General features: G+C 37.6%; 7 protein-coding genes and 1 pseudogene across 9 annotated transcripts; 3 read left to right on the forward strand and 5 right to left on the reverse strand.

The window, feature by feature from the left end:
• The first annotated feature begins 16446 nt into the window (after nucleotides 1-16446).
• Nucleotides 16447-31934, forward strand: LOC145783602 (uncharacterized). The gene is made up of 3 exons (XM_082595499.1): nucleotides 16447-16838; nucleotides 20449-20646; nucleotides 31128-31934. Exons 1-3 carry the CDS (start codon nucleotides 16814-16816, stop codon nucleotides 31457-31459), a joined length of 555 nt encoding a protein of 184 aa, XP_082451625.1. The 5' UTR covers nucleotides 16447-16813; the 3' UTR covers nucleotides 31460-31934.
• Nucleotides 23591-28999, reverse strand: LOC145783613 (uncharacterized). 2 transcript variants are annotated; one of them, XM_082595507.1, is made up of 7 exons: nucleotides 28383-28999; nucleotides 26543-26666; nucleotides 26019-26090; nucleotides 25400-25634; nucleotides 24782-24992; nucleotides 24125-24287; nucleotides 23591-23969 (listed from the first exon to the last, which is right to left on the reverse strand). In XM_082595507.1, the coding sequence occupies exons 5-7, from the start codon at nucleotides 24917-24919 to the stop codon at nucleotides 23812-23814; spliced, it is 459 nt and encodes a 152-aa protein (XP_082451633.1). In that variant the 5' UTR covers nucleotides 24920-24992; nucleotides 25400-25634; nucleotides 26019-26090; nucleotides 26543-26666; nucleotides 28383-28999; the 3' UTR covers nucleotides 23591-23811. The 2 variants fall into 2 exon arrangements, with proteins under 2 accessions (XP_082451633.1, XP_082451639.1); XM_082595513.1 differs by lacking the exon at nucleotides 28383-28999 and having other exon boundaries at nucleotides 26543-28154.
• A 2857-nt stretch (nucleotides 31935-34791) lies between the features above and the next one.
• Nucleotides 34792-37406, reverse strand: LOC145774009 (uncharacterized). Of its 2 annotated transcripts, none has more exons than XM_082585150.1 (2): nucleotides 36757-37406; nucleotides 34792-36359 (listed from the first exon to the last, which is right to left on the reverse strand). In XM_082585150.1, exons 1-2 carry the CDS (start codon nucleotides 37351-37353, stop codon nucleotides 35997-35999), a joined length of 960 nt encoding a protein of 319 aa, XP_082441276.1. In that variant the 5' UTR covers nucleotides 37354-37406; the 3' UTR covers nucleotides 34792-35996. The 2 variants fall into 2 exon arrangements, with proteins under 2 accessions (XP_082441276.1, XP_082441267.1); XM_082585141.1 differs by having other exon boundaries at nucleotides 34792-36362.
• Nucleotides 37407-55731: 18325 nt separating this feature from the next.
• Nucleotides 55732-63736, reverse strand: LOC145772341 (uncharacterized). The gene is made up of 6 exons (XM_082584219.1): nucleotides 63461-63736; nucleotides 63096-63237; nucleotides 62633-62754; nucleotides 58274-58430; nucleotides 57654-57805; nucleotides 55732-56626 (listed from the first exon to the last, which is right to left on the reverse strand). The coding sequence occupies exons 1-6, from the start codon at nucleotides 63680-63682 to the stop codon at nucleotides 56528-56530; spliced, it is 894 nt and encodes a 297-aa protein (XP_082440345.1). The 5' UTR covers nucleotides 63683-63736; the 3' UTR covers nucleotides 55732-56527.
• A 300-nt stretch (nucleotides 63737-64036) lies between these two features.
• On the reverse strand, nucleotides 64037-65309 carry LOC145772332 (mitochondrial chaperone BCS1-like). The gene has a single exon (XM_082584209.1). It carries the CDS (start codon nucleotides 65294-65296, stop codon nucleotides 64037-64039), a length of 1260 nt encoding a protein of 419 aa, XP_082440335.1. The 5' UTR covers nucleotides 65297-65309.
• An 8857-nt stretch (nucleotides 65310-74166) lies between these two features.
• On the reverse strand, nucleotides 74167-86274 carry LOC145767613 (uncharacterized). Its single transcript, XM_082579470.1, has 11 exons — nucleotides 86196-86274; nucleotides 85445-85759; nucleotides 83229-84554; nucleotides 82688-82756; nucleotides 81249-81344; nucleotides 80603-80647; nucleotides 79143-79238; nucleotides 78470-78538; nucleotides 75290-75591; nucleotides 74793-75056; nucleotides 74167-74722 (listed from the first exon to the last, which is right to left on the reverse strand). Exons 1-11 carry the CDS (start codon nucleotides 86272-86274, stop codon nucleotides 74654-74656), a joined length of 2730 nt encoding a protein of 909 aa, XP_082435596.1. The 3' UTR covers nucleotides 74167-74653.
• Nucleotides 86275-107719: 21445 nt separating this feature from the next.
• LOC145783646 (glutathionyl-hydroquinone reductase YqjG pseudogene) lies at nucleotides 107720-111808 on the forward strand (annotated as a pseudogene).
• Nucleotides 111809-111832: 24 nt separating this feature from the next.
• LOC145783635 (vacuolar protein sorting-associated protein 8 homolog) lies at nucleotides 111833-141244 on the forward strand. Its single transcript, XM_082595529.1, has 38 exons — nucleotides 111833-111967; nucleotides 112413-112478; nucleotides 112827-112893; nucleotides 113658-113769; nucleotides 113948-114062; nucleotides 114210-114264; nucleotides 114786-114910; nucleotides 115632-115718; nucleotides 116259-116326; nucleotides 118747-118797; nucleotides 119121-119223; nucleotides 120292-120348; nucleotides 120604-120723; nucleotides 121106-121186; nucleotides 124745-124915; nucleotides 125723-125921; nucleotides 126112-126158; nucleotides 126861-126932; nucleotides 127185-127270; nucleotides 127619-127758; nucleotides 128005-128069; nucleotides 128829-128970; nucleotides 129519-129634; nucleotides 130802-130918; nucleotides 131142-131243; nucleotides 131805-131957; nucleotides 132181-132348; nucleotides 132860-132958; nucleotides 133348-133437; nucleotides 134167-134257; nucleotides 134890-135035; nucleotides 135432-135561; nucleotides 136266-136366; nucleotides 137125-137277; nucleotides 137660-137775; nucleotides 138318-138452; nucleotides 139335-139497; nucleotides 139969-141244. The coding sequence occupies exons 1-38, from the start codon at nucleotides 111938-111940 to the stop codon at nucleotides 140068-140070; spliced, it is 4041 nt and encodes a 1346-aa protein (XP_082451655.1). The 5' UTR covers nucleotides 111833-111937; the 3' UTR covers nucleotides 140071-141244.
• Nucleotides 141245-144179: the final 2935 nt, after the last annotated feature.

Consider the following 144179-nt stretch of genomic DNA (forward strand, 5'->3'; position numbering starts at 1 on the left):
TTTTATGAAAGGCGGTATGCAGTTGAAACAATTTACTGAGCTGCGAGCAGTTAAATCAATTTAGGGTCGTTAGATGGTCCCGCAAATACCGGATTACAATCCTGATAAAGCATTTAATGCGTGGTACAACGATTCTATTGCAGGACGTCGCCCAGACTTCAACAACGCTAAGTGATCATTTTAACATTGTTGCAAGTTTAATGCTATTTACTTGTGCTATCGTTATTGTATTTTGGCCTCCAAGCACGCAGATTTGGCCGCCGAGAAGGAGCTCTCGGTAGGCCACGATGGCTGCCGGAAAAAAACACGAGTTTTAAGGCCTGCGTTGAAACTGAGAAACATTCACAGAAGTCCTTCGATACGTTGCATTTTTAAGATTATGCATTTTGAAGATAATGTATTCAGACGTTGAATCAATGCACAAATGAACTGTTAGGCTAAATGGGTTCTTGGAACAAATCGAAAGGCTTCTGTGAATGTTTCCCAGTTTCAACGTATCCTAGTCAGCAAAGTTCTCTTTTCTACACGATTTCAACGTTTAGCGACGTTAAAACGATGTAAAAACGGCAATTTCTGCTGGTCGGGATAACTAGGCTACGGTTCCCGATAATTTCCTTTCAATCCAAGCTGTAGGCCACACATTTGTTGATCCAAACTAATCATTTTAACTATTCAAAAGTACTAACTTATAGAGATTAAACATGATTTTTTTTTGTAACATTTTCTTTTTCATTTTCCCTTCATTTCTTAAATTTTTCTGAAGGTGTTGCGACCGTGCCAAATTTCTTTCAACTCAATAACTTACTTCGGTCACGAACACGTTTTAACGTTCGCGTTTTGTCGCTTCTACCTTTTTCTACACCTTTGCTGTGTTGACGTGAATTGTTTTTGATATGATCAAAAATAAAAACAACTGAACTGACATGACGAATTTAAGCACGTTTTAACGTTCGCGTTTTGTCGCTTCTACCTTTGCTATGTTGACGTGTATTGTTTTTCATATGATGGTCAGAAATAAAAACAACTCAACTGAACTGACATAACGAATTTTAATTTAATAGTTCAAACATTTTATTTTTATTCCTTTCTGCACGATTTCAACGTTTATTAGCAATTGTAATTATTATTGCCGTTAATTGTAATTGCCGTTATTAGCAAATGGCAATTATAATTAGGCTACGGTACCCGATAATTCCCTTTCAAAAATAAAATTTCAAAAACTCGCCGAATAGGGCACTCGCCGAAAAAGGCTCTCGCCGAATAGGGAACTCGCCGAATCGGATTAGCCGAATCGGACTCGCCGAATCGGACTCGCCGAATAGTAGCAGACCCCCGACTGAGGAGTGTGGAATGATCACTCTCACAATGAGATCAGCAGACACCTTGGTCTCCACAAAGCAGTTTCAAGGGATGCACAAAAATGTTGCTTTTTCATTTGATGGTGCAGTCAAATGTTTTAGTTTTTCTTTTTATTTGCTTTGTCTGTTCTTCCAGACTACATTGTTTGCTTGTTCATTTATTCAAATTTCTTTTAAATTTTCCTTCCTAATTTTATTTGTTATTTCTTTCATGCAAAACATTTGGTTTGAGTACCCTATGTTCAAATGATCTAATTACATATATAATGCCATTTTTAGGCTTTTTTTTCATATCCTTGACATGACTTCAAATGTGATAGTTTTGTGACAAATGTCTCTTACAAAATGCACTCCTCCAAGGTTATTATATGTTTAAACAACACTCTTTGCATTTTATTTTTGGTTGCCATCTTTTCGGTTTTTATGTTCTTGCCAAAACTTTAGTTATATGTATATACTGTACATTTAAGTCATCATGCTACACTGTCAGAGATATCACTGAAAAGTGTTAACAAAAAGTAAAGTCATTTTTTTGAATTTTAACAGGTGGTATCAATAAGGAATGCAAAACAAAATTTCCCTCAAAGGATGATTAAAAAAACGACGGTTGGCCTACAACATCTGCATGGCACTTGAAAGAGCTTTGGTTTGACACCACTCTTGAGCATGCAGCTATATCTCGGCAAGGCACATAATGACGTTTCAAAACCATGGGAGCGGCTGACTCGATGACAATATGACTTTTTGCGACATTCTGTTGTGTCGCAACAGTGATCAGGTATACTGTATATCATGCTGTCACAAAGAATACAAAATAAAATGTGAATATTATTATTATTAAACAATACCTCAGTCTGGATAACTCATGTCTTTTGTATAGTTGGAACCATAGAACAGGTGTTCTTAAAATTTTTGGACTGCTTCCCTTTGGTGTCACTTGTAAAACTTTGTGCCCCCTTTTTTCGATTAAGTTATAAATTAATGTCAAATTACATACATTTTACAATTTATATGTTTTGGATTTTTTTTTAGCAATGTTTACTTTCTAAATTTTCCATCATACATAATGCAAAAAATTAAGTGAATTAGACTCAACTTTTCCTTGCATTAATAAGAAGATGTAGCTGCTTTTTCGATGCCAGCAGTTTAATTTGTGGCTTAGTTGAAGAATGCACATCACATGTTATCAGGTTCAGTGGTCACAGTCATATAAGTTTGTTCCAAGCTTATGTCTTTACACTTGTACGCAGGGCTGTGGAGTCAGAGGGATTTTGTCATATCTGGGGTCGGCCAGTTATAAACCAAGGGGTTGGAGTCATACATTCTTCACCAAACTCCACAGCCCTGCTTGCAAGTGCACATTGCACAAAGCCAATTTCACATAAAAACATTTTTAACAAACAATGGACTAAACAACAACCACAAAAATAAGCTCCGAAAAATAAACTCAAAACTAAGTCACATTTTCAGTCAATAATTGTGACACAAAATAAGGTGTGTAACCCACATTTTTGTTTACAACTTATACAATACTAATGCAACAGCCTACCATATTTGCACCTCCTTTGGAGAAGATTAATGCTCCCCCATTACCCCAAGGGGCTCACCTCCCTTCCAGTTTAAGAACCACTGCTATAGAAGATATATATACAGTCACCTAGGCTATAATTTGGTACTTTAAAATTTAAAAAAAAAAGTGATATATGTAGTCCACACGTGAATAACACCAACACAAATATGATTTTTAGAAGTTTTTGAAAAAAGTATAGATATTCGTGCATGGACTATTAGCGTCAACCGGGGTGACTTTGTTCACCGGGGTGACTTTGATCAGACAGTGTTTTAGCTTTATAATCGCCAATTTGAGTAACTGGACTTCGCTCAAATTCCAAGGATGTGGTCTGAGTTACTTGAGCGAAGTCCAATTACTCAAATTGCCGATTACAAAGCTAAAACAAAGTCTGATCGAAGTCACCCCGTTTGACGATATAATCCATGTATATATATACTAGTTTATGACTATTTTTAAGGACTTCTGAAAATTGTATTTGTTAACTTAAACAATTACACTTTTTTTACCAGTAAGATCCTTTCACACTCTTAAGCATGTAATAACTTGATGGCATTGTTGGGTGTATTAAAATTACAATACCGCATTTTGGGATTGCTGTTTTGATAACAAACTGTATTCAAATACCACTGCCATTCTGGCAGAATAACTCTGCACGATCCACCTAATAACCTAACGATCCATAACTAAATGCGCGGTAGGCCTAAATAATGAAATCACAGTAACAACACTAAGACCCTGATAAAAGCACATATCATTGACATATTACATTTTTATATACTTGAAAGTTAGGATGCTATTTTTTTATGAAAAAAATTGAGTTTTTTTATAAAAACATTATTTCAAAACCAAAAAACAAGTCACATAGTCGGTGCAAAAAGATAAACTTACACAAGTTGTGATAAATTTATTTTGCCAAGCTAATTTTAATTGCAAAATATTTTCAAATTTGTAAAGTGGACGCAGTTATGTCGATGGTCGTAAATTAGTATTTAGTACCGTACGGCGTACATGAAACCTAGCGTCCACTGTTCTGGCCTAAGTATTTCTTAAAAAGCTGTTTTAAAAATTACCGTAATATCAAACATTTACTGCAAATCTTTATTCTTGTTTCAGTGTAGTAATTGTCCATGGTAGGGCAACACTAAGAGGGCGGAAATGCGGAACGCGGAAATAAGCCGGGCGTGAAATGGCGTATTGTCCGCAGAAGTAGCGATTTAATGCCAATGTAGAAAACTCGGAACGCCAATGTAGAAATCTTGGCGTCCATATGGTTTAACATAGCAATAACTTCATCATAAAAGAATGAAATGTTGCAACATGGAAAAAAGGCGGAAATGCGATATCAACTCACCATCGAACCTACTTTTATGTTGAAATATCATTGAAAGATATTGCTTAGAAGCAATGGTGAGGTCATTAAATACTTTGACTGTTTTAATTCCACAGATATTGGAGTAAATTTCGAAAATTGAAAGGAAATTGTTTAAACAGGAAAAAGGCGGAAATGCGATTTTTAACAACTCACCACCGAACCTACTTTTATGTTGAGATATCATTGAAAGATATTGTTAAGAAGCAATTGTGAGGTCATTAAATACTTTGACTGTTTTAATTTCACAGTTATTGGGGTAAATTTTGAAATTTAATGGAATTTATTGAAATAGGAATAAGGCGGAAATGCGATTTTTAGCCACAACTCAATACCCACCATTTTCTTATGTTGAAATATTATTGAAAGATATTATTTCGAAGCAATTGTGAGATCATTAAATATTATGACTGTTATAATTCTAAAGTTATTTCGGCTTGTTTCCGCCTTTTAGTGTTGCCCTCCATGGTACACTCTTCCTGTCATTTAGGGAGTATGATTTGCAAGTCGACTGAAGGTATGTGGTAGTACTGTACCTTGCCTAGGATTTAGGCTATTTTGTATTAAATTTGTTAGACCTGGAGTAATGTTAGTGGTTTTTGGGAATGCATGACCCATCAATATCCCTAATTAAACAAAAAAAGGCTACCTATTTATTGAAGCAAATTCAGATCACTGAAGCGTTGGCCTACTGATAGGCTTGGGTTACTACTATCATGGTGACCTATATCCACAGTCCTTGGCAACAGCAAACCTATAAATATAATTATTACTGCAGGCTTATGTAATTTTGATTTTGAATTCTTGTCTAAATGTACTCTTGTTTAAATGTACTTTATTATGTGTGTTTGAAATGATAGTCAATAGTTTTTATAATTCAAAGTAAGAGCCGAAAAAACAATATCACTGAAAGTTTCTTTGAAAAATTGAAAATGACAAATCTTTCTCTTTCATATCTATCAGTGTTGCCAGATTCTTTTTTTATTTCCAACACAAGTGCCAAATTTTCGACTAATATAGGCTACTTGTAGCCTATCTTAAAAAATCAATCAATCATTTTATTTTTCGTCATTAACGCGTCCTGGACGAAAAAGATACTAACTACAAAAATCGATATGAACCTACCAGCACGTTAACGAACGAGAAAAGGTGGCAAAACCTTGAAAGGTTTAAAGGTGCACTGCAACGAAAATACATAGCTTTTGTATTTGTAGATCTTTCTGAAATAAAACGTTTTTCAACAATTTTTTTATTTTTTGTGTTACCATTAATTAAAAAACCTAAAAAAACCTTTTTTGAATTGAATGATTCTGATTGGTCAAAATTTTTGATGACGTCATTGGCTGGCAAAGCGGCATCCAAGGTCTATTGTTTTGCGTACAAACACAAGGAACAAATCGCGTAGGCTACCGAAACAGCGAACAATTTTGTGCTAAGGGAGTTTTTACACCCTTAAAATGGTGGCTACTTGTATGGCTCCCGGTTGTACTAACCGGGAAATCGTCAAATCTTTCATCGTTTACCTCTGAATAATGACGACAAGCTGAAGAAATGGATCTCAGCGTTGAAACTCAAAAACCCACCTGTAAACAAGCACTGCCGTGTGTGCACCAATCATTTTCTGGCCAGCGATTACCAACGCGATCTACAGGCAGAGCTACAAGGCACCAAGTCCAAACACCTGCTCATCCCTGAAGCTGTTTCTTCTGTCTTTGATTTTTCAAGATATGTGAAAGCCACTGTCAATACAGTAGGCTACCCACAAAACTCGATCGACCTAACCTACAGGTCTGTGAGTACGATCGGGCGTTTGGATCGAATAGCAAAGCGAGAAAACAACAAGACTTTGAAACGGGTCAGTAGGACAGTAAAACAGTGGCAGGGTAGGCAAAGGCATATTAGGCAACTCTGAATACATAGGCTACTTTAAGTTGATATAAACCACTTGGTTCAAGCAAATTATTTTCCTGCATTTTTTTCAATGCAAATTTTCCATCCGACTGCTGTCTGAACTGGTGTTGTCAGAGCACGAATCAGAATGATGTTCTTTGCTGTCAAGTCGCCATCTTTTTGGTTCAAAGAGAAATCCTTGTCTTGTTTCAGACATCTTGTTTATGCTCAATATACTGTACAATGACCCATGCGACGTTTCTAAGGCAAATGCATGAAGCTGTTTACTTGGTTGCCAGCCGATGACGTCACAAGACACATAGCGCCATCAGGTGGCCGATTTTCATTTGGTTATATCTCCCAAACAAAAAGGCATATCAAAAAAATTTTTTGAAAAATTTAATACTTAAACACTAAAGAATCACCAAAAAAATTTTAATTTTTCATTTCAGGTCCCCTTTAAAACGTGCCTGAATGAAAAATTATGGAGTAGGCTAGGCTATATACGGTATATCAGTAGTTAGCACGGCCACAAAACCCAAAAAACAAATAGCAAAAAATAAAACAAAAACAGAGAGAAGCACACATGTAGTAATGAATGACAGCATAATGAAAAGTGTTGTGGATTGAATTTGCCAGTTCCAATATTGATGTGGATGAGCAGTCATCATAATAATAATAAGATGGAGAAAGAAAACCGTACATAAAAGAAACCCATCCTCAGGTAAAAGCCCGTTTCGATGTGGCCCAGAAGAGCAGGTGTTTAGCTCTTTCTATGGTTAGACTGCACATCACACAGTAGCCTAAAAGTACTCCAAAGCCCCAAAAGCTTACAAAACACACAAAAAAAATGATTAACTAGGCCTACAACTCATAGGCTACTATCAATTTATATTTTCTATTGTCACAGCTGTCAAGTGTAGTAAATCGGCCTCCAGCCAAATTTATAGGGGATTCACACCAGTGGCGTAGCTAGGGGGCGGGTGGGACCGCCCCGGGCGGCTCGTCTGGGGGCGGCACAATCAGACTACGATTTATGATTTTGATTATAATCTGATAAAAAAACGCATTTCATTTTCACATGCTTTTTCTTGAAGGGGAGGCAAAATCTGAATCCGCCCCGGGTGGCTCATTCCGGCACATTCCCTAGCTCACTGGTTCACACTAACAAAACAAGCATAAAATCATATTTCGATCATGAAGCGTATCAAAAAAGTAGGTTACAAAGTGCCAAAGATGAACATGTATGTAGATTTAAATCTTGCCGGATTTGACTTCAGCTAGGCTACTGTTGCATTTAGATTGGATTATTTTATCAAGCTAAATGAAATATCAGTAGCCTAGGCTATACAAGGTACAGTAGGCTACTGATAATTTTTACTTTTACGTAGGCTAATGTTAGTTTGATGTCCGGTTTAAACCTAATTTGGATTTTACAATGCTTAGGCTACGGTGTAGGCCAATCTGGATTTTGACTTGGATTTAAAGTTGAAATCTGGAAGTGGATTTAGATCAGTGGTTCTTAACCTTTTTTTCCCCAGCGCCCCTTTTCAGAGATTTCCATAGTCTGGCGCCCACCATAATATAAGGGCTGTAGCCTACTAATGACATTTTCTTCCAAGACTATAAGGCTAGCCTACAGCCAGTAGTAATTAGTTAGTAAGAAAAAACTAGTTTAAGCCGATGTTAGTTTTAATACTAAAAAATCAGCACAGATGTGCCTTAAGGCTCTTAACTTAAAAGTCTTAAGGCACATCTCTGCTGATTTTTTAGTAGTTAGTAAGAGTTACACTAATAACCATTATTGACTGACTATTATTATGACTAGTCCTTATGGTTTGCTTGCACTGCCTGCCCGCTGTCCCTGCCAAAAGCTGACCACAAAATGCCATTTACTTACTACAAGGAAAAGGAAACAATGCCCATTATCAACAACAAAGGCCATGCACAACACCATCCGACGTCCACGCTTGTCGGATGGTGTTGTGCATTGTGCTGTATAGTAGGGTGGATCAAAAATGGCAAAAAAAAAATTTTTTCTCAATTTTGATTAGCTAGATATGGCAAAAGTTGCCAATATATCACCATAACACAATGTAAAAAATTGAAGAGGTTTGAACAAGTTTTTGATCTCCCCCCGCGACATACAAATTTAGGCACTTATACATACAAGAACTGCATGGCAAATTTTTTTTCGATTTTAACTCGCTTTGCAGACATGGCAAAAGGTTCTAATATAAGGTTCAAATACAATGAAAATATGTGTACTTAAGAGTTTTGACTTCACCCTCTTTCAGCATATTAATTTTAAAGTGACTTGGCTGATGGACCACCCGCGGTTCCAACAGGTAAACGCCTATTAACCATCACCATCAGATGGCCGAGTATAGACTCACAAGCTTAAACTTTGTATGACTGATTTGACAGGTGGCCCATTGGCAAAGTCACTTCCTATTAATTTATGCGCTCATGCATACAAAGACTGCAAGCAATATTACAAACAGTTACAAGTTGAAGTGAGTAAAGTCACGTTTAGACTCAAATGTTGGCATTAACTGACGAGAAGCAATTCGGGCACAAATGAAGCCGTCTCGATATGTCGGTCCACAAACTGCTTTAGATGCATCGGTAACCAGCTTGCACGAGCCTTTTAACAGCCTGCGTGTGACATGGAAATTCGGGAAAAAATACAGTGGGAGTCACATCTATCATGATGAATTGCAGGAGCTCAGCATCCGTCATTGTTTTAATTACAGGAGGCTCCGTGATAGGAAGATCTGTCCAGTTAATCAATTCGAAGTATTTCACTGCATCAAAATTAAGCTTTGAGGGAACTTTAAATTTTTGTATTTTTTTCCTGGGTTTTGCAGCTCTAGCTTTCATCACTCCACGCAGGCCTAGTTCTCGAATATGTGGTCGATGGTAAGTTATTATAGCCAAAGTTAGGCCTATATTTTCCGGATGAGCAAAGCATGAGTTGCGTTGCATAACTGGGTCGATAATTTTCTTGTGTTTCTGACAAAGATATCGTGATGTGGTTATCATTTGGTGAATGTGTCTAGCTCCATCTTTGCAAGATGAATGTGATTTTATTGTGAACCACATTGGAGCATAAACACGGATAATGAACATAACCAATGCTTGTCGTCTCCCATACGGATTTTTATCGCTGACATATAATCTAAGGGTTCTATTAATTAGCTGTAGTCAGCCATCGTGAGTGTCTGAGTGATTCAAGCATCCTGGATTTCGCATCGCCAGATCAATGCTACATTCACCAGTGCAGTCAAACTGAATGGTGAAGATTGATGAAGGGAGTACCAAGTAATAATAAAACTAGGCCATCGCCCAGAAGAGTTACCCATACTAGTCTAAGTAAACTGCCTTTTAATCTGTAAGAAGCGCATATAACTTTTATTAAACTTTGTGGAACCTGCAGTGCAAGCAAATTCCAATAATTCTACTATAAAGCTTCTTTTGTATCTAGAATTCTTTTGAAGAATCAAATGCTACATCAGCTAATTGTTGAGATACCCAACCAAGTATTTTAGCAATGGTGATAAAACGGTCAATTGTAGCCTATCTGTTTGAACACAAGTCGCTTATTATGACATCATAAAGCGCATAAGTGAGTCACACAGTATTTATGCATTTGACCAATTTTGCGGGAGACTTTCTCCAACCCGATATTAGGGAAATTAAAACCTTGCGGGGGGCGATCAAAAAATTGTCAAAACCAAACAAAAATTTGCATGTATGTTATTATGGGTATTTCGCACCTTTTTCACATACTAGCTTAGAAAAATAAAAATTTTGGGTTTTTCGATCCACCCTACTGTATAGGCCAACATAGAATGCTCTGAGAGAGAATCACTACTTCCCTTGTTAAACACAATCTCTATACTGTATATAGCTCCTCATCCTCGGTGGATTCTCGTACCCCCAGCAGAACTACTAAAGCAAATTTGCAGTGAGGAAAATATCGTTACACCTTCTGAATGTAACGCCCCCTGAATATTTCCGCCCCTCTAAAAGTTAACAGCGCCCACTAGGGGGCGGTAGCGCCCAGGTTAAGAACCACTGATTTAGATTTACATTCTAAAATCTGTAGCCTACATCTCTGCAAAGTAGGCCTACAAACTGTTCTGTCCTCAAAGTCAGAGGCGTAGCAACCGCCCTCCGATCGGAGGTGGCCCCGCAAGCACTGAGGGCCCCTCTGACGAAGTTTTTGGAAGACTATTGAAATACAGGATATAGGCTAACTACGTGGTCACAAACGCACGCAAAATAGCAGTGCTTATTGGTATTAAGCAGGAGTTTTCAAAAAACACGGTACGACGTAGGAAGAGAATGGTTGGTTACCAATGTGCTGATGATTCTAGTCGTCTTTCTGCTGAAGTAAAATTCAAATCGCAATTTTTTCTTGGTCACACTGATCAGGCCATATCTTCTGTTTCTTTGCGCTTTGACCAACTCGTGGAGTGGTACAAGTTGTTTGAATTACTGTAGCCTACAACGAAGTGTCTCGAACGAACCTGAAGAAGTGTCTCAAAGAAAATGGTTGGGTTGGTTGGTTTCCAATCTTTATGCTCGGACTGACAAAGCCTTGATTGGTTATTCCTGGTAGTTTCGCATATACTACTTGTAGAGGCTCTTTAGCCTACGCAGGGCGGTTACCGAGATTGGCAAAGTGAAGTTTTCCGATTATATTGAAGTGTTGTTGTCAGGAAGTTATTCCATTCACTAGGTGCCGCTGAATGGACAGCAGTCCTGCTGAAATGCGTTGCTCAAGCGCACACCCCGAGAGTCGAACTTGCGCCGCGTGGTCTTGAGCTAGCACGTAATCACTGAGCTAATGAGGCGGACAATGGAACTGTACAGTCAATCACTGCAAAAAAAATTAAAAGAAAAATGGAAGACATTGATGCCAACGAACTAATAGGCCTAATAGAATTTAATCGTTTTATTTATGTCATCGAGAAAGAGGGAGGACTTGTCACGGCAAGCATTTTTTTAACGTACCTACAAGAACAGCCTTCAGGAGATATATCCGAATCTTTGCATTTGCATCGGGAATTTTTCTGACCGACCACACCAGTTATTGTCGCCAGTGCTGAAAGGACCATCAGCAGAATGAAACTGATCAAGAATGTAGGCTACTGCGCTTACCGTGGCAGATGACAGGCTTTGTGCTCTTGCAATTACCATCGAAAACAAGATTGCCAAATCCCTGGACTATGACTCATTGCAATTTGTGCAGAACAAGGCTCGAAAGAAGCGGTTTGCGTAATTATGGAATTATGTCCAGTGTCCACACTGTCACTGTAGAGTGTAGACCTATGTATACACAGTGGTGGGCACAGTTTCTAAATATTAGCGAAAATGCTAATCCGCTAAACAAAGCGTTAGCTTCGCTAATTAGCGGTTAGGGGAACTATGCCCTCTAGCCTACTGTGTATGCATAATATGAACTCTGCATGTTGTGTAAAATAAATACCACATTCCAGTTTCTGCATTGGAAAGGGTCCCGGACTTATGTTCGAAAGGGGCCACGTTCTTTGTTGCTGCGGCCCTGCTCAAAGTGCTGTGAGTTTCTTATTATACTTTCACACTTATAATCAAAGGGCCGGCGCAAACTAGGCTGCCTTCAGGGTGGTACAGACAATCAGGGCCGTAGCCAGACCGCAGTGCAATGGGAGGCCAACTTTTTGTTAGGTGGGGCCGAAAAAATTTAAATGATTTTGGCATTTTAACCTCTTAAATACCGATATCCACAAAAATTGCAATATATCAGATTAGTGTTGAGACCAACACTGGTCTCTTATTTTATGCGCTAGTTAAATCACGGCAACCATATTACAATGACCAACATAACACAGCAATTGTTGACTTGTATAAATAGCGGTAAGCCTACTTGTCATGAGCAAAAACTTTAACTGGCTCGAAGAAGCTAGTGCCGAGAATTTTGATATATATGATTACATTCCGTGTATACACCCCTGAGCTAGTTTATTGCAATTGCAGTCGCGGATGTTTGGATGCAAACCGTTTCACAAACAAGTCTAAATCGATGGATTTCGATACAGAATGTTCAAAGGCCATAAGCACCAAGTTTGCTTGTCTTGGTTGTAACATGCTCGGTCTAGTGGGAGCGTCAACCCTTGTTAACACTGAGAATCCACACTCACAAACGGCAGTGCTAAACCCAATTGTAGCAATATCTGCTGCAAGGTTGAACACTTCACAGATCAGAAAACTAGAAACAAAATTTATTTACACTGATTGGATTGAAGAGAAAAAAGAAACACTGCTTAAAAGATTACGGGTTTATATTTTGTATGCGTTGTCTTCAAAAACCACTTGCTTTACCACTGCACATTTTGCGATTTATCACTGCACAAATTGGTTATCACTGACCCTTAGAATTAGGTATGGTACCGAGAATAGAGACAGCTGATATCAAATAGCCTAATTTGTACCGGTTTGTAGGCCTGCTGGAAAACCATTCCCTCTTTGTTAGGTTATCATTCTTTCCCAAAACATTTTCATTGTGCACAGTTTCTGACAATTTTTCTACCAACCTAACACGTGTTGGCCTTGGTTGAATTGAACATGTTGAGGTTGCCAAAGAAGGGAGTAGGGGGGGGGGGATTGTTTAATCATCTTAGCTGTTAACTAAACAAAACAATTGTAGTTAATTGGGCCTAGGTTGGAGCTCTGCAACGGAAAAGATGGGCAAAATCATTATAATTGTAGCTGTTGCTCGAGAATGTTGGGATTTTGCCAGGGGGGATGAGGCCTCTCCTGGCCCCCGGCTGGCTACGGGCCTGCAGACAATCGTTTCCCAAATCAAAAGTCACATAACTTATACGTCATGGAAATTGCTAAACAATGAGCCGAGATTGCAACATACTTCGTAAGACCTCTAAAACATTGCACAAACCGTTTCAACACCTGTTGGGAATTGCATAACAATGTTTATCACTGTTACGTCACAGAAACTGGTTACGTGCATTGAAATATCTCAAGTCAGTTTTGTCATTTTAGAATTGTCGTTGGAAAGGTTGGTCTGTTTTGCTTGTGCTTACCAACTAGACGAAATTTCCGTCTTTTATCGTAGTAATTTGTATTGTGGTGACAAGTTTTAGTGGTGTATCGCGTTGCACATCGTTTTCGACAGCCTGTTGGCTATTTTTTGCTGAAATACAATTCTTGAAAAAAGACGTTTTCAGAAGAGTATTTTTTCGGTGTTATCGCATACAGACGAAAGGATCCGGGAATTTTATGTTACAACTTTCACACGAAGATATTATGGTTTACCGCTGTGACCACAGGTAGCACAGAACTTTCTTTTTTTACAGTTTTTTTTAACTCTGTTTAACTTATTTTTCTTTGAATAAAGATGCATGTGTGTTTCAAATGTTTTCGCATGATTTGCAGGCCTAGCATATATACTTTACGAGATAATAAATGATAAGATTGCTCTGACGCTTTGAAACCGCAAGTTTGATGGGCTGATCTAGAAATAGGCTAAACTACAGACTGGCATTGCAAAAGCGTTGCAAAAACTTTGAGATGGTTGCAATTTTTGCAAAACATTGGTAGGCTACAATCAAGTAACACCAATGAGTTGAGCAGTGAACTATCCCTAAGTGAACTAACAGCAATAACTAACTACCAAATTCCCAATACCGGTAGGCTATTATTGACACCTGAAATCGTGTCATCGCTTTTGATGCAATAACAACTTTTAGACAATATACCAAGTGCTTCAGTGATTTCCCAGATAGGAAATCAGTCGTTTTTTTACATAGATTTGCCCGATAACTCAGTTGGTTAGCGCTTGACTTCGTGAAGGAAGAAGCTTAAAGATCAAGCGGCGCTGATTCGACTCTCGGGGTGTGCGCTTGAGCAACGTACTTTAAGGACTGCTCTCCATTCAGCGGCACCTACTGATGGAATAATTCTCCGATAACAACACTTCAACAACCGAAAACTTCACTGTGTCATTGTGTCAATCTCGTTAATCAGCCCTGGGTCAATAGCCTCTACAGTCTACAAGTAAGTGTGAAACTAACAGAATGGAAACTATCATGGCTTTGTCAAGATCAGTCCAAAGATAAAGATGCAAACCAAAACGATTCAACGTTAGCAGACGTTGAATCGATGAAAAATACGACTGATGTATAAAATCATCTCGCGCCTTTCAACGTTGTGAAATGAGCAACGATGATACCAGGCTTGCCAGATTGGCCCTTTTGGGGCCAAATTTGTGACATTTGGCCCTTTTTAAAGGTAGTTGGCCCCAAAAAAATTGTTTGGCCCCTTGGCCCTTTGTTTTCAATATTTGGCTCTTTTTGGAAGCAGTTGGCACATACTATCAAACTAGCAATTTAAATAAATGTCTTTCGGAAATTGAGACTGAAAAGTGTTATTACGATTTTTTAGACAGTGGATAGCTGACAATGTTTATGCCAATGCCAAAGATTCGAGTGGAAACACTGTAGAAGATGAAGATTTGGAATTGTTCTTGTAGAAATTAGACTGTGTTGTTGTAATGTTGTAACGTTATTGACGTTGTTAACGTTATTATGTTTTATTAGCAACGTTATTAACATTATTGAACAATTTGGCTCTTTTTTACCCAGTTTGGCCCTTTTTTCGACATTGTTTGGCTCTTTTTCTCAAAAGCTGTCTGACAACCCTGGATGATACTGCTATAAGCTATCGTTCTTATTTTTTGATATTATTTATACAAATGTTTTAGGTGGCAGCTGGCTTGGTGACCTTTCGGTCTTTCGTTGCCATATGTCATCCATGTTGTGCAAACTATTTGCCTATGTTTGTCGTGTCAGTAGGCTACGACTTTTTTCGCTCTCGCCATCAAAAACAAATAAGCTAAACCCAAACTGAACTGCTAAAAACGAAACTCAATCTACAGTATGTTGTAAGATAGCCTAGCTGACAGTTTATCTTTATTAGGCCGTAATCGAAACAATTTTTCCATTGATATCTGTAGGCCTACATGTTAGCATTCGCTGAGAAACAACTTAAGGTTAATACTGTAGAAGTCAGTAATGCAAACAGTATACCAGAAAAGGACACGTTAGCCTATGACTACATTAGTTTCGTAGGCTATTAATAAAAACATGGAACTTTGTCAAGATGCTTTTTCTTAAATTCAAGTTTAGAAATTACAGTAGAAATTGGTTCCAGGCCTCACCCAAGAAACTTTAAGAAGCACTGGTCTTGAGCTTCAACGTTTACGCAATTGTGTGCAGAAAGTGCGTCATCACACGTCATAGCCTACTGATCGGTTACGTTATAGGCCTACCCAGCCAGTAGGCTAAGTCAAGGAGGTTAATGTAGACGTTAAATCAATGTAAAAAAGCATTAATTTGTTGGCTAGGCAATAGATAAAGGTGGCCCCATACTTGATTTCAAGTGACGGGGATGAGAAGATATGGTTCTCGTTGTGCTAACTATAAAGCCTTCGGCACTAACAGAGTAGGGTAGCCAGTTTCTTTCTCTCGGCCGCTTTTACTCTGTAATTAGGCATGACCACCCTATATGCAGGTTGCAGAGGTGAGGGGTGTTTTCAACAACCAACTTAAGTCAGGAGTCGAACCAGGTTTGCATTATTAGAAAGCCAACGCCTCATCCACCGCTCGGTAGTAGATGGAGCTAAAAACTTTTTGAAATATTTTGGCACGAAAACATTTCGTAACTTTTAGCTAATAATAATGTTATAATGATGTTATGGTTTTATTTATTGTCGTTCTACAACTGCTAAGGTGTTTTAGCGACAAGGCTCATTTTTTAGGGTTTTATTAGGGTTACAACGTCATCACATTAATTATTACCCGACTTATTCTCCTGCGTAATGTAAGAAAAAACACAATGGTACCGTTTTTGAGTCTGGTTTGACCACCCTGAAATCGACCTCCGATCTACCAGCATCAGAGCCGAAGGCAAAACCACTCGGCCACTGAGCTGGTTGGTCGGTTCAAGTGTGTTTAGTTCATAGTTCAAACGTATTTTAAAACAGTACAGGTTAATTTTTTCAAGCCATCATAAAAAAATAAAAAAAAAATTCTATCCATCGTTATATTGATGCCTTGGTGGTATAGACAGTAGCCTACTACCAGAAGAATCAACCCAACACCACGTCATAGCAAATGGTGACGTTGATGATTCATTCTGCCATTGGCATGATTTCACAAGTCAACATTACATTTGGCTTACTTCAGAACAATGCAAAATACACTTTCCAGATAAAATTTCAACCGTTTTATACATTGATTTAACGTCTGCAGATGTTGATCAATGTAAAGAACGGTTGATTTGCTGTCTGGGTTACGACTGAAGTAGGAGTTTGTTGTTATTTATTAAAAAGTGGCCTAAACAATCATGGGAGAAAGTTGCTTGAGTGACTCCAGTCAGCCTACTGCTTTCAATTCTGTAGCATTGTTAATTTTAAACTTCTTGCGCTGTATCATGCTATCACAAGTAAATGACGCAGGCCCATCACTTCCGTTATTTTTGTGGAGATTTACAGTGCATTAGGTGCTGTTGAGCCAGTTAACAGCAAGTTAAAAGAAAAGCACATCTTAACAGAACAACATGTCAGCACCTCAAAGACGACCAGGTAAATTGTGATTATTATCATTAGCAGTAATTTTTACCGCTTTTGTTTTCAAGTAAATGTTAACACGTTCAAGTCTAAGCGTGTAAAACGCGATAACATGATGTACAAATGCAAAGATTAGAGGTGTTGCGACCGTGCCATATTTTAAACGGATTGTCCTGTTTTGGTATCATGCACGTTATAACGTCCGAGTTTTGTCGCTTCTACCTTTTTCTAGACCTCTGCTATGTTTGTCATATATTGTTTTTTTTCGTTGTAATGGTCAGAAATAAACTGAACTGAAGTGAATGCAAAAAACAAAATCGGTGTTTTAAAACGGTGGTCATAAATGACTGCTTGGTTCTTTTAGGACGAGGTTGTGGAAAATCTCGAGGTTGAGGAAAATCTCGGTTGTTCTAGTGTTCAGGTGTATATTTATGTGTTTTTAAATTTGGGAGAAGTTTTACCCTGTGTATGTACAATAATTGTACAATCCATCGCAGCTCTTTTTAATGTTTGCCTGCTTCCAATATCGAAGTTTCTCAAATAATGTAATTCAAGGTCTACTTTTTAATAAGGTCTACTTCTCGAATAATGTAAGTTATAATTCAATAGTCTACTTTTTATAAGATGTGAATCAAAACAAGTCTGCAAGAGATAGCCTATTTTTAAGCACGAGTCTGTTGTAGTTCTGACTCGTTTACATTATTCCAACCTTGTCTCAGTAAAGATTTCGTTCATGGTTCGACAAATACGGTAAGTTGGTTTCGTTTTTCGAAGAATTGTCTTCCATTTACACAATACCTCGCAATCTCTAGGTAGCCATGCTCGCATTTTGAGTTGCTTTGTAAGCTATAAGATAGGCGTTAGCTAAATTAGTATAGGCCTTTTAATTAAAAGTTTTCTTCTATATGTAATCTATTTTACTATTTATAATCTATAGTTGTAGCAAGTAAAATCAGATGTTACTTTAGAAAGTGCAAAAAAGGCATTCTTATATTTTACTTTTTTCTACTCAAATATATAACATTTTTGGAGGCAAGCTATAGATTTTTTCCAAAATATGGCCTGTAGTAAGGGGGGAACTGTTGTAAAAAAAGGGCCGGGTTGTCATTTAAGACTAACAAATTTTATCAAGACCGCTTGAACAAAAAGACCTTTATTAAGGCAAGTATTCCAGTCAGAAAATGCTGCTGTTTTTGTAACGTCAGAGAGAGTTGAAATGATATAAACAAGAAACTTTCCTGGCAAGAATTCTACATGGGGTTAGCCTAAGCCAACGTGCTGGTGCTTTGTGCAAGAGGTTTTTGGAAAATCAAAAAATTCTCGTTTTAACTTGAGGTACAAGTGTTATATCTTTTTGCCTTCAAAACTTCAATGACACACACGATGTTATTTTTAAGTAGCCCAAGCTCGTTTTAACTGTTAGCTTACACTCAACATTAGGCAACTTGTTATCATAGCCAAACTAAATAACGTTTACAGTGCTGCTTTAGTTTGCAAATCATGTCATGCATTGCAAAGTCAACGCGTCCACGGAAATACCCTGAATTATTCTTTGACTTACTTCAGTGTTATGCATGGGTAGTCTGAACATGGTGGTTTAGTAAAACTACTTGCAAAAAATATAACAATTTCAGAAGGCAAAATTCTTTTTACGTTGATGCAACTTTTGCAGACGAAAAATTGAAAGTAGTTGTTGCTTTTGTAAAGTAAGCAACTTCCAAATCGCCAGCAGCCTTTGCGTTTAATAGATTTAAATGAGTCATGTTTCCAACACAATCAATAAAATATTTCCTCATTTAATTGTATCTAGTTAACTATTGCGCTAAACTATCTTGGTGATACAAACGCACGAGATAAGGAATATCAGGTAAAACTGTATCATAACATTGGATGATTAATTCAATATTTCTCAAAGAATGAATCAACTACAATAGAAAGAACACCGGTATGACACCGCTCCTTTGTCTTTCCGTTGACATCTAGGTCTCCAACCACATGTTGTATGCCTGGATGCAACAAAATAATTGCAGCAATGCAGTGATGTGATTCAACCTAGTAAGCAACCGGCTCATTTTGACTAAAATTAACCACGTTTGGCAATCTTGGGTTCGGTGATTAAATGAGGTCCACTAGAAAAAAATGACCAGGAACAGGTTCTGTAAACTTTTTATTTTTAGGAAGCGGTTTGCGCGAATCAGTGAGAAGCGGCCAAATTTGTCGTCACAAAACAATTGGGCTACTCAATGATGGTGAAACTGAAACTGTGAATCTTAAATTCAGAACTCAAAAGGAAATTGTTTTTACAAGAATATTTTTTATTTTTTTGAAAGGGTAGGCTATTTTTTTTTCTTCTCAAGAAGTGACTAACCAAACGCTAACAGGCGTGTATTCCCGAAAAGAAATATCGCTGATGTTCATATTTTGACTCATCGTCTTTCTCGATAGGCATCTTTGCGGAAGACCGACAATAATGATCTAGTAAGCCCGTTAAGCATATTACAGCATCCGCATTCAAATCCACTTCAGTTTGTTTGTTTTGTTGGCAAAAAAACAAAATTACACAAAACGCAATGAACACAAACTATTCGCACAACAAGGATTGCAGCGAAAGAGCAAAAAATCACTAAAGTCAGTCGCCACCCAAATATTTACACAAACACTAAAATTAGGTAGGCTACATTGTTAAAACACAGATATTAAAATAACAAAACAAGGCAACATGAAACATAATGACTACAGTAGGCTATATGCAAAGAGGCAAACAAATGATGAGATAAGCAGTTGAATGAAAGATCTTGTGATCATGATGCATTTCGACGCTTTTCGATGAGACATGCGCATGCGCTCTTGCAACGTTTTATTGTTTTTCAGAATGAATTTTGATACTTTACTTTCAGCATAAAATTTCATTAGCGCTACAGTTTAGTCCAGTGGTTTTTAACCAGGTTTCCGCGGAACCCTAAGGTTCCGCCAGTTTACATTCAAATCCGAGAGTCTTTTTTATTATTATATGCATATTGTTTAAATATAATGAATGATTAGGTTTGCCACTATTAATAAATTTGCTACACTTTAACACGTTCGCTGCGATCCCGAATTTTTGTTGTTTTCTTGTGGTGCGATTACCTTTAACTTTTTGCTTTCCAGCCAAATTTCGTCGACAGTTTGTATTTTTATTGTACATAAATAAATCTGAAAATGAGTATTTTAAGTGAATTTTATTAATCAAACGATGTTTTTTGCATAAGGCCATTAAATTATTGAACAGGGGTTCCTCGAGCTTCTGGAATGTTTCATTAGGTTCCGTTCCACCAAAAAGGTTGAAAACCAGTGGTTTAGTCAATTAATCTGTTGTTGAGGTAACATAATGCTCTTGTAACAAAATGCTTTAAAATGCAATGCCTACATAATTTTCAAACAATCAAATCAAAACACTGCGGCAAACCTTTTCGCTCTCAACAATAGAAAACGTTTTTTTAACGGTAGTCTACTCCGAATAAGAAGTCTCACTCTCACCGACAGCTCAATAGAAAATGATTGACATTGTGATAAAAAAGTAAAATCAAGCACGGATAAGTAAAAGAGTTGTAAATTTACAATTGAATTTGCAAACTTACATTTACAGATCCTACTGAATCTACAACGGAGCAAAATTTAGAGTACGCCGCTTCTCTCATCTTCAAAGTTTTCAGCATGTATGACGTTGACAAAGGAGGCACCTTACAGCGACGGGAATTGCGTCATTTCCTACGTCAGTGCGGAGCGAAACTATCCGAAAAACAATGCAATGACATTATTGATCAATTGGATACTGACGGGGATGGTATGGCAAAAGCTTAACTTTGTCGTTGGTTTATTTAGTCTTACTACTGCTAACGGGCTATTCATAAAATAACATTGAAAAAAATGACCTTCCCTCTCCTTCATGTCCGCAAAATCTCCGCACTTTGTCAATAAAAAGTCCCTAAATTGCAACCCCTCCCTCCAACTGAGTGTGAACGTCTTTTATAGACAGCCCGTTATATGATAATGGTTTTATTTTGCGCCTACTGCAATAACATAACACCATAAAACTTAGCAACGACACGGCTCTCAGATTTAGTTTACAAAGTATCTTGTGATGATTGCAATTTAATTTATGTTGGTCAAACAAAACGAGATCTTAAATCTGGCATTGGTAATCATAAAAGGACTTAAACTTCAGATCATAAAATAACATGGAGCTGTACATGGAGCATTCCAGAAGTTGAAAGTGATTATGAAAAGGAACGATTTCTGAAAGTTGGTTTATCAATGAATAGCCTCGTGTAATGAATTGTAATGACGTCATCTCTTTTCCTGCTCTTTACAAAAAACTATTGTTTGATGTAGGCTATTGCTATTTTGCATTCATCAAATGCTGGCATTTGCATAACAATCTATCCCAGATATGGAAAAACTACGGCCCGTGGGCCAAATCCGGCCGTTGGGTTATTTAATCTGGTCCGCTTGACATTGGCGGAAACGAATGCTTTAACTCAATTCATTACTATTTTTTCTAATGCACACACAATCATTCTATCTTATTGAAATTTTGTTATGTAGGGTCTATGGTTTATTATTATGTCACAACTAAGCATTGTTAATTCGGTTTATTGTTCCGTCGCAGTTAAACAATTGTTGAAACTTTGTTTAGTCAATTTTTTGTTTTTTGAAAGTTTTGTTTATCACTTCATCTTCAACAGGTTTATAAAAGAAAACTGCTTATGAAACAAATCTGTTAAATAATGTAAATAATGTTGTTAATAAACTGTAGCTTAACATTCTTGTCCATTTCATATACTCACATGGCCCGCTTGTCAATGATTAAAAAGTTTTGGCCCGTGGCCCAAAAAGCTTGCCCACCCCCGATCTAACCTTTCTTAGCGTTATGTGGGCTACCGAAATTAAATTAGTTTCATGCTGATTATAAACTGTGCAGTGGTGCGTGTAGAATTTATTTCTTCGTGACTAATATTAGCCGCAGTCTCTTTCTCTGCTCTCATTTAAGTGAAAAAAATGGAATCATATCAGTAGGGGATCTAGGAGGGGAGACTTAGTGACGTGTCCTCCAAAATCGAGAAAAAACATGTAATTTATTTCCGCATTTTTATAAAATTTTCTTGATCGCTACGCCACTTTATTTTATTTCAGTTAGCATATAATCAGTGGCATTGGGCACATGGGGTTTCAGCAGTGAATTTGATGGGTAGAAAGTTTATTTGGCCTTCAAAAGCTAAAAATAATAGCCTACAATGGAAGGGCAGGACCTACGAGCCGATTTTTACAAAATTTCGTATATTTTTTGTTTAGTGTCTACAATTTGTCTCAAAATTTACGTATATCTTCCTACCTACAGTCTCCATACTTTCATGGATTTTAAGCATGTTCCGGTGGAAGCGGAAGTCCCTAAAACGAAAAATGTAGCGTCCTCCAAAGTGGTTCATACGACCCGCAAGTGAGGGTCCTACGACCATACGTAGAGGGTCATGTAAGCCGCTTAAAAAAACATGCAGTATTTTCGATTTTCCATTTATTTAACAGTTTTATGTTGTGCTGTTATCATATGCCACTACAAGAAATGTCAAATGGGAAACACTAAATGTATGCGCTAATCGGAAAATCTCTCTGTTACGAACACAGATGATTTTACTATCAGCGCAAAATAGTCCGTACACAAAGTTTAATTTGTAATCAGCAAATTGGACAAACAGGACTGTACTTCATCACCACAAAGTTGTTTATTCAAAATTGTACATAGACAAGTCAACAGGTATCAATTAATTTCTTTAGATCAACAAAATGGTTGGCAGGTCGCTCCAACAGGGAGGTTCACAGGTCACGCACCACATGACCGGTAATTTTTTTGCTCCCAGCCTAAAATCTGAACTTTTAGTCTCACTCAATATAGCTAAAAACAATGCTAATTTATCGCACAATAATCACTTATCAGTGAAAAACAAGACATCACTCAGGTTAAACAAATAGAAAACATGTTGTACGACCTCAAAAATTTACAAAGTTATGTCAAAATCAGCAATGAGGTTTCCCGTCCACAAAGCAGCTCAAAAAATGACGTTACTTTCTAGGAAAACCTAACGAAGCGTGTCAAAGCCAACAATATCCACATTTGGCACTAAAGACTTATATAAAAAAATGTAAGGGGGTGGTTCGCAGGTCACCCCTGTTCACAGGTCCCGCTTTTCCCCTACCTTTCTGCCGTCGTGAAAAAACATTGTTTCAAACCTAACGTTTAATTTTAACGAAAGCCGTGTAACTCAAACTTCTACAGAAATTCAATTTAATTTGATAAATTTTGTCAGATAGTCTACATCTATAACGTCTACAACTTGGACCAAAACATTATTGGGTCGAAAAATACAAAAGTGATCAAAAGTGACCAAACTAGTTAAAATTTGTCAAACTTTTCAGAAGGCAAGTACTCCAGATCCCTTCCCCATAAACATTGGCTCGTGAAAAACACGAGAAAGATACGTGTTTTTTTACCCCAGTTTCTCGTGTAAAACCCGTGATGTGCACCCGTGTATTACACGGGTGTTTGCACAAACGCAACCCGTGTTTTTCACGACTTCTAAACCCGTGTTTTACACGGCATCTAACCCGTGTTTTACACGACTTCTAAACCCGTGTTTTACACGACTTCTAACCCGTGTTTTACACGACTTCTAAACCCGTGTTTTACACGGCATCTAACCCGTGTTTTACATGACTTCTAAACCCGTGTTTTACACGGCATCTAACCCGTGTTTTACACGACTTCTAAACCCGTGTTTTACACGGGTGTTTGCACAAACGCAACCCGTGTTTTTACACGACTTCTAACCCGTGTTTTACATGACTTCTAAACCCGTGTTTTACACATCAAACCCGTGTTTAATATGGCAATTTATTTGGTACCAAAATCACACATGCCAAAAACACAGATATAACTGAAGACAGTACAGCTGTTTCACACATCATCAGTTGGGCGAACCGTGCTGGATGAAGATGTCCTTGCAACTGACTGTCTTCTTATTCTCTTTTCAGCTGATTTGAGGAATTCTTGCACAACAGCTTTAACATCGCCCATGGTTGTGTCTTTTGTGTAACTGTATGTTCGAACTGATGCTGTAAGCAAAAAAGAGTTAGTGCTTAGTCACAAAAGCAATAGGCTAGCAATAGATATACAGAATTCTTCACGGATCAAATATATTAAAAATAGATTGCAACATACGTTCATTAAGCAGGGTATACGTGCAAAATCTAAAGTTTAGGCTACATACCATAAATTACAAAAATAAGTTTGCAATCTTTAATTGGGCGCTTGGAACCGCGTTGACCCATCCAATTAAACTTCGTCATAAGCTTATCCGTAAATACTCCAGAAAGAAGTTGCTTTACGCTCTTTTTGTAGTCCGTCGAAAAATACCGACTCAAATAGGAAATCTGCAAAACAACATTTATCATATAAAATTTAGACTTCACGGTTATATTCCATAGAATAAAAGTAGAGCGCACTCATACTGCAAGCTGTTAAATTTCATTGTTAACAGTCAGGGCCGTGGAGTCAGAGCCGTAACAATGTTTATTGTTTAGCCAAAGGAGTCGGAGTTTTAAAAATTGCACTGACTCCGACCCCTATATAAAATTGAGGAATGCTCTACATTGCGAGGAATTTTAAAATTATCCATTGTCAGAGTGTCAAAAACTTTGGGAAATGTATATTTTGTTGTTTTGCTGCAAATCAATGAATCGTTGTTTTGCTGCAGTCAATGCTGGTTGAAACTTTCAAGAAATTTGCAGCAGTACGACATTGCAAAACTGTTTTAAAGAGAGTAAAAATAACCAGTATTTCTTGTATGTCTATTCTATGAGGAGAATCGGAGTTGTGATACCGATTGCACAATGCACAGCCATGTTAACAGTAAAAAAAAAATTACCAGTTTATTTTGAACAGTGCTGTTTCCCAGGCTGTGTTCAAGCTGATCAAAATTCTCCAGGCTGTTGATGGGAAAAGATGGAATGTCCGAAGGGGGTTCCTCCATTTGTTGAGCTGGGGCGCTTCTTTCGTTTGTCATTATTATATCCAATTATTCGTTGACAGAATTAAAATTCCCATAATTTCCAGTTGAGCAATTCGAATTCGTCGAACTGTGTGAAAAATAAATAGTTGCTTTAACATGATTTGGTGTTAGCAAAGGTGCTTTGCTTTGACAATACAAAAAGAATAGCTCCCAGGCTAGGGCAGTTGTGATTTAAGCAGCTGCCAAACAAGAAAAGCGAGTGGTAAATAATACTGCCAATTAAGAACAATGCTCTTGTAGGGGCGCTCACGTGAGAGACTCAACAGATCTTCCAAAATTCGAGAAACTGAATTTTCAAAATGCGCTGCTTGTGAGTAAAGATGGGAGTTACGAAGGATAAAAAAGAGAGTAAACATAAATAAACGAAGTGAAGAATTATAGCTAAAACTATATCATCACACCGATGCAGCTGAGCAATTGTTGAGCGAAGTTAATCGAACAAGTTTCAAGATTTTAATTTAACCAGGTGCAAACCTTCACTTTGCAGCGCAACAAATTCGTCACAAGATATGTTCTTGGTCACTTCAGGCGTAGTGTCGATTGCAACATTCAACTGATTGTCATCCAAGTGAAAATCAAGGACTGATTGTTCGCGCTCTGGACTTGATTGCTGTGGTGCCCTCACAGAGGAAGATTGTGGAAATTCTGGAACTTGTGGCAGTTGCTGCAAGGTTGTAGCAACCTCAGCTGCTCGTACAGGAGTAGAAACCTATGGAAGATTTAGTGACCGTCAGAGTGAACATTAACAAAATATATTCAGTGATATGCTTGGCTCCCTCTACACCCTCAAGTGTCGCACACGAAAACAAACTGACAACTATGTTATTCAGGACTGTCCAATCTATCGCGTTCTAACTAGGGCACATGCTGGTCTCAAAATCCTGGATGACGACAGCATATTTAGGCAACGTTCGAAAAGTTCTGATTGAACACCTTAATCCGTGCTATTAACCTTAAAAATGAGATTGCAATATATTTTTAAAATCATATTACTTTTAAAAACCGCTCAATTTCCCTAAAAAACAACACCTAAAAATCGTCAAATTTTGGGATTATCATAATTAATAAGTGATTAAAGTATTTGTTTACTTACAGTAATGATATTTTCTGACTCCGGGAGTCGCTTTCATCTGTATATGCAATCCTCATAGACAACCGGCAATTCCTGCATTTATAATTTGAAAACAGTTACTTCAGCTAGATGTCATGCTTGCCCTTGCTTATTGGTACATTACCTACTGATATCTCGTCAACATCAACATATTTTGCATATATACAACCAATCATCATGCAATAAACGTAGAAATGCATGGGTGTACGGTATCTTAAAGGATTAGCTTATATTTGCATCACGGTGTTGTCAGGTACAATGTAACAAGCCAAAATGTACTTACATTAGATACAATTTATACAACAATGTTACAAAAACGTTATATACAACTGCCATCTGCCACGTTAGTGTAACTTTGACTTCAATGCAATAAGTTACTATAATGTGAAGTACTGGCATGCACCCATGTATGATAATTAAGTTAAGAAAGGGTAAAATTAGTTTTGAGCAGTTAAAATCAAAATGAAATGAACAAATATCAGGGAAAAATGAATGCATTGTTATACCGCTTTCTTCTTTTCGATTTAGGTTGTCTAGTATCATTTACTTCTTCTTCACTAGCTGCTGTTGAAGCCAAATCAGAAGTATTTTCAGCATGTTGTAACTTTATCAGTGCTTTAGCCAAATCATCTGTTGCAAAATATTAACAGGTCATCTTCCGATAACAGTAATCAAGATTAGGAAAAACAATACACTGGAGATTTGGAGAATAAGATCTCATGCATATTGCATATGGAATAATAACAATCTGCTAAAGCGGTTAAATGGAAATTACACACCTTTTTACAGTAATATTCATACCTAAATTTTTGTTGAACATGCTCAAAGAATGCCCCAAATTCAACGTAATTTTTCAAAGTTTTCCGGGGGAGGACTCCCAGATCCCCCGCCGCTGGGTGTCGCCTTCGGCAATTACGCTGCCAGGCTTCGTCCGCCGACCGTCAAACCACCCCTCCTCCCCTTTCAAAATACCTAGCTACGCTACTGAATTGGATCATTGTCATTGGGGCCCGCAAAGCATATTCCGCACAGGGCCCGAAATACCCTAAGACCGGCACTGTACTGGGGCGTTTCTTTCGTTTGTCATCATTACTGCATAAGCGTAGCCAGGGGGGCAAAAGGGGCCATGCCCCCCAAATTTTCAAAGTTTGGATTCCGAAGTTGAACCCTTTGTTGAAAATATAATATAATTTGTATAAATTTAAATCGTTTTCCAAGACATCTGGCTATTAACACCCCCAGGATTTGTTTTAGACACACAGAAAGACACCAATAAATTTTGCAAATCGTAAATCGCGCAAAGTTGATGCGATTTACGCTTCTTTAAACTAATCTGTGGAAGCAATTTCAGAATCGCTTACTCTGTTGGGTTTTTGTGTAGCTGAGTTTTTTGTGTTCTCTAATTTTAGCCGCAGTTTTTGCCCATTCGTGTGTAACAGCTACCTTTAATAAGTTAATAGCTGTTTATCTGCCTACAAATTTCATACAATTATTACCCTGAAAGTGTTTCCAGAAAGCGCTATAATGCATAATTTGAGTGTAATTTTGCAAATTTTTTACGGGGGAGCATGCCCCCGGACTCCCCTAAAATATGCGTGCTTTTGGCACGCTCTAACCCCCCGCCAGCCTTATTGCTTCCCTTGCTTAAACAAAATATATTTAGTGATATGCTTGGCTCACTCTACACCTACAAGTGTCGCACACAAAAACAAACTGACGACTATGTTATTCTGGACTGTCCAATGTATCGCGCTCCAACTGGGGCACATGCTGGTCTCGAAGTATTTTCAGCATGTTGTAACTTTATCAGTGCTTTAGCCAAATTATGTGTTGCAAAATGTTAACATGTCATCTTCCCATAACAGTGATCAAGCTTAGTAAAAACGATACACTGAAGAATAAGATCTCATGCATATTGCATATGGAATAATACCTAACAACCTGCTAAAGCGGTTAAATGGAAATTACATATCAAAAAATTGACAGCTAATTAAGACAAGCAGCTGTGCTGCAACAGAAACAACAGAGCAAACATAAATTTTGTTGCACAAAACTCCATATATTGGAAAACATATTATATACATATAGGTACATGTTGATTGTTGAATGAAACAACCTTGACACTTGGCAATGTAGCCTACCGTAAATTAGTAAGAGAGAATCATAAGGCCAGTGAATTCCAACTCTTAACTCTTAAGTCACCATAATTATATATATGTATAATATAGCCGGCCATTGGGTACTCTACTGGCAAAACCCTACCTCTGATTGTTTCCAACTTTTATTTAGGTGCCGTATGTATTATAACTTAATGGGTAGTATAAATAATTTAATATTAATGTTTACCTGTTTTGTACATAATTCGTACATGATACTTTTTCCAATTTGGATTGACATCTGAATTTTGTAGGCATAACTGGCGAACCTTGTAACCGGAAGCTCAGGCCAATAACATTCCAAAACATCATTATCATGAAATATCCATTTCTCTAGGACAAGATCAACTTCACCTCTTGATATAAAGTCTACGACTGAAAATGCTCTTAGTCATAGTCTTCATATATTTAATCTACAGAAGCACAAAATAGACTGGACTTACTTAACACAGACAGTAAAGCATTTTCAATCAGTGTTGTTTCTCAAGACTGCACATTAAATGATAGGCCAATCGAGTAAAACTATTCATACAATAGAAATAAATGCATTGTCTACACTCTACAGCAAGCCCTGTAGCCTGTAGGTAGGTACCATACTTCGATAGATGACAAAAAACAGGCACAGCTTTTCGCTACCTTTTTGAACAGCACTGCACCATTTCGGTATGTTCATCGCGATTCGTGCACAATCTTTTGGTAAAAAGAAAGATTGAACCTTTTATCTTCAGGCGCTTTTCGGTAAATTTAAATCAGTTAATGATTTCTAAATATAAATGGAAGATTAATTAACACAAACCTTGTAGCCTACTTAACAGTCACTCTAAAAAGTCCTCTCCTAAGCTGATAAGCAAATACTACATAGTGAAATTCTGTGCCATTTTTTATGTCACAGACTCACAGGGATATTTAATCAGGTGACCGCTGGTAACCGTGATATAAGGTTTACGAAAAATAAAGGGGAGAAATTCGTTTTTAATGAAAATTACATAATACTGTATTCCTGAGTTGCACAATTCCTATTGTAAAGATATTAACATAAAACACAACAAATAGCCTACTAGAGTTGAAAATTTATTTTAAACGAGAGAAACAAGATGAAACAAACTTGCTACTAGCGTGAAAAAAACACGTGTATAACACGTTAAAAACACGTGAGTGTACAAAAAAAGTGAATATGCAACTGCCAAATTTTTTTAAAGATATTAACATAAAACACATCAAATAGCCTACTAGAGTTGAAATATTACTTTAAACGAGAAAAACAAGATAAAAAAAACTTGGTACTGGCGTGTAAAAACACGTGCATAACACGTTAAAAACACGTGAGTATACAAAAAAAAGTGAATATGCAACTGCAGAGATTTTTTAAAGATATTAACATAAAACGCATCAAATACCCTACTAGAGTTGAAAAATTACTTTAAACAAGAAAAACAACATGAAAAAAACCTGCTTCTGGCGTGTAAAAAACACGTGTATAACACGATAAAAACACGTGAGTATGCAAAAAAAGTGAATATGCAACTGCCAAATTTTGTTAAAGATATTAACATAAAACACATCAAATAGCCTACTACAGTTGAAATATTACTTTAAACGAGAAAAACAAGATATAACAAACTTGGTACTGGCGTGTAAAAACACGTGTATAACACGTTAAAAACACGTGAGTATACAAAAAAAAGTGAATATGCAACTGCAGAGATTTTTTAAAGATATTAACATAAAACGCATCAAATAGGAAATAGCCTACTAGAGTTTAAAAATTACTTTAAAAGAGAAAAACAAGATGAAACGAACTTGCTACTGGCGTGTAAAAAACACGTGTATAACACGTTAAAAACACGTGAGTATGCAGAAAAAAATGAATACGCAATTGGAGAATTTTTTTAAACATATTAACATAAAACGTATCAAAAAGCCTACTAGAGTTGAAAAATTATTTTAAACGAGAAAAACAAGATGAAACAAACTTGGTACTGGCGTGTAAAAAACACGTGTATAACACGTTAAAAACACGTGAGTATGCAGAAGAAAATGGATACGCAATTGGAGAAATTTTTTAAAAGTATTAACATAAAACGTATCAAATAGCCTACTAGAGTAGAAAAATTATTTTAAACGAGAAAAACAAGATGAAACAAACTTGGTACTGGCGTGTAAAAAACACGTGTATAACACGTTAAAAACACGTGAGTATGCAGAAAAAAATGAGTATGCAATTGGAGAAATTTTTTAAAGATATTAACATAATACGTATCAAATAGCCTACTAGAGTTGAAAAATTATTTTAAACGAGAAAAACAAGATGAAACAAACTTGGTACTGGCGTGTAAAAAACACGTGTATAACACGTTAAAAACACGTGAGTATGCAGAAACAAGTGAATGTGCAACTGCAGAAATTTTTCAAAGATATTAACATAAAACGTATCAATTGATATTCTAGAGTTGAAAAACTTACTTCAAATATGATATAAAGCATTATTGCAATTGATGACATGTGTAAAAAATCTCGTGTTAATCACGTGTTAAAGAGGTGTAAAAAAAACGTACCCCAGTATTACACGAGTTCCCCCAGAATTTCACGTGTTTTTCACGAGCCAATGTTTATGGGGTTTGCTTTGCCTTCCGTACTCCAGATCCCTTTGCTTCTTCAGACTTCAAAATTTACATCATTTTGTTTCCTCTTACAATCTTCACTTCTTCGCAACTCCGACGCTCTCCCCCTAAAAGTTTTTTTTTCCGCTACTGAGTCTTGTTTCTACCTTCTACGTATAAGCCAATTAGCCAATACAAGAATTTTTTTACTTGTGTTTGTTTGTTGGTTATCCCATGGCTACGTAGAGATCAAGCCGTATCTCCAGGTGGCCATGGGAATCTCCAAGTTAGTTTACCGTTGTGAACCATTAGTCTAATTGCCAAACTTGTTTTAGGTGAAATGAACTTCGCTGAGTTTATGGCGTTTCTTGGTCGAATATACCAGCTACAATTTTTTGGAACAGACGCAGGAATATTCTGGAACAAATCTGCAAAGCAACAACCTAAAACCAATCAGCAACAGAAACAAACGTCCCCGAAGATTTCTTCTCCTTGCGGAGTTTCGGCTCCTCCTCCTTCTTCTTCAGGATACAACGAAAGACCACTTCCACAAGTTCCAGGAAAATCCCCATCTCGTCATCCACATGCTAACATATCTCCAGTAGCCCCACCATTACCCCAAAAAACTTCACCTAGGATGAGACGACCCCCTGCTCATTACAAATAAGCATTTTGGCCTGATATAAACCTCTCCTGGGTGGTAGTTGGAAACAAGAACCTTCACAGACTCGCGAAAAGTATACCTTGTGTATGTGTAGGTCTAAGGAATCGGGTTGTGTCAGATTTTATAACGTAGCAAATTCTATGCTATTGCTTATAAGTTGTTAGAAAACAATTTTCAATCATGTTCATAAAATCTAACGGCTGGCCATGTCGTACAATTCGATTTGTAGATTCGTTCTGTACTTGTTCTCAGGAAAACATTTTTATAGGTCGGTGTTGTCAACTGTCAAGCTTTATCTTTTATGCACAACCATCTTTGCTTCTTGATTAAATCTTCGGCTTCTTGAGTTCTTAGTTGCTTGTTTTTATTCGCAAATAATCAACTTACCTTTCGCCTTACACCAGAATCATGACGAAATTGGGTTAACAATTATGCCTTTAGAAAAAAATGACACAAACAAAGGTCTAGAATTGATTGGCATTGTTGTTGTTATTCGCTGTATTGTAAGCCTATTACATAGATATAGAATATTTACATGCGGCAAATCGTTCAAGTAACTTGAAGAACCAGATCAGTTGAAGACCGGTTAATGGTTATGATTCCTTCCAGTTTGTTTATTGGGTCTTGGTTCGATTCTTGGTCTGGTCAAACCAAAAATTAGTTTTTTTTAATTTGGTCGTTCGTGTGCAAAGCAGTAAAGGAGATCAGCAGAGAAATGACAATGTTTAAAAATTTGAAAATATCGTAGTCTACGGTACGTTATGAATAGAAAAACTTAAAGAGTTAAAATTCTTGACGTGACAAAAATAATGTTAAACTTCGCCATTTACAGTATTAGATAGTTTGATATCGTGTCAAGAGAGAACTTTATTTTCGATTCGTATTTTAATATATACAGTACAAATATTTTTTACAAAATCTACTGTAGGCTACCTGAGGCAGACGAAAGCGATGCATGCATGCAATAGGCTACTGTAATCAATCTGTGTATCCACGTGCAGAAAATTTACTGGCATTTAAGAAATGTAGCCTAATAATTTGTTTGTTGTTTGTTTTGTTTTTCATATCTTTATCCTGCATTGCGGGAAAGCGGACTTGAGCGCTATGCATCGGTGTACGCCTTCCGACGTACAGTCGTACACCTGACCCACGCTGCAGCCGACGGCAATGTCTGTTTCCGGTTGTCTACTCTACTTATGACTTAAATTTGGTACTACCCATTACTCGAAATCGATCACTGGGTAGAGGCAATTATCGTAAAGTTTCTTGCCCAGAGAAACAACAGCAAGTGCGGGTGGCTGGAGTCAGAGTCTTTCTAGCCAACTGCCAACCATGCAACCTTATTTAAGTGTTGCCCCAAAAATATTGTTTATTTCACGTTCTTTTATGTATCGATAAATCAACATTTTTTACGCAATAAAAATGAGATCATCCACTGCATTAACCAATTCTTGCAAACCACAGGCCTTTTTAGGCCTATTGTGTAAAATGTAAATAATACAGGAAACATTCTATGGTAGCTTCAACATTTCATTGTGTAACAATGATGTTAAAGACAAGTTTAACTGACTAAAGTTACAAAAACTGGCAGCTAAATTTTGTGCGTTGCCAAATCTCCAATTCATAATCCATGTTCCGATAGGTGACAGTCTTAGGGACTCAGACTCTATAAGACTCCATAAAATATGCTATAGGGACTCCATAAAATTGCTGGTTGAAAAACTACTGGAATAAAACTCGTAAATTTATGTTTTTTTTTTTTGTATAAATCATACAGGTTTGTGCCTTTCTTTCCAGATACTGACTGCGCGTACTGTAAGCGCAGAAAACTCATTATTTTCTTCCATGCATTTTATTACTGCAGTTTTTATCACATTTTGATTTGGAAATCTTTTCCAGTGGATTTTTTATTGTTCATTCTAAGTTGGTTGGTTGGTTCTTGGTTGGTTTTGAATCTTTATCCTCGGACTGACAAAGCCTTGATTGGTTATTCCGGGTAGTTTCGCATAGCCTACTTGTAGAGGCTCTTGACGCAGGGCCGGTTACCGAGATTGGCGGAGTGAAGTTTCCGATTGTTGAAGTGTTGTTTTCGGGAAATATTCCATTCATTAGGTTAGGTGCCGCTGAATGGAGAGCAATCCTGAAATGCGTTGCTCAAGCGCACACCCCGAGAGTAGAACTAGCGCCGCGTGATCTTGAGCCAGGCGCGTAACCAATGAGCTAACGGGGTGGAGCTTCTAGTTTCCTTTGATGATTAAACAATGTACACGTTGGTGCGTATACAATGTAAGCTACATATAGGCCTACAGTCAACGCAAACAATTTTAACGTATTGCATACACTGAACATAAACAGTCAGTATAAGACACTGCATGCGTTTAGCATAGAAAAATTCATTTTTGCATTTTTCTTTTGCAGTCTAGTACCACTGATTAATCAATATTAGCGTAGCTTACGCAGGGCCGGATTTATCTGATGGGGGGCCCGGGGCACTTTTAGATCGGGGCCCCCAGCGTAAAAAAGAATTTCTCGCCTACGGCGCGAAATACCACCTCTACGTCTACAGTAGCATTAATCCAGCACTGCACTGCACTGCACTGCACAGCATTTTGCAGAAACTTCAAAGGCTGAAAGAAAAAAATAATAATAACATATAAAATCACATTTTTTCCACGTAGGGGCCCTTCAAAAGTCGGGGGCCCGGGGCACCTGCACCCTCTGCCCCCCCCCCTAAATCCTGGCCTGAGCCTACGGTGCGTAGAGTGTAGACTATTATGTAGGTAGGCTTTCATCAATCTTCTTGATTCAAAGAGTGACCATACAAGTAGCCTACTACGTACCGGTACCGTAGTACCGGTACCGTAGTAACCGGTACCCGGACACATACATAAATTAAAGTAAATATCCGGTCTGCCCAAGCTACAATTTAGATCAATCAACCATAGACTTCCCCACTTTGGGAAAACATCTGTATCCACAGTAATTCAATCAATTTTAATTTAAGGGTGAAAGAAAGCTCAGTTGCTGCTTTTCTGCTTTTACTACAAGCAATATGGTTTGCATCAATTGTTGGCTACAGTAAAAACACATTAGAGAAACCATAATAAAACAAACATACAATTTGACAGTGTTTGGATGCAGGCGGCGTAGACAAGCTGGTGAGACTGTATCCAAACGACTTGGCTATTGCACGTATGACCAACAAATTAACGCCCAAGGGCCAAGGCAGCAAAATCCGTCATTTTTATATTGATTCAACGTCTGGTAAAAATGACGGGGTTCATGTCTGGGGAATGGCCTAGTGGGTTGAAAGTTGAAAGTTACCACAGCAACTCTGAAGCGATAAGCTTGTATAAAACAAAATACAATAAAAGCACAACAAAAATATACTTTTTAAGGATGACACTTCTGCAACAGCGTTTTCTTGCGTGTTCTCGGTTGCAATAGGGTCTGCACGATACTCGAAACGACTTCAGATCATAGCAGTAAAAGCTAGGGGTGCAGAGGGGGAAGTTGCACCTTTGCTAAAAAGAAAAATCGCAAATTTGGGAGAGGAAATGTCCAGTTATTTGAGTAAATTTTAAGTTGATGCATTATTTTAAATATTTTTGCAAAAACAAAATTTGGGCAAAGTTTGTCTGCATCTCCAAAATGCTTTAATCTTCTACGGCTATGTTTCAGATACTATCGGCAGCTGTTTTTACCATTATTCAACTTCTAACAACCTGTCAGACCCTGACTTGGCAGCACAGCAAACCGTTTTTATGCATTGGGCATTCGGGGTAGCAAACCACTTCACAATATCACGTCAGGGGGTGGCAAATTACTTTACAATATCACGAAATATCTCGCTGTTGGCAGCTCAAGGACATGCTCATAAGTGCACGAAACTGGTATTTTAGTTTCCCATTTAAATGTTAAACTATTCGTGATTAGTCTTCAATGATGCTTCCCGAATAAACATTCAATGCATTGGACATCAAACATATATATAAAGTAAGTTTCAAACAAACAGGTAGAAATAAATAAAATACAATAAAAATGATTAATAACGAAAAAACATCATGATATCATTAGATCCTTTAGATATTATAATTAGCACAACTGAAAACACTAAAGGCAAGCTGCAATGATCAGTAATCACACAAAATGCCATTTTAAGACTATTGCCCAGACGTTTAACTGATAGAGCTATGGGCAAAACGGAAAATTGTTTCTCTAGTTTAAATCAAGTAACATTGTGAAGCCATTTTCTTTACAGCTAAACAAGTATAGGCTGCTACAGCTTTTGCACAGTAGGCCATAACTTGACAATTAAACGCAAAAATCAAAGGAGCCAAGCTAAAGCTTGGCACGTTTTACCAACAATTGAGCGAACAAAATATTTGGATTAGTTAAACATTTACGAATTGTTTTTCAGCTTCACACATTGTTTATTTTAAGACGTACAAGCTATTTCTTAAAAAACTTGAAAAAGATTGGCTATAGCTGTTTCTTTTTTCAAGCGTTTGACATTGCACAGGTTTAAATGGAATGCGGTTTAAATGGAATACCTTCTCTTTTTGCTTCTTCGGCTGCAGGACAAAACGGATTTCCAAACCATTCGCCGGGTTGACCAAACAAATATTATAAAAAATATGATGATAAAAATTGTGCCAAGAATATCTCTCAAAATGTTCGTTTCATTGTATTTTTTCTCTTTAGTATTATTTTCAACAATAAAAACTTCAAGAACTTCTTTGTCGCTTCTTTCTTCTAGTTGAGCATAATCTCCATAACTAAGCACAGAGTGAACACTTTCTCCTTTCTTCAGATCTGCAAATGTGATGTCACGATCAGAGTTGGTGTCGTGCACAGATGGTTGTGCATTGTCGATTCCTCTATCAAGGTTGTTGGTGAATATCTGCTGATGTTAAAGTGTTGTCAGTTGACACAAAAAAGTCAGCTTATCCAAAAATCCGTTAACTTCACATTTAGCAACAGAAAGTTAGATCTACACGCAAGCAAAGCTTGAAACCGTTAATTGTTGCAGTTTTTTTCTAAATTGTAAGTTAATAAATGTATCATTAGGACACTGTTCATGTAGATTATGTTCTTTAACTTACTAAGCAATCAACAATTAAGTTCGGGTTATACCGGTACTAAAAGTAATTATCAGTTAAATTAAAATCAACTGAACTTTCAATCAAAATCAACCACAATTTGTTTTTTTTTGCCCAGAATCTGCCCTCACCTACCAGAAGTTACTTTCTGGTAGGCGAGGTTGACCTCGATAAATATTGGTTGGCTGCAAAAAATACCTTTTCTGGAACAAAATTAATGGTGTCATTGTCGATATTCATTCGAGGCTTTTCTTTTTCTTTCGATCGCGTAGTCATGTCAGAACTATCGTGCTCCATAGCTACGATTTTATTGTTATCCATTACATTTAGTTGTTGTAAACTGTTTTTTTCTTTCGGGTCAAGATTATCCTCTATAAAGCTTTCAGTGGCATAGCGATTTCGAATAGAGTCAGCTGTTATTGGATTGATATTGGCAACACTTGCTGTTGTTTCAGACGGTGACTCGTAAAAGTATTGCTTTTCCCTCAGTTTGTTGTGAGGTTTCGTAAACATGTCTTTCTCGACCGCAACAGGATCTTTTAAACTTGTGTCGTCATCAACAACTGTATCCGCTTTCTTTACTACGTCTTCATCAGCTGATTTTAGACTTGCATCACGGAAGGTAGAGTCTAAACTTAGTTTGTTTATATTTGGGTTAGAACTGTTCACAGTTTCTGTGTTGTTTCGTAAGAATTCTGTCGCTTTGTTTCCAGCTTCTTTCTTCGCAAATGTTGGATTTGAAAGTACTGTGCACAGAAACTGTACCAAAACACACAAATGCAAGTTTATCCACATGTTTATAGAAACGTTAACTGTTAGGCTACTTTCTAAACCTATCCGCCAGCAAGTTGCTGGTTTAGTTCCATTCCTGGTTTGAATGTGAGGTTTTGTCTGTAAATATTGCGTTTTTACGAGCAAGCAATTGACATGCAAAAACCGTTGATAGAGCAGAATGCACGATGTAGAAAAACGGTTACGTCAGCAATCACGAAGTACAAAGTGCATTATCTGTCGTTACACAAGACCTGCCACAGTGCCCATAGTCATCGCAGTGAGATTTGTAACTTTATTTGAACAGAGACAAATGTAAAGTCCATTTGATACTTGCACTCACACAGTATCTTATTATTATCGTATGTTTGCGCATTACACTTTGTCACACCTCGCGTGATTTATGTTATTGAGAAAACATTTTGGGCCCCAATCCCCATATAAACGAAAGGCCTGGGTCCACCAAATAAGATACCCTGAAGTTAATAACAAGATATTAGGCTACCTTAACAAAGGAAAAGTATTAGTAGCGTAAGATCATCAACGAAAATATTTTTCTACCAAAATCAAGGAGTGTTTCTAAAAAATTCTAGAATGGATATAAACGTGTGGTACTTTAATAAGACCTTAAATAAATGCGGTGTTTTATTTCTGTTCCGGCATTCTCTGGGAACATCCTGGATTCAAAGGTAGCCTACCTCTTGTTAAAGTTAATGAATAAAGTTTGCAACCATGATGAGTTGACAAACTTTAATTTATTTCTAAATAAAATGTTGCTCAACACGCTATTTTTGCTTGGGTTCGACAAAGGAAACATATTGTCCATGTTCATATGGAGAGATACGAAGGAAATGCTATCCATGCAGGCCTACGTCATGTAGCCTACTGCAGAAAAAATAAGTTTCAAAATGAGAAAATCTATTTCTTTCCCTAGCTGTCATTATGTCAGCAGAAGTATTGTCCACCTGTGATTTTCAACCTTAACTAATGACGTAGCTATCTCATTATGTAGCTGTAACTCAATATTCGTTCACTTCGACTTTCAATTGAGCGAAAGACAGTCAAATGTTCTACTCAGGGGCGTAACTAGCACAAAAATTCGGGGGGTTGGGGCAAATAAGTATTATTGCACATGTTAGCTAAGCCTGCTAACGAGTTACCGAAGACGAAGCACTCACAGGGGGTCTGGGGAGCCTCTCCAACAACATTTTGAAAAAAAATACCTTAAAATTGCGCATTCTGAGAGTAGGCAACTTTCAGCCTAAATCCGTAGTAAAACTTTGTCAAATGATGTTGTAACATGAGGTGAAATGCTTATTCAAAATATTTCGGGGGGGGATAGCAATTGCCTCTTTGTCCCCCATGACTACCCATCTGGTTCTACCAAAGATCTGGACTGTCACGTGATACAATGTAGTATTGTCATCAGACTCATCACACTAAAAAGACGTTTTATCTATCAACAGTAACGCAAAGATGCCTGCATATTTGCTGATTTAAATGCCATAATCCTGTTTAAGCCCAGTCTTATTCGTATTGTAGACTAGATCTAGTAGTTTACACTTTACACGTCACAGCAAACATTTTGGTGATTTTCGTTTGGTGTTCCCCAAAGTTTTGCAAGTACAAAACTATTTCGTAACACAAAAAATGCCACGTCATACAGTTTGCTGTAGAATCACTTCGCGCAAAAACTTATTGATTTGCATAAAAACTACAAGCACTGTTAGCCTACTTCAGCTAGTATCCTCTGCCCAACTCGTGCAAATGTACTGTAAATCGACTTTCAGCTGCTGGGAAACACTCAATATGGTTGTTTGCAAAGTTAACAGGAAAATATCTTGTTCCTGTATTGTTCAAGCCCAGAGCACAGTAGACCGTAGTATGGTATTCAATATATTTTGAATAGTTAACTTTTTGGTTGTTGAATTTAACCATTTTGTGTTTATTTTGTATAGCCTATATTTACATCACTTTACATTTATAGTCGCATAACTGGAGAGCAGTCCTTAACGTGCGCTTGAGCAACTCACGTTAAGGACTGCTCTCCATTCAGCGGCATCTAATGGATGGAATAATTCCCCAGCAACATTACTTCAACAATCGGAAACTTTACTCTGTCAATCTCGGTGACCGGGCCTGCGTCAGTGATTCAAAGCCTCTACAAGTATGCGAAACTGCCTGGATTAAGCTCTGCAAGAAGCTTTCCCAGTCCGAGGATAAAGATTCAATCAATCAATCAATCAATCAACTCACACATTAATTAGCTTATCATACGAGCAACCGAAAGCAACATTTTATTGTTTCTAGCAGCCAGTAGCTACAAAGTTCATCTGATGAATGCGAAAGTATTGTGCGATAATATTCCTAAAGAGTATCCAAGATGTTCTGAATTTAATCTTCACGTAGAATTGTGACGTCACATTTTGAGTCGTTTGGTCATGAATGTGTTTTGAGGGCGACCTTAAACTGTCAAAATCACAAACCTGGGCAGTTTTACAGAACAGATATGGTTGTTTGAAAAAAAATTGTTGCAAAATTTTAATAACTTATCTATTTTTCAGCTTGTTAGATTGACCGGTTGTCTAACTCCAACCAATAATATTATAGGCCTACGCTAAAAAGAAAAAAAGTGAGCCTTCTTCTATTCATCAATTCAACAATATTTTATTAACATCTCAACTCATTAGTGGCCTATGGCCGTAAAGCTATTTTGGTGAAGTACCAAACAAAACTCATGCACAAAATTTCAAATTATTATGTTCTTGTAAAATAAGAAGTTTAATCACAGTTTTTTTTTGATATTTTGAACGCAATTTTTACCAGTATCACCTTGGCTTGTTTGCTGTAGCTAAATAGTAAATTAAACCTGCTTGTCTGCAATCAGACTAAAGCGGAGATTAAACAGAATTATTACATTTAAATCACTAAATATTTGGTATTTTGTTATTGAGTGATAAAGCCTCGGCATTGCGATAATGCTGCGTCTCGCGAGCGAACACACCTTTTCATGCAACATCTCTCGGCCTTTGATGGACGCTGGTTGAAAAACACTTTTGCAAAAGAATAGGCCTACCTTAGTTGATTGTTTTTCTTTCTTTTGTTGCAAATTTCTTGTAGAACTAACGTCTGTAGCATCTCGAAACATGTTTATAAATTTTGTTTTCGTTCAAGGTAAGTTTCAGAAACAAAAAACAATTTGTAGATTTTTGTAATTGTTATTGAAAAAAAAGCAGAGCTTTCGCACCGTTCTGACTTGACGCCCAGTTTTACAAAGCTTACAAAGATGTCTTTGCCATAGTCTCAACCTTTTATGTGTGGACATAAACCTAAACTCACGTAGCCTAAGTTACGCAGAAACAAAATTTTTCCTTTTACTAGCAGCGTTAATTTTTTAGGGCTACTATGAAAGCATTCATGCTGCGAGGCTCATGCAGCCAACCGTATTTTTGTTGTGCTTAGATGGAAACTTCAACAGATGGTTGTAGCATGAATATAAACATAAACAGCTGCAGGACGTAAAGTTTCCTGTGATCTAAAATCCTGATGGGAAAAGCGAAAACTGTTGCGATACCGTACCGAAAATGAAAGGTCTAAAAGGAGTCAACATTTATAAATATCGCATTTGCAAATCTATCAAAGATCAATCGCATTTGACGACTGCAATACGGAGTGGCTGAAACTGATAGATTGCAGCTTATTGTTGAAAGAAACATTTTACTTTCTATGCCATCGACATAGCCAGAGATAGTCGAAACTGTTTTCATAATTTGTCAAACGTCCATTAAATGTCGCCTAATTTAGGCTTTGCTTTGTCTTACTGTTCAGATGGATTTTGAAAACATTTTCTCATTGAGTTTACGATTTTTAGGCTTGTTTATCGGGATTGTTTGAATACCATAACTTTACTGGGTCGTATGTGTTTCTTGAAGCTAGGCCTTTGATCGGAGGGTGACTACTTGAAGATCTTGAATAGTTACTTACTCACTTCGCATTCGCAGCCTCCTGTTGCTGTGATGGTTCTATCACTTTGACTTGTTCCATTGCAATCGTCAACCTATTTTTTGCAGATATGGTGTGTTTGCATGCAGGCCTATATGACTTAGCCTCTACGAATATTTGATGTAACTATTAATTTCTACTACGTAGGCCAACTACAGGTAGCTATCCTAAGAATTAGTCTAAATTTCTTCAGATAGGATAGGCTATAGGCTAAATATAAAAATGTTTAATGGTCATAGGTTCATAGCTATGACAAACCCTGGAAAATATACAAAACTTTACAACTAAATGCATCAAAAACCTTAAGTTGATTATAATAGACCTCTTTCAGTGACTGTTCTATTTACATGTGTATGCATACTTCCTGACTATTTCACATTTCAGCGACAACCTCATCGTGATACAATTACACGGTATTTCGTCCTTTTGCATAGCTTCGGGCAAAATCACCAAATGCACTGTAAGTTGGAAGAACTTTTAAAGCTAGAGTATTATTTACACAAACAAAACGGTGAATGAAAGAGCAATTATGGATTTTTCCATGCCTGGGAGCGCAGAGGTGGGCACCCGCTACTTTTAAAGTAGCGCGCTACCCGCTACCGCTACTTGGACCAAAATAGCGCGCGCTACCGCTACCCGCTACCAATTTACAAAAGTAGCGCGCTACCCGCTACCGCTACTTCTTCCGCTACTTTTGTCTAAAATGACATTAAGTTAGGAAACACAAGTCCCTAATGACGCAAAAATGACCTTGAAAACGAATGTTATCATTTGTTTACACTGTCATTTTAACGTTATAGAAAACACATTCTAAGGGAAATTTATTGTTACGCATCTTTCAAACACACAAGCATTTCAAAATGAGAGTCACTATTAAGTCATGCCCGCTTTGGCTTTAAGCACATCTTTTCTAACAGAGAAAAGTCTCTCCACCGCAGCACTGAAAGAAATGGGGGTGTTGTAGCCTATTTAATGAACAGATGTTTTAACTCGGTATTCGAAAAGCTCAAGGACTTGCTCCTGTCCGAAAAAAAAGGCGTCCACAATTGCTGTTTCCTTCTGCACCGACGTTTCACGGGATGGCTCCAACACACCAAAAAATTCATCCTCGGAGTCGTGACTGGTGTTGGTGTCACTCTTCTAAGTATCAACCTGGCTTGATGTCTCTCGCAACAGTCGAATTACATCTGTCTTGACTTTTTCTCGCAGTGAGTCAACATCATCCGTGGAAACGTAGTGCATAAACTGTAGCCACGACGTCTTGAAGGAGGGATGAAGACATGATGCCATAACGCATTTCATGTCGTTGAAGCACTTGTTGAATCGTTTCTTCACCCCTTCAAGGACTTTCACTCTCAACTCCTCACAGCTCACAAGATCACTGATCTCGGTCAACTTCTTCGCGCAAATTGTAATGGTTCGAAGCAAGACTCCGTAATACGCCTTGGACTCGCCCTGGAGAATGTCTAAAGCCTGGCAGATAGGCTTCATCACACGGAGATATTCGCCGAAGTAGTTGACGTCAGCTAGAAAATAAATGAGCTGTTTAGAAATAAGACAAACTACGTTGTAACTTCAAAGTTGTAAGCAAAACAAACCACACCAAATTGCCCTGTAATGATTTCTTTTAACAAAAACCATCGTGTAAGAAAATTTTATCAGCAACAAATATCTTAGCTAACCATTTGTCAACAGTTTTACTTTAACCAATACGATGAAACCTTATTTTTGGACATCTTAACATAGATGATGACTGACGAGGCAATGCTCGCTGCATGCAGGCCTAGTCTATATTCTATAAACCATATTCAACTTTACTTCTGCTATTATTAAAATTAAAATGAACATTATCGATTTCATACCTTGATTGCAGCATCGCAGCTCCACACCAGAAAACGAGATTCCCAAAAGACCGAAACTTTGTAACCAAACCGATCATATAGGATTATAGGCTATATAATAAGTTATAACTGCTTGACCACGCCAGTGTTGCGAAAAAAACGAGTATTTTTTTACTTTAAATTAAAAAGTAGCGAGTAGCGGGAGTGCGACTGAAAAAAAGTAGCGCCTCTCCCGCTACTGCTACTTTGGAAAAAAATAGCGCCGCTACTGCAGCCGCTACTCCAACTAAAAAGTAGCGCCGCTACCGCTACTTTTACCAAAATAGTAGCGCGCTACTGTCCACCTCTGCCTGGGAGTAATAGTAATCTGTAGCAATTGCACTCTAAAAAAGCTATAGCGTTGCTTTTTGCTAGCTCAGTGGCCGAGTGGTTTCGCCTTCGGCTCTGGTAGCCTACATCGGAGATCGATTCCAGGTCGGGTCAAACCGAAGATTTTAAAAACAGTACCGATTGTGTTCTTTCTTGCATAACGCAGTGAGAATAAGTCGGGTAATAATGTGATGACATCGTAAATTTGATATATAATAAAAAAATGAGCCCTGTAGCTAAAAGACCTCAGCTGTTATAGATCGACAATAAATAAGATCAAGACATTATTATTAGTCTACTCACTGCCGACTTTCAGCAGTAGAGGGAGCCATGGTTAGGCTAGGTCTATACTTTTATCTCAGCATAGCTTTCAACTGTCCATTCAATTTTGAACATTTTAAAAGGGTTGACTTGAAGCACCAGTAAATTACCGGTACCGTAGTTACGTTTCAGATGGCCTTTGATCACTGTGTCTGTGTCATATATAAATCTGGCAGCATACACAAGGCCATGTCTGCTACTCGTAAAATATTCAAATCTTCTCTACGAAAGTGCAAAAGTAACAGAGATCAGCATGAAGCAAATGCCATTGCCAAAGCATGTCATGCAGACTCCTCGTTTAAAACATTTTGGGATAAATTTAGACAGTCTGGATCACAAAGATGTTCATTACTTACCTCTGTCGGAAATGCTGTTGGAAGTAAAAACATTTCGAACATGTGGATATGTCACTTTAATCAATTGCTAAACTCGACTGGTAAAAAAGTTGTGAATGAAGAATTTGTTTCCCAAACAAAAATTGGTCGTTTGCTTTTCACTTTATGGCAGTTTTTTCGTAGTGGTCAAATTATTTGTTTGGGAGAGATTAGGCCTATAAGCGTTTGGCGACAAGAAGCGAGGTTGTGTATACAGAAAGGAGCTGTGTATACTACGAGGTAAGATTTTGCGGCGTACCAGCGACAGAAAGGAGGCCGCGTAAACTGCGAGGTAGGATTTTGCAGTGTTCCATACGGATTGATGTCTGTGACGCCACAATTCTTTGTTTGTTCCCTTACTAAGCTGTCTGTTTTTAGAAATTTCACGTTTTCCTTTTTTGTAAAGGGATTCTTTATTTGTAGATTGTGGTTATATATACTTTTGAGTTGACAGGCATGAAACAGATGATTTTTTGCTCCGTTATTTGAAAACACAAAAAAGAAAGCGAGTGCGGCAAAATTTTTAAAATAAATTTCTCGAACGTAACCCAACATAGACAATTAGGTCTGATGCATTCCCCAATGACGTCATGAAGCGTTTGTTCTTGCAATATAATATTAATACCCCTATCTCCTCCAGTGCTTCTGTTGAAAGACTGCTCTCCCTTGGAAAGGATATTTTGAAGCCAAAGCAAGCTGGACTTGGCGATCAACATTTTGAAATGCTGATGTTTCTGAAAGGAAATTGATGTTGTGTCTCTTCGCTCATTTTAGATACCCGTATAAAAATATTTACACGCCCTACTGCTTATATATAGTTATGTCCTGTGCACAGGCCCGGATTTAGGGGGGCAGAGAGTGCAGTTGCCCCGGGCCCGCCTTTTGAAGGGCCCCCAACGTGGAAAAATGTGATTTTGTGTTATTATTATTATTTTCTCTCAGCCGTTGAAGTTTCTGCAAAATGCCTCCTTTTTCTTTCAAGGTTAATTTTTAGTCACAATTGACGTAAAGGCATTATAGCGGTGTGGGTGACTTTCAAGTTACCTCGTAAAGTTTTGCAAGGGGGTCCCCGATCAAAAAGTGCCCCAGTCCCCCCATCAGTTAATCTCTCTTGGACGTAGTAGGCCTAATAGTTTTTCGCGCCAAAAAACATTTTGCAAGGGGCCCCCCGATCACGAAGGCGTGTTGCCGAAGGCAACACTTCCAGCGGGGGGTATGGGGGGCCTCCCCCAGAAAATTTTGAAAAACATTTCCAATTTGGTGCGCTCTGAGAGCATTTCCAAAACAAAATCTTCGGACTTTCCCAGTCCGAGGATAAAGATTCAATCAATCAATCAAACTGGGACTAGTCTAGAATGTTGGCTGCTTTTTTAGACTGAGCACAAAAACTTATTGTCAATGTCATCTGTAAGCATTTAAGACATGCATTGGACTGGTGCACTAGTAAAGAGCAAATAATTAGCCTATAAATTAAGCTAGTCCATTCGTGAAGAACACAAGTAAATTTGCTCTGAACTTGTGATGTCAGTCTATTGACCCAAAAGAATTTTAAAAACACTTGTGCTGTTTTAGTACTGGTTGGTTAATGTACCCTTTGGAATTGCATGTTTTATTGTAGAATCTATGTTTTTTTTTGGTAAGAGAACCAGCTTTATTTTCAGCGTTCTCAGTAGCCTATAGTTACAAGCGCGAAAATCACTCATGCGTAGAGGCTGTATTCCTTTCGCCCGAAACCAAAAGCAGCCGCTATGAGATACGCATTGACGTCACTGGGAAAGCAACTTTAACCATAACACATCTGATTGGCTAAGCAGCTGGTGTCGTTTTGCAAAACGAGTCAGGATTGGATAAAACGAAGGCGTTTTTTGACGTTTTTCAACGTAGGGAAAGCAATTTTGAAAGTTGATTTCCCTGGAGCCTCAGTGATGGTTTCTGACAAAAGCGTTTGCGTTAATTGGCATTTATAGGCAAGACATGCGGTTTGGTGAGGACTTAGACTACTCACAAGCGTTACGAGTAATTCTAGTCACGAACACAGTAATTTTCAAGTTAAAATAGACTTGATAAAAATAATAAGTTAAACCTAGAATTCAGTCATTATATTTTGCATAGTTTTTGCTCAGGTAAGCACTGCTTTCCTTGCTTTCCCTCACCGATCGCCACTGCTTAAATGATATACATGCCTATCACAATACTAATCAATTTCTGACCTCTGCTGACACAGTTTCTTCTTTGCTTCATAAATTACCATTAAATTGCTCTGTTGATTGTGATAAAATATCTTCTGAGCACATTGCTTATGCAGATTCCAGTATCAGTGTAGCCTATATCTTTCACCATTTTTTAATATGTGCCTTGTTCATGGGTAGCCTATGTGCCAAATGTTTGTCTTAAAACTGAATTAGTTCCCATTGTTAAAAATAAATCTGGTGACGTAAGAGACATCGCAAACTACAGACCTATTGCTCTTGCTATGGTCATTTCTAAACTATTTGAGCATGTTGTACTTTTTTTCATTAATGACTATCTCACAACAAATGATAATCAATTTGGCTTTAAACCTAAGCATAGCACAGATATGTGCATTTTTGTACTTAAGCAAGCTGTGTCTTACTACAGAAAACGTGGAAGTCCTGTTTTTTCTGTATTTTTAGATGCTTCGAAAGCATTTGATAGGGTAAACCACAACCTCCTATTCAAGAAACTAATTCAACGAGGAGTGCCGATATGTCTTGTTCGTCTAATAGTTTATTGGTATACCCATCAGCGGATGTACATATACGCTGGGGTTGTCATTACTCACAGTCTTTTTCTGTCAGCAATGGTGTCAAACAGGGTGGTGTCCTCAGTCCTTACGTATTTGCCGTGTAGCCTACCTATATGGATGATCTATCGACTGTGTTAAGCAAAACCAAGGCAGGCTGTTACATAGGTAATACACTTGTCAATCATCTCATGTTTGCTGATGATATTTGTTGTATTTCTCCAAGTGTAGTCTACATGGTCTACAGAGTATCTTGAATGTGTGTGAAGATTATGCGCTTTCTAACGATGTCATTTTTAACTGCAAAAAGTCATTTGCTATGTACTTCCAAACCAATCACTTAAAGTTAAATTTGAATCCAATTGTACGGCTCAATGGAAGTGAGATCAAATTCGTTGACAGTGTCATATATTTGGGTGTTTTTCTTGACACGGCAATGTGTGACGACAAGGATATAAATCGACAAGTGCGATCAATCTACTGTTCTGCCAACAAATTAAAATCAAAATTTTACAAATGCTCCAGTGATATTAAAAATGTTCTATTCCGTTCATATTGTACTCCAATGTATGTATGTCATCTGAGGGAAAATTATCATCAACGTGACATTAATCGCCTGCGTGTTGCCTTCAATAATGCATTTAGAATTATACACAATTTGCCTAAATACTATAGCGTACGTGAACATCAAGTCTTGTGCAACGTTATAACATTTGATGCATTATACTTCGGAAATTTGTTTTTTCCTTTGTTGGAAGATGCGAAGTATCGTCTAACTCTATTGTTGCCACCTTGATGAGGTCCGATTGCCATCGTATATCAAATTACCATCTTCATTATAATAATTCTATGTATGCTATTACAGTAGAATTCGCCTATAACGGCTTCGTTTATAACGTCAATTCGCCTATTACGTCACATTTTGCTCGGTCCTGGCAGAATTCCTATCTTTTACGTACATTGTAGTTCGGCTACAACAGCATCGCCTATAACGTCAATTCGCATGTAACAGCACTCTTTAGGCCTATTGGTCCCCAGACGTCTTTTGTTCGTTTATAACGTCACTTTAAGCCATCACCTTCACCACGAACGGTCAGTCTTTTAATCCAGTTAGCGCTGCTGCTTGCAAAATGTCTTCTCTTTATTTTGCTACGTCGTTCGCAGCAGGGACTTTAATTAACTGAATTAACTTTTTTCTCGCGTGAAAAACTATCACGTGTAAAAAGCAGCTCTACAGCAGCAGCTGACCTTTAAACAACTCAAAGCAACAGTTGTACGTGCATACTGTATAAACTAGAAGCCGCAGTGTTACACAGTACCATAGCCGTAGGAGATGGGGGGGCAGGGGGGGCGGTCGCTCCCCCGCTGAAAAAAAAACGCCGCAAATTTGGGCAAAATCTGCACTTATTTGGGCAAATCAATCTTATCGTGATGTTTTGACATTTTTCCAGTTTAGAAAGTTTACGTAATTGTTATAATTTATGAGATATATACATTAATATTTCCAATCAATTATGTAAAATGCATTTTCATCTATTTTGAAAATTGCTGCATGTGATACGTATTGCAATTTGGGCAGAATGATAAGTTTCAATTCAACACCTGCAAAAAGTAAAGTGCAAAAGAACATAATTGGCAAGCAAAGTTAAGCTTATTAGTACTGATATTCACCAGCATGTACGTAGGCTGTATTTTTTCACAGGTGAGATTTGTAAGCTTGCTAGGTAGCCTACTAATAACCTACTAATAACCTTAAATGGTTTTTGCTTTTTACTTTATGTCTTACTAATGTAGTTATTTCTAAAATTATATTTGGGCAAAAATGTCCAGTTATTGGGAAAATCAATCTTACCATGAGTTTTCAAAATCTTTCTAGTTTAGAAATTTGTTTATAATGTTGCATTTTGTATGAAATACATTAACATTTTTCTTTAAATGTTAAATGTAGTGTCATCAAATTTGGAACTTTTGTATTTGGTACAGTATATTGCAATTTGGGCAGAATGTTAAGCTTTGATTCAGTACATATCTGCAAAATGTAAATGTAAGAAAATGCAATTAGCAAGCAGAGGTACCGGTAAGCTTATTACTGATGTTCACTAGGATATACACTACATTTCTTCATTGGTGGAATTTTGAAACCTTGCTGGGTAGCCTACTGGTATTCTTATGAGGTTTTTTCCTTCTTTCTCTATATTCTACTATTGTATTTATTTGTAAAAATATTTGGGCAAAAATGTCCAGTTATTGGGAAAATCAATCTTACCATGAGTTTTCAAAATCTTTTTAGTTTAGAAACTTGTTTATAGTGTTGCATTTTGTATGAAATACATTAACATTTTTTCTTTAAATGTTAAATGTAGTGTCATCAGTTTTGGAACTTTTGTATTTGGTGTATTGCAATTTGGGCAGAATGTTAAGCTTCCATTCAGTATATACCTGCAAAATCAATCTTAGGCAACTATGAGTTTTCAACATCTTACCAGTTTAAAAACTTTGTATATTTGTTATAGTGTAGCCCAATATTTTGTATGAAATACATTAAGATTTTCCTATGAATGTAAACTGTGCCATCTTCAATTTTGGAAACTATTGTTGCAATTTGTAGATAATGTTACGCTTCGTTTTAGTATCTGTGAATTTTCCAGTGTTTGATTTCATGTTTTTGTGAACTGAACTTGTGGGCTACACTACAGTTGAAATGTTTTCTATACGATATACATAAAAATTATTTTTTGTATTAACTGCTGTTTGTCTTTGCCAGTCCTAGGGTTGATATGCTCAGCTATTTACCATATATGACACAGTACATATTATAGTAATCAATGATCAAAATAACATATAGGCAAGTGTTAATGTTATGTTGCTTTGGCATCCAATTCATGCAGTTGATATCAGGCAATGTAGACACTAGACAGTATTGATGATGTTGTCTGTATTTTCTGGCAAGGATTAAGTTTGAAGTTATTACCTATATGAGTTATTTTGGTTCAGTGCCTGCGATTTCAGTAGTTGCTTCATCATGAACTTAGAATATCTTGGTACAGTAATGATGTTAATGAAAAAACATTGGCTATAACTTCACTGTAATATGAAATCAATATTCATACTAATAGCAACTTAGTTTTGTTCAAAGGTGCAAAATTTGATGTGCATAGTATGATAAACTGTAGAATCCTTTTCTGGTTGTAAGGTTTTAAGTAGCATGGATTAAGTAATGTTATTAGTTTGATAAGTAAATAGGTTGTCATTTGAGATTTTTTCAATGCAAATTTACGAATCTTGACTCTTGATTTTTTGAACTACACTATCTTTGTAATGAAAAGATTCAGCTACTTTTGGTTTGGCTTTTTATTGCAATTGAGCTAGAGATTTTGAAATGATCTGACGACTTGGATATTTAGCCACTGTTGTCCAGTTATTGTTGAATTCTCGGTTTAAATTGTTGTTGAATCCAGGTAGGCCTAATATGTATACATATTTTTGTGCCACAAGAAAATTATTTCAATTTGATGGTTTATTTAGTTTAAAGTTAATTCAACCTTGTTTTGCTAAGTTGAACGTTTTGCTGCCTGTGTTTTTGTACACCGCCAAGTTGATAATTATGGAGTTCTTAGACTGCACTATCTCAGAGGTTGTGAGTAATTTTATGTTTTTGAAAATATATACGCAAAGACACAATTTGGGCAAAATTTGGAAAATTTGGGCAAATTTTGTTCGCCCCCCCAAAATGTTTTACTCTCCTACGGCTATGCACAGTACAGTTGTCGAAAGAGATCTCGGAAGCAAAATGCCAAACAAACGAAGACAATGTCTTTGTTTACTGTATTTTTCTGCGTGACTTTTGTCAGCTTGGTGGTAGCCTACACAGTAAACGTGACTGGATTATACACCTCTTTCTTAATCAAAAGGCAGTTTTGGAATAGTTTGCGGTAGTTCGTCTATAACAGTGGTTCTTAACCTGGGCGCTACCGCCCCCTAGTGGGCGCTGTTAACTTTTAGAGGGGCGGAAATATTCAGGGGGCGTTATAAGGGGCGCTACATTCAGAAGGTGTAACGATATTTTCCTCACTGCAAATTTGCTTTAGTAGTTCTGCTGGGGGTACGAGAATCCACCGAGGATGAGGAGCTATATACAGTATAGAGATTGTGTTTAACAAGGGAAGTAGTGATTCTCTCTCAGAGCATTCTATGTTGGCCTATACAGCACAATGCACAACACCATCCGACAAGCGTGGACGTCGGATGGTGTTGTGCATGGCCTTTGTTGTTGATAATGGGCATTGTTTCCCTTTCCTTGTAGTAAGTAAATGGCATTTTGTGGTCAGCTTTTGGCAGGGACAGCGGGCAGGCAGTGCAAGCAAACCATAAGGACTGGTCATAATAATAGTCAGTCAATAATGGTTATTAGTGTAACTCTTACTAACTACTAAAAAATCAGCAGAGATGTGCCTTAAGACTTTTAAGTTAAGAGCCTTAAGGCACATCTGTGCTGATTTTTTAGTATTAAAACTAACATCGGCTTAAACTAGTTTTTTCTTACTAACTAATAACTAATTACTACTGGCTGTAGGCTAGCCTTATAGTCTTGGAAGAAAATGTCATTAGTAGGCTACAGCCCTTATATTATGGTGGGCGCCAGACTATGGAAATCTCTGAAAAGGGGCGCTGGGGAAAAAAAGGTTAAGAACCACTGGTCTATAACGTCAATTCGGCTATAACGACAGTTTTTGCAATCCCCTAGAGGTGCCGTTATAGACGAATTCTACTGAATCTAGTTTTGATGGCTGCCATGTCATCTGATTGTTTTTATCGTTCTGAATACTTTCAGTTCTTCTAACTTGTAACGGTTGTCCGACGTTTTTTTCGTAAACAGTTGTTCGTAAAACAATTGTTCATAAAATTAATTTTTTGTAAAACAATTCTTCCTAAAGCATTTTTTCGTGCATGCAGTTGAAATTTGATGTATACGAAGAAAATGAAATGCTTTACGAAGAATTGATTACAGATTTCATTTTACGAACAATTTGCCTGTAACCCTACCGTACCATTGTCTGTAAACTTGCAACAGTTGATAGCATATTTAGTGAGATTTTGTGCATTTGCAGTTTGTGTATTATCTCGTTATTTGTGCATTTGCAGTTTGTGTATTATTTCGTTGTTTTGGACAGCTTTGTCTGATGCAAATAAATATTATCTTATACAGCCTACGCCTATCAATATTTATATGCGTATTACTCAACTTACCCCAACAAAAAGTTTATGGGGTAAGTTGAGTATACGCTTAACTCTATTAATTTGAAGCATTTCCCTGCCAGTCTTTTTCATGACTGCAATGCATTGCTCAAAACATAAGTAGCCTATTCAACGGTTTAACCCTTTGCTTTTCAACGTTTTTTTGGAAGTTAACTGCTCAAGGGGGGGCCGTTTTTGGATCAAATTCAATCAGCTGTTACGTGTTATCCGCTGGTGCTATTTCAACAGAAGTTGCACTGGTGTGAAAAAAAATCATTTGTCTATAAGTTTGAAAAGTCATTATTTTAAAATTTTAAATGTTAAACTTGATATTTCAATTTTTGCAAAGGTACCCAAAAACGACAATTTTGATTTATCTTGCCGCTATTTAATTACCGTGCTAATCCGATTTCATGCAAAGTTCTGAATAACAAAGAGCTCGAGCGAACGCACGAAGTGTGTGTGCGGTGTGCCGAATCATTGCATTGATAAAGATTTACTTACGACTTGCGAGCAAATCTTATTGTAAGCTACTCACTGATTCTAAAATAGTTACAATCAGAGTAATATTGTTACACGAATTTGAAAAAAAAAACTGCGTTTGTTGTCTTACATTTTTGTCCTAAACTAATGCATTCCCAAACTCATGGCCAGCTTGTAGTTTTATGGAACCAAACTTCTCATAAGTAACAGCTTAGCCTGCTTGAATAGCTGTTTACATCTTCGTTTGTGTATTTTAGGTCTACAATTGAGTTTGTAGTATGAATATTTTTAGTAGAGAGAAGACAATTGAACAAGTTGTTGAAATTATCTGAAATTTCTAAGTTCAAATTAGGTGCTTTTGAAATTGTGGATTTGTGTCAAGTCGCATCACAAATATCATGCAGGCTACATCATAACTCATTTCGCTTACGAGTGTTTATAAACATGACTCATAAATTACATCCACAAACAATACAGCATTTACCTCAACAAAGCTAAGTTCGAAGCTAAACTTTTTATTGAAGATTGTGTCAATCAATTTGAAAATACATTTTTAGTTCGCCAGCGTCGAAACAATGCAACAGCGAATTGATCAACATGCGTAAACAAAGGAAATGTGAAATACCCACAGTCAGCAAAGCTACATAAATTTAACGTTTACAAATGTTGAATCAATGTAAAAGGACTGGATTGCTGACTGGGTCGTCATTGTTTGAAACACAAAAAATACGCGTAAAGGCGACAACATCAGCAAGGCAGCGATTATGTTTCTGGCCAAAAAAAAATTAACTTTTGACTTCAAAGATAAAAATGATTATAACGAAGCTTCAAAGTTTGTCGTAAAAAATATTGCAGAGATACAATAAACATAATTATTTTGTGCCAGATTGTGAGAAGACTTCCTAGATTCTTTCCAAACATTTGCAGGATTGCAAATTATTTTCTATAACTTTGTATTGCCAAAAAATGGCTTCTTTGTTGAAACAACGTGGCTACAATTCTATAAAAAATTCTTAGGCCTACTACATTGAAGTAATAAAATTTTTTTTTGTGATTTTGCTGATGACGTTTTACAATATCCGAGAAGTAAAAAATAATAATGATGAATTATTTTACAAAACCGTGGTTTGCAAGCGCTTCACAAAAAATTGTTGGGGGAAAATTTACCATTAGACGTAAAACGTTTGTAAAAGAAAATTGTCGGTTTACGTATTTATAATGTTTATTGCGTTGTTCGAATTATAAACTGCCTGTATTGTCTACCTTTGTGGTTGCCGGCCAGCTTAGAGCAGCATGCAAACTACGCGTTTATGGTATTTGCATCGTGTTATGATTCTCGAAAATTTCCCACAAGGTCTTTATTTTTATCGTGATATTTTTGTGCCTTTTCTGTCCGAAACTTGAAGTCATTGTGCAGCACAATCCACATCGGTTTTTAGACTCAGTCTTCATTGAAAATAATTTGTGTGGTGCATCATTTCAAGTAGTGTCTTCCCCTAAGCTGTTACACAAACGGCCCAGAACCAGGTTGATTATTATGTATCTTACAGCCGTTGAGTGCCCGTTATTGTATGTGTGGAATTATTACTGTAGATGTCTGACCACATTCATGCTAAAGTCGAGAAAATTCTGCTTTCGGGTCCTTGCCGTTATTTACGGTATTTTTTGTTGACAAGTTTAGGCAGCATTTTTCCAAGATAAATGAAGACATCGGTATTGTTCGTCACCTAGATTTAGTTTTCTCAGCATTGTTTATTCATTCTTTGATCCACTAGTTTGTCCCACTTTTGGTATAATCGGATCGTTTATAAATGGCGGGTCTTCACAATAGCCGACCTCTTATACATTGGCGCAACGTATTCAGATGTTGAATCAATGATGAAAAAAGCTGATTTGTTGTTTATCTGATGTGACGCCTAGCTTTATGCCTCTTCTACATTACAAAATATTTAGTGATGTAGATGAGGCATTATCATCTTTATTTTGCGCTCTTTGGAACAACACACAGTGCGCTGTGAAACAAAAATGCAGGACATAACAACAAGTAGGCAACATAAAGCAGGGAAGGGACATGTAGCCATCGAGTTAGCTGCTACGTGTAAATGGAGCCTATCTCATAATTTTGAGTGTATCTCACAACTACTGTTTGCAAAAACGCCATTTCTTCGGCCTCTCCCAAAAGCATTTGCGGTGATACATTTCCTCAATTGCAAGTTTTGTCACTGAGAGCATTTCCATAGAACGTTTATTTCGAAACCAGGTTTTCGTGCATTTACCCAAGAGAAGATTTCTTATTGTAACGTTTTTTATTTGTCAATGAATATTATCTGCTTGAAACAACTGGTTTGAATAGTTTGTGGCCTACATAGCCTACTATTTTGATCGTGGATTGCTATTCTTCTTTGTAGAGCTAATAACGCAAAAAACGTTTGCTATTATTGTTTCTAATTAACAGCTTTGTGATCACTGGCTTTTCTTTTATGGCATAAGAAATAACGCGCTTTGTATTATTGAGGTCAAACCAAACAAAGGAAAACAAGAGGATGTTTCTCTCTGCTCGCGCATATCGATGCACGAAGCAATTATGAGCTTATGGCTTGTTATCGCAATGTAATCCATTTCACGCTTTGCTGGAAGTGAGCTAGAAATAGCAAAAATTCACCAAAATCTTGAATTTACAAGAAAACTACACAACTTTTAGCATCAAATTTAATATCATCAGATCCGCCTGGCAATTTTAGGAAAAGTCAAGAAAAACCAAGTGCATGGCGTTACTGTGCTTCAAATAATCAAAGGAAATATGAGGGGGGGGCCAAATCTGGCCTCCCCTTGAGGAGCAAAGTGTTAAAAATTAAGTAGCTTACCAGGCTATCTTTTTTAGGGTAAGTTGAGCAACTGCTCCAACGTATTTACTTCAATTGCACACTTTACCCCATCTTAAATGTTCTGACAAAAATGAAAATATTTCCAAAACTACAGTGTAACTCATCTAAACTTTTTATTGAATATTCTTACATATTATACCTACCACAACAAAAAAACAAATTAGATTTACTTTGTGTAGCAATAAAAATAAATGCTATTCTTACTAAGTTAGACATAACAAATATATTGACTGAAATAGAATTATGGGTAATATATTCAGGACAAAGAAAAAGTATTTCTGCCATCCAGTTTTTCCAAAAACAGGAGTTGCTCATCTTACCCCATTGCACACTTTACTCCAGTCTCCCCTTATTTATTTTCACAATTTTGTTCTAGACCTGCCTCAATGAAGTAGCTTAGTACTCTTTGTTATGGCACTTACATTACCTGGCACTGCATAACGTGAAGACAAAGTTGAATTGTACTCGAATTGCGAAACCACATTAGTGGTCAAAGAAATGGAGTTTTCGTACTTCCTTTTGATAATACAAGAGCGTCTCCAAACGGAAGCGCTGCAGTTAAATATATTGCAAGAAGTTTTCAAGAGGTTGTTCAAATATAACGTGACCTCTTTATTATCTCCCAATGTATTGGTAAGGTCACATGCTAAACTTCAACAAAAAGTATGAGCTGTCGGTACTGTGTGAAGTTTTGGCATTAAAATTACAACTCTTTTATTGTTTCAAACAGTCAAATGAATTATTCTCAAAATCTTTCCGGGGTCTTATTTTGTCGCCCCTTTCTAAAATATAGAGTTGACCAAGCAGATTTTTCACTGAAGCTTTGCTAAGTGAAACAATGTCGACAGCTCTCGGGGTATGTTTTGCAAAGTTTTATTGTCACTTTATCACGTAGTAAACTATCATGTAATCGTACATGCTTCGTCATCTCAACTTGTACGAATGTACGTCATCGTAGTCCTCATTTTCAACGTCATAATGCGAAGTGATCTCTTCGGCCCAGCCATCGATTAAATGAGCCATCTGTAATAGAAGCACAGACTAAAGACCAGCTTTGGGTGAGCAATCAATAGGTACATATGTAGGCTACAGTTACAGATTGAATGCCTTCTAGTAGCTTTTTAGTGCAAATGACATTCTGGGGTGGTGGAAATCCGGTGGAAATATACGCAATCTTCTCAGAGACTATATCGAAAGAGTGCGACGAAATATACGCAATGATATGATCTATTTATAAAAAGTTTATAGAAACACCTGTTGCTGAAATTCGGCATCTCGTTAACTTATTTCTTTGGTGTAACATGCGGTAGAGTATTTATAGTTTTTGCATTGAAAGTAACGCAAAAAAATAGGAGATCAGTAATTGACGAGACTTTGTCAGGTTTGCCTCTCTGCTGCCATGCTGTTTACGCCCTCAAGAGTGGTAACATTGTTTTGAAAATTAACATTTTTAATAGATTGAATTCCGCTTTTAGCAGCGTGATCGTTGTTTATTCACAAGTGGAGATATAAACCATACAATACAAATCGTTATCACACAGGGAACTGTGTTCCTAAAGCTAGTGACAAACTGCCACAATAACAGAGAACCGCAGTATCAGGCTGAAACAGGTCGTTTATATCTCCACTTGTTAAATTTATATTATATACATTTTAAATCGATATTGTAAACAAACAAGGTGTGTTTAAATTTCATAAGATTCCTATTATTGCTTTTGGGCCATTCAACTTATGACATTATTAACTGAAAGTCGGCTGCATAGCCGAGTGGTGAGAGCCCTGGAACAACGTTCGAAAGGGCGCCGGTTCGACACCGCTCAAGAGCATGCGGCTGTGTCTTTGGCAGGACACTTAAAGGCATGCCTGAAAGTGGACACGAAGGTTGGGTTCCTTGCCTTCCCGTCCACTTAATCTAAATCTTCAACCACCAGGTGTAAGTGTAAGCCTGGATACAAAAAAAAAAAAACTAACTGAAAATAATCTTTACATTAACACAAACAATTGCTTGTTACATAATACTTCTTTCGCAGCTTTGTTGGTGCCAGCTTACCTGTAGCGGTTCCAAAGACTCGTGTAAGCTTGGAATAGTTACTAAAAGTTTTTCCGGTCCTTTTATAGTCTTCATCACAAATTCCCATAATTTCGTCACTTGCTTCTCGTCGGCGAAAAATTCAAACACATTGTTCATAATAATAATGTCGGCTGTGATAAAATGCAGTGATGAAAAAAATGAGTTTTTGCAACGTTGGTACACCATTAAGCTACAATCTTGAAACGGTTACATAGTTGATGTGAACGCTTAAAGACAACTGGGTTGAACAACTGCAAAAGGTGGCATACCAACATAGTTCGGGGAAAGAGTTTGCCTTTTTGTACCAAAGACAGGCAAGACACAAGAATACAAGAGGGTTGAGCGTTATTGAACACATACCAATTTCTCTCTAACTGGGTCGATCAACTGGGGTAACGTTGTCAAATTGAAAAACATATCGAAATGAAACAGTGTAAATTACATCAACAAACCCAAAAGCCTAAAGTTCATATGTAGTTACAATGGTTGGTATGAACTGAGGATCTATTCTATATTCTTCCGGTTTTGGCTTCAGAAGTTTGTTTTTATAATCATGAAATTTATTGCGATGATTAGTTAAGTGTGAAAAGTAACATTACCAGAAGCAAGAACGTTCCCGCATTCAAGGACATCTGCATTCATCACCGATATTCTATCGGTCATCAAAAACTTGTCCAATATTTTTCTTTGAATGTTACAAAGTTCTGTGTTTATTTCGATTCCGATAATTTTTTGACACGATGTGAACAAATGAGCCTAAAAAAGAAACAGTGGTTTTCAAAGTGCAGTTGTTGTATTGACCAGCTTTGCAAACACTTCTAACACTGTACAGACAAAGAAATCAGACATAAGCCTGGGTAAGAGGACATGGTAAAACAAATGCTGTGTTCCTATTGAAGTTTTGATATTGACTAATTGAGTCACACATTCTAATATTTTAAAAATCAATATAAAACAAAGCCAGCAGTTCTTTAACGTATATATTAGGGTGGCCAAAAAAAATGGAAATTTTTTATTTTTGTTTGCACACCCTCTCATTTGAGGAGGATTCATGAAAAAATGACACTGTGAAAATTTGAAGTGAATCCGACAAGAGGAAGTGCTCTCCCACCGACCTCTAAATTTGCTTTCTTTGGCATAATTCATCAAAATTCCTTGAATATGTGACGTAATTCTTTTTTGACTTATCTACATTGCAGTTGCAGCATTTTTGTGTTAACCATTGTTTTACTCTGAATTTATGATATAATAAGTGTTTCCACATGCAGAAAAACATAAATAATGCACAAAATAGATCACATTAACAAGCGTTTGGTATGAAATTAAATGCACTGAACTTTAGCGAAAACCGTATAAAAGTACGTTCACCAGTCACGATCGCAACGCTTCAGGTGACAACACATTGCCCAGAAAAAGCAAAAGAAATGTTTGTAAAGAGTCAAGCCATTGATTTTATTTAATGGAGCTGTTGGCATGTTGGCTTTTACTTGCACTTGTTGGAAGCAGCTTTCTGTGGTGCTCGATCACCTGATAGAGGAGCTGGCGCTGTTGTTCATTTTCCGTAAGGACTTCATTGAAGTCAGTAGCTAATTTGACTGCCCAGTGCCCGCTCTGCACAATCATTGACGACTTTGAGATCATGGCATGCAAGAAATAGCAGCCTTCGATTAAATGCCTGCTGCATGACAGTGATAGCTCCAGTGTGGATTCCCGTATTGCTTGATGTCGTGTCAAAACAAAGTGCAGCTAAGTGCTCTGCTCCAACTCGTGTATGAATTCCACTACTTTTTGGCCCATTGGTGATCCCGTTCCAATAGGCAGCTTCGGAATGCCAAGCGGTATCTCAACATGCATACCAGAAACTACAATGGCCAAAGATTCGGACTTTGTGCCATTGGCATTAGTCAAATGTTTACCATGAAAATGAACAAGTGGAACTGTAGCTGTTAGTTTAAATTTTTGCAGCACTGCAGCTGCCAGGCTTTCACATGAGGTGTTTCGAGCATTCATGACAGAGGAATGTGACATTGTCAATTCATTTATATATATCAATTCCAGCTGCAGCAAGAGCAGGAGTGACGATCATCATTGCTTGACGACTTGATGTTATAGTTCTGTTCAGTGCTGCATTAAACAGTGGATTATCGATAATGCAGCGTTTTGGTAATGGCTGCTCCTACTGGGTTTTCTTTTGTTTTGGTGTTATTTGGATTTACGGTGCAAACAGTGGGTCACTGGAAGAATCTTCATCATCTGCTAATTATTTTCAGATGAGAAAGCAGCATCACTTGATGGTACTGGATCAATGCGATTTCTGTTGCGTCTCTGTTCATCATCTTTGCGCTTTCTATACTTTGCAGCTGCTTTGCGATGCATTGGGTCCTCTGTTGTCATCAGTATCTGTCATGCACCACCTTGGTCTATCAGAAACTGGCAGTCTTTTGGTATTGTTATGCGGCATTCCCAGTTAGCATGTGCAATATCAAATAATGCACTTAAGCTCTGGGTGAAGTCAGCTTCTGAGGTCAGCTGGGAAGCTGAATTTCGCCTCCCATTGTGCTTTGATTCTCCTATATGCTCTTGATGGATGCGTTTTAGTTTGGTAACAACGTGAGTCTTTGCAGTGGTAGCGATATTAGCTTTCACTCACAAGAACTGTACTGCAAGCAAGTGGCAGTGTAACCTTATTGATCTTCATCTCGTAGAACCACACCCCATACAGGCAGCTGACATAGCCCCTCAAGGGAGTCAACACTAGAGAGTGGGTGTCCATTTGTTGACTCTCTTGAGGGCCATGCCAGCTGCCTGTATGGGGTGTGGTTCTTCGCCGTCTACTACGAGATGAAGGTCAATAAGATTACACTGCCACTTGCATGCAGTACAGTTGTAGATGAAGTAATATTAACTACTACCATCTATGCCACTTTTTGGTTTGCAGCACCATCAATATCTGCCCCTACAAATGGCCTAGCAATGTTACAGCTCACAGAGGATTATAAAGAGGTTGACAATGCAATTTCTCAAGTGGCAGAAAAAAGTTGAGGTTGCGCTTGTGGTACATCAGTGAGGATCTTGCTGCACTGCCTTTATTCAGTGATAATAACACAGATGATGAAAAGAAGGCAATCGTTAATGCTCTTAAGAAAGACCCATTTCCCGAAGATGTTCGTCGTGTTGCCCCAAACAAAATTGTCAAGTTTTAACGTCTCTCTTTGGCACAGTTTGTAACACAGCGTTCACTTAACCTTTTCGAGTCACTGCTTCTGTTGACACATGGCGTGATCGTGATGATTATAAAGAAGCATGCAAAGTTTGGCGTCATCTCAAAGCCGTCAATGATTGTGCAGAGCGGGCAGTCAAATTAGCTACTGACTTCAATGAAGTCCATACAAAAAATGAACAACAGCGCCAGCTCCTCTAGCAAGTGGTCAAGCACCACAGAAAGCTGCTTCCAACAAGTGCAATAAAGTCAACCAATGGCTTGACTCTTTACAAACATTTCTTTTGCAATTTCTGGGCAATGTGTTGTCACCTGAAGCGTTGCGATCGTGGCTGGTGAACGTACTTTTATGCGGTTTTAGCTAAAGTTTAGTGCATTTTATTTCATACCAAACGCTTGTTAATGTGATCTATTTTGTGTATTATTTCTGTTTTTCTGCATGTGGAAACACTTATTATATCATAAATTCAGAGTAAAACAATGGTTTACACAAAAATGCTGCAACTGCAATGTAGATAAGTCAAAAAAGAATTACGTCACATATTCAAGGAATTTTGACGAATTATGCCAAAGAAAGCAAACTTTGAGGTCGGTGGGAGAGCACTTCTTCTTGTCGGATTCACTTCAAATTTTCACAGTGTCATTTTTTTAAGAATCCTCCTCAAATGAGAGGGTGTGCAAACAAAAATAAAAAATTTCCATTTTTTTTGGCCACCCTAGTATATATACAGTATTTGGGAAGTGGGTGCATGGGAGATGTGCAAAGATGAAGAGAGTGACATGCAGATCCGGAGATGGTTTTGAATGTGAAAGATGCAAGAAGATTGAAGAAGGAATGGTTGGTCCTGTTGAAAAGCTGAATGACGAAGTTGAATCCGTGAATGCCTTTTGCTATCTAGGAGATAGATTGAATGCAAGTGGTGGTTGTGAAGCGGCAGTGACTGCAAGAGTAAGGTTTGGTTGGGTGAAACTCAGAGAGTGTCGAGAGTTGTTATGTGGTAGAAGATTTCCGTTGAAAATGAAAGGAAGAATTTATACTAGTTGTGTGAGATCTGCAATGCTGTACGGAAGTGAGACATGGTGCTTACGGGAAAACGAATTGGCGATTTTAAGAAGAACTGAGAGAGCGATGGTGAGAGTAATGTGTGGTGTGAAGCTGATGGACAAAAGAAATACTGAAGAACTAATGAACTTGCTTGGGTTGAATGAAAATGTTGATAAGTTGGCGAAAGCGAATGGAGTAAGGTGGTATGGGCATGTTTTGAGAAGGGATGAAGATGATGTTTTGAGAAGAGCGCTGGAGTTGCGAGTAGAGGGTCGTAGAAAACAAGGAAGACCCAAGAAAACGTGGAAAAGGCAAGTTGAGGAAGAAAGCAGCAAGGTGGGCTTAACAAGAGAGGACGCGTTAGACAGATCGATGTGGAGGCAGGGTGTGAAGGCAATTGCGGCATTTGGAGGTGAATCCGGCCACCCTCGGTAACGGGGACATCATCGGATTAAAACTGGAATACTACTACTACTGGGTCTGCTACTATTCGGTGAGTTCCTAACCTCTAACCCCTAACCCTAAAACGGCAATGATAATTAGGCTACGGTACTCGATAATAAAAAATAAAAAATCTCCCGTTAAGGGATTGAACTCACCGAATCGGACTCACCGAAAGGGGCCATTCCGACTACTACTACCCTTGGGAGTCAATGCTTCAAATAAAAACATGGGTTAAAAGAGAAAACTTACCGCATACAAGACTGGACCGAGCCTTGATCCAACGTCTAGCAGAGTTTTCTTGCTTATGTCAGGAAGAATGTGTTTGAACAGAAGTTTGAGCGTTGGTTTCGATGCGGAGTGAGATAGAAAAGCTGAAAAAAAAGTGATAAAAAGGTACAACTAATCTATAAACTGGTCAGTTCACATGCAAAAGAATCACACCATGCATAATTGAGCAGTTTCCATGAAAACTAAGTAAACTATTGGGTGGTATTATTTTTGTTTTAAATCAAAATACAGTGATATAGTTGTGGCAGGACTGAAATAAATCTAAAAAGTAATTATGCATTTCATCTGAACTAAACTTAAACTATGCTCACGAAATCAGACTGTAAGCATTTAAATGCATAGAAACAAATTTCTCAAAGAAATAAACGTCGTTTAGCTGTCAAACAATCTCCATTGAGCTGTAAATAATGTCGTAGATTCCTACTTAAAGGTCTGGTGTTCCTTGATCCACAGGCAAGACAATAATTTCTGCTGAACTTCCCAGCTTCAACCATGTCATCAAGGTAGTCATCAGGGTAGAGGAAACTGTCAACATGTGCGGTGATTTCATCTTCACAATCAGCATTCTAAAATGAAATGTTGGAAATTTACAAAGACTAAGGAAATGAACGAAGAATTTTTATCATGTAACTATGTAATAATAAGCAACAGCACAGTATGTATAACTACAGTCAACTTATGGAGATGCACTACTCACTAGCTTAGAAATTGCTCAATAATGTAGTTACATTGAGCAGCCAATGACAAAAAATGATTTTCTTTTCTTTAAGTATGAAAAAATCTAATTACTTTGCCTACTGATGGAGGTGCAATGTTTTCACTTGGCAAAATAGCCTCAAATGGAACAAGACTTCGAATCTCCTCTGATATATTTTCCAGTATGATTTCTGCTGATTCTTGGCATTTAAATTGTTCGGCTTCTTGAATCCATTTAAAAAAATCCGTCAAAACTTCAGGTTTTACAGAAGTGGTAAGCTCCATAAATCGTTGTTTTGAGGTAGCAAGATCCATGGCTTAAAACAGACACAACTTTCGAAACTGTATTATTAACAGGTAACCTTGAAACAAAAGTCAAAAGAATAAACCAAGCACACAAATTGTTGTAAAGTGCAAAATCGAAAATGACACTAGATTAAGACAGAAAAGTGATAAGCTTATAAAACTTATAAAAGTGACAACGAATACTGGAGATCTAAGAGTAGACATAATCCAAACATGTAGATAAAAATTTTAAATTAGATTTTAAATAAAAGAATTCACACCAATTTGTTTATTATAATTCCCAAAACTGTTGTCTTGCAATTTCATGACTGATTCTTTTTTTACAATTTACTTCTAAGTTGATTTAATAGCCTATCATGCTTATCAAACAGTGCTTAAAGCTTTGGCAGCTTGCACAGCTTTTGCAGCATCCGTACGATACAACATTAAATGAGCTTGGACTTGTGCCATTGAAACAGTGTTGACATTTTCAGTCACATTTGTTGCAAACTGGTTGGCATTGTTGTGACTTTCTTCAGGAAAAAAATGTTGAAAAGCTTGTATTAACTGTTCCTTGTCAACATATGTGATGTTTTCCTTCATATCCACTCTACCAGGTCGTAATAGTGCTGCATCTAATCTGTCAATGTAGTTAGTTGTCATAAAAACAATTCTTCCCTCTGAGGAAACCACTCCATCCAAAGCATTCAACAAACCGCTGAAGGAAACCATGTTCATCCCTTGAAATTTAGGGTCCTGCTTGACAGCGTTTCGATCAATAAAAGCAGCATCAATGTCTTCAAGCAAAATTATACTTTGGGGAGGAGCAGTAACTAAAAAATGCAATAAACGATCATCTGACAGTGACCAGTCACCAATATTAAGAATGCAAATGCTGTATTCAAGTTCTCCTGCTAAAGCGGTGATGAAACTTGTTTTCCCACACCCAGGTGGGCCATACAACAGATAACCTCTTCGATGAGGTATTCCACGATCAATGTACCAGTGCTGAGAATTGAGAAATTGTTTAATGTCTTGCATGATACGTTCAGTTTGGCCAGGATGTAAGATTACAGATTGCAAAGGTCGCCTGCGCTGGGCATCACCAAACTGTCTCCACTCAGCTCCAACAGGTTTGAATATTAACGTCATCCCTTGTTGCATCTGTAAAGCATGGTGTCGAGACTCATTTAAAATTTGTTCAAATATTTGCTTATTTCTACCCAAAGTAGTTAACGTTACTGTTTCATATGGTACATGTCGATTCACATCAACCATTTGCTTCTCGCGTATTCTCTCAACTTTGATTGGAAATCGCTTAAACCAAATGTAATGAGAACCAGGACTAGGAGCAAATGTGAATCCAGTTGCAATTTTTCCACTATGGAGTTGATGAAATGCTGTTTTGACACTTAAATGGCAACTCATGTCTGGACGACGAGCTATCCACTCTAACACCCATTGATAACTATGATCTGATACAGGTATTTCCAATGTTGTCATCATATAGCGACGCAAAATATGCGAGGCAAAAACTGTGCCTTTCTTTAAGCCAGCCGCAGCAGTACCTAATGCAAATAAACCAAATCCAGCCCCAAAGTAGGGGTTGTCACCAAGATGTAATAATGCTTCAGGGATTGGCATGATTAGTTATACCGGTAACTTAATTTCTGAAATTCAAGTCAAATTTTTGTTATTTTTATGATAACCAATAAAGAAATTGCATATTTTAGTAAATATTCAGCGATTAAGTCATTCCAATAAGCTAGGCTTCGAAAATATTTGAGAACGGTTTTGTCCAACGACTAAAACGTGCTCAGAACTCAGACACTGAAACTATAGATTATTTCATGGAATGAATAAAATCTGGTATAGTGCCAACCATTGCGAATAATGAAACAGTGTAAGCCAAGCCTACGCTGTTTCAAAAAAGTTTGATCTGCTGCAAAAACTTTTCAGTTCGGTGTAACGGCCCAAAAGTTACCATAACTTTCAGCAGACCATACAGTAGGACTAGAACTAGAAGTTCAGCAGTGGCCGAGTGGTTAGCGCGTTGAGCTCGCAGTCGAGAGCCTGCACGTTCGACTCCAGCCACCCGCACTTGCTGTTGTTTCTCTGGGCAAGAAACTTTACGATAATTGCCTCTACCCAGTGATCGATTTCGAGTAATGGGTAGTAGAGATGCAGCGAACCCAAAATTTTTATCCGCACACCGCACCGCAACTGAATCACTTATCCGCACACCGCAATTTATCTGGAACTTTGACACTGCACCGCACACCGCAAATTACAAAATTTTCAAAAAATGTTTTACGCGTTATTTTTTAGAAAGTCAATTGTGGCAAAAAGCACCCAGGGCATATAACTGGTACCGGTAACCTACCGGTACAGTTGTGCACTATAATAACTACCGTAGGCTAACCAGATCATATTCTCTTACCAGCAATGCATCTAAGTTCTAAGACATCATGCTTTTTCAAATAGAATGTTCCTGGATCCAGTATCAGGACTTTTGAACAGTTTTTGTAAGCAATAATGCAATTTTAATGTCAGTGGCTGTATGAACTACACACAACACAGACAGACAAGATGTCAAGAGTAAAACTTATAGCCTGAACTCACTAGGCTAACTGTTACAGTAACTAATGCGGTAGTTGCGCTAGGCCTATAGCCTGGTAACTGAGCTTATCAGCTAGGCTATTAACCAAAAACACTCGTACAACTTCCTCACAAGCCAGCCCCAAAAACCCTGTCAACTGCAAGCCATTTGCACAGCTTTGAGCTTTCCAGCTTAGGGTTTCCGAAAAAAAACGGATTAGTGTTTTCAATTTAAATTTGAAGTTTCATAGCTGATTTTCTTGAAAAGTTGAAAGTTTACGTTTACAAAAGTTTAATTTCTTGAAAGTTTACACGGCAAGCGGCGCGGCGCGGCTTTTTCATTTCAACTTTCCACGCGGCGCGGCACGCGACGAAAAAGTCATAAGCGGCCGCGCACGCGGCGCGGCGCGGCTTGCATCACTAATGGGTAGTACCAAATTTAAGTCATAAGTAGAGTACACAACCGGAAACAGACATTGCCGTCGGCTGCAGCGTGGGTCAGGTGTATGTCGGAAGGCGTACACCGATGCATAGCGCTCAAGTCCGCTTTCCCGCAACGCAGGATAAAGATAAACAAACAAACAAATAAACAAAGTTGAGTTTACGGGTACTGCCAGACCAGAAGTGACCAAACAAAGGTTGCCAGATTGGGTGGTTGCAGCTGCTGCTTCAACAAAACTAAGATAAAAATAAAACCTTGCATTAAAAATCATTATTGTGCTTCAAAAAGCAGACTTGTTTGCGTTAGATGGCAGGTTAAATTGCAAAAGCAAGCTGCTTTTCTGAGTTGTAGTTGATAAACACGGTCTGACTATATTTTATATAAACCTTTTGCTACTGGTAGGGGAGATGTGGGACCTAGGAACAGGGTGGGACCTATGAACCATGGCGTAATTTGGCCACCGAGTGGATAGAAATTGCAGTGGTGGAATCGAGATTTGATTTCTAGCTGCCATTTGCGTTTTGGTCAGATTTGGTTCACTGTTTTGTCTTTCGTGTTCAAAAGTTAATTTTCAAGAAAAAAAGTGAAATTTTTTATCTAAAGTTTATTTTAAAGTTTGGAAAAGCAGGTAGACTACATTTTTCGAAAGAGTTTGTTGGTTACGCTATAGCCTATACTCAGGATAGTAGCAGTGAATAGGTGACAAGATGAATTCAGAAACCCTAAAGAACCCCACGAATTCTGAGAAGTGGTTTATAAGTCCCACATGAGTGGTACATAGGTCCCATACGTGTGGGACCTATGAACCACTTTTCTAAAAAAAAATTTAAATGCAATTTTGAGGTATTTTATATTATAAACCATCCGTTCTTTTTAGTGTAGTGAGGTAAGGTAGTTATCGATTTTCCAGCCAAGTTTCAGGGTCGGGTTAGTTTAACTTTTTGAGTTGGAAGCTAAACTGCAAAAAGTGGTTCATTGGTCCCACATCTCCCCTAACATGCAAAATGTCAACTAGATTTGAGATTTTGGTAGTTGTGCTTAGGCCTTCCTGAATGTCACTTTTTATTTCCTTATCACCAAGTACGGTAGGCTATAGTTATTTCCTCTTTTAGGAAACTAAATTATTCCCAAATTTTCTCTCACACTATTCATATGCTATTGACTGAAGAAGTAGGATATTCTTCAATGATACTTTCAAAGTATCAAATCAAACATACAAATATATGGTACAGCATGGCTATCTGAAACCCAGCTTCATCCCGCTGTCATTCATCACTGCATCTAGCAATCTTGTTGTGGAACAACCTTTCTGTCTTCCTCCACTGACCAAACCAAGCATGACATCTTCACTCGCCGTGGTAATTAAACTCAGATTAGGTAATTGATTATTGGGGCTAACAGTTCAGATCTCTTAAAGTCCAAGATTTTTGCCTTCAATACGTTAGTCGAAAAGGATGAGCTCGTATGGTTAACCTTTTTTAACTTGCATAGCCGATTACATATAGGCGTAGCCAGGGGGAAAGCGGCCATGGCCCTGGCCCACCCCAAAGTTTTAAAGTTTGGATTCCGAAGTTGAGCCCTTTGTTGAAAATATAATAAAATTTGTAGCAATTTACATCGTTTTCAAGACATCTGGCTATTAACACCCCCAAGGATTTGTTTTAGATACACAGAAAGACACCAATAAATTTTGCAAACCGTAAATCGCGCAAAATTTACGTTTCTTTTAACTAATTTGTGGAGCAATTTCAGAATGGCTTACTCTGTTGGATTTTTGTGTAGTTATTGAGTTTTTGTGTAGCTGAGTTTTTGGTGTTCTCTAATTTTAGGTGCAGTTTTTGCCCATTCGTTTGTAAGAGCTACCTTTAATAAGTTAATAGCTGTTTATCTGCTAATAAATTTCACACAAATTTTACCCTAAAAGTGTTTCCAGAAAGCGCTATAATCCATTATGTGAGTGTAAATTTGCAAAAAAATTTATTGCCACTTACCTCACCACTTTTATTGCTTCCCTTGCTCAACCCACCAGGATACGCCACTGCACATCAGGTGGCGATGGCTTAATCAAACACTTTGTCGTTTTCATCATTTCATCAAATATTTGGCCCCCCCCAAAAAAATTTCTTTCTGGCTACGCCACTGAGCCGATACCAATTGGTTTTACTCAGTTTCCACTTATCTCGGCATAAGCCTACTGTTCAAAATCTCAAGCCATCTGAGCTTGTTTAAAAACTGACTTGATAGGCTGTCTTGCTTATATTGGAAAATCTGTAAATTCTTTTCTATTATGTTTGCAAAATGTGAAATGATTATAGGGACCTGTGATGAATATTCAGTGTCTTCAACTTTGTGCGAAATGTTTTTCTCCTATAATATTTGCGTTTCTTAAAAAACTCACTTGTTGTGATCAAAAATAAAATGGATAAATCGTTTTCTACGCAAAAACGCAACCGCGGCTTTCAACAGTGATTCTGTTCAATAGCGACTGATAGCAAATCGTTGCATTATGACGTCAAATAATCAATTGCCTAATCTGAGTTTTACTTCTTTCTAGCGTTGTGTGTCTGCTGCATGCCACAGTGCGTTTGTGTGTCGTGATTAAGTGTATCGCTTGGAGAATTCCAACTACGCTGGGTTTTCTCTTAAACCAACGCGCCTATTGTTGAATTTCACTATTAGGGGAGACTCGGGTAAGTTGGCCCAGCAAAATGAAAAATTGAATTTTTGAGCTGATAACAAAACATATGTTAAAGCGAATGCTATTGAAGAGTAGAGAATTCATCACTCTAAAAGTGGACATATTCTTGCATCAAACAAACATTCTTAGGTATATAATTTTTCAAGTTTTCCGAAAAAAATAAAATGGACCATCTTGCCTTCATGTGCGGGTAATTTGGCCCACCATGGAAGGTAAGTTGGCCACGTGGAAAACATGTCCATCTACGGTATATTAAACAGTGGAAAAGTTCTCTTTCTCCCCAATTTTATTTTCTTTCTAATTATTTCTTGGTTTTATAGAGGCATAGCCTACATACCGTACATAATTTATTCTATGTATGCATTCATGTATGGTTTATAATATAATCTACTATTAGGCTATAATCAGTTCAGTTGTTTTTTTATTTCTGACCATCATATTAAAACAATACAGGTCAACATAGCAAAGGTCAAGAAAAAGGTAGAAGCGACAATGCTGTATTTTACCTCAGTAAACTTTTTTTACATGAGTAGCCTACACCAAATAAGCTTTCGAAAATAACAAAGGTTGTATCAAACATCATGTAGTTGGAACGGCATGCCTTTATTCCTAACGATCTGGTCACCTTAACGGTACTGATAGGTAGGACCTTGTTTGCAATAGGCTACAAACCCCATTTTTGCATGTGTACCAATATCGGAACATTTTTTAATGTATCTCCGAAACGAGGTACGTTTTAGACCGTCGCTTGAGAAGTGGTTGATGCACATTTCCGCGATTGGTTTTCTTGATTAGGCTACTTAGCCTACTATTATTACCATATGGGTTAGGAATAATTTGTGGCATAAAAACGATGTTAGGAAGTGTATTATTGTTATTGATCGCTTAATGCTGATGTAAAGCCGCGATTTACTTACTTTGGATACTTGATGATAGGCTACTTCAATCTTGCAAAAATAAGTCATCGTATTAATTAGTCAATTATTATCATTCTATGTAATACCTCATGAAGGCAAGTTGGCCATGGTGGCCAACGTACCCACCCACGAAATGGGCCAACTTCCCTGCATGGCAACCACATTGCAAAAACTAAAATTTATGTCAAACTATCGAGCTTCTAACAACGGTTTCACAGTCAAAGTGAGCCTTAATAACCACTCTAGCGCTGCACTCACTAAATAATAACCTTTCTTATATAGTAAGAAAAAAATCACTCGACATCTAAAAAATTCTAAAATCCAAAAATTTCAAAAATCATAATTTTTCATACAAAAATCGTGCTCACATGTTTATACTGCTTGCTAGAGCCTCCCAACCTGGTGATAAGATAGTTTCAACAGCACTTTCTCAGTATGCGTACGATACGTAACAATGACTATTTTAGTTAAAAAATTATTTAGAGTGGGCCAACTTGCCTACTGGGCCAACTTACCTGAGTCTCCCCTATGACTTTTTTCAGTCATTGAGTCGTGGTATCTTTCAGTCAGTACACTACGCATGTTTGTAAGTTAGTTATGGTAGCCTAGCAGTTCAGTTGTGGTGGTAGTTTAATTTTATGTTCCAAATCATGATTTGATTAAGTTCATCACGTCCTATCAGCTAGGCATTTTTGGTTGCAGTGTTTTTGAGTTAGCCTAATGCGCCCGGATGATTTAAAGATTTGTTTTCTGCAATAAGCTCATGCATGTATATATCCAGACATCATTCTCGGATCATCCCCACCACCCATGTGCTCGGGATGTTGCTGCAATAATTTACAGCTTGGTATGAGCGGATGCTTTGAACTACTCGACGTCCGCTACATCGCTTCTTTAGCTCTTGATTATTGAAGAAGTGTTTTTTGCAAGTTTTACTGAACAATTTGCAGCCTTTCTTCATGTTTTTTTTCCATATTTTGGGGTAAATTGTTCCATACCTTGATTCCCATGCATTTTAAACTTTTTGGAATAATGGGGTATTTGCCTGTTGAGTATAAAGCAAATTGGAGCTTGAGCGTCTGGTGCTGTACGAATGTATAGTTGCTACATGTGTAAAGAAAGTTTTGAAGTCTTCAGGTAGTTTATTATTATAAAATTTGAACATAAATTTGCTTATTTCTGGTTTATGAGTGGAATTTACATTTAGTATAATTGTATAAATAACAATAAACAATAACATGTTTGCACTACACAATAACAACAACACAGAAAAAAACAACACTATTTGAATGAATATGACCAAATGTCTACGCCACTGGCACCATCAGTGAAAGTTTAAAAAATTATGTTTTGATATTTAAAATATAATTTATTTAAAACGTTGACTAATGGCTTGCTTGAAGTTGGGCATAAAAATTAACTCTCTTTTCATATTTTTGAAACCAAATACAAATTTATTTAACAACTCATCACGATATCCTATAGATAGGAATGTTATGGACGTATTTGACTTATTTATATTATGGCAGAGTTAGGCCTACTTACGCATGGTTGCTTACTCATTTAGGCTACTCAGTGAAAATAAACTTTGCAGTGGCTCAATTTCTAAAACACTGCTTTTCAACCTGGGAGTCGCTGGTTGAAACGATGGGGTTGGTTGCCGTGCTTCAGATAACCGCTCGCTTGCATCTCCCTTTCATATACCAGCCTCAAGAAGCACAACACTCCCTTTTCCTTGCAAAGCACCCGTCGATTTAGTGGAGCCCTTTATAACCAAAAATTCCCTGTTTTGTGCCATTTCACGCGAGCTCGACAATGGATTTAGAGCAGTGGTTCTATGATAAAACCTAACATATTCCAATCTGTGCAAAAATAATTTTCTGAAACCTAACATATTCATCTACTCCAATCACGTAACAGGATATCGTCACGTGACAGACAAAATTTCAGCAGCATTGCAGCAGGCTACTTCACCACATCTTACATTTCTTGAGTTGCGTGAAGCTGATTTAAAAGCGTTCCATAAAGCAGATTGGGCTAAAATGTTGTTAAGCACTAAGTAAGCTTAATTATGTAGACTGGCCTAGCCTAAATTGTCTGTCCGAACGCATTAGATTTTCTTTTCATTAAATTCCGTATAATTTACGTCTCGTCCATCAGTTTGACTTTTCGTAGCCTACTGATGGCTTAGTTCACTTTACGGTACCATACGCTAAATAGCTGAGCTTGCATACGATTACCGGTATTAAGATTTTAAAGCAGAGGCCCAGGAGTAGGCTACGCTACTCAGTGTGTTTGGTCATTTCCAATCAACCATACCAGATGCTGTGTAGCCAATGTAGTAGCCTCAAATGAAGGCATGGTAATCAAGTCGGCTACCAGCAACGGATTTCAAATAGGCGATAGTCTTTAACCTAGCAGGCTTCTGTGATATCAGCAAAGTTATCTACAGATTACAGTGACGAAATGATACACAGTTCTGAAAGAAATCCAGAGGCTTACTTTAGGTTTGATTTAGGCTTACAAAGCCAACATTTAGCTCATATTAGGCATTACCATACAAAAGCATAACATTAAATATGGCGGTTAAAGCCAACGTTTAGGTTTTACCATACAAATGCATAATATTAAATTATTATTGTAACTGTCTCCGCCGCCAGTGTAGCCAAATCGTTTGGCATCCGCTGGCTTCGATCAGTCTTTCAACAAGGTTGATAGGATCTCCATTCTGTTTTGTCCTTTGCGATGTTTTGCAATCGATGGAGATGTGGTGTGCTGAGCAGGGATCCCAGGCCAGCTTTTCTGATGTCAGATCTCAGCAGTTGTAATAAATTGGTACGGTGACGTCCGGTTCGGCCTTGATACTTTTTGCTGCCAATTATTGCAAATTCAAGGGCTTTCTGAGGAGGTGAGTCCTGGTGAAGTCTCAGAATGTGTCCAAACATGTTCCATCTCATGGTGGAGATCTTGCAAGACAATGGTTCACTGTTGCATATTTTGTAGAGATTTTTGTTCGAGATGAGACTGTTTGGCCAAGTATGACCAGTTATGACACGTAAATGTCTTCGATGACAGGCATCCAATCTTTCAAGACTTGCTTTGGTAACAGACCAGCTATTACAGTTGTAGATCATAATTGGGATGCAGTACGCGTTGTACAATCTTAGTCGCAACTGTAATGGGATTCTCGATCTCTTGCTTCATAGTTTCCAGTGTGATCTGAAAGCGACATTGCCTAAATTGCAGCGGGATTTGACATCGGCAGTGCTGCACAATAATGATCCCAAAAGTTTGTGTGTACGCCATTTTTCGTTTCCTCGAATCGGTAGGCTATCAGTATCAGTTTCATTTGTGTCTGCAAGAAATATGTGGGTGAATTCAGTTTTAGTCTCATTCATGAAAAGATTGTAGTTTTTCAGGTTCTTTGTAGCAATAGATTGTAGCATATCAAGTGGCTGTCTTTCCTCATCCAGAAACTCAACATCGTCTGCATACTCCATTTCCAAAGGCATGCATGTGTCAGATATAGGGGGGTTTGGTCTGGAGGACTGCTCTCGCACTGAGCTCAATGCTGCAGAAAGGTAGCAGGTGAAGAGTATTGGGGAGAGGCTGTCTCCTTGAGGTGAACCGATGGTAGTCTCAAAGTTTGCGGACATTTTGTTGTTAATGCGCACATACAGTTTCGTGCCAGCTAGCAGGCTGCGGGTTAGTCGCAGTTCATCTTCATCACAGCCAGCTTGGTCTAAAATTTGAAGGATTTTTTTGCGTTTGATGGTGTCAAAGGCTTTGGACACCTATATAATACTTTGGACACCATATATAATATTAAATAAGGCGGTTAAAGCCAACATCGAGAATATATATTAGGTTTCACACACCAATTATCTCGAAAACGAAACTACATTGGGGCATAAATTTTTGTCAGGTGATGCATGAAGTCTTTAACGTAGAAAAATGCAAAAAAGTCATTTTTGGCAAAATGGCGGATATAAGATTTACCAAAATCACGGCAGGGCTACTTCCAGATTTCTGACTTGAATTCTTTATTGAAATTTGAAAAGAAAAACTAATCTGGCAACACCTTACAATTGACTCACCTGGCAACACTGTATACAAATAATTTTTTTTTTAATTTTTACCACCAGTTTGCAACACTAGATGTCGTTAATGAGACGTGACCTCCAATCCTTTCATGAGAGCATTTTCATTATCGGCAACATTAAAGTTTACGTTGATATGGTTGATATAAGGTGGTTTATCGTTGATACTTCGTCATGTAACAAACAAAGAACAAATTACATTAATTTTAAATAAAACAACATCAAATAAACAAACAATAAAATCTTTCAATCATCTCGATCCTTGTGGATGATGACATAATCGTCACCAAAGTCGTTAACCACGATCTTCAACTTCTGTAAAAAACAAAGCGAATAATTAAATTAAAGAAATCTCCACAACGTTGATACAACGTAATGTACTCACCTTATTGTCCGACCGATCCAGAGCTTCCTTCAACATGGATTCTTCCCATATGGTCGCATTCCTCCCCCACATGCTAGTATATCCACATCTCCACAATCCATCACCATTTTGGAGGCAACACTTCAACAAACAAAACAACAACCCAACTAACCCATCACCATCATCGAGGCTTTTCAACATCACAATTTCCTCCTCAACTTTGCTCATTACCCCGATGACGTCACGGACAGATAGGAAGTTGTCATGGAGATCCATCCGAACAATCTAAACACAAATAATTATGATGCAACAATTAAATAATGTTGTTGTTTGTGACGTTTTGTTGATTTGTGAAAGTTTAAGAAGACTTAAATTATTAAAATTAAAAATTGGAAACTGATTTGTACTAGGACGATAAACCAATGTAAAGTAACGTTGAATCAATGTAACAACTGATGTTAATGCAACCATGGATCAATGTAATTAAACGTTGGTTATAAAAGTTAAACATGACTTACGGATCCAGGCATCAAGTTGATCGCCTCCTTCCATGGACGGAATTGGTTGAAAGGCATTCTAAATCCTTCAAGATTAAGCATTCCAGTCCGATCGAAGCATTCGGACAGAACAAGTTCTCCAATCCGCCCTGGCATCGATTTGAGGAATGACGTCACCGCATGGACGTCATTCTGAGTGTCGGAGGCATACATACGTATCTTCCCTCCATCAAAATGACGTCCTACGGCCACGGTCACTTCCTCGTCGTTGCCTTCCCTCAGGATTCTGCTGATGGCGAAGATGGAGCGACCATCATCGTGATCTAATAATGTAGGAATAATATCAATCGATATTAGCTCGGCTAACCAAGTTGTAATCTAAAACCACGGTTTGGTTCTAACCATGAAATAATCAAACATTGATTCCAAGTTGTTTACTTAAGAATAAAACACTAATTTATTTACGATACCTCGCAAATAAAATACAAACAATTATTCTGTGGTTTGTTTCGTTGATTTTTTCGCATTGTTTCGTGGTAGGTCGTGGTATGTCGTTTCATTGCTATGTTGACGTGTATTGTGTTTGCTGTGATGGTCAAAAATAAAAACGACTGAACTGAACTAGGTGTTGCCAGAGTTCAAAATAAGATTTGGGTTAGAGCAAGTTTAAAATTGTTCTTTTTGTCCAAGACTTCAAAATCTTTCAAGTTACAAGGTTTTGATATTAATGTTTTTGACCTTTTCAATAGAATGAATCGAGAATCCGAAAGTAACAATTCATTTGAAAGACTTTCTGCAACAAGGTGGCTTGTGCATTGTGTAAGCAAAGTGCACAAAATGTTCGGTTGAAGGTTAGAATGATTTTAAATCACTTTGAAAATCCGTTTGTCCGTTTTTACTTCATATTTGTGGAACCTATTGTTGCTGAATTTGAGCGGATTAACTAACTTTTTCGGTCAGAAAGGCTTGACCCTGAAAAAGCGCTGTCCGAGCTACATATTCATTACAAATCTCTGCTAACACGAGTCTACGACCATGCTGGTTGTGAACTCTCTCATGTAGACTTTTGTTCTAAATTCCTGTCTAAAACTTCGTCATTTTTACAGTCGAAACAGGAAAGCTGATCATTGATCAAGATAATGTGCAGACATTGAAGGAAAGATGCAGAATAATGTTAATGGAATGCCTTAAGCAAGCCAAAAAGAGACTTCCAGAGAACATACATATATTCGAAGGGTTGAGTGCTCTGCATTCTATAACAAAGGGCTTTCACAAACTGTTCGACTTCCATTTTCACAACTTTCTCTCATTTTCTTAAAGGAATAAATGTGCATGATATTAAAGAACAATATAGAAAACTGTTTTTTATTGATTCGGCAAACGAAGTATTTTCAGGAAGGATACCTTCAGACACGGCAGAATTTTGGATTGGTGTGAGAAAGTACAAAAATTCAGCAGGAGAAACCACTATTGGTAAGTTTGCAATGCAGGCTATGCAGTGTGCACTGTCTTGTTTAACACTGCCAATTTCACATGTAGTGGTAGAACGAATTTTCTCGACTGTAACTTTTACGAAAACAAACTTAAGGAATCGAATGAAGATTAGGATGCTAGATGCATTATTACGTATAAAAACTAATCTCAGTTTAAAAAAAAAATGCTGCAAAGATTTTATTGTTACTCCATGAATGCTACATTTATTTACTAAGACACAAATGTATGACAATGTAATCACAGAAGAAGAAAATTCTTCTGAAGATTTGCAATTGTATTTTACCGATGACTCTAATGAACAGTAATTTCTACCTTATTATTTGGTTGTAGTGTCTGACCGAATGTCGTTTCAAAGCCGAAACTAGAAAATTGTCTAGTTGCTTGTCTTTTCATTAACTATGTTTCTGCGTTGTCGCTGAAGTCACAGTTCGGTGGGATACTATTTGGTTGTGCATTTTTTATATGTGTAGGCTATGTTTAATGAATATTAATTGTTTTTTTTTTGGCTTTTTCAGATATTTGCTGGCTTTTTTTAGGCTTTTTTTTGTGACTAGGTCCGGCTTTTCTTTGTGAAAACAAGTTGGCAACCCTGATACCCAGTGTACCTACTGCACTGAAGAGGCCGGAAGGCCGAAACAGTGTGCTACTGTCTGCAGTTATATCATAAAAAAATTATATACTAAAGAATGTAACTCTCACACTATAATTTACAGGCAGGGGGCGTAATAGGCCCAAAATTTCGGGGAGAATCGGGCAAATAATGATTTTTGCACATAAAAGTGATCCCGGTAACGATTCACCAAAAGTAGAGCATCAGAGGGTCTGGGGGTCCTCCCTAAAATATTTCGACAAATTAATATACCTTAAAATTGCTCATTTTGTGAGTAGCCTACTTTCTGCCAGAATTAATAATAAAACTTTGTCAAATGATGCTGTAACGGAGTTTAAAATTTATCATGAAAATATTTCAGGGGATGGGGAACAATTGCCCTATTACTCTCAATTATGCTTCTGGGGCAGGAACATGTTAAATGCAACTCGTAGCCAGATAAAAAAAAAAAAAACATTAAATCCTGATGTTGTGATCCTGAGCTACTCGGGCACTAAATCAAGACATTTAAAAAAAAACAAATTATGTCCAAAGAATTTGCGGTGTTTTTCAAATTCCCATCCTTCATAAAGGTTACAGGCCCAAAAATCATCTAGGGCTAAGTCGAAATATACCACCTAGATCTTCTTGTCAAAGCTACTGACTATAGCCTATGTGAGATGGTTGACACATTTAATAACTTGTCATGACTCAGGTCCTGGCAGAAAAATATTGTTGAGGTACTGGACCACTTCAACTTGAAAAGTTCTTGCTCGTTGAAAGAAATGAGTAGGCTAGAATGTGACCTAGGAACCAAGATTTTTCAATTTTTTTGTAAAGCTTGCTTATTGTGCTTTTATGCTTTCCGTGCTTATATCTAAACTAATAATTGTTGCTGGAGCCGTTGTTTTCTACCTGGCTGATTTCATTCACTTGGTAATTTTTCACTTATGTTTGTTTTTAACTTGAAATTAGAACACTTTTTAAAAACACAAAACTACTTAAAAGAAAACCAATGCAATACTAGTTTACAGTCCCCTAAATATAGGCCACCCCAAAATTGATAAAACATTCTTCGCAAAGAAAACTGTGTTGACGAGGTAAAAACATTTACTTACTTGCAGCAACTTCCCGAGTTTTTTCATAAAGCTCTGAAATGAATATTTTCCGTTTTTGCAATTTTTCACCTGAAAGAAATCCACATCTTCATGAAAACTAGGGCTTGCAATTTTCGCCGTTGCAGGCGTAGCCTACAGCCTACGGGTTATCGTTACCACAATTCATGCTTTCACTAACCAGACTCATTGCGGGCGAATAATCGGTACATGTAAAATCACTTTATTTCTATAACTTACAATTAAAGTCTATAGGATTGTCACCAAGATGCGAGGGTAAACAAAATATTATTGTTACAACTATGGTTATTGTTTACATTACAATGTCAAATAGCACATCAACTTCATAAAAAATCACTAATAGCTCTAAAACTAATCTCTCTAACCTACTAGCAATTTGTTGTAAACTTTTGACTAGCGGTAGCTTATATCTGTGCGTTGCCAACATGTCTATGAGATAAGACACAAAAAATTGTGGGGATGCGCTTCCTTCTACTACACTCTGGTTTTTCAGCTCGGCTAATCAAACGATTAATTCTGTTAAAAAAATAAACTTTGCAGTGTCCAAAGCGCAGAATCAAAGTAGCCTGTGTTCAAAGGTTACTTAATATAGCGTTGTCAAAGTCCTAATTTAACGTACAAAGTAAAATACATTGTATTGTACTGTATATTTTACCTGGTGAAGATAATCGGGTTTGCTGGGAAGGTGGTTGGAGTGTTGAAACATCGGATTCTTCTGAAGGTGACTGGATAGTTGTTGACCTTAAAGTACCTATTAAAATATAAACATTTTGCAATAAGCGCCTCAATTTCGGATAGCAGATTTTTTAAAAAGGAACACTTCATTTCATTTAATAGATTAACTAAAATAAACTAAAACTAAAACTTAACTAAAACTCTAAAATAGTTTTGCAGCCTGCTACCGCTAGATCAAAGTTTCAATTACAGCCACAAATTTCCAAAACTAACAATTTGAATTTGTTTTTAAAGCAGCCTGCAAAATTACTTTCTGTGTTGTCTGTAAAATGAAGAAACGTGCTTGCCTAGCTCAGATATCCACAAAAATGTTTCTTGAAAGCTCAACAAGAACAACAAGGTTATGAGAGCCTTGAAAGGAAGCTATAGTTAATTTGGTTGTGCTTGCGTCATATGATCTTTGAACGCTTTACATCAGTAATAAGTCTGCTAACAAATCACTGCAAATTTTATGCTTGAATCGCAACTCAGGGGGTACGGTATATTAAAGGTCTAGCTAAACAGTTAGATTGTTATTATAGTCAGTTTAAAATCTATGCGCATTTGCTTTGGCTTTGCAAACTTGTGTAGGCCTAGTTTATAACTTAAACATTTTTATATGAAATATGTTGAATAAACTCTTGACAACATTTTGCAGATGTCCCTTAGCGACACACATTTGCTTGCGAGCAGTACCAGTGCACCCTAGGCAAGATTCAGTTCCTGCGCTTCAATGCTTAACACGTTACTTCAATAAGTGAACAATAAAAAAACTGATTTGCTGATTAGGGCAAGCCTATCTTGAACTATTGCCTGCAATCGTTGGATGAGTTTCAGTTTTGAAAAGCTTCGCTCAGCCCAAGCCGCAAGCAAGTTTGCAAAACATTGAAGCATTTGATATATTGTCTAAGAGTTTCTATTGCATCGAAAACTAACAAACATCTTCAGGTGTGGAAAATTTTGCTAAATTTGTAGTTATTGCTGTTTAGGTCACTGGTCAACTCATTGACGTCAATGTGCCTGCTTGATTGTAAGTTATCATTACCAATGATTGCAACAATCTCAAAGCTCTTGTAAAGGCGAGACCGAATTTCCAGATGAGCCCATCAAACTTGCGGTTTCAAAGCATCAGAGCGACTTTTTCATTTATTATCTCGTAAAATATATAGGCCTGCAATTAAATCATGCAATTGGTGCGACAATTTTTCAGATACAAAACTATCTTCGTTCAAAGACAAACGACCTCAAAAAATTTACAAAAATGCTAGAAAAAGAAAGTTTTGCACCCTCAGTCATAAATGGCCCGAGAGGCTCGCGTTGAGCAAACTGATCTAACTGGAAATGCAGAAACAATAAAAATGAATTGACAATGCTCTAATGGTCTGTGTAGTTCAACCTTACTTGGTCGGGGAAGTTGTGAAGGTTTGACTGTTCTTCCAGATGATTCTGTAAAAGCACAAATAGCGACAAAAGTTAATTACAGTGTTTGTGGTGACGTTCATGGCGACAAAACAAAACCTAGACGTGAAGTTTGACATTTTAAGTGAAATTGTTGTAAACCTACATAGTAGAATAGCTAAATAGGGAGAAATCATCAAATGCGTTGCTCAAGCGCATACTCCGAGAGCCGAACCAGTGCCGCTTGATCGTAAGGTTTTTTCGTGTACAAAGTGAGGCGCTTAACCAACTGAGCTAACGTGGCGGACTTGACTTATTAGAGCTAATATAATTTAGAATTTCGCAAGCTACGTATAATCAAAGCATGCCACAATGCAGTTGTAAATACAGAAGCAAAGAATAATATTGTTCTGTAGCTAAGCAACGTGTAATTAAGTTGTCTTTGACTTAGTTCCATTTGCTTTTATCAAGGACAATCACAGTCAACAGGGTTAGCAAAAGTGTAATAAATGCCCAAACGCAAACGTGAAGACGTTGTGATTTTAGATGAGGTAAGTTCATTGAAAAGGTGATCATGGTTCGTTTGTGTCCAGATGTACTTGAGCATTACTGGCTAACTTTAAATGTTGTTTTCAGAATATACTCTTACTTGATAGAGGTTGCAAAGACGTTGTTTGCTGTAAAGATGTTTGTGGTAAAGTGGAGTCAATTGAAGGTTGTTGGTTGAAGGTAGGACTCGAAGAAGCTGAAAAAAATAAATATAAAAACTTATCGAGCGCACAGAGTGTCACTAAGTGACATGCACTGTCGTGGCCAGACACTCAATGACACGCCTGACAAGACACATCTGATTGTAGATAAGAAGACTTTCTTTTTCATTTTTTATTTAGCTGATTTAACATAACTTTTCAACCATTGGCATCAACCTGGAAATGAAAGCAACAACCATGGTCACTATTATCACTTAAGACAATGATTAGACAATCCGTTAAGCTATCATCATTTGATCATCAATAAAAGACAACATTCACTAATAAACAATTAATAAATAAGAGAAGTTTGCTTCAATGACTCATTTTGAGTTAATCGACTTTGCAACTAAAGAACCAACAAGAACAAGCAACGCTGGTTCAAGTATCGGCCTGTGCAGTTGAGTGCAGACTTGGACAACTAGATAATTCTAGTTCTCTAATTCGATAAAATAGAGCGAAATGTCGGTAATTCTAATTCTAATATAATTCAGTAAAAACTTGTTTCCTCTAATTGTAGTTCTTATCAAATCTCCAGTTTTGCTAAAAAATTTAGTTTGTCCAACAGTATTTTTTGGCAAATGGAAGGATACTGCGCTCTTATCAATGTTGTACAAAGAAAATGCAATAAAACGATCAAGATCAAAGTGTCATATTCCATCCCTTGAGCAGCAAAGTCATGAAAAATTCGATTAATTCATCAATTCACTGACGTATGTATATTATCACAATGTATATTATGACGTAAGTGGATTTGTCTCTGTGAAGCCTGCGATGGTGGAATGACACTTTGATGATCCCGAGTTGCCACATTGGCGTTTTTATCCAGCTAAAAAAGGACATGTGACAACTGCGTCCAACTAATCTAGTTTAGATTCTACTCTAATTTGTGAAAACTTGAATAGCTCTAATTCTTATCTTAGTCTAATTTGTAAAAGCTTAAATTGCTTTATTTATAATTCTAATCTAATTTCGAAAGACTAGAAAAATTCTGGTTGTCCAAGTCTGGTTGAGTGACACAATTCCAACACAAGTGACAGTTATGCAAAACTTCTAGGATTAACCTAAACAAACTAAAAAAAAAATTAAAAGCAACAAACTAATTTTTTCACTGTGAGATTTCCACAACCAATTAAAGATTAGTGTTTATTCTTCTCAACTGTGAAGAAATAGCTCAATGCAGCTGTATGGCTAAAACAACAACAAAACAAGTAAACAACAAGACCAAGGTTGGCGCCTGCTATAGGTCTAACCAGTTGGGTGAAAAAATTACTTTTATACAAATCAACACTTTATTATTTCAAGCATAAATTTTAAAAGGTCTAGTAGATATTCCTACTTGAAGCAATTTGTGAAGACAGAGGTGGTGATTGAAGTGGTGATTGCGTCAGTGCTGACGTAGATGCATCTGAAGGAAATTAATTCATTGCAGAACTCGATAGATTTGCAGAAAATGTTCATAATTAGTTTATGAAACTATATAACTTGATATAACTTCTGCAATTTGTCATAATATTTATACAGTTGCGTATACATGCACAAAGTGCACATAGTCTTTGTACCACTCCAGTATTTTGTACACAACTTTAAACAAAACAAACAATTTAGTAGGTTAGTTTAAAAGAGTTTAAGTTGGTACAGTGGTTCTTATCCTTTTGCCACTTTGGTTCCACCTTCAAATCACAAACTAGTTCTTTCACCCTTCTTAGAATTGGTTGAAAAGTAACAGTCGCCTATAATCCCTACACTTCACAATGTCTTTTAAAACCCTGGTTAAGAATTCCTGGTTTCATAGAAAACAAATTGTTCAATTATGAACAATCACAATTGGATTCAATTTCAATGCAATAACAAAACCATTGTTTATGAAATATAATTACCTTCATTCATGCATGAATCCAGCAGAAGTCCGGATAAGAATTGAACAACGACTGACCAGTGATCGACCAGTAGATTGGTTTGTACAAATGATGTGAAATTATCTAACGACATTTGATGAACCGTGTATAAAGCGCTAAAAAACTCCTGAAAAGTTTGGTGTGAAAAATACAATCGTTGGTTACCCTCGAAAAGACCGCAATGTTTATTTGAAGTAAATAATGCCACGACAATATCTTGCACATCTTTAGTGAGAAGATTCTCTTTTTGAAGATCTTCAGTTGTGATTACTACGGTTCCATTTTTTGTTGCATTGTACGCCATTCGTGACAGTATAAGGACAATTTCATCTGTTAAAGCAATTGTGTGTTCTGATGTTCTGAGGTTTTCCAGCACACGATGAAATATTGTGGTCATTGTTGAAATATTTACAGTTTCATCTGATGAATCAAGAGAAGCTCTTAAGTATAATTGCAACATCAAAGGATTGTGGCACATGGATTCTAAATGAGGGGTTTCTACAGTTAATTTTTTCAAAATTTTTCTTGATTTGTGTTTATCATTTATCAAAGCATCAAACAATTTTTTCATGTTTTCAGACGTTAACTCTCCAACAAAATACGTTTTCTTTGGTCGACATTGTTTAGGAATTGTATGCATGGCGTGTGGTCGTGAGGTGAATACAATGTGGCAATTGGGTAAAAAAGTTCCTCGACACAGATTCGACACAAGCTCCTGGCAGGTGAGTAAAGTATCATAATTCGATCTTTTCACTTTATCCATCAAATTCCAGTTAACCTGGTCGAATCCGTCAAAGACAAAAAAACAATTTTGAGTGTGATTTTTCATCCAACTAAAAAGTACATTTTTTTCTTCCTTCTCTAAGTTATATTTTACATCTCCAAGCAAAAATTCTTTCAAGATTAGTTCCTCATCATCGCAATCATTCATGCTCATGAAAGGTATCCTCAGAACGAGAAAGTCTCTAGTTTTGTCTAGACGCCTTGCCAAGCGCATTGATAACGTTGTCTTTCCTGCCCCAGGGTAACCGACGATTGATATGAAACTTTGTGACTTAATACGTGAAATTAATTCATCAATCGAAACTTTTTTATCGGATTCTTCAAATTGAATTTGTCTGGTTTTGGGATCATACTGGTCGTCGTTGGGAATGAACCTTATCTCGTAGAAGTCGATTGCCAGAAGCTCTGGCTGAACTTCTGGCAAATTCGATGCGGGAATGTCGAACCTCGCCACATCCACATCGAATTTGCGATCATAAATTTCTCTAGTGGTTTTCTTTAGTTTATCGAAGGCTCTGCTTGGATCTGAGTTAGTACAACACGAATTGAAAATAAATTAACACTTTTGAATAAGTCAACAAATAAAAATATCTTTCTTTACATAATTCTATTAGTTACTTTTAGCTATGAAATTGAGATTGCATTTGTCAGATTAATCCAATCAGTACATTTGTAAGACAATGACTTAAAGCAAAGCGACATTAAATACAAATGTGTAATAAACATGTTGAACGCTTCATGTTACTTGACTTTATGCGTTTGTGGCTCAGCAAGGCAAACGCTCTGTCAAAGCTCTAACATTTGTAAAATATTTTGAAGCGTTTGAACACTTTAGATAAATTAACACTTTTAAATAAGTCAAAAAAAACAACATTTTTTTGTATAATACCAGGAGCTACCTCAGCAATGAATTGAGGTTGCATTTGCAAGATTAAGCCAATCAGTTCATATGTAAGACCAGCATATTAACCACGTAATAGTAAATTTGAACTTGTAATAAACTTGTTAAACCACTATTGTTACGTTTGTGGCTCAGCAAGGTTCTTTCAAAGCTCCAATATTTGTAAAATATTTTGGAAGCTGAACCTTTAACTGAAGTGTCAAGTGGAAAGGCATGGAAAACGTAAAACTATAAATTTTTAAAAGCAGCTGTTCCTACAATGTTCACACAGTTTAAAATAGCAAAGTTTTGTAATAAATGCTAGGACCACTGTTTTTTAAAATGATGCACATTATAATTAAACTCATTGTGACGTAATTTTGGTTATTGTTATGATGACGCCATATTTTAACTCTCCACTTTCTCTTTTGGTGTTTAAATAAAACTAATTTTTATTCAAATCACAACAAAATCACTCAAACTGCGATAGTACAACATAAAGGCATCAACGAATAAACATGAAGATTTTACAAACCAGCATCTTGATCTCCAGATGGAACATTGGTTTGTTCTGGTTGATGAACAATCTTGGTTATGTTTTGCCGGTTGTCAACCTGGACCACTTGTTGATACTGGCGCTGGTCAACCTGGACCACATGTTGAATCTGGCGCTGGTCAACTTGGACCACTTGTTGATACTGGCGCTGGTCAACCTGGATCACTTGCTGATGCTGATGCTGGTCAACATGGACCAGTTGTTGATCAACATGTTGATGCTGATGGACACGATGCTGCCGGTTGTCCTGCTGAATTACTTGCTGTTGAAGAACAGTGTTGGTCAAAGTTTGTTCTGTACAAAACAAAACAGTTTATTGTTATGATGTCAAATTTTAATTCTTGTTAGAGATGTCTAATGCTAACGGTTTTTATTTAGCAACAAAACCACCAAAACAGCGACACAAAGATGCCAGAATATTGTAGCACTCGTTTCTTAAGTTAGTTTATTTTGTCATTATTGTTAAATTCCGTGGGAACGGAAGTCAATATTCGTGCCCACCTTCAGGCACGTCAATAATTTTCTTGTGAAATAAACAGCAGCGTGTTCTTCAGCTGTGTCGAACAGCCGTCCTTTCAACTATCGTAAGAAGGTTCTCACCACTCGGCTAGCTCGGCTATGGTGCCAACCATACTAGGGTAGTACAAAAATTTTTACAAACAACAAACACTACACGGCATCATAAGATATTCGAAGAATCGAGCAGACAAATTGTTTAAAATCAACCTACCAGAACTTCCTAACAATGGTCCTTCAGTCTCTTCAGTTGAAGCTGTTTTGTTTTCTTCTTGATTTTGGGGGAAAGACATTTTTTTTGTTAATTGTTACTCAGCAAATCAAAATAAAACTTATTACGTAGTTGATGCTACAAAACACAACTGTGAGCCATAAACATCTCTCTTTCTTATCAAAGTAAACAAGAAAATAAAGTTAAGTGTCAAAATAAAGTTATAGTGAACAAACCAACACAAACGCATCATTTGAATAATAGTTTCAACAGCTGCTCATTGATCATGTTTTGTGTCGACAAACCACCTTGTTTAACATAAAATGGTACAAACTCATATAGCCTACGCGAAATTCATACATTATTGTTCTAACTCTAACTTATCCTCACCATCGAAACAGCACAGCAAGTTATACTTTTAATGTTTCTAGTCCAGGGGTTCTTAAACTTTCTTTAAGGCGGACTTCTTAAAAAAAAATTGGTTTACATGGACGCTCTTTGTGGCCTAGTCCGAGAAACTTTTTTGATCAGCATGAATTGGACATAGCGCAATAAAATTAAAATAAATTGGTAACAAAATTTATGTTTTATTAAATTTAAGAAATACCGAATGCAGATTGTTTTTCAATATCTTCGATTTAATTTAATTAATGTAAAGGATGCTGCTGTTTGTCTTCAACAAGAACATGAAATTGTGGCTTCGTCTTTGAAAGTGCAACACTCATGTCATTATTTGCATCCAACCGATTTCGACTCTTTGTTTTGATAGTTACCAAGGATGATCCTGACTCACATATGTAGGCTAGTCGCAAAACGGATTATAGCAGCCATTGCTCTCTTCACCAAACGAGGACATGCTTGCTTCAACGAACTCCAAAAATTGCCAATACCTTTTCGAATTGAAAGACATTCTCAATGATTTCACTGCCCTTAGTTCAATGAACTCTTTTGCAAGGTCATCATCACTGATAGATTCCAGTTCAATGAGGAAAGGGTAATGTATATACAACTATCGATGCTGTATTTTTAATATCTTCTGCGGCTAAGCAGTAACTCCTCAAAGAGTTTTGCAATGCTTCCAAATGGCTGCGCATGTCTGTGTGCAGAGAAGGTGGTATAGTACGTCTAGCCTAGCAGCAACTGATAAAATTTGCAATGTTCAAATAGCGGCAAAACTAACAATGTGGAATGGGACGTAATAAATGTAGCCTACGTAACAAAAACAGTACAATACCGTAACAATTATCTGCAAATGCCAAACTAGAAATCATCAGCATTGTTTGAACTTAATCTCTTTTCTTTTGAAAAATTTATTCCATTTTCGAAATTATACACTAATATTTCCATTGAGCCTTCATGAACCCCCTAAAACTAATCTGCGTACCCCTTGGGGTCCATGGACCCCAGTGTAAGAACCCCTGTTCTAGTCTGATCAACACTTAACCGTATCTGTTACTGGCGTAGACCTTATGGTCTCGCCCTCTGCTAATTCAGCAATTTCACATAGAAGCAGTGACGTTAGAAACCTGAGATTTCTTGACTTTTACTTTTTTTTCTTGCCCCAACTTTTAATTCCGATTATGTTGGTATCGGATAATTGTGAAGTTCACAATAAACCTTTTGTCAAGGCCAGTTATGAAATGCAAGAAACTTGCTGAAATTCAATAGCTTGATTGACAGTTTACTATTAGCGTGCGGTTTCATTTTGTGTTTGTCACTGATAATGATTGAGTTAATTTTCTTAGCTTGCAGAAAACGCTTTCAGCCATGCAAGTCAATGAAGAGGTTACGTTGATTTAACATCTACTAATGTCAAACTTACCTAAGATGAGATTTTTGACTAAAGAATTTCGCTATCGCCTATCCAAGTCGAAAATAATTGCTACAGGGTTATGAACAATTATTCGACATTACTTGACGTGGAATCGACGTAAATATGGACACCAACCCATTAGTTACTTTCCCATATGGCATTTTATGACAGTTCAGACGTTCACGCTGCATGAAGAGAGACCGCGCTTCGAATGAGTCATTCTTTGCTGGCAGACAATAATTAGGAAAGTAATTTGTTATTCGCGCAAATTGCTTTGTAGTGCAAAAAGTGCATGGAATACTGTTTGCACAGGAACATAAAAATTAAATTGATGAAATTCTGTGTTCAAGGCAAAAAGACTTTCAAAATAAAATGTGAACTGAGAAATTTGACCAAGAAATGGCGAAAATAGGTCAAAAACCGAGTCTTTATCACCTTTTCTACCTAAAATACACAATCACAAATATATTTTGCGAAATAAATTGATTGAAGTGATAGATAAGGCTTTTGACCAACGGCATACTTTTTCCGGTTGTTATTTGATATAAGCCGACGGAGTAATTAGCAATAAGAGAGACGTAGACCTGATGGTCTCGGCCAGTGACTCTTGCCGCCAAAAGGAAGCAGTGACAGATACGGTTAATTCGAACTCATGCCAACCAACTCATCGACTGCGCAGAAGCGCTCAGCATCTCGCGCTTTATAGCCGAATGATTACGTGGGCAGTGAGTGGCTGGAAAACAAGAAAAAAAGAAATGTTCTTAGAGAAAAAAGTTTTAACCGAAACAAACGATTTTAAACCAAAAGATTTTTTGCTTTACGAAATACTGTAACGTTAGAAAATGTAGAAACATTGTTTAATTTGCAATTTGAAGTTAATTTGCAATTATTTTTATTTTCCCATATTCAAACGTCAGTGAAACTTTTGAGAAACTAAAGAGTTTTTATTGAAATGTTTGCCTTCAGAATCAATAATGCAATGCAACAATAGATTATAAATTATGTGGGCATAGTTGCTGAAGGAAAAGGAGCCGAGAGAAAGGAACTAGCAATCCTACTCTCGTTAATACCGATGGTTTGGTATAAGAAATACCTTCTCATATCTAAATGCTTGAAATCATGCACAAGAATACTTTTTCAGGATTCATCTCTGCGCATCATTCAAAGCAAAATCAGCATGCTTTCAATTGTTGGCTCACAGAAGCCGCCATTTCGTTTGTGTTTCCTCAATGATGATGTCGTTATATTGAAGGAATAAGATAAAGCTGAACATCTGAGAGTTAGGGTTAAAAACTTACAAAACAGCTTCAAGAGAAAAATAAACAGTTTTGAGAGTCATTTAAATTTAATTTGAAAAAAAAATTGTTTTTGGCTTACGACTGTATTTTACAGCAACTTTAAAAAGTTTGCAAAATTGTATTTGCGTGAATAGAAAACTATTGAAAAAACTTGTGTTTCGATGAATAGATTGTTTATACTCTTATGTATTTAATTAATTAATACTTTATGTTGGTTGGTTTTGAATCTTTATCCTCGGACTGACGAACCCTTGATAGGTTATTCCTGGTAGTTTCGCATACTTGTAGAAGCTCTTGACACAGGGCCGGTTACCGAGATTGGGAGAGTAAAGTTTTACGATTGTTGAAGTGCTGTTTCTGGGGATTATTCCATTCACTAGGTGCCGCTGAATGGAGAGCAGTCCTGAAAATGCGTTGCTCAAGTGCACACTCCGAGAGTCAAACTTGCGCCGTGTGATCTTGAGCCGGCGCGTAACCACTGAGCTAACGGGGTATTTGAGCTATTTAATTACATGCATTTAAAAATTTTCCTGAAATGTCAGGGCATCTAGTGTTCACTGTTCAAGGCTGAGTCAAGGAGAAATAAACAAACGTGCTGAATGTCCAAGATTTTAACACTAGAACTGCCAAGCACGTTAATTGACGCATTCTTCTTCTATATCCGTTCAGTCGTTTACGACTCTCGGTCACTTTATATGTCATCTTTCTCCACATCTCTCGATCCCACACAGCCTCCTTCAATTCATGCACTCCCATACCACTGTCATTTACGATTGTGTCAAGCCATCTTGTTTTTGGGCGCCCCCTTCCTCTTCCTCCGCTTTGCTTGCAGGGTAAAATAAATTTCACTTTGATGTATTTAATTTTCAGGAGAATAATCTCTCTTCCTTTTGTAAAGAAATTCACATTTTTTTAACTACAGATTTAACAGTAGTTCACATTTTTTTTAACTACAGATTTAACAGTAGTTCACATTTTTTTAACTACAGATTTAACAGTAGTTCACATTTTTTTAACTACAAATTTAACAGTAGTTCATATTTTTTTAACTACAGATTTAACAGTAGTTCACATTTTTTTAACTACAGATTTAACAGTAGTTCATATTTTTTTAACTACAGATTTAACAGTAGTTCACATTTTTTTAACTACAGATTTAACAGTAGTTCACATTTTTTTAACTACAGATTTAACAGTAGTTCACATTTTTTTAACTACAAATTTAACAGTAGTTCACATTTTTTTAACTACAGATTTAACAGTAGTTCATATTTTTTTAACTACAGATTTAACAGTAGATTTCACATTTTTTTAACTACAGATTTAACAGTAGTTCACATTTTTTTAACTACAGATTTAACAGTAGTTCACATTTTTTTAACTACAGATTTAACAGTAGTTCACATTTTTTTATCTACAGATTTAACAGTAGTTCACATTTTTTTAGCTACAGATTTAACAGTAGTTCACATTTTTTTAACTACAGATTTAACAGTAGTTCACATTTTTTTAACTACAGATTTAACAGTAGTTCACATTTTTTTAACTACAGATTTAACAGTAGTTCACATTTTTTTAACTACAGATTTAACAGTAGTTCACACTTTTTTAACTACAGATTTAACAGTAGTTCACATTTTTTTAACTACAGATTTAACAGTAATTCACATTTTTTTAACTACAGATTTAACAGTAGTTCACATTTTTTTAACTACAGATTTAACAGTAGTTCACATTTGTTTAACTACAGATTTAATAGTAGTTCACATTTTTTTTAACTACAGATTTAACAGTAGTTCACATTTTTTGTAACTACAGATTTAACAGTAGTTCAAATTTTTTTAACTACAGATTTAACAGTAGTTCACAGTCTTTTAACTACAGATTATTTTGTTTCTGCATTTGGAAATCGCTTTTTTGTTTTTCAAGTCAAAGAATAACTTATTGAAAAACATCAGATCTTCGGAAACATATTCGTATTGAGCATATAGGTTTCCAACCTAAAGTTCTCGGACCCTAAGATAGTGTTAAGGGGTCGTATTGAGTGTCTCGTTAATGGCTGCACTATTGCTCACGATATAAGCACGAAGACCATAGTAGCCTATACCAAATTTCCGAATCACGAATATTCATGCATAAGCACGAAGACCATAGTATACCAAATTGCCCAATCACGAATATTCACATGTTAGTACAAAGACCACAGTATACCAAACTGCCGAGTCACAAATATTCGCATGTTAGTACGAAGAGCATAGTAGGCTATATACTAAATTGCCGAATCACGAATATTCATGATATGTTAGTACGAAGAGCATAGCATGTGCTGGCCCTTAAATGACAATTCCAATTCTAACATAGTTTTTTAATTTATTAAGGAGCGATTTTATGAGTTGAAAGACAACATTAAAATAAATTGAAGTTAATGTTGACTTTTGAGCAAATCAAAGAACTACAATAGTGATTTACAAACCTACTCAGGTCAGCACTCAGCAGCATTGTTGCAAACGCTCAAGTCGTAAACGATAAAAAATAACGGATTCACCGATAAACTATAATACAGTCATTTCCAATAAATTGGTTGTTTATGGTTTGAATTCTTTTTAATAAAACTGAACAATTTATTGTCAAACTCAACAATACCAGCCTATTAGCAAACAATGCTGACGCAATATCAAGTCATAAACGAACATGAGTTGTAAATTACAAAGGGGCGAAGCATAATAGTAGGGTCTTAATAGTAGGATCTTACTATTAAGAAGTCCATTGACAAAGGTTTTCATTCTGTACCAGAGTTTTATTAACCGGATGACGCCTACAATAAACCCATGACCTCACAAAGCTTCACTTTATGACTTGTAAATCATGAAAGTTCCAACGTGTTTTCAACGTCAAGAAGTTCATTGAAAAGCCAACTGTCGCAAACGTTAAAATTCATTATTGTGCATTAAATCATTTGTAAACGCTACAACCTAAATATAAACAAACAATTATTTGCTGGAGGCGCCTCCATTCTCCTCAACATTAGTTGTATCACATACCCCCTGGTGCAAATTCTTTTGTAACTTAGTCATACAGTTGCCTTTTCTGTAATTTTTTTTTCCGTCTGTCTGTATGTTTTCTACACTATTGCTTTTAATCGTTGCGTGTTTCTTTATGCTTATATAGTTAGTTAGTTACTTTCAAGAAGTTGAAATTTATTGTTAGAGCTTCGGTGGAGAGTTTATCTTGTTGAACCATAGGCATACGAGGCATACGAAGCCGAGTAACGTGATCAAGTTTAACATCTTCAAGTTTATTACATATAGAAACACAAAACTACGCAACAAATTAAGTATCGAACGTTTTCGACATCACAAGATATCCTCTTCAGAAATAATATACATACAACTTATCTACATCTGAACAAAATACAATCGTTTATTAAATCTATAAACAGGAAAAAAACAAAAACTGCACAGTACTTCTGACTAGCTCAAACTCAACGATAGGCTCCATGAGAATCAAAGGTAACTGCATCAAAAGGTGTTAAACAGATCACATGACATGGCAGAACGGCAAGGTGCGAAAAAACTAATTTTAAAATACAGAGAGCAAGAAAGACGAGCCGCAAGCATACAATTGTCTGTTCAAAAGTGGATTGTGACGTTTTATGTACAAGGCTTCCAAGATCTTAGTTTAGTACTCAGACCTGCCTCTGAACACGATCTCGAATTGCTTAACAGAAACGTTATTTTGGCATTCTGTACCTGAGAAAATGTGATTTTTAATTGCTCTTTTCTGTGGAGAATTCAAATTCAGGTCAAGCCCGTAGCCAGCCGGGGGCCAGGGGGGCTTCGCCCCCCCTGGAAAAAAAATTCGCTCCCCTGGCAAAATCCCAACATTCTCGAGCAACAGCTACAATTATAATGATTCAATTTTTTCGCCCCCCCCCCTAAAAAAAAGTTGGCCCCCCTTGCTCTGCGGTCTGGCTACGGCCCTGATTCAGGTGTTCCCCAGCTCTAGTCAATAAATGTCTTTACATTTAATCGAATCATAATTGCTGCAGGTTTGTTTTTCACATCTTTATCCTGCATTGCGGGAAAGCGGACTTGAGCGCTATGCATCGGTGTACGCCTTCCGACGTACACCTGACCCACGCTGCAGCCGACGGCAATGTCTGTTTCCGGTTGTCTACTCAACTTATGACTTAAATTTGGTACTACCCATTACTCGAAATCGATCACTGGGTAGAGGCAATTATCGTAAAGTTTCTTGCCCAGAGAAACAACAGCAAGTGCGGGTGGCTGGAGTCGAACATGCAGGCTCTCGACTGCGAGCCCAACGCGCTAACCACTCGGCCACTGCTGCCGAAAAGCGGCCGAGGGGAAGAAACTGTCCACCCTACTCTTCTTAGTGCCGGAGGCTTAGTACAATGAGAACCTTATCTTCTCATACCCGACACTTGAATCAAGTATGGGACCACCTTTACCTTTAGAAGAGGCTTTGAGCTACTGACGCAGGGCCGGTTACCAAGATTGACAGAGTGAAATTTCCGACAGTTGTTAAATTGTTGTTGCGTGAAAAATTATCACATCCACTAGATGCCGCTAAATGGAGAACAGTCCTGAAATGCGTTGCTTGAACGCACACCCCGAGAGTCGAACCAGCGTTGCTTCAAATATAACAATTTGGCATTTGGAGTAAAACATACAACCACAATAAACAAGGAAGCTGAATAAATAATATTGGTTCACAAGTTATTTTTGCAGGTAAACTGACAACTTTAACCAATTCGACATTTTACAAAGCTTAATCTATTTATTTTGAATATTTGTGGAAATGAAAAAGCTCTCACTTCTATGTTTTTCGATTTTAAAGAAAGTCTTTTGTGACTTTTAATCACTCTGGGTCCTACGTATATACATCAATTTTTATCAAAACATAGAAAAAGCGTCCCAGTTTTTTAAAATTGCCTTGGATGCCCAAGATAGTCATATTGACTATCACCGTTTGACTGCCCTTTTAACATAACATGATCAGCAAAAACAGAACTTGTCCTTCAAGACTTTTGTAAAACAGAAACGGAAATGGAAGATGGTGAAACAAAAATATTACAATGCGCTCGATGGTGGTTTCTAAATGAATAACTTATCTCTAGCTCCTCCAACAGGTTTCGTGGATTTTCCTATCTGATCGCATTTCATATCAGCGACACTAACCTAATCTGCTATCGTACGAACAGTTTAGGTTAGTACAGGGTGGTCCAAGAGTGAGAGCATGAAGAGCCGCGTTAAGGTTTGAGGAAAATTTTTAGGGGCTGCAGAGATAAAAATTCTTTGAAATGAAACGATTGAGTTTTCTATTCCAATTAACGCACTTTTTTGGTGTATTGCTGCCGGTTTGTGATCATAAAATAGTTTTCTGATAGCGTAGTGTCGTCTTAAACATTATATGGTTTTGAGCTTGTTTTTTTTTCTTGTGTTGGGTGCTATAATGTCTGTAGTAAACTATAATGTAACTGATATTATAATGTAAAACACACCAGGCTCTGGGGTTTCCCATTGCTATTAAGAAATACCTCATCTACCAATCCAGCTTAACGATAATTGCCTCTACTTAGTGATCGATTTCGAGTAATAGGTAGTACCAAATTTAAGTCATAAGTAGAGTAGACAACCGGAAACAGACATTGCTGTCGGCTGCAGCGTGGGTCAGGAGTACGTCGGAAGGCGTACACGGAAGCATAGCGCTCAAGTCCGCTTTCCCGCAATGCAGGATAAAGATAAACAAACAAACAAACAATTAAACTCTCAGTTTTCCTCTGATATTTGTATTGACGTTGAAACATGGCGCTTGGCTAAGTTTTCTTCAACAACCACAAGTGGTAACTTAAAGAAGTCTATATTTGCAACAAGGCCGAACATTAACGTAGGTTTGTGTCGTTATACAAAGTGTGAAAAGGTATAGTGACCTTATACAAGAGAAAATAGTTGACTATCGTTTGAACTGTACTTCGACGTTATAAGCCTGCGACATATTTGCGGCTTGGCTAATGCAATGCATTTATATAAAACGTAGGTGCGTTTGCATGTTAGGCTAGTCGATTGTACCGTAGAAAATTTGGCATGCAAAAATTCTTGAAGGGGCCGCACAAAATCTACACCCGAGCTGCATGCAGCCCGTGTGCCAGGGTTTGAACCACGCAAGGTTATAGTATGTTGCAATGACTGTAGGTCAGCACCAATTATTCGATCACAAATGTATGCAAAAATTTCAAATTTTTTTTTTTTCGCTACAGTGTTTTTTTTTTCGCTACAATTTCAATACAGTGTTTGTCAAAATCAAGGTTGGCTGAAAAGATCTTGGACAGTATTATGAAGGACAAATGAAGATGTTTTATTTGTGGTCCCTCCACTACCACAGAAATTTAAACAATGCCACAAATAAATGTTCAAATGATTTGTTACCCGTAGAACGCGGTATATAAAATTACAACAGTTCTTCGTTTTCGTCTAGCTAGCTAGCTAGAGGTTTCATCGGTTCAAAGACAAGATTAAATGAAATAAATTTAAGTTAATGTTGATTTTTAAATAATTTAAATAAGTTAACTACAGTATATCAATAAAAAAAAGAGAATTTCGACACTTTAAACTCTGATTAACGTAAAGTCAATAGAGAATCCGCGTAAAGCAGATACAAAAGCATCTAATTTAGTGAAAAAGGGACTTTGTCATGGAACATTGAATTTCCACCCAACATTTTCTATTTCTGTTTGAACTACATGTACTTTAAAAGGTTGTCAATATTACTGCATTCAATTTTTTTCATTAACTATATCAATGATTCAAAAAACCTACTTAGGTCAGCAGATTTGTTGCAAACATTCTAGCCGCAAATAAGATGTAATGAATTCACCAATAAATTTTAATTGAGTCGTTTCCAATAAATAAATTGTTGATGGTTTGAACTTTTCTCATTAAAACCGAGCAATTTATTGTCAAACTCAACAATACCAGCTTATTAGCAAACAATGCTGCCGCAATATAAAGTCATAAACGAACATGAGTAGTAAATTATAAAGGACTCATTGATCATTGATCTCCATTCTGTACCAAAATTTTTTAACTGGATTCCGCCAACAATGTAAACCCATGACCTCACAAAGCTTCGCTTTATGACTTGTAAATCATGAAAGTTTCAACGTGTTTTCAACGTCAAGAAGTGCATTGAACAGCCAACTGCCGCAAACGATTCCATTAACTGCCACGCTTTTTTCGATGCATTTTTCAGAATTTAGCGCAAGGCTTTGATTTAGAACTGCTGTATTTTGAGAACGGTAACCGCCAGAAAAAAAAATCGAAACACTAAAGTTGTCGCAATTTCAACAGTTTTTTGAAACATCCTTGCAAATTTTGTGTATTTTTTCTTAAAAATGCTTTAAATGACTAAAATTTTTGACAAACTAGAAACAGTATGCGATTTTTTGATTTTTTTCTTTTCCGTTTAGATATCTCAAAAAAAAATCCTTTAAACTGCGTTAAACCTCACCGCTAAATGTTAGGCCAGTGCCAAGAAAGAACTGAATAAGCTTCAGTTTACACAAAAAAATAAAAATTTTCTGTAAATAATTAAAAATTGCAGAAAAAATTCAAATACCAGCCAAGTAATTTTTTTCAAATTTTATAAAATGAAAGTCCTCCTCTTTCTAAAAAAGTAAGACCCATGCAGTTTGGCAAACAAAGACCAGAGTTATGGTGATTGCAAACAGTGTGATTTTTTTAAGGCTTGGGTTATTTAAAAAACCCGTGGCAGTACTGTGTATTGTTGTGCTTCAAAATATAGGATAGACATTTTAAAAGCTTTATCGTAAAAGTTGACTAAATTTTGCCATGTCATTGGAAACAACAAATGTAGGTGACATGTCTTCGGTATGTTTGTGGTTCAAAGCATGGGCTCTATCCAAGGGGGTGAGGGGGGTGATCACCCCCCACTCATTGGATTCAAGTTGAAATGACTATGACGATTTTAGCTTACTGTCCAAAAATCACCCCCCCCCCCCAAATTCTAAAAGTGGATAGAGCCCCTGGTTTAAAGCCAAACCATCATCGCGACTTCCATCAAAAGTTGGAACCACTTACCAAAAGTTAATATTTTTCAAGACTACCAGAATGACTTCAAATGTAACAATTAGGCATACGAAGTGAATTCACATCCTTATAAGCAAAGAAGGTGAATAAATAATATCTGTGTACAAAAATTTGTACAAGATAAATGAATATTCTTCAGCAACTTTTAACTAAATCAGGTCTGTTAAGCTAATGACACAATAATAATTTCGGCATTATGAAGTAAGAACGATGATTGTTTTCGAACTTTAAATTCGGTTATTTGAAACCATTGATTTTAAATCTAGCGTCTACAGAAACCTATAGCTTTGGGACTATAAAGAAATATGTTTATGCACTCTGTGATTTCATCAAGAAGTTTTTTAGAGTAATAAATACACTACAAGGGTAAGAAATTGCAAAATATCCTGGTGCCAAGCCCACAGATTCCCTTTTTTACCTTTTAATATCATTCATATGACAAAATGCTATATTTTGCATTTCATTTGAATACTTTTGTTTCCAATTGACTTGGGTGGCCATACAACTTAATCCGCTACTGTGCTGAAGTAAATAAGAGATTTTTCGATATATCCGGTAGTTGTGCTGCTTTTAATGACATCTCTTGAGATTTCCAATGTAATATTGGGATTTATCTTTATTTCAATGCTGTGACGTCACGTCTACTTTGAAGCAAGCAGTCATTCTGGGGTTTGCATTGATTTTGAAAAGGAAACTTTCGTTGTCGCAAAATTCAATTGCGGACTTTTATCGTCCACCCAAGTGCAAAAGGGCATTACCAAAAATTTAAACGCCAAAACAACAATTGCCAAGATGTTGTGAACGTGACTGACTTGGCTAATCAACGAGTTGAGTGCGAACATCCGAACATCTAAAAGCGGTAAAATTTTCTCATTGTTCAAAAACTAAACGTATAGCAGACAAGATTTTATAGATCGTCAGCAGAAGCAAGTGATTTCTGTGAATCTAAAAGATCAATATCTTCGTTTGCTGCAAGTGAGCAATACCAGTGTCCACTAGTTGCTTGCGCTAATTTTCGGAGATTGGAGATTGCGAGTCAAGGTAAAATAAACATTAACGTTTTCTATGTTGCTTCGTTTTCTGTGCATTTTTTTTCAAAGTAAAATATTCTTATTCAACAATTTAACAAAGATAAAAAATAACATAGATTTAACTAAATGGCAGACTAAATTTATTTGTTTCTTAGCAATCGAAAAACACTATTGTTGATTTCTTTCTAAACTTAACTGCTGCATTCTTAAACTGACCTACTGAAGATTTTACTATGCCTGTTATAAAGTTGTGCTGAAGAGAATTTATTATTCGAAATCGCGATACACAACAAGATAACTTGACATCAATTGGACTAGTCGTACATTTGTCTTGAATTTATAATTATTTGGCAGTGCATCCTATGGATCCGTAATTGGGCCTCTCTCTTGCATCAGCTTGCTGGGCGTGCAGTTGTTCTCTTGCGTTATATTGCCTTTTTCATTATTTTTGCAAAAAATAACATGTTTGCATTTTCAACATCCGCTTCCTATGTTGACCATCCCCAGCTAGGCGATAATCCGCATTCATAGCCCAAACAGCAAACTTTGTCAATTTTACATTGATTCAAGATGTGCAGACGTTGAATCCATGTATAAATGACGGATTTTGCTGTCTGGAAAGTACGTGCAGAAGTTAAGTAACATTTAAAAGGTATAGAATGAAAATTATTTGAGAAAATAATAATTGACTATTTTGCTTCAAATAGTTCAATTGAGAAATTGACCTTTTTCTTTTCAATTGACAATTTCTTTGACTTGTTTTCGTTTTGGTGGAAGGAAGTTTCCAAAAGAATAATTTTATTTGTAGTAGACAGTAAGAAAGGTTCGTTTCTAACAACTTTAATGGTATTACGTAGCCTACTGTGGGTACGTGAATAACAAATGTAATCTTCCTAATAATTTTTCCCTTTTCTTAAATAATATAATTTATTTTATCATATTCATTACATCATTATTGCCTAATTTTTTATTTTAAAGAAAGGTAAATCTTCATCATGTTTTTTTTTTGGAAGTGACAAGTAAAACAGGAAGAAGAGCAAGACGATGTGTAATGCTTACTTTTATTAAAAATAAAAAATAAATTCATAGCAATGTTGCAAGTATACCACAATTAACATTATTTGTATAGCAAGATATACATTTGCCGCCTTTTTCCAAAATACTGTCACTGTTTGATCTAAAAATAATAAATATTGATGGAGCCAATAACTTAAATATTCAACAAGTCGAATGCAAAAAATAGTTTCATTACATTGATTAACAATTATAAGAAACAGATTTACAATCTATGTTTACTCGCTTAAATCGGGAAATGTACAAACTCAAACGTGCTCGTACATTTCAAAGTTATTTCAAGATGATGTTTTTACTTTGTCAGAGGAAAGTCGTTCACTTGATATCAGTTTTTGTAAACATGCAAAACCAATCACCTTCCTTCCAGGCGTTGAATATGCAGAGCAAAAAACTATAGTTACCTCGTGACGTTGCAGCTTGCAATTAAAATCATTCAACCGTTTCATGATGTCAATAAGGTAGGAGAGGCGAGAAAACCAAAGCGGGTTTCGAAAACGATGTTACATGCAATCAGGCTCGGATTTAGGGGGGGGGGGGGGCAGAGGGTGCAGGTGCCCCAGCCCCCGAGTTTTGAAGGGCCCCCCTACGTGGAAAAAATGTGATTTTGTGTTATTTTTTCTTTCTTTCAGCCTTTGAAGTTTCTGCAAAATGCTGTGCAGTGCTGGATTAATGCTACTGTAGACGTAGAGGTGGGTTTTCGCGCCGTAGGCTTGAAAATTTTTTTGCACGGGGGCCCCCCGATTTAAAAGTGCCCCTCGACCTCCATCAGCTAAATCCGGCCCTGCATGCTATGTATATTGTTAAATTACTGTTGGCGTATTGCAGAGATGGGGAACTGTTGCGAACAATTTAAAGTTATATATAAACCAATGCATTTACTATGGAGAGGTAGATGAACCAATTGCACAATAAGGAAAAAAATGGAGTTGAAATTTATTAAAACTAGTTTGTATTAACAATTTTACATGTCTGATAGATTTGCTTTGTTGTATTTTTAGCTGACTTGTGCTGGCTGTGTGCTTTTATAGCAATTTCAGACACCCTGTGTTATTTCCAGTAGCGTTGACAGAGGGGTCCAGGGGTACTTTTGGTCGCGGGTCCAAAATAATTTTAGGGGCTCCGAACCTGTTCAAGGCGCCCAAGAACTTAAGAAACTATGGCTTAATATTCCTTCGGTATAGTGCGCTTTTTTATTAAATGTCTTGATTTGGGGCTTGAAATTCACATTGCTTCTTCTTCTCCTTCTTCTTCTTCTTCTTCTTCTTCTTCTTCTTCTTCTTCATCCGTTCAATCGTTCACGACTCTCGGTCACTCTATACGTCATCTTTCTCCACATCTCTCGATCCCACGCAGCCTCCTTCAATTCATACACTCCCATACCACTGTCATTTACAATTGTGTCAAGCCATCTTGTTTTTGGGCACCCCCTTCCTCTTCCTCCGCTGACCAAACCAAGCATGATGTCTTTTTTCCATTGATTTGCTTCTCATTATGTGGCCAAAATATGAAAGTTTCTGCCTGACGATTCTAGCTTCTAGAGATATGTCCGGTTCGAGGGTCGAGTGTCTCATTGCTACCGGGCACAAATTATCCTCTCAACGGCCCTGGTTGTAACTGATCTTTTCAAAGCCATACTTACCTTTATGTTTAAATAAGGTTATTCCTTTTATAGGCTAAGCGCTCTTCCAAGAATAAACTATCCTGGAAAACAATATTTCATACTTTTGAACATGGACTTCTAAATAGTATCAGGACTGGAAACTCAGTTTACAACAGTAGGCCAAACAGTTGGTACAACAGTTGGCCAACAGTGGACCAACAGGGTTAGTCACTTGGCTGTTGGTCCACTGTTGGCCAACTGTTGTACCAACTGTTTGGCCTACTGTTGTAAACTGAGTTTCCAGTCCTGATACTATTTAGAAGTCCATGCTTTTGAAGATCACGGTCGCGACCCATAGTTTGAGAACACATGTAGCCTATTACAGTATTATGTAGTATCAAGATCACTGAACACTTTCCAGTCGTAGGAGGTAGCCTAATTGAGGTCAACACAACTTTCACTCAGTGATCACGTGTTCAGTGAGCTACCGTCGACTCATCTTCCTGGTGTAAGTTTTTGTTACCAAACTTAATTCCAATTCCAAGTCAAAGCAATATAAACAAGTTTAAAACATCTTTTGAAATTACATTTCAAACAATAGCCGTTTCTTTCTTTTCGACAAAATGCTTAATAGCAATAGAAAATTTCTAAATTATATTCATTTCCATGTAACATTGTTCCATGCGACTCGAACTTCAGTTGCTTGGGTGCCAGTAATTAACTTATGAACGAATCCAATGCAACTGATTACGTGGGAGCCAATGTAACCGATCACAAGCCACCATGAGAATTGTCGTCAGATGGTTGCTCCATAACGCCACCGAGCGAAAGTAGCACAATGACAGCTTCTACAGTAGGCTATATTATGTGTCTTGATAACTGGTTGGTTCAGTGGCGTAGCCAAGGGGGGGAGGTTACAACCCCCCCTTTGGCACGCATGTGACGTCATGATATTGAGAATGATGCTTTCAGTCTCTATTTCTCTAAAACAAAGTTTGCCTAATTTTAAACGAAACTACATTAAAAGATCAAGTTTTGCCAATACCAAACATTCAATTAACTCAGCCAAGAAGCCTTTTACAATTTCTGGCTACGCTACTGGGTTGCTTGGTTTTGAATCTTTATCCTCGGACTGACAAAGTCTTGATTTATGGTAGTTTCGCACAGAGCCTCCGAGAGAAATCAGGACTGGTTGGGAAACAATACGAAAATAGGCCCCAAAAATTTTTTTTAAAAAAAAATAAAAGCAACGAATTTGTATCATGCATTCCATCATATGTTTTAAGCTAAACTTGGCCTACTTTCCTCAGCATGAAATTGAATTCCTTTTAATTTAAGATTCTAACAACGTATCAATATGAAAAAAAAAAACTTCTTTCAATATGAAAATCAACAAAAATCACTCAATTACACTTGCAGCAAAATTGCTAAGATAAGGTTGTTTACTATAGTCCACAGAAAAAATTGCAGAGTCGTAAATTGTCATATATTAACATCTATAGCCTACACATAGCCTATAATACCGGTACTGCTCCATATCCGACACTGATTTTGGTGACTGGGCAATCCTTGACCAGGTAGGCTAATCGACGTCCTGAATGATAGATTCGCAGTGTGAGCATCCAAGACTGCTGAAAGTAGGCTATACCCTGACTATGCAGGGCCGGATTAACTATAGTAGCAGATGTAGCAGCTGCTACGGGCCCCGCGCTTCACAAGGCCCCGCACTTGGTGAGCAAAACGTTTTTTTATTGTAAAAAACTGGCAAACATAGTTGGTAAGTAAGTTTTGGCTTTAAAAGTGGAATGGCATGGGAGAATATTAGGCCTACAGTTGTGGGATTAAATTACTTAGTCCCAACGTCTTATCCCTTCCTAATTATTGTAAACTTTAAAAAACGGTAATTTCCTTTGGAGGCAACTGCCTGATCCAGTGCCACGAGCCCACGATACTAGTTGTTTGAAAGATTATTCGACTGTACTGTACACCAGTGAGAAGAGTATCAATCTTGCCGATTGCCTTGAACAGAATTATTACAACGCGTCCAACATGAGCGGGAAATATAACGGAGTAGGCCTACAGGCATTTGTCAAAAAAAAATTGGTGCTGTTGCAGAATATATTCCATGCTATGGTCATTCGTTGAATTTAGTTGGTGTATGTACTGCACAATCGTGTCCAGAAACAGCTCAGTTCTTTGACTTCGTTGAAAATATCTATGTAGGCTATTCTGCTGCTTCAACACACCAGTGGTCCGTAGCCTACTGGAGTGTTTAGGTGGTAGAGTGCTAAAAAAGCTCTCTGAAACACGATAGTCGGGAAGAACTGATGCCATTAAGGTAATTAAAGAACGTTTTCTTTTCAAAAAGGAGGCACTGGAGAAACTTGCAAATGATAAGTGCAAAAGGCAGAATGTCGAGAGCAGGCAAATGGACTCCTCGAGAAAATGAAGTTGCTCGAAATTGGAATTTTAGTGGTTTTTTGAAATAGCTTACCCGATTGCTTCCAGGCAAGTCAAGCCTCTCTTCAAACAGAGCGGGAAAAATCTCAACATTGCTTCAGCGTTGTGTGCCTCTTTGGCAGGATCCCTACAGACTTTCAGAGAACAATTCGCTAAGTTTGAGTCAGAGGCGCATAAGCTGACTCAAGTGCCGGATTACCGACCAACAAGCACAAGAAGAATTGTCCAAAATCGAATGCACAACAGAAAGGCATGACATAACGTAGCATCCCACTGTTTCGAGAATGTGCTGGTGTGACCGTAAATATGTTGACCGAAAAAAAAGTTGACGTTTCGTAGAAGTGCTAAATATATTGCTGCACAGGAGTAGGCTATAGTAGCCTAATCGGACTAAAATAACGGTGTTAATAAAATTTTACTGCCCATGTAGCCTACTGTACCTATAGTACAATTACTGCCAATGCAAGTTAAAAAAAAAACTATAAAAAGTCAGTGAAATTTTACTATTTTTGTCAGTAAAATTGCAAAACACTTTCACAGACCAGTAAATTCACTTCCAAAAAAGAAGTGAAATCATCTACTACGAAAAGAAGTAAAATTTAAAACTGCTCAATCAGTGATTCTACTATATTTGGAGTAAAAAAACGTCTTTGTCTAGTAAATATACCACAAAATGGCCAGTAATTTCAAGTACTGTAACAAGATAGTAATATTCTACTGCTCTTTTGACAGTAAAATTACGAAAATTTTTAACAGTGTGTATGTTGAGTGAAGTCTTGGAAGAGCCGTTGTTAGGACAGTGATGACTCCTTGACAAGTCTGCGTGCCAGCAGCCTATTTGTTCCAATCATGATGCGATTCGAATTTATTGTAGTTGGTAATTTTAGTTTAACTGGAGAAAAAAATTATAAGTAGCCTACACAATAGGCTTAGGCCTACTTATAGGCCTACTTCCAGGCAATAAAAATAGCTTAACAAAGCATTCAATCCATTCCGGACCTTTTGCAATGCAAAGTTGCGGGTCACAGCGTCAAGTAATAAAGATTTTGCCACGTCTAATTTGCACATCATGCATAGGCTGTTCAATCGGTTTTTAGCGTGGCCACGGTTTTGTGTCATGGTGAATCGTAAACAATTCTTTACAAATTTCTGCGCCATAAAATTAAGTTTTCAACTCGCAGCCGTTATTCAATGATGTCTTTGAGTAGGCTTGATGATCATATAGGGTGGTGTGTTCCGGTTTGCAGCTTAGGTTTGCTATGAAGCTGCTGTTAGTTTGGTTGGTAGGAAGGGAAGGTAATTTGATACACTTTTAACATTTTTGCCTCTGACACAAACTATTGATTTTAAGCTGAAATGAAAGTCTGATCCCTTACACACTTTTTAAAAACATTTTCACTTTTTTATTTTTGTTTCTTTTTTTTTAATTGAAATTTTAAAAACGTCACTCAAATATATCAATTTACCTTCCACGGAAGGTAAATTGATACACCCGGAAGGTAATTTGATACAGTAAAACTAATACAGAAATCCCCTTTGACAGCAAAGCAATAAGCTAAATGAAAATTTAATATGTGGTTGGCGTGCTTGGGTGCAAAGATGACTGTTGAGGCCTATGTGTGCGGCGAAGCTTCTGCAGCGGGATGGTCATGGGAAGGATCATTGGCTGGAGTTCTTATTCAAGGGGGGTGCTTTGCACTTTTCTCATTTTTTGACAGCAGATAGCGTGTAGGCCTACGAAAGCTTATATAATAGTTGTTTCCCAAAGTAGCAGGTCTTGTTAATAAAGAATAACTTATTTAAATCAAGTAGATCAATGTCAACATTTATTACAGTCACAAAAAAGAATTTAATATACTGTATCAATTTACCTTCTCCACATGTATCAATTTACCTTTTTCAAAAAAAGTTATAAAATACTGATTTTTGTATGCTTGGATGCACATTGCAGAAAAAACGTGACATGCCCTTGAAGCCTTATCAATGAACTGTCAAATGAGTTTGGTTTCATCTTTCAGAAACTTTTCTTTAATTTTCCAGACGAAGATAATCATGAGTTAAAATTTTTACGAAAATACTCAAAAAACACACTTTCACAATTTTATGCCATAAAAGCACGAGTTAGCTGCATGGTGCAATTTTTGTAGGCATTATTTTCACAGATCTTCCACCTAATGACAATATTTTTGACCAATATTTTTTGTACATTTCTGTAGGGGGGGTGTATCAAATTACCTTCCGTATCAAATTACCTTCTCTTCCCCTAAGTTTGGTTTGGAATTTACATCTTTGTAATAACAAGGCCTTGAATAGGTTATTTCTGGTAGTTTTGCACACTTGTAGAGGCTTTTGACGCAGGGCGGTTACCGAGATTGGCAGAGTGAAGTTTTCGATTATTGAAGTGTTGTTGCCGGAGAATTATTTCATTCACTAGGTGCCGCAAAATGGAGAGCAGTCCTGAAAATGCGTTGCTCAAGCGCAGACCCCGAGAGCTGAACCCGCGCTGCGTGATCTTGAACCGGGCGCGTAGCCACTGAGCTAATAACGGGCGGTTTCCGAGATTGACAGATTGAAATTTCCGCTTGCGGAAGTGTTGTTGCCGGGGAATTATTCCATCCATTAGGTGCCGCTGAATTGAGAGCAGTCCTCAGCTCAGCTCAGAATGCGTTGCTCAAGCGTACACTCGCTAACCACCAACTGAGCAGTCGGGGCGGACATCTATCCATTGAACAGTTCTTTATCGCTGTATAAATAGGTTAGTCGAGTAAATAGGCTATTGGTTAGAACTGCAAACCACAAAATGCCGAGAAGCATAGATTTGAAACTGCTCAACAGCTCAAGTGGGCTGCTTGGATGAGACAGCTTTCTTTAGAACTTCCTATCTGGCCGGGTTACAATTATTGAAAATGACACAAGCTTAGCTTACAGTCGATCAAATACTCCAAAAATGATATGACATCTGGACAACACTATGAACTCCAACCAGATTTAAGCAATGACATCCATAAGCAGACAACAGGCAAAACGGGTTTGCTTTCCTTAAATTGAATCTTACTGGAACATTTTTAACCTTTCCAGACATGTTGGATCATGCCTGGCCAACGCAGTTTTTGCAGTCAAGGTTCAGTTGGTCAAGCAAAAATAGTAGGCTACACGCTTAGCCAAATGCAGCAGCATCAGGTTTCAAGTTAAAGCAATAGAAACCCTTTAATGATGCAGAAATCAGTGGACTTAGAACAGCATCAAATTTTACGTCTTGAAGCAGTTTAACATAGCCTACCTTAATACAAGAATGATCTGTTCTTGATGAGAAACATCTGAAGTAGTATCTACCATGATCGAAAAATGCTTAGAACTGCTTATTTCATTCAAAAAATTGTTTATTTTTTGAGTTGGTAGCCTACACTATCGGTATTATTTTAGTGGCAAAAATGGGCCCCTCTCAAGCGTGAAAAAATGAAAAACTACTTGTTTTTCCTTTACAATGTTATGCTAGGGGGAAAAGTTGCCCGACTTCCCCCCTTCTCGGAGCCCCTGGTTGCACATACTTGTAGAGGCTCTTGACACAGGGTCGGTTACTGAGATTGACAGAGTGAAGTTTCTGATTGTTGAAGTGTTGTTGCCAGGGAATTATTCCATTCACTAGGTGGTACGAATTGTTCATGGTACAAATTAGATTGCACCCCTCCCCTTTCCATTCTTAAGCAAAGAATTCACCTTTGTTATGCTGATTCAATGTCATCAATCGTTGAAGCAATGTAATTGTAAAAATCCAAAGCTATTCTGCTTAGATGGAAGCTAAGGGATACAGTATTAATATTTTCTAGATGTGCACTAGAATGCGCTGTAAATCATATTCTCGCAACAATTGTTTGTGCTACCGGTATGCAACGACGTCAGGGTTAGAAATGTTTAAGCCAAGAATTCAACCTATTTCGTCCCCCAGAACACTTCGTACCCCAATTTCAAGGGACAAAATCGGGATACGAATTGTTCAAGGGACGAAATAGGTTGCATTCGTTAATTATGAAGTTGTTAGGCTATCCTATACGTTGAGCACAATATGTTACACTTTAAAAGGTTCACTGAATTAACATTTCAAGTTTTTATTTAGCAGTGTTGATGAAAGCTGTGATAACTTTAAAAACTAGATTAGGAACTTTTTTTAAGATTCCTGAAAGTAGTGCCAACAATATAATAATGCAAGCTCAAAACATTAAGCATGTGTCTGTTTCTGCTTCTGTGAACAAATCTGGTGAATTTGTGAGGAAGGCTGCATCATTCAGGAATGAAATAAAGAAAGGTGGAGAATATCCTCCAGAAAGTGGCCGCTACCATCTTTATGTGTCCTATGCATGTCCTTGGGCTCATCGTACTCTTATTACACGTAAGCTCAAAGGATTGGAAAATGCTATTTCTTATACTGTTGTGGATCATTTTATGGGAGACAATGGTTGGAGGTTTAATGAGGAAATTCGTGGTTGCACCAAAGATCCTATTTTTGATGCTAAGTTTATGAGAGAAGTTTATTTCAAAGCATCTCCTGAATACGATGGTAGAATCACTGTGCCTGTTCTTTTTGATAAAAAGAAATTGGAAATAGTAAACAATGAATCAAGTGAAATCATTCGCATGTTCAATACAGCTATGAATGAGTATTGCTCAACAGAAGAACAACGCAAACTTGATTTTTATCCAGAAGACTTACGTAGTCAAATAGATGAAGTGAACTCCTGGGTTTATCCAAATATAAATAATGGAGTGTATCGGTGTGGTTTTGCAACTTCACAAGAAGCGTATGATAATGCTGTGAAGGAGCTCTTCGTCCATTTGGACAAAGTTGAAGATATTTTATCAAAGCAAAGGTATTTGGTTGGAAGCAAACTTACAGAAGCAGATCTCAGACTCTTCACAACTCTTGTAAGATTTGATCCTGTGTATCACGGTCACTTCAAATGCAACAAGCGACGAATCATCGATTACCCAAACATGTGGTCATATGTCCGTGAGCTTTACCAGATTAAAGCTTTTGGAGAAACTACTGACATGGAGCATATCACTAAGCATTATCAAATGAGCCATAAAAGTATCAATCCATATGGAATTGTTTACGTTGGACCAGATTTAGACTTCAGTGCTCCTCATGATCGAGATGTCAAATTTCCAATTTAACTATCAAATGCTGACTTTTGTCTTTGTTGTTATGCACACATGTAGCCACCAGCCCACCATAGTACCATAGCCTACACAAACTTTGTAGTTGTTTGCATTGCAAACTACAGTAGAATTCGCCTATAATGACACCTGAAGGGACCGCGGAAAAAGTGTCACTATAAGCGAAGTGTCACTATAGACGAATGATGACGTCGTTGATAACTTCACTTGTGCAGTATCTGCGCATGCGCATCCCATGTTGGCTTAATTCAAACCCAGTCAGCAAATCAATCCTTTATGGTTCAACCTCTGCATACGTTAAATCAATGTAAAAAGATGGATTTGCTGGTTGGGAACTGGCGAATGCTGATAAGGACAAAATATGATTCCAACTTAAACTGGAAATACACCGTAAAGTGTCCTCATACGGAAATTTTGGAGCCCAAGGGACAGAAATGTGGTGTCACTGTAAGCAAAGTGTTGTTATACACGAAGTCACTATAAGCGAAGTCATTTCTATGCAAAACATATGGTTTGCAAACGGGACTTTGCAACAGGTGTCACTATAGCCAAAGTCACTATAGGCGAATTCTACTGTATATTCCTTTGCACATACAACTGATGTTCTGATTGGTTAGTTTTTATAGTTAGAAATTCAGTATTTTTACTTTTTAAATTGCCATTGCACAATGTTGTAATTGACAAATTTCATGCATTATCTGCCTAATTGTACAGATGTGATAGCACAACTACTAATTCAGAGCATAACACCTACCATTTTAAAATGAGCCTTAACAGTGTCCACATTGGATTCTGTACATTGGACCAGATTTGGATTTTAATGCTACTCATTATTAATATATACTGTGTAATCAAATTTTCTATCTAGTTATCTAATGTAGACTTGTGTGGTTCATTATTGTGCATGTGTTTTGTGTATATATATGTACGGTACTATATATTCTTATAATACATTGCAAACTACCTTATTGCTGTACATACAACTGATCATCTGAAGTGTTAATTTTATGCTGTTAGTAATTCTGCATAACCAATGCCTGGTGTAAACATGTGATATTGATAATACATTTGTGCAAGCGTTCCACACTTTCAGTTCATTATCTTATATATATAGTTTTGAAATATCTGTTGCACATTTGGGCTGTTTTTATTATCTTTACTTTAATGTGGACACACCATACCATGATACCATTAATCAAAAACATTTGCATTTTTTTATATGGTTGACTGGATAATGGGATCTTAGCTTTTTTATCAGGATTTATGAGCATTGAAATTATATTCTTGTTTGATGGTTCAGTGTGCAAATAACCACTAACCAGTGGGCTTTAGAAATTTATGTTATTTTATTAATGTTTGGCAGCCGTATTGAGATATTTGTTGTTTACAAAATTTTTGTACATCAAGTTTATTGCATGAGATTGTTGCATCAATACTGCATAGTTAAATATGCTTTAGCCGTCCCCCGTCCACAATTGCTTGTTAAAAGAATATCAATCTGCATAATTTTGTATTTCTATATTGCGTTGTAGTATTTGTAGATGTAGACTGCTGCACTACCAGTTGTTATTAGTAGTTACCTTCATGTATGTTAAATTTGAATCAACAGTAATTATTGCCTTCATTATGATACAGTAATTAATGAAATTGATTATAATGTTCTGTCTGTTGATTGCATTGTACAAATGGATGGAAATATTAGAGCCTTTATTCTAGAAACTGATCTAAATATTGATGCAGTAAACATTTGAAAAAACTGTTTCATTTTTTTAAATTTTTAACCTATTAGTTTAAAAAAAGTACAATTGCAATGCTGCATTTACCAAGTTCAAATTAACTGATGGAGATCTTTGATGAACAAATTTCACAAGTTTTTATTTTTTACCATTTTCAACTCTTCCTAAATTTTTTTAGTTATTTTAAAGTACTTTTAAATTGTTTATATAATGGTTGAGTAGAAGAAGCAGAATAGAAAAAGTAAAATATTCAAAGAAACTGATAATTTTGGAAACACTGGTTAATGGTTATGAGCAAAACAATTCCCAAGTTAAATTTGGATCTGCCTTCAGCACTGTTAGTATTTGATTATGTACCGTAGCCTAATTCATTTTTGTATTTTTTGGAAACTTGTGGTTGAAGATGAAGCAATGCGCTTTCCACAACATTTGCTGGAATAGTTTTTTTTTTGTCGTTTGCGATCTTGTTTGTTTGTCAATTTGATTTGGGATAGCTAGCATTTGTTTTCTTGATCATTTGTAATACCAATTCTATTACGTAATAGCAAAATTCTTTGCATTCTAAGATTTCATAGAACAGATAAGACATAGAACAATTGTGGTCTTTTTTGTGTGCTTCTTCTATCGAGTCTTCTAAAGTTCGTTGACACACCACAGATTGACACATTCTTCTGCAACGAAGTTATACACTGACAGGTCCCACCTACTGCACCGGGTGGTAAGCCGAAGGCAAACAAGAAGGTGGTCCGCTGTTTGGGGCTCGGTGCCACAGATACATGCAATTGGGCCCGTGTCGTAGCCCCACTCCACCATTGCAGACTTATTGCGTCCAACACCAGTTCGGAGTCGATTTAATGTTTTCCACTTTGCCCAAGGAGCATTTGTTCCTGGGGGGAGGGACTCTAATGGTGGGACCTGCATTTCAGTGCATGATTTTTGTGTACTGATAAGATTCTAATACGATTGTTCATCATAACTTCATTTGATTTAAGAAAACAATATTAGACAAAGACTTTTGGTTCAAATCAGTTATGATCGCTATTCTCGTGTTTGTTTCATTTCCTCTAGCCTACTTGATAGTGGGTTGCTCCAAAAATTTTCATTGATATGCATTGCAACCAGCTAAGATATTGTAAATGTAATGTAAGGCACTTTTGGTTTGTTATGTGAGCTGATGTTATGTCAGTTATGCAATTCTTGTTCTTGTAATTTTGAATAGTTTGATAATTTTCTGATGCGATACATTTGTATATATCTGAAAAATATAGGTTATATGCTTTACTGTTATGTGATATTCAGAGATCAGATGATTGTCAGAAGCATAGCGGTATTGAATTTATTTTAGGATACATTTCGTTTTCATATCATGCTGTCTAAGTACACTAACTAACAGTGTGCACTGTAAAACCTTTGTCTAATGTAATGCATCATGGATTTCTTGCCAGAAACTTTAGAAGAAGTAAGTTGACCTCATTCCAAGAATATAATTTTTGTAAATCTTTGTTTTACATTTTTTTAAAGTTTGGTTTTTCTTTGATATAGATAAAACGATTTGCTTGAAAGAACGATTTATGTTTGTATTGCTTCCAAAAGTCTACTTGCAATACACCAGTATTCATTTTTACAAATAAATTGCCAGTGTATTTGTGTGTGTTGACAACTAGTGAACTTGTTTACTTATTTAATTCAAAACGTTTTTTGCTTTATACTTAGTTACTTATAAACTGATCAAAAATATGTTAGACCCTGACGGAAACTACTACATATTACCTATTTTAGCCACTGATAGATTAAATCAAAAGAAACCCAATTGAGCAAAGGAAGTTTTTCTTTTGTATTAACTTGTTTTACTTATAATATCATGATGAATATTTCTTACAGTTTTCAAAAACCTTTGTTTTTAGTTGGATGCTGAAGAATTTGACATACCTGATGTCGAGATCCCAACACTGGAAAGTATTTTAAATGAAGTAAGTTAAAAATAAAATGTTTTTAGATAAGGCAGAATTTAAAAGTAGAAGGTTTTACTCATAATGCCTGTTGACTAATCTCATCCCCCATGACTTGAAATTATTGCCATTCTGAAAAATAGTAAGCTGCTTTTTAGATACTTTTACAGTACCATTATTATATATATTTATATTTTTTGTATCTTTAAATGAATATACGAAATTGAAGTGTATTGCTTGGTTTATGTTTATTTGTTTATGGTATAATAAAGCAAACTTTTTACACAAGTACGATACGGTAGTCTTTCTATTGCAAAAGTATTGCTTTGCAAGCAAAGTCTGTCATAATGTCACTACACTGTTTCATAGGCAGATGATGATGATTCTCTGATAGACCTTGACAGTGAAATTGAAGAAAATGGCCATGCAAGCACAGGTGATGTGATGTTGTTAATTTGTTGGCCACTGGATGGCAGATGATGCGTTTTTTGAGTTACTTTGGCTCAAAGTTTGTGAAAACTGGACTTGCTTCAGCAGTATAGGCTACTGTTGCATGCTTTGTGGTTTTTCTATGGTAAATGGTTGTTACGTTGACCATGGTCTCTTATAAACTGTGTGAAAATAATAATCATCATCATATCATATATATAATATACACTATATATACAGCCTGTGACAGCTCACTGCTGAGCGAAGGCCTTCCCTTTTTCTTGTCAATTCAGTCGATCGTTTGTTTTTATGTACCAGTTTGTTGTTCCACATTCTTTGTCAATTTCGTTTCCTCATTTCATTTTGGACTTTCCTCGTTTACGTTTGTTTTCCCAGGGTGTCCACTGTCCAAGTTGTTAATTTGTTAGTCCATCTGTTGTCCTGATGTCTTGCTATGTGACCTGTCCATGACCGTTTTAATTGTTTGATAGTTATCACACGGAATGGTCCGTTTCGGTGAGTCCGATCCCTTAAAGGGGGATTTTTTTAATTTTTTTTTTAAATTATCGGGTATCGTAGCCTAATTATCATTGCCGTTTTAGGGTTGGGGGTTAGGGTTAAGGGTTAGAGGTTAGGAACTCACCGAATCGGACTCACCGAATAGTAGCAGACCCGTTATCACAATCTCCCGTAACTTTATTTGATTTCGAATCCATTCAGCAGTTTTTTTTGTTTCGCCATGAGAATAATAACGGATTTGTTTGCTTGCAGATAATCTGGCTAGTCCATCACCTTCTAAAAAGCTGCAAATTCTTCCAGAGTTGAATGCGTTGAAAAACTGGGAGACTACGTCCATTACAAGCAATGAAGATCGAAGACGAAAGTAAGTGTTCATATAGTAAGCCATGGTTCATAACCATCATTTCTTACAACCATGTGTGCGTACTAGTTACATTGGCTTGAATGCACCCCTCCTCTCAAGGGGGGCTTTGTGGCTCATCATATGATGGACAAGGACGATAACGCTTAATTCAGGTTCTATTATGTACATTTGTTTGCAGAGAAAAGGAACAAGAAAGACATGGCAGCGTCTTATCTTTGGAGCAGCTGCAAGGTCTCTCGCATCAGATGACATCCGCTGCTGAAAGAGTGAATGCTGGCCGACCTGCTGCTTTGGTTGGTTGCATGATGTTACTATTAAGTGCAAGGAAACCAGTGACTAGGTTCATAGCAAACTAGTAAATCTAAACCCACTACTAGTTAAAAGTGACATAATGTTAATACATCAACGATCGTAATAAATTCTAATTTGGTTTATCACAGGCCGTTTCGACAGAAATAGCGATTGGGACGGCGCGCGGTCTAGTCCTGCTTTTCAGTAAGTTATTTTTTTATATTCATTAGCATAGTTGCTAACAGTATGTGATACATGAAAAGAAAGTTTGAAAGCCACATATACTGTCATGTTGTAATTCTTTGTGGATTATATTTGTGGGATGCTTGCATTTTGCAAATTTTAGCCATCTCCGTGTATTTCAAGTTTTTGTGTGCCTCGTTTCATTTTGAACGAGAAGGAATGTAACCTTTATACTTAGTAATTTTGTCAATACATAATAGTTTCATAGTGATTCTTCCCACTGCTTACAATTGTAGCCTAACTTGAAACTGCAGACATCTTGACTAAAATGGGCAGAAACTGATTTGATTTATGAAACTGCAGACATCTTGACTAAAATGGGCAGAAACTGATTTGATTTACATTGTATCCTCGTGTCTAATGTCACTATTTGGTTCTTCTATAAAACAAATTGTCTTCAACAGCTCGCATTTGCATTTTATTTAAACTTTGTCAAGTTCTTTTTCAATTTATTGTCGCATGCTTGTTTTCTCACATCACAGATTCTGATCAGAGATTGAAATACTGTCTCGGCAACACACAGATTGGTTCAAAATATGGCTCGGTGACCGCCTTGACTTTCAATACTGACACAACCCGACTGCTTGTAGGCTACGCTAAAGGAGAGGTAAGACCCATATGAAAAGAATTGCCCTAGCTGGGTTCCAGCAGTATATATATTAACTTTGTTTTTAATCCGACTTTGTCGATCAGTGTGCCTGTGCAATTGCGGTTCACTATGCTAAGCAACAGACAGCTGTTTGGCCACTTCGGAGTCGTTAGAGTTTAATTTCCTCAAATAGATTTGCAATTTTTTACCTGTTGGTAGTGATCAAACCCAATACGTAAACGGTGACGCCACATGGTATCTATCGGAATGGCCCGTTTCGGTAAGTCCGATTCGGTGAGTTCCCTATTCGGTGAGAGCCTGTTTCGGTGAGAGCCCTATTCAGTGATTTTTTTTTTAATTATTGGGTACCGTAGCCTAATTATCATTGCCGTTATAGGGTTTAAGAGTTAGGAGTTAAGGGTTAAGGTTAGGGGTTAGGAGTTAGAGTTAGGGGTTAGGGTTACGAGTTAGAGGTTAGGGTCTTATTTTAACGTTTAGCGACGTTAAAACGATGTAAAAGCGGCAATGATAATTAGGCTACGGTACCCGATAATTTTCAAAAAAAAATTCAAAAAAATCACCGAATAGGACTCTCACCGAAAAGGCTCTCACCGAATCGGACTCACCGAATAGAAGCAGACCCGGTATCTATGGCTCTATTGTGAAGATACTTCGCATAAAGCTACAGAATGTTCCTTTCGCCTTTAGTGAAAAAGTAATTATTCTTTTCCTTCACTAGATTCTAATGTATGACATAACAAACGGGAAGTTGTTACGAACCATAACAGACGCTCACCCTCCTGGATCGGCAGTGCTTCATGTTAAGGTTGGTGTGTGTGCATTGCGCAACGCAACGTGTTATTTTGATGCATTTATTCTATTAAGGTATATGCAAGTAAATTGCTTTTCCTATTGTTACTTTATAAATATAATAATAGACTGTTTCAACACGGGCGCTAATGTGAATAAAGGTTTTGATAAAAAATTTAATGTTAATATTCAAATGTTAATAAAATTTCCAGATAAAAATCGTTTGAATTTACCAATGATTTAAATAGATCCGCAGTGTCATGCATAACAAAATGAAAAAATAATTTGAAGAAAGTAGGCTACCGCATTAAATTGATCAGTATCAATTTAGCTCATTAGGTTATTTCGTTTTTTATTAATATGTTAGAGTTTAAAATGAAGTTGCTATTGCAAAATCAGTCACTTCTTCAATGCTATAGCAAAATTCTGAAACAACTTCTTTACATTGTGCTGAAGTCCATACCAGTTCCATAGTATGTCATTGTTGAAGTTCAATCACCGAACGAAAGCTCCAAATGCAAGACATGTTGAAAGATTTTATCCTTTTCTTTTGCAGTTCACAGATGATCCCACACTTGCAGTGTGCAACGACAGTGGAGGATCTGTATTCGAATTGAATTTCAGGTGCGCAAAATCGCTTTGTTCACAAACGTAACAATAGCGTAATTGTGAGGTTTCATTTTTATTGTCTTCGGTGTAATTTCGATAGCATGGCTGGATGTTATACAACTAGGGCTCCCACTCGGCATAAAATCATAAAATAGCATAAAATTTCACCCCCATCATAAAAAGTCATAAAATTGTCATAAAATTTAACCATTGGCATAAAAAAAATTTTTAAATCCAAATTACCTTGATTGGAGTGAGTGATCTTTTTAGGCAGTGTTTATTTTGCCTAAAAAGTAAAATCAACTTTTGCTATTAGACCCAATTATTTCAAAATCAGACCAAACAAATTTCAGAAATGGGTGCATGAATTTCTACAAAAAATGTATCAAATATCTGATTGATCATTTGCTTTTGAATCGACCAATACTGAAATATGCTCAGTATCTTCACCCAGAGAAACGAAGTGCTCATGGTGCTACCAATGCCATCTCGAATTTGACCATTAGAGTGGCTAGTGTGATGAAGGGATGTCTTTCATCTGTGTTTGACATTCCTAACTCAACAACAGTAGAAGAGCTTTGCGACAAGGTTAGGGATAGGGACCAGTGGCTGAGGTACCAGTATGAAGATGTTGAAGAGGAATGGTATAAAAAAAGCACAAGTGATACCACTAATGAGTCTACAACTTCCAAAAGTCAACATAAATATTCCTATTGGCAAGATGCCTTAGAAAGATGTGGGCAGCTGCTGGCTGATGAGTATGAAAACCCTCAATCAAGCTACAAACGAATTGACCACATTGGCTGAAAATAGTACAATTGCTTGACGAAAATGGTACTAAAAAATACACCCAACTTACCAATCTTGCTCTAACTGTTTGTGCATTAAGTCACGGAAATGCTGCTCCTGAACGCGGCTTTTCAATTAATAAGGCTCTACTTGCCAGCCATGGCTACACAATACAAGAAGATACCATTGTATCTTTGCGAATTGTTAAAGAATGGATAAATAAGTTTGGAGGCACTTTAAAATTGCCTATCACACAAGAACTTCGGCAACAAGTAAAAGGAGCAAGAAGTAAATATATGGCTTTTTTGGAAGAAACAAAGATTTTGAAAAAGCGGGAGAGGCAGAATTGCCAAGAGCAAGAAGATGCTACAGGACTTGAAACACAAAAGCTGTCTCGTAAGGCCTTGCTGAATGATGACATTGAGAGATGCGAGATTGGGTTGAAGACTGCAGAGGAAATTATTGAGCAAGGGAATGCTAAGCTGCAAGAGGCTCTTTCTAGTAAAACACTTCATAAAAACGAACTATTGTCTGCGCAGGCGAAAATTAGTATTGGCCTTGAGAGAAAGCGTCGGTGCGATAAAGAACTGGCTGCCCTTAAATTGAAAAAAGTGAAGTTGGGTTGAAACGTAAGGGTTATTGCTGCTCACCATACTTTGCATATTTGTGAAGTGGAATAGTGGCTTTTCAAAAGTTTTTGAAACGTTGTAGACTGTAAGGGCAGCCTTTGTGTTACACTTTCTGTACCTTTGTTTGCTTTGTTTTTTAATTTTATTGCATTTCTTCCTGTGGCCAATTGTGGTGTTTCAGTATAATTTTTGGAAAGTTGTAGAATGTAGGGCAGGTTTTGAGTATGAACATGTGACCAAATGTTCATAATCAACCACTTTGTATTGTGAATCGAAGCAATGTTATTCATTTTTAAAATCTAATACTGAAAATTTTACAAAGGAACCATATATACAGCTGGTAGTTTTCACATTTAAGTATTTTACATTGTAAGAATGTGGTGTGGTTGTTCTGAATGCAGTTTAATAAGCACTGCTGCTGTAAAAAGTGTTGGTTTAAAATAGTTTTGCCAATTTTTAGACCAAAACAGTTTTTAACGATTGTATTTTTACCATTCCAAGTCGTGAAATTGTTGTGTACATAATCTTAAAAATTTGCCCAAAACATAAAAAAAGCCATAAAATTGTACTGAATATCATAAAAAAAGCATAAAAAATAGCCTGTTTTGAGCATAAAATCATAATAAAATTGGACAACTCTAGCGTGGGACCCCTGTACAACCAATGCGAAACCTATCCTCCACCGAAACATAGTGAGCTTGCAGTAACAAATGTATCTGGTGCAGTGCTTGATCGCCATGAGACGATGCTTGATTCCTGGCGGTAATGTAGCATGGTAGAACCTCGCCCTTGTTCTGCTTTTCATTGACACGATTAGTTTTGACAAGACCTTTAAATGCTCATTGCTCACTAACATTGAACAGAAATTTTTAGTTGCCACTTTCATTTCACTTACGAAAACTAAACTACAACGGACAAAAACAAAAAATCAGACCAAATGAAGTTGAAAATAATCTTGAAACTCAGTGATCCTAACAGCGATGTTTTCGATTAGTAAACTTTCTTTTTCACACACAGGCGAGTAATGGGCGTACGGTCATGTGAATCCCGATGTCTCTTCTCCGGGAGGTAAGGTCCAAGCTTTGTAAGTTTGACTGCAATCCCTGAGCTGCTGCAACATCATGATTCTCAACCCAGCAGTGAACATGCTATTTAACATACAGTATTGTATCTGATACATGATGGTTCAGCGTTAAACTTCAAGAGCTGCCAATAGGCAACACATTACAGCTGTTTGTTTAACCAAAAAGGCTGCTAAGATTTCAACAAAAAAAGAAGTCAGTTTTAAACTATATCTTGCTACATTCCGTACTCCCCTCCGCTCTTGCTTGTTGAATATGAGCAATTGTCATCAGTCACGCCTTTTACAATGAACAATTATTTGTTCACAGTCGAGGAGAGGTTTGCACGATAGAGACGCTTCACTTGACTAAAGACATTGCTGATCATCCGTTGCGGGAACGTCATATACTTGCAATGGGAACACTGACAAAAGCAAGTTACCGAACACTTTGTTTTGTGTAAATGTCTAAAGATGTGTTTCATGCTTTACTTCTATGACTGACTATCACTCTATTTTTAAGGAACATGTTATTATGTCCAATTGCATAACTACTAACTAGTGTACCCTGGTCCCTCCTCCACAACTGATACATTTGTTTTTTTCTCTAGCAATGACCCTGCGCTTATGACTATTTTTTACACTAACATGTGTAAAGCAGTCATCATCATTATTTTCAGCCTGTGAGCCCACTGCAGAGCGTAAGCCTTCCCCTTTTCATGCCAATTTACATGATTATGTGCTAGTTGGTACCAATTGGTTGTATTGCATTGTTTGTCAATGTCGTCCCTCCATCTTACTTTTGGTTTTTTTTTCTTTCTTTTGGTTTCTCGTGGTGTCCATGTTGTTAATTTTTTAGTCCATCTATTGTCCTGATATCTTGCTATATGACCTGTCCAGGACCATTTTAATTTCTTGATTGTGCTCAATATATCTCGTAATTTCGTTTGATTTCTGATCCATTCGGCAGTCTTTTTGTCTCGCCATGTTAAACCCATCATGATTCGTTCATGTGCTCTCTGCATAGTTCTTAGTTTAAGTGTTAATTTCTTTGTAAGGTTCCAAGTTTCTGCACCATATGTAGCGGTTGGAAGGATGCATTGATCGTAGACTTGTTTCTTGAGAGAAAGAGGCAGTTTTGACTTAAATATCGAACTTGCTCTTCCGAAGGCTTGCCATCCAAGTGATATTCGTCTTTTGATTTCATCTTCTTTATTGGAGTTGGTTGTAATTTTTTGGCCAAGATATATATAGTGATCAACTTTTTCAATAGTCGCTCCGTCCAAAAGAATATTGTTGTCGGTAAAGCAGTAGCAGTTGCCAATTTGTTGAAAGAACGTTAATGAAAATTTATCAAGTTTTGACCTTATTGTGATTGTCAGTTTATTTATGTCTTCAGTTATGCCTTTTTTCAAATTTTTGGTGTGTTTTAGTTGTTGGTGGAATTGCTGAAAAAGTGTAGGAAAACTGTTGGTAATCGCTTATAAAACGATACTTTTCAGGTGATTGTGGTGACATTGCGGCCTCAGATCAAGATTTTGTTCTCCCATAAACTAACGGTGAGTGTGAGAGACTAGTCAAGTGTGGTATATAGCCTACTAATAAATAACTTGCAGGTAAAAAAAAAAAGAGTATTGTTGGAAAACGTATTGCGCAGCACCTAAATCATCTCACGCTTTCGCGTGAGCGCTTATCTACAAGTGATGAGGCAATTATTACTGCTATCGTTAAGAATAGCATTTTGTACAACTACACGGTTTATACGTCGTCGAAACACTGCAATTTAATATGTCTATTGTCTATCGATCCTGCAGATTAACCCAACATGCGTGCCCCTGCTAGCATGGCAGCTGACTGTCTTCCACTCGGACACGCATCGTTCCATAGACCCGATACTTATGTTTGGCCGAGGAGATGTGCTTTATTTCTTTCAGGTAAGTTTTTGCGATCGTGTGGTTTTGCATTCCGTGCTTAATTGGCAAAATCTCTATCTTACAATACACAATAGTTAATAGCACATGGGCTTCTTGAAACATAACGTAACCACAACGTTTATCACTTAAGCAACAAAATAACATTTTGTGACTTTTCAGTGAGAAACATTTGTTACATTTCTTCACAGTTTGGGTCATGGTCTCACGGTTCTCATGGTTTTCATGATTTTCACGGTTTTCATGGTCTCATGGTCAGAAACGAACATACCTTTCAGAGGGAGTTTGTAATTTTGCAACAAAAATAAACATGTAATTTCTTATAATAATCTTTGTGCAGTTTTGCCTCAGGATGTTGGATTTATGTTAAGATACGTTCTTTCAGCTTAAAAGTGAAAGTTGGGACTTGGTGAACTTTATCCACCTCAGGACTATGAACCTCACATACAAGCTAATAAACCTCGAGGTAAGATAAACTTTCCAGTCTGTGAAGGAGACCGTGCGTGACTTGGACAAGCACTCATTGATTTGCAGTCGGCTATCAACGTTTTGCTTATGTTGTTAACTTTCCTACAATTGATGTAAAATGCACTGAAAATTATGGCTAAGCTAAACACTTCAATCGTTTGTGTTGTAAACTGTTAGTTTTACTGGAGAATGATTCAGCGTTTTTATCTTTTGCTGATCGTGACTTGGCGTTCCTACAGTATAAGGCTAGTTCTTCTTCTTCTTCTTCTTTCGTTTGAGACTAGATCAAATTTCAGGGCAGGTGGTGGAGAGCCAGGTGAGTGTAGCTTCGTCCAGCGTTGCTATACCATGCGTTCCATTTGGTGCCTTGTAGATGGGACATTCGAGAACGACATGGTCAGCAGTTTGTTCCTCCGCGCCGCATTCGCAGGCCGATGAGGGAGCCAGACCCCACTTGTGCATGTTGGAATGGAAGCGACCGACTCCGGTTCGGATTCTGTTGAGCTTGACCCAAGTCGGCCGAGGAAGGTCCATACCAGGGGGGCGCGCCACCGGGTGGGGCATAAAACCATGTAGTTTGGTGTCGGTGGCGCACCATGCTGCATTCCAAGTGTCTTCCATGAAGTGTGCTGCGCTGATGGCACGATCGCTGAATGGTTGTAGTAATTCAACAGCAGCTGGCACAAAGGGGTGTCTTGACTTTAGTTGCCGGGGAGATTCCTGAGGTGGGATGTTGAGTTTTGCATGGAGCAAGTGGTCAGGATCCCCCGCCCGGCGAGCCAGGTGTATAATGGCTCCCTTTCGGCGAAGCTCAGCAGGTTGGATGCCTGCAAGGATTGGTAAATACTCTGTTGGAGTTGGGCGCAGGCATCCAGTCACAATTCGCAATGCGTCGTTGATTGGGCTGTCGATGAGGCGGGTGTGGGCACTGCGGCACCAGGCAGGGGCGCAGTATTCAGCAGTGGAGTGAACCAAAGCCAGGGTTGCAGTGCGCAAGGTGTCAGCACCTGCGCCCCAAGTTGTGCCTGCCAAACGTCTCAGCAGGGCGACGCGAGATGTCAGCTTTTTGCGTAGTGACTGTAAATGGTGACGGTATGTGAGTGACCTGTCAAGTGTAACCCCAAGGTATGTTGGTTCTGGGCAGGGCGGCAGAATTTTGCCGTTAACGGTCACTTTCAGATCACGTTTTGCCTCCCTGTTGTTGAGATGGAAGGCTGCCGTCACAGTTTTACTTTCGCTGAGCTTCAGTTTCCATTGATGAAGGTATCCAGATATGGTCGTCATGTCTTGGCTCAACGTCGTTTGTAATGATTGCCAGTCTTTCGCAGCGTGCAAGATGGCCAAGTCATCAGCATATGCATATTTGTGAGATGTTGTTGATGGTAGGTCATGCGTATAGACGTTGAAAAGGTGGGGAGCCAAGACTGATCCCTGTGGGACACCGTTTTTGAGTCGCCGCAGTCTACTTGGTTTTCCGCTTCCGGTGGTAAGGGTAAAACTCCTGTTGTGGATGAGTTCCATGATCATTTTGACCATGTGCCTGTCAGGGAGTAGGCGGAGTAGCTTGTACACTAGGCCACGGTGCCAAACAGTGTCATAGGCTGCTGTTAGGTCGATAAAAACAGCCCCCGCTTTCTTTTTTGCCGAGAAACTTTCCTCAATATCCTGAGTTAGTAGTGTGACTTGGTCTACAGTTGACCTCCCGTGTCGGAATCCAGCTTGTTCGTTGGGAAGCAGTGGGTCAATTATTGGTTCGACACGGGCGTAGATCAGTCTCTCAAGGATCTTGAAAGGGATGCAGAGCAAGGAGATGGGGCGATAGCTCTTTGCATCGTCTAGTGGTTTGTTTGGCTTAGGGATCGCGACGACCAGAGATCTTCTCCATACTTTAGGAATCTTGAGGCGGCGCAGGCAGGACGACAGGAAATCGCATAACCAGGACTTTAGAATATAACCAGCGTGGATGATAAGCTCTGGACATATCCTATCTGGACCAGGGGCCTTACCAGGTTTTAGGTGCTTGAGGGCAGCATTGAATTCGCTCCGTGAGAAGGAGCTAGAAATGCTCTCCTGGTCAGGTGTGTTGATCTTCCAAAGCTTTGTCACTTCTTTGGTAACAAACCGATCGGAGGTACGATCACACGGCTTATATATCCCATTTTTTTATTACCTGTGATGCGATCTTATTAGCAGGAATGGGACATTGTCGGGGTGATTGTCTTGATCGTCCCGTAAGGTTATTGAGTGTGCTCCACGCTGTACGGCTTGAGTGCGAGAGATCGATAGATTGGATGGTCTCTGTCCAGCGTTCTTTTCTTTTTGCATCGAGTCTTTCCAGAAGAGCCTTGGCGGCTGAGGGTGCTGTTTGACCATCTGAAGAGCTAACAAAAGATTGATAGAGGCGCTCGCACTCTGCATCCCAGCACGGAGTGTAGTTACTTCTACGACCGCGAGGGATGGCTTGTTTGGCACATGTTAAGATGGTGTTGCAAAAGTCCTGGTAGGCCTCGTCCACATTGTGACAGTTAGGTGGAGGTAACTCATTTGTAATTGTGGGGGTACACTGGGATGGCCGTCGGAGTGAATGGCGAGGGAGGTGGCTTGTAGATATTTACGATTTCGTAGCCGTTGACGTCCACACTTAGCCATTCAATCTCTGAGTCTGAAGGGGATTGTTCAACCAGTCTCCAGTTCAGCTTCTCGTGGACAAACGTGGCTAGGCCGTGTGTCCTGCTTAGGATTGACCCAGCTAGTGAGTAATTTGGGATCACTAGCCTGTCTGCGCTGTGGCAGTGGGTCTCCTGGAGGATGATGATAAGGGCCTTTTGTTGTTGAGCTACTCTTTGTACGACATCGATTTTAGCAGTCGTAAGGCCTTCAACGTTAAGCTGTAGGATGTTGGGACTTTTTCTGGCTTCTTTCTTCGTTCTCTGGGGCCGAGGGTTTATCCTTTTACCACCCCAGAGACGCCCTGATGTGTCTCTGTTTGTTGTCATTAGCCTGTTTTGTGCAGTTACCAGGACTCACCGCGAGGAGGTTGACAACATGAGTCCCATTTGTTGATAAGGCTAGTTGGTTACAGGTGACTTCCTTTTAAAATGTGCTCAAATGTTTGAAGCATGCGGTTGCAAAACGTGTCGTTACTGTACTTCTGTTTTTCATCTGAAAACGCAAAAAAGGAAAAAAAAGACGTTGAAACTGTGCCGAGCAAGAAGACAAGGCAAAATGTGATAACGAGATGACAAAGCATGTTTTTCCAAAACTGTTTGTCACTTCATATCACGCACAGCATTTTCGTTTGTGTCAAAATGACTAAGTACTTTGCCATTGTTCATCTTGTTTGTGCTGTGTCTTCCACATACAATGAAACGCAATTAAAACGAAAGGAAATGACTCGGCGCAAAGGTTTTCATTTAACTTTTCCGAACGAAAAGAATTATGCCTTTGACAGTTCTTTATTGTTTGATTATGTCATAACCCTGTAGCCACTGTACATTATTTTCTAGTTTCAGGAGTAAAGTTTTCGTACATTTATTATTCGCATTTTCACACGCAGTGGTTGAATTCCCGGACAGTGTTGCTGCTGGACATGCATGAGCGCGCTCACGTGGTCGACGTGGACTCACAAGATGGGCTCGAAACAACATCAGTGGACCATGTCAAACTTGTCTACAGTAGCGCCACCTTCAAGTCGATTGCTACCGGGGGGAACGTCAGCCAGGCACTGGTAGGTGGATATGACTGTCTGTCATGAAGCGTTCAGCGTTTTTTAAAATGTGGAATATGTAAAATGTGGAATCCTTTCTCCTCCTACGAAGCTAACCCCAACAAACTGTCAGCTTGAGACGATTGACTAATTTGTTAACTGATAAATCTTTATTGCTTTCAATACCTTATTTCTGGTCCACTGCATTTTCATAAACGTCTTAATTTTTTTCTCCGTATTTTAAAAATTATAAAGCATCTGGCAACCCTGGAGCTGGAGTCAACATCGAAGTTGCACGGTCAGGAATTGACAAGCTGTTGTCGTACATTGTTCGCTGGGCTCCGCATCCCTGCTTATAGCATCATCACTTTTTCATCAGTCTTTAACATTCTTTGGTAGACCGATGCTGTTTTGAGCAGTGTACTTCCGACATACATCGAATAGACTTTTCATGGCAAATGACACCTGTTTTTGGTAGCGTGTTGTGGAGCTGGCTTTGCGATTCTGGTTTGGTCTACGACATTTAGACGTCACTTTGACGAGACAATGTGGACTGCTCACTAAGTGTCCGGTCCATTTTGGCGTCTGTTCACGTTTTTAGCTTTTTTCACGTTACGATTTCATATTTTAATTGTGGGCTAACTATTTACAATACTTCTTCATCATACTCCAAACTCGGTTTTGGTTTAGTGGGATTGACGATTCTTTCCTTGCAGCAATTGTTCCTATCGTCAGGTTGATCTATGATTCTATGGTCTCCTTTATAATTGGTATGATAATATTTTAAAGCAATTCAAATTGGTGAAACTTTATCTTGTTTACTCACAGGCAGTGATAGGAGACCACGCTTGCTACCAATCAGTGTCGAGCTACAGATCCACCGTGTATTTCCTCGGCACTGGCGCCGTCCATTCTGCTACCGTGCATACGTGGGACGAGAGGATACGGTTGGCGCTATCTAACGGACACAAACAAGCTCTGGAATTAGCTCTAACTTTTTTCAATGGTTCCGCAAAAGCTGTTGTTGGTGAGCTGGTTAGATTCTATTGTCACTTTTAATAAAATGGTGTTTGAAACATTTGCACATTTGAAACTTTGTCTGGTTTGTTTTTATTTCTTGCTTATCCCCAGACAACAAAATCCGTCATTTTTACATTGATCCAACTGTCTGGGTCCCTTACGGGGAAATCCAATCCTAATGAGGATTATTTTTACAGGACTTCCACCAGATCCCAAGTTGAGGAAGAATGTCGTCTCGGAAATGGTGAGAAGCTTTTCAATTATCCACCGATTCTATAGCTATGTCTTGGCAAGATACTTAATGTCTCCAAGTCAACTACTGCGTGGTGGGCGCGAATCTGCCTACTACGACTTGTGAGGCATTCCGGAATCGTACGGCGTTTGTTCCTAATAACTTTTTTAAATCAAAGTACTTCTGCCGTTTTGTTGTTAGACCCATTCACTTCCTCGGTGGCTTAGTGGATAGTGTGCCTGCCTTTGAGTCAGTAGACGATGGTTTGATACCCTGTTTGATCATTCCAAAGACTTATTAAACTGGTACTGAAACTTGCGGACTGCTTGGCACTCACCAAAGGAAAGGATTCAGGATAATAATCAGATGAGCCTCTATACGGCTGCGCTGGCATTGTTTGTTTTGTAAAGCGCTGAAGGCAACGCATATTTGATGGATATTATATATACAATATATATATATATACAATACATATTAAATATTATACATACATATTATACATATTATACATATTATATTATACATATTAAATTATACATATTATACATATTATATTATACATATTATATTATACATATTATACATATTATACATATTATATTATACATATTATATTATACATATTATACATATTATATTATACATATTATACATATTATATCACAGTTCTAGGACTTCAAATGTATCCTGTCTAAATGACGCTTCAACTTTCAGATGCTGAATATTTTGGTTGAGTACGTTGATCTCTCGATGACTAAGCTATGTCCGGACAGTGGGAAGTTGCAGGTGAATTTTTGCAATAAAAGATATGATAAAGCTTTGGTGGAGAGTTTGCATTTTTAAACCATTTTTTTAACATTATGTTAAACCCGCTAAGGTTACTTTGTTTTGCTTGTCAATGAAAGATATGCGGTACAATTTATTGCTTGACAAATAAAAAAATGTAATATTGTAAAGCGTATCCCAGTCAGCATATCGATCTTTTTACATTGTTTCAACGTCTGCAGATGTTTGTGCACTACTCAACTTGTGTTTCAGGTCTTGATAGCCTTCTACAGGAAGGTTGTACCTTTGTGCGTGGAGCAGTGCCTTCTGATAGACCGCGTCGATGTGTTGTTTGGAAGGTATGTCATCAAAACGTGTTTTCAATGTAAAAAAATCACTTAGTAAAAGGGTCTTTCTCACCGCTATCAGAAACCACTACGATGTGCTTGCTGCTTAAATGACTTGTTTTACATTTGTTGTCGTATCCAGCCTTACTTACACCTATTAATTGAAGATTTGCCTGCCTGAAGGCATGCCTTTGTGTCTTGCCAAAGTTACATGCTCTTGAGCGGTGTCGAACCAGCGTGCTTTCAAACGTCGAACCGAAGCTCTCACCACTCACCCATGCAGCCTACAAGAACACCAACCTACCCTAGCAACCAGTGTGATATGCTTAATGACTTTTTTCGTTTGCTTTTCTCTCATAGAATATACGAACGTTTCAAGGCTGACTGCGTTGCCCACGGTGCCTTTCTGGAGTGTCTGGAGCCTTACATCCTAAACGACCGTTTGCAAAGTGTCAGTCCTGAAGTTATGAAGAACTTTGTCGACCACTTTCAAGCTAAAAGTAATTGTTGAAATTGATGTTTTTATGCAATTTACTTTCACTACTCTTCAAAACAAGAAGCACTAGGCTAGATAAAAAGAAGTTGTAGTTAGATAGTTGGATTATGTTTAATGAAGTTGCTCTATCGAACGTGCAAATAGTTTAAATAAATTCAGTTGAAACTTGTTATTTTATCAACACTATCCTTATAAAAAAACGTTCTTTTACTGTTAAAATTCCAAGACTATAATTGAAACTTACTTTCAGACATGCTGACAAATGTGGAAAAGTGTTTACTTCATCTCAATATTGAAAGTTTGGATTTCAACCAGGTTGATTGTTGTTTGTTGCTATCACTACAGTTTGTTCAATACTTTACAGACTAACTGACAATTTGTTTAATACTTTACAGACTAACTGACAGTTTGTTTAATACTTTACAGACTAACTGACAGTTTGTCTAATACTGCCCTAACCCTATCAGGTTTAAAAGAAATAGCTGTCTCTTGTTATATGCTTCTTTAGCTTGAAAAAAACGGATACACGACTTTTTGCCGCCGTCCGAATGACGCAAACACTAATGACGCCATCTTTAAGCGCAAGACCTGAATGACGCAAGATCAGTTATTCGTGTTCGCGTAATTCGGACCGCGGCATTACCGTGTACCATGAATAAACACAGAAATTAAGTTTGTGCGTAATTCGTTCTTAGGATGCGCATTACCATGGTGCGCGAAACGTTAGTAAAGCAATAAAAAGCAGTCGTGTGTTTCTGCTTTTACATTTCTTTTCATCAGATGAACATTGCAAATATTGCTGGAGAAATTAATCCTGATGACCACCCAAGCTTTCCAGGATGCTGTTAACATCTGTGATTAACTTCTTCAATCAATGGTCACGCGATGAAGAAAGCAATAGTCCAAACAGCAAAATCCGTCATTTTTACATTGATTCAACGTCTGCAGTCGTTGAATCAATGATCACTCCAGAGCCTTCCTAGCATTGTCCACTCCAGAGCCTTCCATGTTGCTAAGATTAATGGCACCGTTAGAGATGCTTTCATATTATATTCACTGTATGCATCTTAATAGGTAATGCACTTATGTTGGGCGCATGGGCTCTACGACGCCATCATAAACATCCATACCAGGGCAATGAAGGACTTCGTCGGACCGTTGTGCGAGTTGCTGGTGCTTCTGTCTTCTTCCCTTGACTCTGGCATCCCATTAAGTGGTGAGCATCACATTCTAATTTATTTTTTAGGCAAGTAGTAACACATGGCACCATGATATTGATTTTCTTGACATGGTTTTGTATAAAGAACGACAAACTCAGTGGTAACTCACGAAGGCAAACGTACAACGCAATAACATCATAACCTTTTTCTCTACATGTAGCTCATTCTGGATCAAACATAAATATCAACATTGGTTGCGGTATTGATAGCTACAAATAAGCTGACTGATTGAAGGGACGTTTATCCTCAGAATTGGAAAGCCTTTTCTGCGGCGTAGGCTTGGCCTCTTGGCATAGACCTATTTGTGGAGGATTTGACTCTTTTGATGCAAGCTTGCTTACCAATTTCGGCAGTATAAAGTTTCCGCTTATGGGTGAAGTATTGCTACTTGAAAATCATTCTAGAGATCCGGGAGCTGACGAGCTCAGCCTATGGGCCACATGCGCCCCATAGGCCCCAGTTTAGGCCACCCTGGGCCTGAAGTACATATTGAGCCTTGGATTACTCTACGGTCTACGCCTTACAAAATTCCTATTACTTTTAGACAAAATGATGACGTTGGGCAACAAGCTACTTGTGTATGTGAGTTGCTGCCTGGTAGGAGTGGCTTACCCTCGTGGGATGATAGACTACGAGACGTCGTTGCTGGCCAAACAGACGGTAAGTTGTTGTTATTAAATACTTTATTCTTACAATAATGTTTTAAAGGCATACTAAATGAAATTTTCAAACCGGAATTAAGCATTAAAATGCGTAAACTGAACACTCAAGAATACATTTCATAAAAAATTACTGAAAAAAAATTGTTTTCAATGGCGCTGGCAAGGCGCAAAGTCCAGTGTTTCATTTATTTTTTATTTTTTGCAAAATGACCAAGAAGTGGAAAAACTGCTCGAGAATTACGTCACCAGCGACTAGCAGCAGCATTATCAAAAGTGTTTTCCCGCGTTGGGTTGGAAAGTTCAAACGTGTTGCGTTCCAAGAATTTTCACCTTGATTCAATTCCGGTTTTGAAACCTCTGACAAAAGCACGCGCGCAATGGTGGTCAGACCGCAATGGGGCAAAATTTTATTGAAAATCGTTTTATGGTAGCAAGTTAAACACAAAGAACGTGGAAAATCGCCAAGTCAGGTTTTTCCTTTAGTATGACTTTAAGTTCATGATATTTCTAATTTTTAATATCAAATGCTAATCTTGAATGAATTTATTATCAAATACTTACAATCTTTTCTCAAGTGGTATTTTTGAACAAGCCAGCTGGAGTACGGACGTACGGAGTTAACAGCAGCAACACTCGTGCGATTATGCCCGTAACCCATGATAGTTAGTTCTTGTTTGTTACTATTGACGCAAGCGCCAGTATGTTAGAGTGTGAGACAAAGCTAGATGCAACACTTTACAGTTTAATCATCTTGACATTAATATTGGATGAAATGAGTGCAAAGTTACAAAATTTTAACAGAAAACTAAAACCATTTGAGACTAGTATCAATAGCAAGGCTGACAAAAGATTTGTGATGGGCGGATTGAAGAAATGCTGTACTTTGTGCAATGTTTCGATGTGTATTGATGTGGGTATTAGACGAGGAACATGATCCATTTTGGGTAGCTAGACCTGTTTTGGTTGGTTTAAACTCCTACAAAGCCGCAATTTGCCATTTACTGAACACTTGGTTCGTTCTTGCTTTATATCAAACGCGATGTTTTTTGCAAAATAATTAACTCGCAATCTTCTTGGATCGTGGTCTCTGAGGCCTCTGTTTTGTCGGCACAGCTAAGTAATTACAGCTCTTTGAATGAACCATCATCGTTCACAATGTACGCAGATGTTTGACTGCCTGGTTAAGCCAACATTAAAAGAACATAACCTCCCCGGGTTGTACCCAGTAATCACAATCCTTCTCCGGTTCTCAACAAAGGAATTCCTCAACGTTTTGTCTTTGGTAAGTTTGTAACCTCAATCATGTAAACTTTTTGATTTTAGTATTGCTCGCTTTAAGTTAAGTGTTGGTAGAGTGTTATGTCGCTCTAAGCTGAAATGTTTTTAAGACTTTCCCAAAATGTTTTTTTAATGTAAAGTTTAGCTTTGGTCGATGTCTCCATGTCAAAGACACCGTTGTACTTTGTACCTTGTTCTATTCTATGACATCCTGTGTTGTGTTCCAGTCGTTTTCCGAACCCGACTTTGATGGATCTGACGGATTTTCCAAGGTTCAAAATTTTGTCGACATCCTTCTGCAAGTTATGTTGGAAAGTGAAGGCTTTAAGGTGAACTGCTGTTGTGGACGTGTGATTCATCTTTTTTAAATAATTTTACTCTCTTAAAACACCAAAATCTTTTAAGTAAGAAATTGTTAAAATTATTAAATCTTGATTCAAAGGTTTTTGTTGTTGTTTTTGATTGAAGGTTTTTGTGGAAGTCTTTGAACTGAAATAAACGTTCAAAGTTACAATGAACGACACGAATAATCACGCACGAGAAGGAATATTACTCTGTACAAGAACGCTTTATTAAAACTTCAAAAGTCCTTAAACCTTCGCAATACGGGGAACAGGAGACGTTAGATCTTAGAGAAATAAAAACAAACTCTTCAACATGATGCTTGCTCTGTAAACAGAATATCTTGGTTTACCAGTCCATCTATAATTCTATACGCCACAAATGTACATTCTGCCTGATTATCTCACTGTTGAAGATGGAACGGCGGCTAGAGATGGTTTATTAAAGTCAACTTCGTAGCTCCAGTCTTTATTAACCAAATAACCTTCTTTTAAACAGCTACAAAGTGCGTTGAAAAAGCATTAAATGAACCTAATTTCTTTCCACAGCCAGAGCAGGTTGGCTGCCTGTTCACCTTCTTGGCCCGGCAGTCGGCCAGGCAGGACTCCCGGTTGAAACTGAACCCAACCTTGAAGTCTCAGGTTGTTGAGTTTCTCACTACGCCAGGAGACGACGCCACCGATCATGAAGAGAGACAACAGGTTGTACTCGGATGTCTGTGTTGAAAAGCTACGGTTTGTCTTATGCGGTCACAATGTAAAAACTATTGTACGTACACTCGTACAGTTTTTTCTTTACGATCATTAGATAATTTTCTTTAGGGTGTCAGTTCATAGATGCTAAATTCTGTCACGACACATACAACTATTTTGAAAAAATATTTCAATTTCATTTTACTAACGATCGTATGATGGCTCTTGACAGGCTTTAGTTGAGCTCCTACAATGTGGCGTACTGGAGCACAGCGACAACAGCAGACTGATCACGTTGGCAGAAAGAGCCTCGTTCTATCGAGTGCTCAGGTTCCTACATTCGCAGAAGCGCAGATTCGATTTGGTCTTCACCGCACATTTGAAGGATCCTGCTCAAAAGGTAAGACCTCGTTCATATCATAAAGACGTTTTGTTTTGGTACAAACCAAAAACAGGCGTAACATATGCACGGTTCAACCGGAATAATTATGCTATGTATTATGCCTGGCTTCTCATGTAGAGAAATATTGAAGACTGATTACAAAGATGCTAAGACAATATTCCGCAAATTGTGATAGTAACAAAAATATTACAACCTGACCTAGTCGTTAACTTGTTTTTCCTGCAATGAGCACTCTCTCGTATAGCGAGCCTGTTGCGTTTTGCTAACTTATCTATATCTGCCTGTTGAGCCCTGGGTTGAAAGATTTGATGATCAAGAACGCGGACAAGTTGTCCGGGTTCGACACCAAGATTCAGGAGGCATTGATCATCAAATCTTTATCTATATCTGTCCTGTTTCCACGATAGCTATAAGACTTTAATTAACAATGATCTCGACATTGAAATGTAGCAAGAGCCTACACTGGGCTGCATACATTGTTAATGTCCGCTGCTTTGCTTGTCCACAGGACTATGTGTTCACTTACATCAAAGACATGCTTACAAGTACCGAGAATTGCACCACTGAAAAGCAACTTTTGAAAGACAAAGTTTTGGAGCATATTAAAGTAAGGTTTTTGCTGATGAAAAGCACAATTTTTCATTGTAAAAACGGCCATTATTTGACTCCAAATAGTTGGAAACGATTTAGGCACTTCATCAGCCCAAGGCGATAGTTCACAGACTTCAGTGTCAACTCTGTTTTTGTGGAGTGAACTTTCGCATAGATTTTCATTACTAATAATTTTGTACTCTATCTTCTGGCTTTATTCCCGCTTCAAGTGAGGTCGCTGGTGCAGATCGCATTCCTCCACATCACTCTCTCAGCAGCATCCTCTTCTTTGGCTTCTACTACTTCCATATTTTCTACCACACAGTCTCTCCATCTTCTAATCTCATACTCTGGCGTAGCTTATTGTTTGTACTGTAGATGTCATTGCATCTTTTTTTTTTTCAGGAATTAATCAACATTGATGGGAAACAGACTGCTCTGTTAGTGACCACCGTGTTGCAAGGATCCATACAAACAATAGCTGCTAAGTTACAGGTTGGTTGGCCGATTCTGGATGGCGAGGATTGGCATAATGTTTTTCATTGTAGAGGTTGGGTATAGTTCAGATAGACGATAGTAGTAACCCTGGAAATTCTTTGATTTGTTTTTACGTCATAACCTTCTTGTTAAGCACAAAATGTGTTGACTGAGTGCTAAGGTTACCACAAATACTGCTCGACTTAAGTTTATGGCTTGTTTTTCGATTATTGCAAACAATTTTGTTCCTGAATTGATACATTCAGGGACGACCACTTAAACAGTGTATTGAGAATAAACTTTACAACTCAATTACGGTATCTGGAGAAATAAGTCTAGTCTTTTTAGGCAAGTCCAGAACAGTCCGCTTCGATATCTCAGTTGGTTACGCGCCTGTCGTTTTGATCGAAGAAGCTTCAAGATCAAGCGGCACTTGTTCGACTCTCCGAGTGTGCGCTTGAGCAACGCTCTCCATTCAGCGGAACAGTAGGTGGAATAATTCATAGGCAACATCCGGAAACTTCACTGAGTTAATCTCGGTGACCGGTCCTGCGTCAGTGGTTCAAAGCCGCTATGAGGATTGGGAACTACCATGATTAAGGTCCCAAAGAAGATTTCCCAGTCCAAGGATAAAGATTCCGACAAGCAACCAGTTTAATCGACTCCACTGTGGCTCAATCTTTCCTAGAGTGGTACTTTAGTTATAAATTAATAAATTAGTTATCAAAACTATTCACGAAATATTAGGACCAACCATTCGTCCTCTACAACTTCCTCCGCGGGCTCTTCCAGTTCGACAAGCCTGATGCTGACGACATCATTGTGGATTCTTATTTCGGTGAGATGCTTGTTCCGATTGGTTCCATCGTGTGTGAAGTACCACCCCCCCTGTCACCAGTTTGTGGCTTCTCTTAGAAATGCATTGCATATTGAAATTGAATGTCAGGAATACATTTTCAGTACATTGTACGTTGGACAGTTTGGCCGTGTTTTTAGTTCGTATTACCCTTTTGTGCAACATCAAAAGTGTATTAGTTCCGTCGCGGCAAAAATCCGCTGTAATCTAATTTTGTTACGTTTTGGTTAAAAGAAGGCTTTGTTGGATGTTCATAAGTTATTCACAAAAGCGTAATTGAGCTGTTGCGTCACCAATTGATATTAAAAAACACCTCCCCTCAAAACACCGAATATGCATAATCTTCGCATTAGACCTGAAGAAAATGGAAGATTACAGAAAAATAACTGGTGTAAAATATTCTGATCATCAATAATAATAGAAGGATTTTTTAAATTTCAGCTAATTTTTCTGTGTGTTACTGCCAAAATAACTGACAAAACCTTTCGACTGAAATCTGTTGCGTTACTTGCATATATTACCGATATATAACTGTCATGCAAGATTTGCATAATTTGAAGATGGCAAAGCTTGTCTTTTTCACGTTATGATCATCGGTTTTTATTCGCCGCCAGATGACAACCAAGAATCAACTCCACCTCAACCGAGCGACTCCGACACATGCGAGCTCTACCTGTCACTCATGTGCCAGTTCAACCGTAGCGAGGTCTTGACCTTTATACAGGATTGTGACGCAATGCGGCGACACAGAGCGTTAGAGGTGCCTTGCACTATCTCTTAATGTGTTTACATCAGATAAAGAATCTTTTGTATGTGGAAAGTTCCACAAAGAAATGATTTGTGACGTGAACGATGACAGCATGTTTTCACGTTGAAACATTTTACTTTACACTGTTTGTAGTTCAGTTTTCACTCCTGTTTGATTAGTAAAAGTGGAAACACTGTGTTTCTCAGGTTGATGAGCTACCCCACAGAGAACAAACGGTTTTATTTCTTCACAATAGCATGCTGACGTCTGGGTGTTGTCTGATGTTAATGCATCATCAACAATTTCTTATGTGGACGGTTAATGACATTTTTAATGATGTAATGTGGATGGCACGGTGACCCCGCGATGAAGTCACCATGACGCCAATCATCATTGCGTACGTTGCAGATCGTTCGTCGCTATCGCGTTGATGACGCAACAGCGCATCTTCTAGAAGAGAGCGGTGACGTCATAGCCGCCTTCGACATCCTCCTGAACGTGGCAAGGAACAAGTTGAAGATGTTGGAATCGTTTCCAGGTTAGTGTCTTGCAGTTCTTGCTTTTGCTTTATCCATTGAGCGTATCTTACCTTACACTGACTGAGTGGCTGTGACACAAAAGTTGTCCAACATATCTTTGAAACAAGAAAACACAAGCTACACAATGAATTTAATTGTGGCTCGAATGTAGGGCATAGGCCTATTTTAAATTTAAAGTACCTTCATTGTATATTGTAAGGTACGGTAGCTTTTTAAATCAAATTGAGTTCTTGCTCGTCTTGTTCTCCTGTTGCATCCGAGAAGATGAATGATAAGATTCGAAGGTTTCAGTTGGGGTTTGTTCCTAGACAGCAAATCAGTTGCTTCTTACGTTGATCCAACATCAATAGACATTGAATCAGTGTAAAAACAACTGATTTGTTGTTTGGGTTGTGTTCTGGACGATGCTTCTTCGTATTAAGTTAGTGTACATTAGTTTGAGTGCCGCTTGGAACGTCACACGCAATGCCTACAGAGGGCACCGAACACCAGTCGATGCTAGTCAGGGTTAAACTCGTCGCCATTACCTCGCAGTGTAAAAATTATTGTTAACAATTTAGTTTGTCATTGTTATGTTTGAAATCTTCCATATTATGTTTAGCTCCATTTCGGTCTCATTTACTTCACACCATAGCCGTGTAAATGATTCGTGTGAAGTCAAACATTCCCTTCATTTAAACATTTTAACGAAATCCATTCTTAGACGATTTGCACGAGGTTGAAGCGGAACTGACGTCATCAGTTGATGACGTGATTAGACTTTGCCAACGAAGCTCTAACAAGCTCTTGGAAAGCCAGCGAGAGGTAAGTTATTAAATAACTCCATAATTCCATCGTTAAAAGTCATGAACACAAAGTACTCACCAGTTAAAATATCAAATTAATATTTTTTGTTTATTTAAAGCAACTTTGACGTAACCACTACTACCAGTATACTGTTTTCATGCTCGCAAATATATATTAGCTTTTCATAATTAATCGTTTTTGTTGGGGGGGGGGGCGGTAAAATTTTGCCAGTTTATAAAGGGGGCGTTGGGCCAAAAAAAGTTGAGAAACACTGCTTTACGTCACAGGAATGAATAAAAGAATAAAAGTGTTCTTTGTGTTCTATCTTACAATCTTTTTTCGAATTATTCCCTCTCCACTCCGAACCAGCACAAGAGTTTCGCTACCTTTCATCGCGTTGACTACGCAGCAACACGCGAAAGGCTGAGTAGCCAAAGTTTGGTCTTTTGACTTGTGAAAGCCCAAGTACAATAGATTTTTTGATAACTTTTGCACTCTTGTAATGGAACTAGGTAAAGCAGCCATGAGATGTCGAAGATCGAAACCAGGTTTCGTCAGTCAGCACGACTGATGTTATCAACTGATTGATGAAACGTCAGAAACGAGGCTATTTACCATTTTCATCATCTTGTAGTAGTCGCCAGAATAATGTAAATATCGAAAGATGTCCTCTGATCCAACTCGTTCTATGAAGTGTTTCTGTGGTCACAAAATATTTCGTTTTAATGAACAAAAATAAGAGTTTTCGTGCTCATTTCGTATTGTTTTCTGTCTAGAAAATCTGGTTCTCGCTGCTTGACGCGGTGCTGAAGCCGCAGCACGATCCTTCCATCGCGGACGAAGGAATAGCCAAGCGACTTACACGTCACGTGCTTACGTCAATGATAGGTCACATGACCCTGCCAGCTGTTTTGCAGAAGATCATCCAGGTAAGGTTTTCACAGTTGCACACACTTGTCGAATATTTGTTGGATTTATACCAGCAGTGACGTTTTCAGTTGCTTCAATGTTTCAAAACGATAATATGGTGTTTTTGAATTATAGTTTTCTCTACTCATTTATTCGAAGAATTTTGATCCAGTACGCAGTACAGTGGTAGACGAACTAACTTGTACGATTTTGGTTCCAGCTTGGTAGTTAAAGTTATTAAAGTTGTTTTGCCCCTTTTCAAATATTGAACCAAACCTGAGTTTTTAACACTAACCAGCGGTGTTGGCTGACTTTTTGCAGTGTCATGTTTCTACCACTGTTTATTTTAATTTTACCCAATCAGTTTGCAGCATTGCGTCAAAGCAGGATTATTTTAAACAGGATCCAGCTTTCAAAAGCGGTAATTTCGGCGAGATTAAAGATTTATTGCTTGGTATGTTGGAAACCTACCAGTACGAAAGGACCCTCCTTGATACGACTTTGAGTCTATTAGCGAGGTATAATATGTTTCATGTTGATAGTTAACAACGACTTTTCAACTTAAAGCCTCTCATAAAATCACTCCAGAAAATTGTTTCTTATATCCTCCACTTGCCTGTCAGTACTTTCACACCCATGATATATCTTCTTCTTTGTCATTTTTTTTGTTCCTCATTGATATAGCAGCCCCCGCTCTTGTCTACTTCTCAACAGAGCACCGTGTACCCGTCTGGTTCCTGTCGTCTTTGAATTGTCGGCTTTGAATTGTCGTGATACCGACGACGACCTCATTAATCTACATTCAATAACTTTTCGTCAATGTAATCGCCATGTCTTATTTTTACCTGTCTTATGCCTTACCTTATGCTAACCTTGTTTTCTTTCCTTCTAAATCTTTTTACTCGCACATAATTTTGAAATGAAATTGTACTTCATCATTTCAGTGGCAGTTTCAAACAAATGTAAAATTATTCATAACTTGGAAGATTTATTCCAGATGTGTTCAAGAAAACAAACCTCATTTTTTCACTAACAACAATTTCAAAATTTTATGTTCCAGGGACCGTCACAAATCATTGGTCAGTTTACGTCATAACATCACTCGCAGTGTTGCCCCGCGTTCACAACTCTGCTCTTTATGTCGCCGATCCATCGTCAAGTCTTCAAACGATAACTCCAAGCTGATAGTCTTCAGGTTGGTTTGTACTTCATAAGATTTGAGGTTGACTGTCATTATCATCATCATCAACAACCAATTTTGATCATACAGTTCATGGATTAATCCTCATGTTAAGGGTGTGACCTGTCTGTCTGTCGAGGGCGAAGTCTTCCTCTCTACACCTCACGGTCTGTTGGGTTGACAGTCCATGTTTAGGACTAAAAGGTCACGCTTAACAAGTTCTTCCCAAGAAAGTTTTGGTCTACCTTGACCCCGCTGTGCTGCGATGTTGACACATATAACCTGAGAGATCCAGCTAGTGCTGCGCTCAACATGCCCAAGCTCATTCTGTCCAATTGGAGGGCATCACCATCGTCTTTTATTTTAAGCCTGGAGAATCTGTGGGAACCTTTATCCTCGAATAAGAAAGCTTCGTAAGAAGGTTATTTTTGGCAGTTTCGCATACTTGTAGAGATTTTAAACATTAACGCAGGCCTGTTCAGTGTTCACTAAGATTGACAGTGTGGTGTTTTTGTTGTTAAAGTGTTTCCAGTACGTTATTCTATCCTGTCGGTACTGCTGAAGGAGAGTTGTCTTCTGCTTGCGTTGCTCAAGCGCAAAGGACAAGATACCTCGCATACCAGAGTAGCTTTGCATGCCTCAATTATCAAACCCAACATTTGTATTTTCTTCTGAAACTTCAACTCCGCTAAACCAGCCACTGCTTCATAACATTCTTCATTCCTGCTCTGCTGTTACTGCATCATGTTGTTGCAATAATTTATTATTTTGTACGATTAAATTTTGTATTTTGAAAATCACCAATTATGGAGACTTTTTATTGACTCTATTTTGCACCCAACTAGTGTAAAATAAATTATTACTATTATCATTGACAAATCTTTCTCCCTGCACCAGCTCTGGGACTGTATACCACCAGGCCTGCATGCAAGTCGAGTTAAGTGCTGGTTCGAATCCCCGCTTCGACAAGGACAGAAGAAGTTATGAAACTTATATGCGTCGATCCGAGTACCAGGAAGGACTACTGGCAGCCATGCACATGAAGCCTGATGTTACGGTGGTGAGTAGCTCATTGGTTTACAGCATTATCATCATCCAAAATCGCTTTTGTCCCGACTAGTTGGAGTAGCCGATTTTTTCCTTGCAGCGATTGTCTGTACTCCCATTCTCCTCTCATTCTTTTAATCACGTCTTCTTCCTTTAGTCCAATCTTGTCTGCCTTGTTCTTCACCTGTTCATTCATTTTTCTTTTTGAGCTTTCCCGTTTCCCCTTGTAATTTGATATTTAAAAATGTAATATTTTGCGCGTTGTTTTTTTTTGTTTGTTGCTGCTGTTTTTGGTTGTTGCTTGTTTCGAACGTGCTAGGGAAGGACACAACTAAACAAACGTGAAAGTATTTTTTCTCGAATGTTATTAATGTTAGAAATGAAAACTCACTGCATGAAACCAAAACAAAAAGTTGGTTGTTGTCTCGATGTTTTGTTTTGTCATTCCAACTGAAGTTTAACGAAACAAACATTTGCTTTCTAGGAGGAGAAAGTTCGAGATCGCTCCCGCACCACCAGTTTACCGAAACCTTTCGATCCTAAGAACTTTACTTTAAAGACGAAGCATCCCCCAATGCAGTTCTGATGTCTTAACGTATTTTTCGTCGTTCCAACGTCTGGTCACGTTTGCTAGTCGGGGTTGTTTCCAGTGTCATCCCAGATTGCAAATCAGTCGGTTTTACGTCTGCAGACGTTGAATCAATGTAAAAAACGACTGGTTTGCTATCTGGAATGATGTACCAGCGCCGCAATACGTGTTGCGATGAATTAGGCAACACAATTCGAGGTCTTCAGTTCGATTCTAACCTGCATCAGCTGCTTTTCTTGAACAAGCATCATAAAGATACATAAAGAATAAAGATACGTTTCTCCACAAGAAAACACAAGTATTGGATTGAAAAGCTATTTGTTTTGAGATTTTGTTGCGTTTATGCGAAGTAACGCCTGGATGCTAAAGATATGAAAATTTCTTGAATTTGTATTTGCTCGAGGATTTTTTTTTTGATTTCCCTGAAATTATCTTTTTGTATGCGTTTGTCTTTGTTACATTGATCTGTAAGTCACTTTTCTAAGGATAGAAAAAGCTTCTGCAAATAGTAGTCCTTGTTTCATAAAGGTAATAGGCTATTAAAGCCTACATCCTTTTTTTGAGTGTTGAAGTGTTACATTTCTAAATTTTTGGTACATGCATAAGCCCATCGACTTTCTGCCAATGCATGAAGGACTGAAGGTAGTAGCTGTCGAAAGGAGACATGTGGCCAATTGCCATATATGCCGAAGTTTTTGAAAGGCTTAGCCTCAAGGCAAACACTTTTTTGGCGAATCACCTCTTTGCGCCAAGGGCTTCAATAAAGCTGCATATGTAATATGTATTGCATACGCAATGCATCTAGTATTTACTTCATGGAGAAAGCGTTTTTTTTTTGGTCAAAACAATGTGCTATTTTCCAGCCTGGTGTTTTGGGCGAGACATTGCCATGAGCAACGTTCAAAGTCGTATCTTGATAATATACTGCTTTCTAACATCAGTTTTGAATGCTTTGCTCTCATGGCAATCAATCGTAATGAATTTGGCTTCCTCTGATTCGAATGTTTAATTTATTGAAAATTGTTATTCATGAAAATGTTATTCGTAAACTTTTTGTTCTAATTTTAACTTTTCTCCACGCCATTTTATGCTTGGCACATAAATCATATATTTGTGCAATATTCGAATAGTGTCATATCTGTATTTCGAAATAAAGTGCTCCTCTCAGAGATATATTGCAGTAAATAAAGGTGAGTCTCGTACGTTAATCCAAGCACCGAGGGATGAGAAGATAAGGTTCTTCATTATACTGAGTCTTCGGCACTAACGAGTGTAGGGTGGCCAGTTCCTTTCTCTCGGCCGCCTTCAGCAACCAGCCGACGGCCACCCAATTTATTTCACTCTGAGCAGAGGTGAGCGGCATTTTTTAACAACCAGCTTAAGCAGAGAGTCGAACAGAGTTTGCATAGTTGGAAAGCGAGCGCCTTGTCCGCCGCGCCACCCCATCGCGAAGCGCAGTTCTATTTCGCAGAGATATTTAAAAAAAATCTAGTGGCATCACCAAATTATTTTCCTTTATACATTGGCTAGACTGCTGAAAGGAGAACTGCTAACAGCAAACGTTGAGAGTCGAACCAGCGTCTTCAATTCTTTTGTTTTCATCATCGAGGTGGCGAAACAATTGTTAATCACTGTCTTCCTCCTAAGCTGAAGTGAAGGTTGTAAAAGACCTATACCTCCTTCGAGGACGTCATGTGTTTTCCAAAGCTTGTTCGTGAATTAAAGATGCAAAATATACTGCTGCAACTGGCACTCTTCTTGGCGGAAGTTATGCATCTTAAGAGCAAGTTGCCTTTCACAAAAATCACATTTTCAGCTGATTTTATTGCTCTTATTGCAGCGTTTTTAGCTAGAGATGAAACCAAAGGTGAAATAGATTTGGCATATTTTGATCATGATCTGTTGAATTGGCCATTGACGAGAAATGTGTGGTGAATGGGGCCAATTTCAAGTCTTAAAAAATAAGCTGTTTTATTTCCGACGTTCAAGGCAAAAAATATACTTGCCATAACAGGGGTCTGCAATAAGGCAGAAGCGAAAAAAACGCGAATGTTAAAGCTTGTTTGAGACCAAAATGAGTTACTAAATAGCCTGCAAGGACTTGTTAATGTAGCAACACCTTGAGAAATTTAAAAAATGAAGGAAACATCAGAAACTGGTGTCTGAAAACATAAGCGAGATAAAAAAAAAATTTGCTAGTTTGCCTATTAGGGTGCGGTGAAAAATTAAAATTTTAGAATTTCAACAAAAAGTATGTCTTAAATGGTGGCCCTACACCTAAAAACATGTCTGATGGTGTTTTGGAGTTGTTGCACCCCTAACTGTCCGTGCAACCTTGAAAAGTTGTATGCGGGGGGGCCAAAATCATAAAAAATAGCATAACTCATGATCTATGTGTCGTAGAAAGTTAATTTTTGGCTCTATGGAATCAGAAACACCATGTTTTTATTTGTTCCAAGAGAACTTTTAGCTCTAAGAGCAATAGAATTTAAGTTATGCTCAAATATCTAAGTTTGAGACATATTGTGGGCAAAACTGTCACAAAATTGACAACAAGTTTAGACAAACCAATGACAAAATTTAAACAAGAAAAATTTTCATTTCTGTCATTTGTCAGTGCTTGACTGTTGAGCTTACACTTCAAATTTCGATAATGGAGCACTGGCTTATAGTATACTGGTACTGTAGCCTACAAAACAATGATGCAAAATTGTGTATGATGCGCTCAAATAACTTTGGGACAAGAAACTCTGTAGTTTGGGCTAATTACCGGTACTTAAGCTAAGCTCTTTAAATGTTGTCACTTGACTAATCAACGTGTGGGACATTAATCATAAGCAATACATTAGGCTACACAATCATAAGCAGTGCATCAGTCAACACAATACGATGTGTTGTCAAATTTATTTTCTAAGAGTGTTTGTCGACAGTAAATTGATGCTTAGTATGAAACTTTTTCATAAGTTTTCTTGATTTGATTCGCTGGCGTATCATGCCATCTCGTTTTTCAAAACCAGCTACTGCTCCAGCAGCTTCAGTAACAAGCTTGACATATCTCTCTACTCTTTGATTGTGACAGGGATGCTTTAAACTCAACGGTTTGTCATACAGCACGTTTAAATCAGCATCACTTAAGTCCTTGACAGCAGGTGGCTCTGTGATACTTTCGAGTGCCAAATCAGTAAGTTCATGATATGACTTTGCCTTGACATTAAGTTTTGGTAAAACAAATTTTCGAATTGCTTGGTTGGAATTATCAACATCTTCAACAATCACATCTTTTTCTTCTCGATGCCATCCAGAAGTAGAGCCATCTCGTAATGCTCGTATTTTATTTACACCCAATCTTCGAATATCATCATCCTCCTCACACAACATTGCAAGCAAGGTGTTTTCGTGGTGGCCAAAATAAGCATTTCTTTGAAGAGTTTTCAAGGCCTCATCTTTTACTTGCTGATTTTAAAATTTGATAACACGCTCGTCGTCGTCAACATTCTGAAGAAATTCTTGCTGTCATCAGAAATCTTGTTATTCAGTTTGATGTCAAACCAAGAAGAAAAATATATTTTCAAACAAAATTCAGCCAAAACTTTAAGGTTCTTGGATCTTCTACATCCAAGAGTTAACCACCGAGAGTGCACGATAGGTTCTACTTCCTGGTCACAGCGGTAAACCATAATCTCTTCGTGGGAAAATTGTAACATAAGATTCCCGAATCCGTTCGTCTGTATGTAATGACCGAAAAAGAAACACTCCTTTGAAACGTCTATTCAAAATTGTATTTCTGTAAAATTAGCCACCTGGCTGTCGAAAATTGAATGCAACGCCGTACACCACTAAAACTTGTCACTACAGAACAGATTACTTGGATAAAGACGGAATTTTTATCCAGCTAGCAAGCACTAAGCCAACAGTTAAATGTGCGACTAACTCTCAAGCAACCATTTCACGAATGACCAGAATAGATATCAATATCTCAAACTCACGTACGCAGTACTGTGACATAATAGTGAAAGACATTGTCACGCAATTCAAACAGGTGTTTAAAGGTGGTGATGCCATGTTTCATATTTAAACAGGTTTGACACAAGTCTTACGAACGATGG

This window comes from Aplidium turbinatum, chromosome 1 (genome assembly GCF_918807975.1).
Source record: "Aplidium turbinatum chromosome 1, kaAplTurb1.1, whole genome shotgun sequence".
Classification (NCBI taxonomy): Eukaryota; Metazoa; Chordata; class Ascidiacea; order Aplousobranchia; family Polyclinidae; genus Aplidium; species Aplidium turbinatum.

Excerpts from the sequence above, each read along its gene's own strand:
- LOC145783635 (XM_082595529.1), top strand. The coding sequence starts at position 111,938 with ATGGATTTCTTGCCAGAAACTTTAGAAGAA. Across the intron at positions 126,159-126,860 it reads AGAATGTCGTCTCGGAAATG|ATGCTGAATATTTTGGTTGA; the intron begins GTGAGAAGCTTT and ends TTCAACTTTCAG. Across the intron at positions 131,958-132,180 it reads ATCATGAAGAGAGACAACAG|GCTTTAGTTGAGCTCCTACA; the intron begins GTTGTACTCGGA and ends GGCTCTTGACAG.
- LOC145772332 (XM_082584209.1), bottom strand. The coding sequence starts at position 65,296 with ATGCCAATCCCTGAAGCATTATTACATCTTGGTGACAACCCCTACTTT.
- LOC145783613 (XM_082595507.1), bottom strand. The coding sequence starts at position 24,919 with ATGACAAACGAAAGAAGCGCCCCAGCTCAACAAATGGAGGAACCCCCT. Across the intron at positions 24,288-24,781 it reads GCACTGTTCAAAATAAACTG|ATTTCCTATTTGAGTCGGTA; the intron begins GTAATTTTTTTT and ends GTTGTTTTGCAG. Across the intron at positions 23,970-24,124 it reads ACTTATTTTTGTAATTTATG|CATCAGTTCGAACATACAGT; the intron begins GTATGTAGCCTA and ends TTTTGCTTACAG.
- LOC145774009 (XM_082585141.1), bottom strand. The coding sequence starts at position 37,353 with ATGTGGATAAACTTGCATTTGTGTGTTTTGGTACAGTTTCTGTGCACA. Across the intron at positions 36,363-36,756 it reads TTAATTTTGTTCCAGAAAAG|CAGATATTCACCAACAACCT; the intron begins GTATTTTTTGCA and ends CTTTAACATCAG.
- LOC145772341 (XM_082584219.1), bottom strand. The coding sequence starts at position 63,682 with ATGGATCTTGCTACCTCAAAACAACGATTTATGGAGCTTACCACTTCT. Across the intron at positions 62,755-63,095 it reads AAGGAACACCAGACCTTTAA|CTTTTCTATCTCACTCCGCA; the intron begins GTAGGAATCTAC and ends CTTTTTTTTCAG. Across the intron at positions 57,806-58,273 it reads CGGGAACGTTCTTGCTTCTG|CCGACATTATTATTATGAAC; the intron begins GTAATGTTACTT and ends ATTTTATCACAG.
- LOC145767613 (XM_082579470.1), bottom strand. The coding sequence starts at position 86,274 with ATGTCTTTCCCCCAAAATCAAGAAGAAAACAAAACAGCTTCAACTGAA. Across the intron at positions 82,757-83,228 it reads GGATTCATGCATGAATGAAG|ATGCATCTACGTCAGCACTG; the intron begins GTAATTATATTT and ends AATTTCCTTCAG. Across the intron at positions 74,723-74,792 it reads TGGATCGGTCGGACAATAAG|AAGTTGAAGATCGTGGTTAA; the intron begins GTGAGTACATTA and ends TGTTTTTTACAG.
- LOC145783602 (XM_082595499.1), top strand. The coding sequence starts at position 16,814 with ATGTCAGCACCTCAAAGACGACCAG. Across the intron at positions 16,839-20,448 it reads AGCACCTCAAAGACGACCAG|ATCCTACTGAATCTACAACG; the intron begins GTAAATTGTGAT and ends TTACATTTACAG. Across the intron at positions 20,647-31,127 it reads ATTGGATACTGACGGGGATG|GTGAAATGAACTTCGCTGAG; the intron begins GTATGGCAAAAG and ends AACTTGTTTTAG.